Here is a 137,891-nt window from a genome sequence, read left to right on the forward strand (position 1 = left end):
TGACTTTACATATTTATAAGAGAGAATTTCATGGAGAGATTTGGTTGGACAGGTGATGCGACCCAAAGGTCAGCTGGAGCAGGTAGCTGCTGCCACTTCTTGCTGGAGGGTCAGAGGTCAGGGGTCACCTGCTGGAAGTTGAAACCACAACAGGCCCGAAGGTGGAGTCCTAGAAGAGAGGCAGTCACTGCTGGAGATGAGTTGCTACCCAAGGGGGTGGGGGAGGAGAAGGGGAGAAGTACCCTCCTGTTTGCCTTTCCCCTAGCAGCCTCTTCCTGCACAAACCTAGCCAGAAAGGAACTGACTCTGGAACCTGGAGAGTACAGCCAGGATCAGCATCTGCACTCTGGGACACAAACCGAGCTGAGAAGGGTGAGAGAACAGGTCTGAGGGCACACAGGCCCACAGGGAGCCTTGGCAGGATCTCTCCAAGAATGGGTTTTTTTTTTTTGTCCTTCCCATAAACTGCACAATCCCTTTGGTACTAGTACCAGCATAAACCAATTCAACCCCCATTATCACCGGTTATCCAGCTGCTCAGGCCAGAAACTCTGGAGTTATCCCCCACTTCTACTTCTTTTTGTCTTTCTCTCATCCAGCCCATGAGGAAATCCCCCCCTTCCCTCTCTGTTCCCTGACCCAGTTTTGACTTGAAGCACTAATCATGAGAAAAAATGCACTCTACCTTCATTCATATGTAATCTGTTTGTCTCCTCCTTCTAGGGGCATTCCCAAAGTCTGGCACATAGTAGGTGCTCAGTAAATATGCATTAAGGGAATTCACCTGGTACCTCATTCCCTCCCTGTGTTCACTTGGATTAGTCAGTCCGCTGGTCAGTTGGCAGGTAGGCTGGAGGCTGGCTGTTCCTGCACAGCCTCACTCACGAGTCTGTTGGAGGCCAGCCATCCCAGGGCTAAACGGGGTACCTGGGCCTCCTACATGGTCACAGGGGTTCAAGAGCAGCAAGAGAGCTAAGCTTCCAAAGCTCAGATACTTTAAGGTTTCTACTTATGTCATGTTTGCTACTGTCCTATTAAAGCAAATGATATGGCTGTGCCCAGTCTTTGTAAGAGGGTAGTACCAGACAACGTGAGCACAGGGAGGCACAGACAGCACAGGGACCACAATTCCTACGATGCCTTCCAGTGGGAGAACATGGTAAATTTTGGAACAGACTGAACAGCCAAAGTGCAGTGAGCGTAGGAGGTGGCAGGGTGGAGAAATGACTTATGACCCAAGGTTATGGAAAAGCAGTGGACTCTAAGTGAGCCTTTATAGGACAGGTGCATTTGGATGGATGATGTAGAGGGTAAGGATGTTTCAGATGATATAGCATCGAAGTGCTTAGGGAGAAAAAGTATGATTAGCAGTATAAATAGCATACATCACATAATTTTCTGAACTTTTCTATGTACCAGGCTCTGAGCTAAATATTTTTTATTTTTTTATTTTATTATTATTATTATTATTTTTTAATTTATTTATTTGACAGAGAGAGATCACAAGTAGGCAGAGAGGCAGGCAGAGAGAGAGAGAGAGGAGGGAGCAGGCTCCCTGCTGAGCAGAGAGCCCGATGCGGGACTTGATCCCAGGACCCTGAGATCATGACCTGAGCCGAAGGCAGCAGCTTAACCCACTGAGCCACCCAGGCGCGCCGCTAAATATTTTTTAAAATTTAATTATTATTACTTTTTAAAGATTTTATTTATTTGAGAGAGAGACAGATAGCAAGAGAGATGAGCAGGAGGCAGGGTGAGGGAGATGGAAGCAGGCTCCCTCTGAGGAGGACCCCGATGTGGGGCTTGGTCCTAGGACCCTGAGATCATGACCCAAGCTGAAGGCAGATGCTTACCCAAATGAGCCACCCATGTGCTCTTGACTATTATTTTTTAAAAGATTTTACTTATCTACTTATTTCAGAGAGAAAAAGTAAGAGGGTGGGTGTGGGTGGGGAGGAGCAGAGGGAGAGGGACAAGTGGACTTCCAGGTTGAGCATGGAGCCCAACATGGAGCTCAATCCTGTGACCCTGAGATCACGACCTGAGCTGAAACCAAGAGTCAGATGTTCAACAGACTGAGCCACCCAGGCACCCCATGAGCTAAATACTTTTAAAGCATTATCTCACTTAATCTTCATTGTCATACAGAGCTAGGATCTATCTTTACCCCCATTTTTTTTTTTTAAGATTTTATTTATTTATCAGAGAGAGAGAAGGGGAGAGAGTGAGCACAGGCAGACAGAATGGCAGGCAGAGGCAGAGGGAGAAGCAGGCTCCCCGCTGAGCAAGGAGCCCGATGTGGGACTCGATCCCAGGACGCTGGGATCATGACCTGAGCCGAAGGCAGCTGCTTAACCAACTGAGCCACCCAGGTGTCCCTATCCCAATTTTATAGGAAAGGAAAACAAGGCCTAGAGAAAGATTTTTTTAGATCACCAAAAGCATAATCCATAAAAGAATAAATCAACAAACTTAATACATTGGATTTCATAAAATTTATAATTAACACAAAAGAGAATGGGGCACCTGGTGTGGCTCAGTCAGTTAAGGTCTGCCTTCACCTCACGTCATGGTCCCAGGGTCCTGGGATCAAGTCCCTAATCAAACTCCCTCCTCAGCAGGAAGCCTGCATCTCCTTCTTCCACTCCCCTTGCTTGTGTTTCCTTTCTGTCTTTCTCTCTGTCAAATAAATAAAATCTTAAAAAAAACCTGAATAAAATAAAACCACAATGAGGGGTGCCTAGGTTGCTCATTCAGTTAAGCCACTGATTCTTAATTTTGCTTCAGGTCATGACCCTGGGTGGTGGGATCGAGCCCCTCGTCAGAGTCCACACTGCACGTGGAGTCTACTTGAGATTCTCTTTCTCACTCTCCCTTTGCCCCTCCTGCCACTTGCACACATGCTTGCGTGTTCTCTCTAAGTGAATACATAAAAGTGTAAACACATACACACATACCATGAGAGACGACATGCATCTATTATAATGGTGAACATGAAATTAAAAAACAAAACTGACCATACAAAGCTGTGGTGAGGGTATAGACAAAACCGAACTCTCATACCTCCCTGCTAGAAATGTAAAATGGTGCAAGCAATATTTAAAACCATTTTGTAGTTCCTTGAAAAGTTAACATACACTTACCCTTTGACCCAGCCATTCTACTCATAGTTATTTTTCCAAGAGAGAAGATATACTTCTCCGGGGCTCCTGGGTGGCTCAGTGGGTTAAATCCTCTGCCTTTGGCTCAGGTCATGATCCTGGGTCCTGGATCCTAGGTCATGATCCTAGGTCCTAGGTCCCTGCATTGGGCTCTCTGCTCAGCGGGAAGGCTGCTTCCTCCCTCCCTCTTTGCCTCCCTCTCTGCCTGTTTGTGATCTCTGTCTGTCAAATAAATAAATAAAATTTAAAAAAAAAAAAAAAAGAAGAAGAAGATATACTTCTCCAAACAAAGACTTGTACTTGAATGGTCTAGCACCCTATTTGTAATAGCCAAAACTTGAAAACAGCCCAATGACCATCAGTGGATGACTAAATCAACAAATTATAGTACATCTACACAATGGGATACTACTCAGCAATAAAAAGAAATGAATTAGTGATTCACACAACAATTCAGATTAATCTCAAAGTCATGCTGAATGAAAGAAGCCAGACCCGTATTCCCCAAAAAGTACAAATTGTACGGAAGTGTATATATTATGTGGTTCCACTGATATAAAACTCCAGAAAATGCAAATTGACCTTTAGTGAGGAAAGCCTGAGCAGTGGTTTCCTGGGGAGCTGTTCAATGGAGGGATTATTAAGGTGTTAAAGAAAACTTTTGGGGGTGAGATATACTCATTCTCGTGATGATGGGTTTACAGAAATATCAATGTATTAAAACGTGTCAAACTGTATACTTTTAAGTGTGAATAGTTTGCGACACTTGGGTGTCTCAGCTGGTTAAACGTCTGTCTTCGGCTCAGGTCATGATCTCAGGGTCTTGGGATCGAGTCCGGCTCCCTACTCAATGAGGAGTCTGCTTCTCCCTCTGCCTGTCATTCCCCCTGCTTGTGTGCTCTCTCACTGACAAATAAATAAATAAAATCTTACAAAGAGGGCTCCTGGGTGGCTCAGTTGGTTAAGTGACTGCCTTCAGGCTCAGGTCATGATCCTGGAGTCCCAGGATCAAGTCCCGCATCAGGATCCCTGCTCAGCAGGGTATCTGCTTCTCCCCCTGACCCTCTCTCCTCTCATGTTCTCCTTCTCTCTCATTCTGTCAAGTAAATAAATAAAATCTTAAAAAAAAAAAATCTTATAAACATGTGAATAGTTTATTCATTGTATGTCAATTATGTCACAATAAGGCTGTTTTATTTATTTATTTTTTTAAATATTTTATTTATTTATTTGACAGACAGAGATCTCAAGTAGGCAGAGAGGCAGGCAGAGAGAGAGGGGGAAGCAGACTCCCTGCTGAGCAGAGAGCCCGATGTGGGGCTCAATCCCAGGATCCTGGGATCATGACCTGAGCCGGAGGCAGAGGCTCCAACCCACTGGGCCACCCAGGCACCCCATCAATAAGGCTGTTTTAAAGAAATAGGAAACTTAGGGACATTGATCTGACAGAGAATGTGGAATAGGCTGGAGTGGGAGTGTCCTAATTATTTATTGCTATGTAACCAATGACCCCAAAATTTAGTGGCTTACGACAACCACCATTTAATTTTATTTCACAGCTTTGTGATCAGGAATTCAAAGTGGCTCAGTGAAGTGATGCTCTGTGGCATCAACTTGGTGGTATTCAGGTTGGCATGGTCTGGAAGATCCAAGATGTCTTCATTCACTTTCCTGGCACCTTATCAGGAGTGGGTGGGAGCCTAGGCTCTGGGCCCCTTTCCTTCTCCATGGGACTCTCCAGAAAGGATGTCAGACTTCTTACATGGTGGCTCAGGCTACAAAGGTAGAAGCTGCCAGTTCTTTTAAAGTCTGGGCCCATGGCTCAGTCGGTTAAGCATCTGCCTTGGCTCAGGTCATGATCTCAGGGTCTTGGGATCGAGCCCCATATGGGGCTCCCTGCTCAGCAGGGAGCCTGCTTTTCCCTCTCCAGCTCCCGTACTTGTGTTCCCTCTCTCGCTATTTCTCTCTGTCATAAATAAATAAAATCTTGAAGGAAAAAGAAAAAAAGATTGTGCCCAGAAGGGGCATAGCATCACTTCTGCTGTGCTCCCTTGGCTGGAGTGGCCTAGACTCTAGAGGAGGGGGAATAGAGCCCACCTTTCAGTGAAAGCTCTGGGAGTCTGGGAGACAAAATAGCCAGGGCCAGTGAAAGACAATGCATCTGAAAGCAGTTGAACTGGGATCTACATAGATAGGCGGTGGGCAGAGTTTGTGTTAAAGAGGGACAGAAATGGAGGTTTGAGACAGAGCAGAGAGATCTTTGGTTGTCAGGTTAAGCCTTCTGAGTTAACTTTTAGGTACGAGGGAGCCCTTGAAATTTGGCACAGGTGGAATGAATGAGGGTCAGGGTTAGGCCTAAAAAGGGAAATTTAAATGCGATAGAGATTTTTCAGCTAAAAAATCAGAGAGCGTCTGAAGTAAGAAGCTGCACAGGGTTAACAGTATGTACTGATTTAGACATATTTTGATTTTCTGCTATGCTCATCTTAAAAACAACCTTTATTGTTTTTTGCCCCCTTAGGAAAGACACACATTTTGTTTTAGAAAATCTAGGTTTGGGGTGCCTGGGTGGCTCAGTTGTTAAGTGTATGCCTTTGGCTCGGGTCATGATCCCAGGGTTCTGGGATCGAGTCCTCACATTGGCCCCCACATCAGCGCCTGCTCTGCGGGAAGCTTGCTGCTCCCTCTCCCACTTCCCCTGCTTGTGTTACTTCTCTCTCTGTGTCTCTCTCTGTCATAAATAAATAAAATCTTAAAAAGAAAAAAAGAAAATAATCTAGGCTGAGAGCTTCGCTTCGACATGGTGGGCCACAGGCAGCTGCACTGGGGCCTGGAGAGCAGAGTGGGTGGGGGGGAGGCGGAGATGGCAACTCTTTTTAGGGAGGGAAAAAGAACATGACTGCCTGTATGAGATGTGGAGGGCCCGTGGAACGTAGTGGTAAGGCAATGATAGAATGATGTGACAAAGCTAAGATTTAAACGTGGGCTTGCGCATTTACATGTGACTGGTGCTATAAGAGGCACAGTATATTTAGCAGTGCTTTGATCCTGGATGAACTAGGCGTTTCCACCAGTTACAAAGCATGAGGAATCTGAGGTGCAGGGAGTTTACCTAACTTGCTCAGAGTGGTGGAGCTGGGTTAGAAACCTAGCTAAGCTCTGAACTTCCTTTAACTTCCAAAGCTGTGTACTGATTTTTTTTTACCTTCTGTATGTACAATTCAAGTATCTCTACTGCAGACCATACATTTCTGGGTGACTAGAGTTTACATTGTATCGTCTGATTTGCCGGTATGCTTAACTTGAGGTTGTTGAAAACAGCTGACACACGTCTGTCAAATGATTTCAAGGCCAGAGTCAGGGTAGAGTCAAGAGTTGGCCAGGTGTGTAGAACTCCACCCCCCACTCCCAACAGGCAGGATGCAGGCAATGATTCAAGAGCGTCTGTTAAGCTGGTTACCAGCCTGCTCATGGCTCAAAATAGTAATTGTGATGTAATATTTATTTAATGTCTAAAAAAGAATACTCTGCTGATTTATGTACCTAAAAATTATGTAAATGCACCCTCAGGATGCTGGTGAAAGGTACAATTTTGACAACAGAACACGTGATGCATCAAATATTTAATTAAAGGACCAGATGAAAAAAGCAGATGATGGAAATGTGGTCTAGCCACCCCACCCCCTCATCCCACCCCCAGGTCTGAGAGAGCAGCAAAGTCTAGTGTCACCTTTGAAAACAAAATATGAATAGAGATGAATTTGAAAAAAAAAAATGCAAATTTACTCTCTACATAATTTTAGGGCTGGCTTCTTTTAAAAGTGGCTATTAAAATAGAAATGATTTATTTTCAGGATTCAGGAATGAATGTATTTATACTCCCTTTCTAATGTTACCTAGTGGAGAGAAAACTGGAAGGCTGCTTGTTCCTCCCTTGCTAAGAGAGGGTGTTTATTAGCTAGGGTGGCAATGAAAAATTTAATACTAGTTTATAGCAGGGGACTGTCTTGGGGCTTTCATCTGGATATGTGGCTCTTATTCTTCTGATGGATAAGCTCTAGCCTTAGGAAGTCTAATTCTAAATTGTTCTGTATCACTACACCATATTTAAAAAACCCAACTATATTTCTATACAAGTGGAGTTCATCAGTTGCTTTAAAGATTACCCTCTTTCCTGCCTCGGTAAATGGTCTTAATGGAAACTAGGAATGTGCTACTTTAAAAATTTACACTGCAGCCCTGTTTCCTGGCAATGTCCTGTCAATTCAAGAAAAGAAAGAAAGGGAAGCTACTTCATGACAAGAAATCAAAACCTTTTTTCTCTCTTCTCTTTCTTTTTTCTTCTCTTTTTGGTTTATTCTGAGCAATTGTCCCCAGGAAACGAACCCACCAACCGCTGTCAAGTTTGATTCCTGTTCCTGGAGTTAAACCTTCCTGCTCTTCCAGGATGTCTCTGTTGGCTTTTCATCTTGGTCATCCACTTGCAAACTATCTAGAGTCTTAGGACCAAGAGGACTGTAGCCTTGGCACCTCTTTTTTCTTAGATGCTGGAGGGTGGGGCCTTTTCTGACCCTCTGGGGCCATCTTCCTTCTGGCAATTCTCTTTCCCCATCTGTTTTCCTTTTGTTTTTGTTAAAAAAAAAAAGAGAGAGAGAGAGAGTGAGAAAGAGAGAATTAAAAACAACTAAAGCAAGGAAAAGAAACAAACCCTAGAAATACTACAACTCTGGAGCTAGGCCAGTATGGTGGAAAATTCTATAGGAGTGCGTAGATTCACATGGGAGCATGTACATGTTTACACACAGCTCTCAAATTATGGAAGAAACTCGTATTTGGCAGTACATGGTAGCAACAGAAGCTCCTCCCTAATCTTTAAAGTCTAAGAGGTTTCCTTCTCTTTCATTGGCAGAGAAGGAGCTTTGTTTTGTATTTTATTGAGATACAATGAACATATGTTTTGGTTTTATGGGACATTTTTGTTCTCTTTGCACAGTTCAGTGAATGCTCCCTCAGCTTCGATTCGCTCCAGGTGCTGAGGAAGCCTTCTAAGGGCAGCTGAGGACCTGGGTGTTCATGGGGTGGCTGCCAGGCTCTTCCTCCACCTGGAAGCTCTCTTCCAACTCAGGGCAATTCTTGGGCCTGGGGATGGATTTGTCCCTGTAGGGAGATGTTTCTGCAGCCTGAGTCATTCAGCTCGTTTTTCCAGCTGGGTTGATTTGAGAGCTTTCCAGGTTGACCTTTCCCTGGAAAACTCCTGGATCTGATGCACAAATTCAAAGGAGGAGCTGGGGATGATGATATAGTTGTGTGTGTATGTTTTGTTTTTTTCCTTTCCTTTATCTTTTTGGTTATTTAGGCTGGACAAGTTTTTTTTGTTTTTGTTTTTGTTTTTTTAAATTGAAGTACAATTTACACACACTGAAATTTTGCACAGATCTTAAATGGCAGATTTACAAGTTTTGACAAAAGTATACACCAATGATACACTTCTATTTCAGCACCTCAGAGGGTTCCCTCATCCCCGTTCCCAGTCCAAGCGCCTTACTCCCAAGGATACTTTTCACATCTCCACAGCTTAATTGTGGCCTGTTCTAGTCTCCTGTAAACGGAATCACACAGTATGAACTCTTCTGTGTTTGGGTTTTTCCTTCTATCACCAGAGGTTTTTGAGATCCACTCAGGTAGTTGCCTGTACAAGTAGAATCCAAGATGTAACTAACAGCTTGACAGTGTTAGATGTGCCAATTGTTCCACCAGCTGGCCTTCAGACCAGACACCCTCTGAAGCCTGGTATGTGGCCCTCTCTGCTCCTCTAAGTCAGTCTCTTTCCAGGGCCAAGCAAGTTCCTCTCCCAGAACTGCCCAGGCAGCCTCAGACACCACCCAGATGGCCGTGGGGCCGTCACCCGGGTAGCCTCTCCTGAACAGCTGCCCTCTGCCCCCCCCCCAATTAAACTCAAAAGGAAACTGGCTTCTCCGCAGATCGGAATTCGGATTCGTTAAATTCCACGCATCCAGTTGCACACAAGTGTGTGTTTTGGTGTTGATATGCAGAGTCCTTAAGAAAACGTAAAAAGGAAGGAAAAAAAAAAAAGGAGGGGGACCTAGACCTCACTGGCAGGGGATATCAGCCTCGGTTGAACCAGGATTCAAAATGAAATCTTTTCTTTTTTAAATAAACATAAGAGTCGCTCTCCACTCCTCGCTCGGAAGGTTTCAAAGGTCGTCACACCGAAGCCCGGGGGCGTTCATCTCCCCAGCGGCACGGAGAAGGGAGGAGGTTGGAGGGAGGAGGGAGGGAGCACACAAAAGCGAGCCGAGCCGAGAGGGCTAATGTTTCCTGTTTGCCTGGAACCCCCTCCCCTGTGTCCCCTCCCCCAGCCCCCTCCCAGCACTCGGGCGGAAGTGAGTTTGCTCCTTTGGAGATTAAAAGGATTCCGAATTCCGATCAGTCCCAATAACCGGCGTACTGAGAAGAGCGGAGAAGGAGAAGGAGGAAGAGGCGGCAAAGCAGAGAAAGAGGGGCACGCGCGCGCGTGCACGCACTCAGCCCGAATTGGGGGAGTTGTGCAAAGCCCCAGGAGGCCAGAGCGCACGGCGTGAGCAAAGGCCGGTAGGCGTAGCGCGGCCGGGGCCACCCGAGTCTTGGTCGGTGACTCGTTCCAGAAAGAAGATGACGCGGGCCAGCAGCGTTGGCCACGCGGCTTCCGAGCTCACCGAGCTGGGCCGTTGCCGGTTCCACTGATTCCAGCGCGCCCCAGAGGAGGCTCCGTCCCCGCGGCTCGGGATCGGAGGGGGGACCAAGGCGAGGGCGAAATGGCCCGATGACAAAGGAAATGTGATCCCCCTTCGCTGCCAAGGTTTCAGAGAGGACGGACGTGAGGAGGAGGAGGGGCGCGGGGCGCGCGCGGAGCTCGGATAGCATTGCACGACGGCTCGCGCGGAGCGGGCAGCGGGTACATCTAATATCTTCCTGCCGATGAATAATTCAGGACGGCCCGCGGGGACCTGCGGCCCCGCGCTGCAACGCGGCTAAACCGGAGGGGAAGGAGCGCGCGCGGGAGGCGCCAAGGCCGGGCGAGGCGGGGGCACGAGGGCCCGGGGCCGCGTGGGGCGCGCGTGCGTGTTAAGCGCCGGCAGCCGCGGCCAAGCTAGGCGGCGCGCGGGAGAATCGAGGCGCGTGGGACGCGCGTGCGTACTACACGCGTGCGGCCGCGGCCGGGCCCCCAATAGCTGCAGCTGCGGAGGGGCCGACCGCCCTGCAGGGGAGGCCGCGCCCGGCCGTGCGCAAGCCCCGGGCGCTGCAAGCCGGGCCACCCAGGAGCCCCTGGCCGCCGCGTCATGCGGCGGGGCAGCCGGCGTCGCGCGGGGGGACACGGGCTTGGCGTCGCGCCGCTCCCGCCTTTACTAGTTTGGGGAGCTTTTCTCTCCCAAGAAGAGACTAACTAAATCTGTTGAAAGAAGAGCAACGCACCAAATACTCGCGGAACAAATTCCGCTTAACCCGCCGGGACTGGGATTGCACAGCAGACTCTACTTTGGGGACTTACTCGGCTAGGGAGAACGACGCTTCAGCTGCTCCCGGGAGTCCTCTGACCTCCCTGCCCCCGCTCGCCCCTCGCTTGTCCGGACTTGTTCCGGCGCTCCGGCTTCGAAAGGCACGCAGCCTCCGCGTCCTCCAGCAGGAATCTGTGTCGCCTCTAGATAGTGGCATTTGATGCCCGCAGCGTCGGGGCTGGCAGCGCGTGGGCCGAGCGCGACGAGGCCAAGCGGGCCGTGCCGCTCTGGAGCCGGCCCCCGGATCGCAGGCCCGATCGATGCATTTTTCTGAGTGAGTCGGCGGCTCCCCCACCCACCTCGGCGGTTTTCTTCTATCCTCCTCCTCTTCCTCTCTGGTCTCCTCCCTCCTCCGAGTCGGCTTGCAAATGGCTTCGTTCCCCGAGACCGACTTCCAGATCTGCCTGCTGTGCAAGGAGATGTGCGGCTCCCCGGCGCCGCTCTCCTCCAACTCGTCTGCGTCGTCGTCGTCCTCGCAGACGTCCACGTCGTCCGGTGGCGGCGGCGGGGGTCCGGGGGCCGCGGCGCGCCGCCTGCACGTCCTGCCCTGCCTGCACGCCTTCTGCCGCCCGTGCCTCGAAGCGCACCGGCTGCCGGCGGCGGGCGGCAGCGCGCCGGGAGAGCCACTCAAGCTGCGCTGTCCCGTGTGTGACCAGAAAGTAGTGCTGGCCGAGGCGGCGGGCATGGATGCGCTTCCCTCGTCTGCCTTCCTGCTCAGCAACCTGCTCGACGCTGTGGTGGCCACTGCCGACGAGCCACCGCCCAAGAACGGGCGTGCCGGAGCCCCGGCGGGCGCGGGCGGCCACAGCAACCACCGGCACCACGCGCACCACGCGCACCCGCGCGCGTCCGCCTCGGCCCCGGCGCCACTCCCGCCCGCGCCGCCACCGCCCGCGCCTTCGCGCTCAGCGCCCGGCGGTCCCGCTGCCTCTCCTTCCGCGCTACTGCTGCGTCGGCCTCACGGCTGCAGCTCCTGCGACGAGGGCAACGCGGCCTCGTCGCGCTGCCTGGACTGCCAGGAGCACCTGTGCGACAACTGCGTCCGCGCGCATCAGCGCGTGCGCCTCACTAAGGACCACTACATCGAGCGGGGCCCGCCAGGTCCCGCCGCCGCGGCAGCGGCGCAGCAGCTCGGGCTCGGACCGCCCTTCCCTGGCGCGCCCTTCTCCATCCTGTCGGTGTTTCCCGAGCGCCTCGGCTTCTGCCAGCACCACGACGATGAGGTGAGTGCGCGGGCGGCCTCCTGGGGGGCGGAGGCGGGCGGGGGCTTGCTCACCAAGGTCCTCCATACCGGTCCAAAGCGGGATGTGGCGGGATCCTCTCTGGATTTGTTTTTCCTTTCCCTACTTTGCAGTTGTTGCCACCAAGGAGGTCATTACCCGGGAAGTGTGTATAGAAGTCTAGCTTTGGTGTGCTTGCTGCGAGGGGCTGCGGAAGAGTTTCAAGACGCGGAGTCCCCTCGTTTCTGTATCCGATTTTCGGTGTGGCAAATTGTGGCACCCATTCTGTTCACTCAGCATGCGCCGGGAAAAGCTAGGGTTGTGTGTTGGTGGGGGAGCTAGTAACCGTGCGCGAGAACCCTCTCCCTTGATGGCTCTTGAGGTTTGAGAACACCCCTTCTCTATGGATTTTGATTTCCTTATTTCTCTGTTTGACAAAACGTGCAAGCTGTTAAAGATGCGGGATGAAGCAGTATCTGTGTAGACGTGGCCCCCCGTACAGGCACACCACAGGCCTCCCGGAGTACTGAGTGCCCTCTTTGAGCATATTTTCTCATTTTTGTCATACTCGCAGATTGTGGGCTTTTGAAGGTAGGGTATGAGCCCGGATGGAGATGGCTGTGTGGGTGTGCGGTGCGTGTGTCTGTGTAGACCTGGTTTCCACGTGCGCGCTTGCGAGAGGCAGAATAGGGGGACCTTGCCCATTGATCTCACCGAGTTGGGAGCCCCTTGGGCCGCTCACGCCTGCCCCGACTTCGATATCCTACAGGAACTGGTTTCCCTGGTTGGGGAGGTGTCTCCACCCGGCTCAGCCCGGGGCTCGACTTCCCCGGGGAGAAAAACCAGACTCATCTGCAGCAACTAGAACCCCGGGGGCGCAGGGTCCGAGGGCTGCACCGCAGCCTTTGGGTTTGAGTTCGCTTTTCTGGCTGTCGAATAAACCTTTTTTTCTTAATTCTTTACACCGTGTGAGACCTTCCACTTACCTGAGCCCACTACAGCAAGGGACCAAAAATTTGGAGGAGCCGGCTCTGGTGGGAGGGTCGTTAATTTAAGCCATCTACCTGGAGACCTGTGAGATGTGTGTGTAATACCTATGGTCTTGGAGGAAGAGCAGATGGCAGAGACTTTAGAAGTCCTAGTGGGAGTTGCTGTCTGCGAGTTGGAACGGGCGTGCTGGCACCGAGCAAGGCAGAGGCTTGCACAGCGCAGTCTTTTCCATTGCTAACCTGTTATTTGGGGAGGAGGGCGGAGCTATTGCCTGATGGCCTTAAGCCGGCGTCTCCTATTGGAAAAAAGTTGAAATTCTAATCTACTTGTTGTGGGCGCTGCATTTTAAGTTTCCTTCTAGGTATTAAGTTAGGGGGCATTCTTTTCCTTAGTTTTTAAGCTTTGGATAGACTCATCTTAGAAGTTTCCACATTCGTAGGTCAATGTTTGTAGTCTGTTCTTTTCATCACTTTTAGAAAAATGAATGATTGAACTAAATACCGATCTTGAAGCCCAGGAATGAAAAGATGGAGTCAAATCACTTGACGATTAGGGTCAAATGGTGGGGGGGGGTGAAGGGAGGGAAAGAGCGTCTGAATCCGCCACAATTTCCTTTCTGGGAGGGGCCGTTGATTGAATTCTCCCTCCCAGCAGTTGAGTTTAAATGTCAGGTTTTATTTATATTCTCAGTTAAAGATCCACATTCGTTTTATTTGGGCTTAAAACAGAAGATGCTCAGTGTTGCCAGACTTGTAAAAAAGTCTTATACTTGTAAGAGAGAGTGTAAAGTGAGAAGTGAAGCTCCCCTCGCCCTGGAGGTTCCTGGATGCCCTGAAAACTAACATTATAAGTCGTGCAATACCAGGTTGAATTTTGGCAAAGACATTAAGATCCTACATTGTTAAACTAAATATTCTCTAGAAAATGAAATTTTCTGTTTTGAGCAGAATTCTGCTTCCCCTCAGTCATTCATTTAAAAGAAGAAAACTTGGAAATTAATTTTTAGATCTTTAATGCAGAGATTTGCATTTAGAAAGCTAGAAATTTTAATTTTAAATGTGACAGACCAATGCTGCAAATAAAGGACCCAAGTGTTAGAGAAAGCACCAGGTTCATATAGTGGTCCCACTCAACAAATTCTTTCTAACTTTATTAAAAAATGATCAGGAACCATTTGGGAATACTGTTCTTTTTAAAAAAAAAAACATGCCTCTGACTTGGGAAAGGAGCATGAAGGCTCTTTGGAGGGTGACTGTCTTCTGTTTGATTGTGATGGATGGAATCTCTAAACACACCTATTTTTCTGCATTTGTAATCTACCTCGATTTTAAAATGTTCTTTACTGAGTTGCCTTCTGTGTCAACAGGCTCCATTAAATAATTCAGGGTGCCCCTGCCTTACAGTGCTGCCACCTGACCTTGGGAAGGAGGCTGGGACCCTGTGTGCCCCCATCCCCCGCCTTGATTTTTAGCGAGGGTGCCTCCAACAGTTGGGACACCCAGGGATGCTCAGGCAGCCAGTAGGGTCTTTCTTTTTCCACCGCTTTCCTTAGGAATCCCCCTGGAAATGGCTCGTCAAGATTGACCAGGTGGTGCTTTGAGAACTTGTTTTAAAATGTAACTGCAAAACCTCAAGGGAATTGGGTTTTCCTACAGAACGGTAAAGGAATTGTGGCTCACTTACAAAACGTATGGGGTTTTTCGCTAATTACGTGCCTTCGAATGGTCAGTTCAAAGGCCTGCTGGCGCCAGACTGGAAGGGCAGGCAGGCCGGGAAGTGCGGGGCCGCTGGCCGCTCGGCGGTCAAGACAGGAGGGGGCTCAGGAGGCGGAGGAGGTGGCGCCGCTGTGGGCCTCGCCGCGACTGGGCCAGCCAGCCTCGGGCCGCCTTAGCGGTGCGGACGCTGCGGACGGTGGCCGCTGCTCTCCCCGCCGTGGCCGCTGCTCTCCCCGCCGTGGCCGCTGCTCTCCCCGCCGTGGCCGCTGCTCTCCCCGCCGTGGCCGCTGCTCTCCCCGCCGTGGCCGCTGCTCTCCCCGCCGTGGCCGCTGCTCTCCCCGCCGTGGCCGCTGCTCTCCCCGCGGGCACCCGAGAAAGCGTCCTCTAGAAAGGGGTGTGCACATATTTTGAGCGAGGAGTTAAGTGCGTCTAGAAGCGTGCTGCTCCGGCTGCTTTGAGGAGTGCCCTAATTGTATTTGTGATGTATAGGATGTGAGCCCTTGGCTGCCTTGGAGTCGACCCTGGAAGCACAAATCTCGGGGTGGGGGCGGCCAGGGTGTGTGTGTCGCGTGTGGAAGGGCAAGCAAAGTGGGATCTGAACGTGTTCTGTCCCCAGGAAAGGCCCTGTCACTAGCGATGGGCGGTGGGGGTGACACAGTTGCCATCTTGAACCGAGGGAAACATTGTAGCTCAGCCCACCAGCGATGGCAATATTGTTCCCAGTTAGGCATGGCCCGGGAGAATGGAATTTCCTGAGTCTCCAAGATGGAAAATAGGGTGCTGGTGCTGATACAATTTATATTTAGTCCCTGCGTTGTGCTTTTTTTTTTTTTTTTTTAAAGGCTTTCTAGAAATATAAGTTATAGAATTCCAACCCAGTATGATCCTGAATATTGACCCTTCCATCCTGGGCTTGGGGTATTGTCTTTCCCCAGGAAACCACTCAAACCATTTTGAGGAGGACTGTTTGCTGCCTTACAATAAATAGTTGTGGAATGGATAAGTATCTTATTTTGAATAAGTCATGGTGGATGGGGATATTACCAGTACTGGTACTAATAAATTCTACATTCCTAAAGTCTAAGCTTCTTCAGGCATGCATCCCCAGTGTAAGCATGTTTTTAAACTGCATGTATATGCTTTGTAAATTACAAAATGTATACCAAAAGACATTTTGGGAGGACAAGAGGGAAAAAAATGGATTTGTGCGTTCTAGTATTTCTGCACCCCATCTTCTTACATGATTTGGTGAATATATGTCTGCTTAACACATTAACTCTATTTGCCAGAAAACCAAAATTGCCATACATACCTTGGAAATAATTGGAGCTTGATGCTTTGAATCCAGTTCAGTGGGTAGATGCGTATACATTGAAGTCTCTTGAGTTAAGAAAATGCCTGATGAAGGTCTATGGGAGCGAAATGTTCATTATTGCTATCTCAATTCCGTAGCATTGAATGTAATCTGGGGGTTTTTTAAGTTTGAGCTGAGGAATGTGCCCAGCTTTCTATTAAAGTGCATAGGTATGGATTTTATCAACATGGATCCCAGGGAAGGTGGGTCATGGCTAGTTTGGGAAGCCTGTGCTCATTAGGTTACCTCACAGGCATAAGCTTATCTAAAATGTGCTAGTCATATTTGAGGTCAGTGTGGTATCAGCAGTCTGGGGAACCATTTGTGACTGCTTTAGCTTCCCAAAAAGTAAACTACACTGGTTTTAGGGTTGCATAGACTTGATTTTTGGTCTGTAAAATTTTTGTTTACAATGATCAAATTCTTTTGGGGGGGGCAGTAAAGATATTTTAGGAAGAAAACAGGCACTTTCTCCCAGACTGCAGTTTTTCCATTGATATTACTATACATTCTTTATGATTCAGGTGCTTTCAAGTTAAATACTAGGACATGGAATAAAGAAATCCGGAAAGTGTTTGAAGATAAGAATAAAATTCCCTTTATACACCCTAGTTCTCTCTCCCATTTTAGCTGTTAAAAATGTTGAGTCCTTTCAGCTTGAAGGACATGAAAACGAGCATTAACGTGTATAGTTTCCTAAAGCATTACTTAAAATGGAAACCACTTTCTTCTCACATATAAAATTGTGAACATAGCTGTTCTGCTTTTTGTGTTGTCATTTTACAAATGTGGTACATACATAGAAAAGGAGTTAGCTTTTGGGGGAAGCTATAAATGAGGAGGTGAAATAGTTAAAAATGCCTTTGTTTGTTGAAGTAGTTTGCCAGGAAAAAAAGGGTTTATAAGTTTTTCTGATTAAAGAGAAGTTTTAGCTTATCAAATAATCTGTATTTCTAAAGTTTAACCTTCCCCTCCCCAATTTTATTTTCTCTGGTGCTAACTTAAAAGGCACATGGTTTGCTTAGTCTTGCGAGTTCTCTGTCTCAGTTCCTCACTCAGGGCAGGGTTTATTTTAGATGCATTCATTCTTAGTGAATAAAGGACCATTTTGGTGTCATTCTTTGTGACACTTAAGCAAAAGGTTGAGAAGTATCCTACCACGCAGGCAGTTTCAAAGTAGTGTTCCCTCCCCCCAAACACTAACAAAGAGTCAGGCTTGGCTCAGTAAGGCTGTTTTTGCCATATCTGTTATTTTGCAAGAGAGCAAAAGAAAGATACTGATAAAGAATTACAGTTGCCTAAAGGGAGCAAGATGGCCACCCATTGCAGCCCACTCTTTCCCCCTTTCTCTTGACCTTTCAAGCATTGTGACTTGCGAGAGGAAGCTTGATCCATCTTTCCTCTTCAGTTGATGTGACCTGGTGCTTGTTCAGTACTAAATTATTCCTCTCCCTTTGAGGTTTTGTCTATACCCACAAACCGAGTTGACTGAAACCATATTGACTGTTTTGACTGACAGGACTCCAGAAAAATTGGGGAGGAATGGGAGGTTGAATGCTGGCTATTTACATCCGAGACTCTTTGACTTAAACCTTGTTCCAGTGTAGTTCTTTCCCTTCAGATGCCATCTCCAGCTTCCCTGAAGGTAGAGTGCAGTGAAATGCCGGAGAATTCCAATTCCTGGGTTTTGATTCCTGTTGAAACCCAGCTGCAGTTTTGGGAGATCCATGTTTAATCTGAAGACTAAAGAACAATAATGTTTTGATTTTGTCCTCCTTAATGGAAGTTGCTACTCAGCCAGTGCCTTACCTGAGCATCAGGTCCCACCAAGCGAGTTGCTTTTTTTAAGTGAATCTGTTTAAATGATCCCAATTTAATGACCAAAAAGCACAAAAAATTGGCAACCAGTTATAATATGTTCAAAAGCATTTTTTCTACACAGATGGTCCTAAGGAAGTGATAATCTTTAGCGATAAAGTTACTGCTCTCAGTAATACATCAGCAAATGAAGTTATAAATACTGGGCTTCACCATGAAAAAGGGATAATTCTCGATTGTGGTTTATCCACACAGACTTCTGCAGAATAGCACATTCTGTCAACATTAATGGAATTTGAATGAAGCAGAGCATGGTACACAAAAGAGAATGAAGTGGGTCAAGGTCAGTTGTGAAGAGTGAGGGCATTCTCTGTGGCTCTGACACCTTGGGAATTTTGAGGGCCCCTGAGCTAGTGAGGAACCTGTGGGAATAGGACAAGAGCTCCTGTGCCTTCCTAAATATGTCAGCCACTGTATCCTTTGGTGGTTACTTTTGGAAAGTTTAGCCTTAACCATTTGCAGTTTTTCTTGACATGTCAGTCGGTTTGGGAACTTTCATACTCTTTCTTTCATACTCTGACTAATTGGATAATCACGAAAATGCTTTTGTATTAAACAGTATATACACTTAGGGATGCCTGCCTGGCTCAGTCAGAGGAGCACGTGACTTCTTGATCTCAGGGTCATGAGCCCTACACTGGGTGTAGGATTACTTTAAAATATTTGTTTATTTATTTATGTATTTATTTATTAAAAAGATTTTATTTATTTATCTGATAGGAGATCACAAATAGGCTGAGAGGGAGGAAGGGAAGCAGGCTCCCCACTGAGCAGAGAGCCCAACATGGGGCTCCATCCCAGGACCCTAGGATCAAGACATGAGCCGAAGGCAGAGGCTTTAACGGACTGAGCCACCCAGGGGCCCCTAAAATATTTATTTAAAAAAAAAAAAAACTTGGGGCGCCTGGGTGGCTCAGTGGATTAAAAAAAAAACTTATTTTATTTTTTTTTTAAGATTTTATTTACTTATTTGTCAGAAAAAGAGATTGAGAAGAGAGCACAAGCAGAGGGAGAAGCAGGCTCCCCACTGAACAGGGAGCCCGATGTGGGGTTCAGTCCCAGCACTCTGGGATCATGACCTGAGCTGAAGGCAGATGCCTAATGACTGAGCCATCCAGGTGCCCCAAATTTTATTTATTTTAAGTAATTCCTACATGCGGTGTGGGGCTCAAACTCATGACCCCAAGATTAAGAAATTGCGCGTTCTCCGGCTGAGCCAGGTGGTCCTAAAATGAAAATCTTAAAAAAAAAAGAAAACAAAAAACTCCAAAACTACACACTTAGATTTTGCTGCTAAATATGGTTCTGAGGACTACTTCAGCACAGGTGTTACAGTGTTTTTAAAAATGAGAATTGGGGGGCACCTGGGTGGCTCAGTGGGTTAAAGCCTCTGCCTTCCGCTCAGGTCATGAACTCCCCGCATCAGGGCTCTGCTCAGCAGGGAGCCTGCTTCCTCCTCTCTCTCTGCCTGCCTCTCTGCCTTCTCCTGATCTCTCTCTGTCAAATAAATAATATTTTTTTTTTTAAAGATTATTTATTTATTTATTTGACAGAGAGAGAGATCACAAGTAGGCAGAGAGGCAGGCAGAGAGAGAGAGAGGAGGAAGCAGGCTCCCCGCTGAGCAGAGAGCCCGATGTGGGACTGGATCCCAGGACCCTGAGATCATGACCTGAGCCGAAGGCAGCAGCTTAACGCACTGAGCCACCCAGGTGCCCAAATAATCTTTTTTTTTTTTTTTTTTTTTAAAAAAAGAGAGAGAGAGAATTGGGACTAACTGGCAGTCATCATTAGGGTGGGTAGCCCACATCCACAAATTTGGATCAGGGGCTTCTGCCTCTCTTTGGGATCAAGGTCAGAGGGAGAGCTTTCTCTCTTAGGATCATCTGTAGGCTTGTACCAAAAATGTAGCCACAAGATGTGGACAGTATGGAGCAGAAAAATGGGTAGGGCAAAGATGGTTTTATTTATTTATTTAATAGAGAGAGAGCGAGCAAGAGAGAAGGAACACTAAACCAGGGGGGCTGTGAGAGGGAGAAGCAGGCTTCCCGCCTATGGGAAGGGCCCATGCAGGGCTCCACCTCAGGACCCTGGGATCATGACCTGAGCCAAAGGCAGAGGCTTAACCCACTGAGCCACCCAGGCACCCCAAGATGGTTTTATTTTTTTATTTTTTTATTTTTTTTTAAAGATTTTATTTATTTATTTGACAGAGATCACAAGTAGGCAGAGAGGCAGGCAGAGAGAGAGGAGGAAGCAGGCTTCCTGCTGAGCAGAGAGCCCGATGCGGGACTCGATCCCAGGACCCTGAGATCATGACCTGAGCCAAAGGCAGCAGCTTAACCCACTGAGCCACCCAGGCGCCCCCAAGATGGTTTTAATAGTAGTCCTATGGAAGGGTTTGTCCGGGTTGTGGTGATGAAGCTGTTTGTTCAGATGACACAAAACACACACTGAATGAGGTGCTGCCACTGGTGGGCTCTGCGATTGCTGGTGTGAAGTGTGTGGATGCTGGTTACTCAAAAGACCCTCACATCTTTTCTCACAAGACAGAGCACATCTTTTCTCCCTCTGTCAGAGTCTAACCAGAGACTTCGCAGGTTCAGTCCCTGCTTCCCCCTCCCCTCCCCGTATACCAGGAATTTGGGTTTGAGGCTCAGAGACAACCAACTCCACAAGCAACATAGCTGAAAAGATGACATCCTAGTTGGGCCATTTCTTACAGCAGGCACCACCTGACTTGATTGATTCCATTTGAAACTTCATGAAAATATGGGGAGGACATCAGACTGTAAAATGTGTCCGAAGTTAGCTTTGCTGTTCTATCAGTGCAGTGAATGCTGGGTACACCCAGCTTGCTACTGACTCCTGCCAGCAGGTTGCACTTACGGACATGCCTCCAGCCCTTGCCAGTTGAGTTGTGTGCTAACCGGGAGAGACTGCCATTTTTATTCCCAAATCTGTTTATGCCCATTGTACTTGGTGTAATCTTACACACAGTTGAAGGAAAGATGAAATGTTCTGTGAAAAGTGATTTAGGAAAAATAGGAGGCCCTGGGGAAACCATAGAATAGTCCCCAATTCTTTCCCTCATGGAGCTTACACAGCCAATTTGGGATTAAGGGAATCCCTGCCCCCCTCTGTGGTTTTGATTTGGTTCTGACCCCTCAGTGGGGTTGTTGCGGGTACATGGAGGGGCCATCTGTGGATGGCTGCCTTCAGCTGTTTCCCTAGTGGGAACCACACTAACCAGCTTGTGATGGTTATAATCTTGAGTGGGAGCAGGGAGAAGGCTCAGTAGAAGCTACAGGGCAGAGCTCCCCCTGCCCCTGCTTCCCCTCCCTCTCTTCAATCTTGAGGATGTCCAGAACAACTCCCTTCTCCAACCACATGCTTTGTCTGCAGTTGTGCTGCCAGACCTCTGAGTGAAGGAAGGTTTCATTTCTCCTAGTCTGTTTCGGCTTTTTGGTATTTGTTTTTGTTTACTGAAGTATAATCGACATATTGTAAAATTAACGTTTTTTAGTGTATAGTTTTGATGAGGTTATACAGTGTGTGAAAACGACCACAGTCCAAACACAGAACGGTTTTCTCACTTTCCACGTGCCTCACCCTTCAGCCTCGGGCAGCATGGATCTGTTCTTCAGGCCTATGGTTTTGTCTCATCATGTCACAACATGGAATGATGCAGGGCTGAAAACTTTCAAGTCCGGTTTCTTCACTAGGCATCATGCAGTCCATCCACATGCTGTGGGTGTCCTCAGGTCCCCCCCTTTTTATTAATGCGTAGTTTTCCACTGTATTGGGTACCACACTGTAGACTGTCACAGGCTGAGGAGCATTTGTGTTTCCAGTTTTTGGCGGTTGTGAAGATTTCTTGCCCGGAATATGTGCAGTGCTGCCTTGAGTGTTGGTGGTCCTTGGGCAGGAGTGCCCCTTCTGATCCCACAGGTTTGTGGGTGACGTTGTGTGCCTTTGAGCCTCAGTTTCCCCAACACTCTACAGAGATCGTGACATTTGTGCTAGACTGCCTGGGTTGACTTTTGGAATCAAATGAAGTATTTTCTGTTAAAAAAAAATTGGAATGTGTTCTGTACATAAATGTAAGTGAAGAAATTTGGAAGTATAAAATGAAGGAACTGGGTGCCTGTGCGACTCAGTGGGTTAAGCCTCTGCCTTTGGCTCAGGTCATGATCTCAGGGTCCTGGGATCGAGCCCTGCATCGAGCTGTCTGCTCAGTGGGGAGCCTGCGGCCCGCCTGCCTACTTGTGATCTCTCTCTCTCTTTCTCTCTCTCTCTCTGTCAAATAAATAAATAAATAAGTCTTTTTTTTTTTTTTTTAAAACAGAGGCACTGATTCGGGCGGGGCCAGTGGAATCACTGCCTAAGTACCTGCTGGTCCTGTTTTTTATTTTTAGTAATCATTCAGAATCCCCCTCACTCTTTAAATTGAAGTGCAGTTGACACATTGTGTTACATTAGTTTTAGGTGTATAGCTTAGTTGCTCACTGAAAATGTAGCTACCATGTGTCATCATGCAACACTCAACACTACTGCCGTCATACTCCCTTTGCTGTACTTTTTTTTATTTGTTTAAAGATTGATTATTGGGCGCCTGGGTGGCTCAGTGGGTTAAGCTGCTGCCTTCGGCTCGGGTCATGATCTCAGGGTCCTGGGATCGAGGCCCGCATCGGGCTCTCTGCTCAGCAGGGAGCCTGCTTCCCTCTCTCTCTCTCTGCCTGCCTCTCCATCTACTTGTGATTTCTCTCTGTCAAATAAATAAAATCTTTAAAAAAAAAAAAAATAAAGATTGATTATTTGTTTAACACAGAGACACAATTAGGCAGAGAGGCAGAGGGAAGCAGGGGATGGATCCTAGGACCCTGAGATCATGACGTGAGCCAAAGGCAGAGGCCTAACCTACTGAGCCACCCTGGCTCCCCCCCTCACTGTATTTTTTATTCCCAGCATGCCATAACTAGATGCCTGTACCTCCTGCTCCCCTTCACCATTTCCCCATGGTTTTTATTTCCTTTGCTTTTTGTTAGCTTTATCAGAGCTTTCGGGATTTAGAGGAATATTCTAAAAGGAAAATTTATTTTACTAGTGTACTTGGATTTTTTTTAAAAAGCCACATGGTAGCAAATAAAAAAAATCAGCCCTAGTCAGCGATGGGCCAACTCCAGTATCTGGAGCTTGGGAGGGAATCTTGAAAAGAATCCCCATATAGAATGGATGAACTAAGGTTTAAGAATGTCCCCTTTTACTGCAACTGAAGATTAGTAGGGTAGAGGGTTTTTTAATGTTAGGATTTATTCTTGTTGATAACTGGAAACCAATTATGAAGGGGCAGCAAAATCTCTTCTAGCAAAAGAGATAGTGGTTAATTCTAGACAATGTTTGGGACTTGCCACAATAGCTACTAATTTTGTAATTGTATTTGTCCTTAAGTGTACAGTGCAATAAATAGATGTGCCTTGATATGTAAGAACTGAAGTTACTACCTGTTTTCATCTGTAGCATCTTTGCTTTACTCTTGGTTATTTGCTTGCTAAATTGTGTGTCAACATTGTTTTTTTTTTTTTTTTTTTTTTTTTTAAAGATTTATTTATTTATTTGACAGAGAGAGATCACAAGGAGGCAGAGAGGCAGGCAGAGAGAGAGAGAGATTGGAGGAAGCAGGCTCCCTGCTGAGCAGAGAGCCCGACGTGGGACTCGATCCCAAGACCCTGAGATCATGACCTGAGCCGAAGGCAGTGGCCTAACCCACTGAGCCACCCAGGCGCCCCAACATTGTTAATTATACAAATGTTAGTAACATACAAATACATGAAAAGAAAGGCACTATAAATATTTGGGCATATCAGACTGAAAGTTACACTTTAGGTCTGAAGTTGAAAACAAAATTCCCTCTCAAGGAAGATTGGTGTTCATCATATTTGTTGTTTGTAGCATTCATATTCTTATTTTCCCCTTCCTTGGTTATGTAAGATCTACTGCAAAACCAAGCACAAAATCTGAATTTAGTGACAGCCTGCCCATTTCATCAGTGCCTATTTTGTTCTAGCCCCATAGAACTTATTTTCAGGGGTTTTTTATGTTGGGCAGGGTGTAAAACCAGTTCTCCTTTACTCCACTCAGGAAGGTATGGAAAGCAACAAATAGGAATAAAATTAAGAAACTACGTGCTAGATCAGATTATGAAGATGAGGAGGAAGGGGATTCTGGCTCTGGTTTAGGGGAAGAAATTGGGTTTCAGGCTTTTGGGTCCCCATTGGTCCCCATTGTTGGCAAACACTTGTTGGTTAGGGGTTGGGGGGGGAGTAACTTTTTTTTAAGATTTGTTCTTTTGGGGCGCCTAGGTGGTTTAATTGGCTTAGGTCACAATCTCAGGGTTGTGGGAATGAGCCTTGTGTCATCCCTGCATCAGGCTCTACGCTTAGTGGGAGTCTGCTTGAGGATTTTCTCTTCCTCTTCTCTTCCCTCCTAATTGTACGCACACACTCTATCTCTCTCAAATAAGTAAATCTTTTTAAAAAATTGTGTTCTTTTAACAACATTGAATGTCACACGGCTTGTCATTTGGGGTTGTAATTTTTCTGAATATGTATATACCTGTATTTATTTGACCTTCGTTCCTTCTTTACCATCCTCAGCTTGTAGTTGCTGAATGAATGGAAAAATAGAGGACGGCCTTGTATTCTGCTTCCAGGAGGCAACTTGGACTTCTAATTTAACTATAAGTAGTACATGAATGTATCTATGTTGTGATTATCCATAAGGTTTTTTTAAAAAAACATTTTTATTATTTGAGAGAGAAGCGTACATAAGAGCTGAGCATGGGGAGAGGCAGCGGGAGAAGTACACTCCCCTGAGCAGAGCGCCCAAACACGGGGCTTCATCCAGGGACCCTGAGATCGTGACCTGAGCTGAAGGCAGACGCTTAGCCAACTGAGCCACCCAGGCACCCCATCTGTTAAATTTTTTAAGAATATATGCCCAATCCTACTTCTTTCCTAAGTGTGTCATCCGGGTTTCTGTGCATTTTCTTCCAAATCTTTTTAACATCCATTCACACACACATGGGCCTAGAGAAAGGTAGTCATATAACATGTTGACATTTTCCTGTACTGACTTGTTGGTCATTAGTGCTCTGTACTAATGTACTCTGTTCTTAGTATGAAATTTATTTATCTGGATTTTCTTTGCATTTGGCTGTTGGCTTCACTGTGCACGTCCTTGTCTCTCTCTTAACTTCTAGGATATCCTCCATCCCCGCCAAGAATTGCTAAGACCTGAGAGGTGCATTTGAAATGTTAATTTGCTCCTGAGAGCCTGCCTCCCACCGGTCCCATTTCCTTTCCGCCCCACCGGTCCTTGTTGCCATCAATCTAATGGGAGAGAAATGGCTTGTCCTGTTGTTTTACTTTGCATTTCCGCGATTACTCTGAGGCGAGCGTCTTTTCATATGTTTATTGGCCATTTGTGTTTCCTCCCTGAATTGCCTTGGTTCCTGGGCTTATCTCTCCCGGGCTTTAAAAAAAAAAAAAAATCAATTTGTGGGTATTTTGGATAAATCAGAATAGTAGCTGTCTGCAGAGGATTTCTCTGAGTCCACATTTGCCTCAGTTTTGTTTAGCTCTGTAGACATTTTTGTGTGGTTGGCGATTGTCTTTCACTTTGCTTACATTTTGTGTCTCTTATCCAGCTTTAGAATATATTCTTGATATATCATGTGAGGTGGGATTTACACAAATGAGAGTACTGTCCTGTTAGCAAATAGTTTTATTCCCTGCCCCCCCCTTTTTCCCTGAACCTCACATTTGTGGGAAACCTTTCTGAATATAGCTTCTTGGCTGGGGGTGAAGAGTGGATATGTTGTGGCTATTATAACTGACTTGCAGTTTGTACTGGTTGAGTGTTTGTGCTTTGTAGCCATGTATACCAGTGATATCTTAAAAGTCTCTTGGATGTGCTCTGTTGTCTCTCTTAAGGGACTAAAAAAAAGAGAACTGGTTAATTCCACTCCCCAAGTGTAACTATTGACAGTTTGGATTGTATCATTAGTCATATTTCTTAGGCCTGTGCTATTTTCTTTATGGCTGTATTTTAATTAATGATAATCACAAATGATAAAGTTGTTTTGAAGTGCCATTTGTCTGTATACTGTTTGATAGTTCCACATTCTGCTTTTTTTTTTTTTTTTAAATCTAGTAATACACCTGGCGCATGCATGTAGGAGAAAAAATATACAGGTCATTTACTCAAACATGCTGGTTTCAAGCACACATTTTGATGAGTTTTTAGCAAATTTATACACCACCATCAAGACAACATTTCTGCCATCCCGGAAAGTTCCGTGCTGTGGTAGCTTTTAGTGCTAATCTCTGGAGAATTTGGCCTGCTGCTTTGGTCATGGGTCTTGATGATTTACGGAAATTAGAATAAACCCTAGGACTTTGTATGTGAGTGAATCTCTGATGATGGAAAGTTGCTAGGTCTGATGCCTTGGTTTATTGCTGATGCAAGATAGCTGTAAAACTACCTAAAATCCTTAACCTCTGAGGCATTTTAGCCTCTGAAGACCCATATTCCTTCTTTCTCTTTTAAACCTTTGCTATTCCAGGGCCACAATGCAATTGGCCAGGCCACATTGTTTTCCAATGAGCAGATGCCTGCTGGGAGGCAGATTCCTCAAGGATTGCTTGGAAAACATGGAAGTGAATTCCGTCCAGTCAACATACTTGGAGCTTTGAGCATCTGCCATGTGCCTGGCTCAGCCGGGTGTTTGAGGATACAAAGGGCAAGAACAGAGGTTGCCTTCTGGGGACCCTTACATCACTCTAAAGGGGAGTAGAATTACTGGGGATTTCAAGTACCGTGGTGAATAATGTACATGTAAAAATATGAAATTATTTTTTGTTAGGTATTACGCTTTTAAAATTTCTTTATGCTTTTTAAAAAAATTTTAATTCCAAGGGCTCAAAAAGGGTATGCAGTGAAGTCTTAATGACACAGTGGCAGCCTCTGTGTTCTTCCAGAGGGGGTGTTCTAGGGGAGCTAACTCTATTCTCTTGTCCTTGGAGTCTAGGCTCTTCGTAGTGAACACTTTCTTAAAGATTTTATTTATTTGAGGGAGAGATAGAGAAACACAAGAGCTGGGCGAAAGGAGAGGCAGAGGAAAGGGGAGAAGGTGGCTCCCTGCTGAGCAGGGAGCCCAGCGTGGGGCTCAGTCCAGGACCCCCAGATCATGACCAGACCCAGCAGCAGACAGTTCACCAACTGAGCCACCCAGGTGCCCTGTAGTGAAGACTTCTAAGAAAGTTCATTGCTTTTCCAGGCTTGCCAGGTCAGTTGGAGGTGACAGATTGGTGGCTTCCATTTCCAAAGACTGCATTCGAGAAAAAAAGAAAATTGGTTCTGAGCTTCCTGGAGAACTTAAATGTACAAGGGAAATTTCACTTGGGGAGTGAGGGCAGTTCATGGACCAGTTGTTATTTATCATTCAGAACTGCCTTCCATTGGATGACATGTGACCCCCAAACCCGAGCACTTTGCAGTCGGTTTTAGGCATTTTCCCTTGTGCAGAACGATTCAGTCTTCAGTTTAGGGTGTTGATTATTTGAGTGTTGTTTTGGGGGAGGGGTCCCTAACAGCCTGGCACTATGAGATTCATAGTCAGTTTCTCTGTTTCCTCCTGTCTAGTGTGGTCTCTAGCCCCCAGTGAGAACTGTTGTCTGTTGAAGGGGAAGTAGTTGTGATATGGAGCTGAGTAGGAGTTGGACACTGTGGAGACTGGTTGTAAGGCTTGAAAGTATACTATCCAAAGGTGTTGGGGGGTTTCCCTTCGGTGGTACCCAGGTAGAGGGGAGGAGGACCACTTGTGCTCCAGGAAGAAAGACCTGGGAGCCTTTTGAGGAGTAGCTGGGCATTTGAAAAACTTGGAAGCACATTGCTGAGAAATCCATTGGTGATTAGAACTTTATCTGCAAAGCAAATGTTCAACCAGTGTTTACGGAGTTCATTCAGACTGGCTCCAGGGAGCTGTAGGGCCCCATTTAAAACCTTTGGTTGGATGGTGAAAGGCGACTTTTCATGGGAATATAGTCACCCTTGGAAACACCTCTGCCGTCAAAGCAGAGGAGAATCTTGCTGTTATGTAAGTCTGTCCCAAAACTCATTTGAAAGCCCAAGTGTCCTCTCCTTTTGAAAAGCTGTCTGAATACTCCATCCACTGTGCAGCCTACAGCAGTGGGTGCTCCAGCGCATGGAGGAGGAAAGGTTACCTTCCTCAGTTCCTATTCCCCTCCTCCTCTCCACTTCCAAAGGTCCTTTTCGCTGGGAATCTCTGATTGTGGAATCTGCAGGGAATCCTCATCTCTGGTGATGCAGGAGCTGCAGTTTAAAAAAACAAGCAACGAAATCCACCTTCTAGGTTTTGAAGGACAGTAAAATGTTTGCATTGGTTACAGTAAAAGCCAGTACATAGCATGAATACAAAGAAGACCCTGAAGATAAAGTTAATAATTACATTCAGAGGTTTGGGCCGGTTTCCTTTAGAGATTTTTCTCTCTTGACCTTTACTCCATCAAGGTTAGAGACTCAGCCCCCGAATCGAATTCCGTGTTTATAGGGTCCACTTTTAATACTGTTTAATACTTGCCCTAGACTCTTAACTTGGTCCTTCTTGTTTCTCTGGCAGGACACTGGAGGAGTGGGCTTCTAGAGCCCCTTGCTGGTGGCAGTTTTTTCTGTCCAGGTTTGTTTGGATACCACCCCACCCCCCATGCTTGGGCAGCAGGAATTCCTCCCGGGGTTCTTTGTTCCTCCTGAAGGGCGGGAATGGCTGCCTCCTGGAATGTTGATCGCCTAGGCTTGAGTGGCTAGCACCATTGAAGCCTTGTGTCTCTGCTCCTAGGGAGTTCTCAGGGCTCAAATGGGGGTGGGGATGGGGGTCCACCTCTTGGCCCGGTCACTCCTGATGGATTAAATGCGCCAGTTTTTGTCCTAATCACAAACTAAAGACTACCCCCCCCTCCCCAATTAAAAAAACAAAACACAAAAGACCCCATGCTAAGCCAATGAAGAGTTCTCTTAAAATTTGAGGTTTAGCTCAAATAACTGGGACCCTCAGGCCTTACCAGGAAGCCTCCTGACCAGGATTGCCAGCAGTGGCTCTGGCCCAGCCCCTCAGAATGACCAATTCATAAATAGTAAAGATTTTTTTTTAGTATGAGTCTATTCCATGGAACATTTGGGACATACTTATCCTAGATATTGTTGTCTGTCTGAAATTAACCTACGTGGACAGTGGTGTATTTTATATGGCAGTTCTACTTCTGACACTCCTTTTAAAGCTACCAGGAGGGGCTGAAATTCCCAGCCAGAAAGGCTGCTTCCCACAGGATCCCTTCCTTTCTGCATTTGGATCCTGTATACAAACCCTTGGTGCAGGGTTCCTCATAGGGGACAGCAGTTTGTCACACAGTTTGACACACAGTACCTGGAACAGAACCTCTGTGATTCCCCCACCCCCTATCCCTATAGGTGCGGGCCAAGAATGGGGGGTGAGGAGGAGAGACTGCAAAAGTCTCACCTGGGAAACCAAGGGTGGAAGGTCTTTCTGAGGTATTAGTGCCCTCCATAGACCAGTGTGTTTATGAGGGTTCACAGTAAGGAACCCCCCCCCCCCCACCATTTTACTGTCTGTCTGCAGGGGTATGGGCAGTAGTGTAGGGAGAGTAGTTCCTGGGTTTTCTAGAAGATTTTTAGGGTACAGGTTTTGGGAATTTGCTCCACACACCATGGAGGAATCCCACTTGGTTCTGGGCACCTGTATGTATCTACTTTGCTCCAGCATGATAGTTTGTCCCTGTACATCTCAGCAGGGATTTCCACAGCTCAGGAAGAAGGGAAGGTCAGGAAGCAGGTTATATACTGTGTGCTCGAACCTCTGCTTAGGGCTGCTCAGAAGGGGAGAATTTATAGTTGATACTACTCTGTTGGGATTCCCTGTCAGGGAAACAGTTGGCCTTCAATCTGATGGTTCAACAATGACATAATTATATAGTGTTACTTATTTTGCTTTGACTGCCAGGAAGCTCTGAGCCAAACTTCATGGTCTCAGTCCAGAAAGTCTCATGGACATGAATCTGCTTTCTTGACTCAAACTTGTTTCTGCCTGCTACTGGCTTTCTTTGTAAGCTGCTGATCTTAGATTTGGGTAAGAGTTGCTGAAATAATTTTAAATAAAAATTGAGTGAAAGATGAGGGCATTGTAAAGTGCCCAGTATAGGGCCAGTGTTTGATCCAGTAAATCTGGCTGATGAGTATGTAAAAGAATTAAGCCATTGTACCAGTCTAGTACTTGTCAAACAAAAGCATAATCCACCAGAATGCTCTATCACTCCCTGCGCAGAGTTCAGACCCCAGCTGAGGAGTGGTGGGGAGGCTTGCTAGAATGTGCTTTGGCGAGCTGCTGGGGCAGCAGGACAACAAAGCCCCCATCTGTAGGAATCAAAGCAATTTGAGAAACCCCAGGGTTAGTTCTGTCTGAGCAGAGGCCTGGCTACATCTTCTGACCCAAGTCCCCACACCACCCCCTCCTGGGAACCCTCTGCAATTTGGTAGAGCTTGAAACCCCTTCTAGAGGGGTGGGAGGAAGTGGTTAATCCCCACTTCCTTCCCTGGGAGTTTTATGGGCCTCTGGGAGCCTGCCTTGCACTGGCCTTTAATGGCCATAAATGACCCTCTCCCAGGGCAGGGGCCAGGCCCCTATGAATCTTTACCCAGACTCTAGCCATTTAGGTGGTTAATAAATGCTTTTTGTTGGTGATGCCCTTGGTCTTCTGTAATTGGGAGGTGGGGTGGGAAGTTTTGTGGGATTACTAGGATGGTGGCTTGAGCTGGAGGCCTAGTGAGTGAGCAAGTGTTCCCTGGGTGCTGGAGCTAGGTTGGACTGAACCTGTAGGGCTTGGGGGTCCTAAAGAGGCAGGGCTTCATTCTCCTGCAGGACATTCTTGCTGCTGCCTGCAGTCCCCCAGATCTGGCCTGCAGGGTGGGGGGAGTAGGGAGAGAAGTGCTGGTAATCCTATCCTGTTTCCTGTGTGTCATTCACCAGAGTTTCAGGATAGCAGTAAGCTTAATTTTTATTTTACTTTTAATTTTTAATGTAAACTTAATTTTTGAGGAACAGCAATAACAAACATTTGGGGTTGCTCAGGTCTTGGGACAGGCTTATAGAGAGGCCAGGATATCTGTCAAATTGGAATGGATGCTGGGGCGCACAGTACATTTAACCTTGATTAGCTGCAAAAAAAGTTCTGGGAAGGAAATCTCTGGGCAGGCATCACCTCTCCTGCTAGCAGGTCCTTTTTTCCCTCTCCCCACTAATCCCCTGCCTCCCGTTCTGCAGGGTTTTAATTAACTGTGTTTAATCTTCCCGGGAAGCTTCCCGCCAGCCTGCTTATCCCATTACCTGCTGGGTTTTCTGTTCCAGTCCAGCCTATGACAAGGAACATTCTCATTCTCTTCGCCCAAGGCTCTTCGCTCAAGGCCCCTTAGACCCTCCCTGAATCTCTCCTGTCTTTCTGCTTTCTAGGAAGATGCAGAGCAGGTCCAGAAATCAGCTAGAAAGCAACCAGGGTGTAGGCAAATGTTCACTTGGGCCCTCCTGCCCTCCTCCTTCCTTTGTGGAGGAGCTCTGTGAATCCTCCTAGATTTAATGTTATGCACATGTCCAGATAGCACACTTAAAAAAGATTTTATTCATTTATTGATAGAGATCACAAGCAGGCGGAGAGGCAGACAAAGAGGGTAAGTAGGCTCCCTGCCAAGCAGAGAGCCCGATGTGGGGTTCCATCCCAGGTCCCTGGGTCATGACCAGACCAAAGGCAGAGGCTTTAACCCACTGAGGTACCCGGATGGCGCACTTAAGCCATTTGTGACAACATGGATGGAACTAGAGCGTATCATGCTTAGCGAAGTAAGTCAAGCAGAGAAAGACAACTATCAAATGATCTCCCTGATATGAGGAAGTGGTGATGCAACGTGGGGGCTTAAGTGGGTAGGAGAAGAAACAATGAAACAAGATGGGATTGGGAGGGAGACAAACCATAAGTGACTCTTAATCTCACAAAACAAACTGAGGGTTGCTGGGGGGAGGGGGTTTGGGAGAAGGGATGTGGGGTTATGGACATTGGGGAGGGTATGTGCTTTGGTGAGTGCTGTGAAGTGTGTAAACCTGGCGATTCACAGACCTGTACCCCTGGGGATAAAAATATATGTTTATAAAAAAAAAAAAAATTTTAATTTTTTTTTTTTTTAAAGATTTTATTTTATTTTATTTGACAGAGAGAGATCACAGGTAGGCAGAGAGGCTGGCAGAGAGAGAGAGAGGGAAGCAGGCTCCCTGCTGAGCAGAGAGCCCAATGCGGGACTCGATCCCAGGACTCTGAGATCACGACCTGAGCCGAAGGCAGCGGCTTAACCCACTGAGCCACCCAGGCGCCCCAAAATTTTAATTTTTTTAAGACTTTATCTGTCAGAGCATGAGCACACAAGCAGGTGGAGCAGCAGGCAGAGGCAGAAGCAGGCTCCCCGATGAGCTGGGAGCCTGATGCAGGGCTCTCTGATGGAGGACCCTGGCTGGGATCACCTGAGCAGAAGGCAGATGCTTAACCAACTGAGTCACCAGGTGTCCCTCAGATAACGCACTTTTTCTGTTAAGGACTCAAGGTGCCTGGCAGTGAAATAAGGGGGGGGAAGCACCCTAAAGATTAAGAATAGAAATATTTTCTGAAATATGCAAAAAGAATTTTTAGTAGACTGCCCACCATGACTGTGAGTGAGTGTGCCTTTTGCTTTTTCCTCATTTCATTCTCTTTCATGTTTAAACCAGCCTTTCCCTATTTAACAGCAAAGGGGGGGGCGTTGCTTATCCCTGGGGCTCCCTATCTCATAGAGATCCTGATGCTTTAAAACTGGGGTGGGGCTCAGATTTGCATTTTAAACCAACGCCAACGCCTCAGGGGTCTAATGCAGGTGGCCCCTTGGAGAAATAGATTTTTAAATGTTGCCCCAGGAGAGGGGATTTAAGGTCACAGCAGTCCCTGAGCACAGTGCTTTGTTCTTTTGGCTTTTTTTTTTTTTTTTTTGTATTGACATTTTAACCCCCAGTTGTCAATATTTCTTTTATCCTGTCTCAGTGATTGCACCTGAGTCAGGTTACACCTGTTTATCATCAGATGGCCTGATTTAAGGTGATCCTTGACTGTAATCATGCTTTAACTTGTTACTATTTGGTGTTTATTCATCTTCAAGCCATTACAGCACCCCCACCCCTCAGCCTCTTTGAAAAAGAGGGTTAAGGAGAACATAATATTTCTTTTTTTTTTTTTTTTTAAAGATTTTATTTATTTATTTGTCAGAGAGAGAGAGAGTGAGAGCAAGCACAGGCAGACAGAGTGGAAGGCAGAGGCAGAGGGAGAAACAGGCTCCCTGCGGAGCAAGGAGCCCGATGTGGGACTCGATCCCAGGACGCTGGGATCATGACCTGAGCCGAAGGCAGCTGCTTAACCAGCTGAGCCACCCAGGCGTCCCAGAACATAATATTTCTAAGAAATAATGTTCTGTCTCCAGAGTTCTCAAATCTCAATGCTGTTGGGAAGAAAATCCAGTTTGGACGGGTTAATGAAGACAGTAACCGAGGGGCTTGAGTTGGAGTGGCACTCCCACAGTCCTTAACATGCAGAGCAGACAAGAGCACCTGGAACTAGGTTAGCCGCTCTAGGACTGTATCGTGATGCCAAATTCCGGGTGTCCACACAACTGACCCAGTGCAAGGCTGGGTCCCTTCCCAGGTCTTCATGTTGGTCCTGCTGCCAGTTGGCGTCTCCTCCATGTAAATAGAGCCTTTTTTGGGAGCTACCTGGAGGCTTCCCATGAACTGGTCTTCCCACGTGGGCAGGGAGCCCATGGGGCCACTGGGAGGTTGCTGGAGGATCTTAGGGCAGCTCCTGGGAGAGGGGAAGGAAGGGTGGCCATTCCTCCCCTGAGGGGAAAGGATTGTAGTCTTCCAAAGGGAGCTCAGACCTTCCTCTCTCTGTGGCTAGTGTAGATGCAGCTTAACTTTCATTTGGCTCAAGAAATACTCCCTTTTTGGCGCTATGCAGTTTTATTCTCTTTTGGAAATTTTATGTTAATATTGTGCTATATCCCAGTAATTTTTATTTCTTATCTCCATATTGAAGATACTTGAAAGTATCTTGAAAGTCTTGAAAGACTAAGTTAGTAAATAAGCTTTCTCCTTCTTAAGCCCTCTGTCTAGTTGTTTCATAAAAATGCCTTACAGTGGAGAGGGCCATCTTGAATTAATCTACCCACCCTCCCCTGCAGCAGCCTTTGGCAAGTGCAGGGAGGTATGTTCCTTCCCTAGTATCCCTTTCATTTTGAAGACTATTAGAACAGCGGCCGCTGTGCCGGGGAAAAGTGAGTACCATAATTTGAAGATGAAGCTGAGATGTTGCTGTGTCCTCGAGACCCCCAGCGCTGTTCCTCAGTGCCCAGGGCGAGTCCTGCTCACTGGGGAGAAACACAGGGGACAGGGAACTAGACCCTCAAAAGCCTCACAGAGATGTAGGAATCCCTAGGGGCAAAGAGGATGGAAGCGGAAAGCAGCTGCTCTGCACACAGCTGGTTCTTAGGTCTGCCCACATCTTTCATCTGGCCGGGCAGCTCCTGCTGCCCTACCAGGGTGGTGGTTTTCCCTCCTGCCTCTTTCCTTCCTTTTTAAGTCTTCCCCATAAAGCAGTTAGCTCTTTCATAAATCAGCATTTATGTGTTTGGCACACTCTAGCAGGTTTGTAAGGGAGTTGCTCAGGGTTACTCCCAGGAGCAAACCTTTCCTTACAGCAGTGGGCACTAGGTAACTGAGCATTATATGAGGTTATAAACCAATTGTGTGGATTGTGGATTAATAATGTTAATGTGCCTTTGAGAGAATAAAGCACCTTGGTTTTCTTTCAAGAGGTTTCTGGGTCATATTGCCTACCCGCTACATGACCTGGGCAAAACTTTGGTTTCCACCATCTGTAAAGTGGAGACACGACTATGGCTCATTAGGTTGCGCTTTAGAAATGTGATGATTCAGGGAAGCCTTCAGCCCAGTGCCAGACCTACTGTATCCGTCCAGTTGGGAAGTGTACATCAAGGATCTGTTGTGAGCGTCGTTGCTCTAAAATGCCGCCCCTTCCTCGTGTGACAAATGAATGTGCTGACAACCAAACAGATTGGCTTAGGATCTGCCCCTTCCCATCCTGGCCTCCCTGGCTCAGGTTGCTCTCTGTATGAGGCTGTGTCCTTTGTAGTTGCAATAGGGTAGAAGTAATGAGTTTGGCTGTACTTTATATGAGTAGCAGAGAGCAAGTGCCACTTATTCTGTGACCTTGTGCAAGGTAGTGGATCTCTGTGTTGGTTTCCCTATTTGTTAAATAGTGATGATGATAGGTGCATTCCTATGTGCACAGATCTGAAACGTTTGCCTTTTGACAGTTGTGCACCTCAGGGTAAGGTGTGTTTCTCTGCCCCTTTCTACAGGAGGGAGGAATCCTGCCAAGGGAGTTCCACAAGGTCAGGCCCATAAACTTTATCATCATTATTCCAGAAGTCAGCTGGTCTGCTCACTTCTATCCCTGATAGGCTCATCTGCCCTGCAGGGATGGCCGCCTGAGTCCTGGGAAGGTTTCTCCGAAGAAACAAGGAGATAGTTTTTGCTGCTTCTCTGCCCTGTCTTCATCATTTCCTATTTCTAAATAATTTGCTCATTCATCAGTCCTTTTGGGAAGGGAGGCTCTTTGCTATTGCCAGGCAGTTCTTAAATACTGGTGTCCTCTTCCTTTTTGCTCCTTAGCCACCAGTAGTGGTAGGCTGAATGAAATGTAGTTCAGTGGCCAAACCAAGGTGCTCATGAGACTCAAGTTTGCAGGAAAACCCCGAGCCAGGTTAGGGCTCCTACCCTGCCTTGCTAGCTTACATCCTGTCCCATTGGAGATGCCAGGGCCCTACTGAACAGGGGATGCACATCCCTGCCTCCAGTCAGAGCTCCCTGTAGCTACAGTGTCTGGGTTTGGGAGAGGGTTAAGATGCTTTTTTAAAAATTTCAAGGTCTCTTCTGTTTTAAGAATTGGTATACTAGTGATCCTGGCCCTGGGAAGTCAGAGGGAGCCTTAAGCAGAGATCTGGGGAAAGGGGGTAGGCGGTGAGTCTGATGTGTGCCATTTAAATTTAAAAGCTGTATATTAGAAAATAGACATCAGTTTGGATGGACAAGGTCAGAAGGAACCAGCTCTAAATCCTGGTGGTGAAACATGTCTTTATAGGGAAGGCAGAGCTGAGTCCTTTTACCTGCCTTAGATTATGAACTTGGTGTTGGGATCCTTTCCCACCACAACTAATTTGTAAACAGCTGAGTAGAGTCAGGAGCCTGGAAGGAACTGGAGTTCTAATCCGACATTAACTTGTACCTGGCTTTTTTTTTTTTTTTTTTTTTTTTTAAAGCCTGGATAAACAGGCCTCCTTCCCTTATACATTTTTATCCGGTGGACTTGGCAGAGTTGAGTGCATTGGCTGCAGATTTTTTTTTTTTTTTAACTTTTTTTAATAGTTAGAGATTTCTTTGAGAATTTGACATGTACCTTCTTTCCAGAAAAATGTGTACACACACAGTTTTGCACTCAAATCAAGGAAGGGTTGCTCCCATCTAGTTAAGATTTTGTGACAAAGCATTTGGGGGTGGGGGATGTCTCCAGTGCCTTTCAAAAGCAAGATAGTCATCTGTTACCGTGAATTTTAAAACGCAGAACAAACCCACACCTAGCCTGGAGGGTTTCATTCAGAGGAGCCCCTATGGTCCTGAGGCACAGGGTGGTGAAGCCATTCCTGTGTTCCTGTCCTTGCTGCTTTTGGGAATGCAGTAAATAATGGGGCAGAAAGGTGTTGAGGTAGTTCTGACCTTGTTTAAAACTAAAATGCCAGCCCTGTGGCAGATTTGGGGTTTGCAGGGGAGAAAGTGGTGATTACAGAGGGAAATTTGCATCATTAATTAGGAATGCAAATTTTTGCAAGTTTAATTCTCTGAAAGCAGGAAGGCTTTGGGAGGGAGAAAAGCTAAGAGGAAAATTGTTTCCCAAAGGATTTTTGTAAGGGCTTTTGCCTCCCCCTCCTCTCATGTTTGACCTATTTATGTACTTTCAGAGTGTTGATGTCATAGCATTTCAAAGGCATATTGTATGTCTTGACTGGTAACTTCTTTTAAGTAGGCCTAAAATATCTCCTCCATTAATGATCAGCATGGTTCCCTGTAGTAATGGAAATTGTCATAGAATGTAATACTCATCCAGACGGCCTGGGGTCATCCCCTCCCCCCCTGAGTTCTGGGCCCCCGATGGCAATAACTGCAATGTAGCCAGCAGATAAAAATAACCTCTAAAGAAAACTAGCTTTGTGTAGATTAATATTCTTTGAAGTTAAAAACGATGTGTTTTAGGATGAGATACTGAATACGGCTTTGGAGAAGACTGCTAACTGGAGTATCCTTTGACCTGTTTATTAGTGAGGATTTTGTAGGGAAGCCATTCCCTGCCCCGTCTGCCTGTTTCTCTTGTGGGATTAATCATTTCCTTTTGACCTTGTGCTCTGCCCCTAACATGTTGCATTGATCAGATCCCGAAATCTCAAGTTCTTTTTCCACCCCCACCAACGACCCCATTCCGGTCAGAAAACCTGAGGTGTGAGGGGGAAGGGGAATAAGAAACCTTATTTATCCATTTCAATTTATTTTTAAAAACAATGGTCTCCAACTTTCTGCTCTTTTTTTTTTTTTAATTTTAAATAGGGCTTTTGTGAAACAGTCCTCTTAAAAAAGTTCCCTTTTCCCAAAATGTGGCTGGAAATGTCACTAATTCAGCTTAGTACATCTTAAAACCTTTTAGACAGTGTTTCATGAGGGCATGGAGGAAAAGTTCTTTTCAATATGGGTTTCATTTCTCTCCCTACCCCCACTCCTGCTTGGAATAGAATACAATTGATAAGAGATGAGTATAGTAAGTAAGAGAGCTGAGTCAATGACAAGCAAATTCAGAATTGACTTAGTATGCCTTTAACTGAAAGACAAAGTTGTTTGAAGTCTCTTCAGTGTTATCGACACCTTTTCTTCCAGTTAGTAATGATAAAAGAACTGGCAGCTTTGGAATGGATGCGGTTTAAAGTAATACCTCCTGTATGCCAGTTATAGAAAATTAATTTTTTGGAATTTAAAGATTTCAGGGTAGCAAAATTGTGTATGTGTGAGAAAGAGAGAAGTGTCTATAAATTGAGAAATAAAAGGAAATCTCATTTTATCATCCAGGCATGATAGAACAGCTGATTTCTTTTGGGGGAGTGGGTGAGGAGTATTCTGTCCACTTCCCACTTGCGAGAAACTGGTCATCAGGAGAGAGGATTCTTGGAGCCTTCCTGCTGGAATATGCCCCCAAAGGGACCTGTACAACAAAGGCTCTGCATTGGACCAGCTGCCATCTTGGACCCAGCTGTTTTACAGTTGGCTCTAACTCTGGGACTAAATTGATCACAGATCCCCTGGGGGTCGCCTTTGGATTGTGGGGCCATGAGTGAAATTAGGGACAGGGACAGTGTTGTGGCCTAAACTGGAGTCCCTGGGGGCACATCCTGGAAAAGGACATGGAGAGCTGTGTTCCTTCCCTGTGACCAGAGTGGGTCTGGGGGTTGCGAGATGGATAAATAGGTTTTTCCAGCTTTGCCAAGTGTTCACTTCTGGGTTATGCCTGATGGGGTTGTACAGAAATTTGAGATATTAGGGACCAAGATATATGGTGAGAATAAATGCAGTGAAGAGAGGGTGAACATAGTAAGGCATACTAAGAGCCAGGAGTAGGGGTGAAGACCCTAAGCAAGATCAGAACATTTGGCCGAAGGTCTCCTCAGCTACGTTCATCTTAGGGCACCTTGGGAATTGCTGTTATTAAAGTCTGGCATGGTGGGGCGCCTGGGTAGATCAATTGGTTAAGTGTTCGACTCTTAATTTCAGCTCAGGTCATGATCTCATGGGGAGATTGACCCCCAAGTCAGGCTCCTGCATAAGATTCTTGCCATTGGGCACCTGGCTGGCCCAGTGGGTTAAAGCCTGTGCCTTTGACTCAGGTCATGATCCCAGCCAGGGTCCTGGGATCCTACTTGTGATCTTTCTCTCTTTGTTAAATAAATAAAGTTAAAAAAAAAAAATTCTCTCTCATTCCCCTAACCTTGCGCCAATAATAAAGTCTGGCATGTTAAACTCCAAGGAATTTATTCTTGACCTCTAGGCAGTGAGGACCCATTGAGGGTTGTTGAGTTTGGGAGTCATGAAAAAAATCAGTGATCTGGCACACCCATAAAAATGCCCAATCCACAGGCTTAAGAGATCCTGGCAGGGTAGATGGAAGTTTACTGAGGTGAGTTTTTCAAGGCGGTAGGGGAGGGATGGTTGTTACTGTTGGCAAAGGCAGCAAAGCCTAGTGGTTTCTGCATTGACTCTGGAGGCAGGCTCTGCCCCTTTCTGCTTCTATTCTTTTTTTTTTTTTTAAGATTTTATTTATTTATTTGACAGAGATCACAAGTAGGCAGAGAGGGGGGTGAGGCATGCTCCCGACTGAGCAGAGAGCCTGATATGGGGTGATCCCAGGACCCTGGGATCATGACTTGAGCCGAAGGCAGAGGCTTTTACCCAATGAGCCACCCAGGCACCCCTCTGCTTCTATTCTTGAGCAAGTTACTATCTGTGCCTCAGTTTCTTCATCTGTAAAAATATAATAGTAGCTACCCCATAATGTTGTGATCAGATTAAGTGACCATAAAGCACTCCTAGAGAAACGTTTGCCATTATTGAACTTTTTCTGGGTCTTACAAAATTTGACAAAACTTAAAAAAATGAGCCTCAGCGGACAGCCCTATGCTTCATTTAAGCCTCCTATATATGGTGGAAACTTAGAAATACAGAGAACTGCTGATCGTGCTAACCCAGAGATAACTATGACATTTTGATATATGTCATTCTTGCTAACATGGTTTAAAAGAAAGTGGACATTTCTGGGGCACTAGAGTCATGATCTCATGGTTATGAGATGGCGCCCCACGCTGGGCTCTGTGCTTATTAGCACAGAATCTGCTTGAGATTCTCCTCCATCTTCTGCCCCTCCCCTCACGGTTGGATGTGCACCTGTGCTCTCTCTCCCTCTGTCTCAAAGAAAAGAAAAAAAGTATGGGCATTCCTTCATTTTCCAACCAAGATCACATTGTCAATACTTATTTTGTATTGTGTTCTTTTTCAATTCCCATTATATTATATAGGATATTATTTATTATTAGTATAAATAGTAATTAAATGTGTAGCTTATCTTAGGAAATGTTTTAGGGATGTGAAGGAGCTAGCAAGAAGTACTTGTAATTTCATGAAGTTCTAACTACATAAGCACCCCCAGTTTGGCACGGGGTAGAAAATTCATGGTTGTATTCTGTGACACCCAAACACTGCACTATAGACTGCGTTAGCAAGGAATGCTTGTACCTAGTTTTCTTCCTTTACACAAATAGAATACTATGTACATAACACTTTCCTTATTTATTTATTTATTTATTTGACAGAGATCCCAAGTAGGCAGAGAGGCGGGCAGAAAGCAGGCTCCCCGCTGAGCAGAGAGCCCGATTTGGGGCTGGATCCCAGGACCCTGAGACCATGACCCGAGCGGAAGGCAGAGGCCCAACCCACTGATCCACCCAGGCGCCCCTACTTTTCTTATTTTTTGCTTAGTATAGAGCATCTCATTCCTCGTGGTTGCCCAGTAATCAGTCTTTTTAACGATTATTATTATTATTTTTAAAGATTTTATTTATTTATTTGACAGACAGAGATCACAAGTAGGCAGAGAGAGGCAGGCAGAGAGAGGAGAAAGCAGGCTCCCTACTGAGCAGAGAGCCCGATGCGGGGCCTGATCCCAGAACCCTGGGATCATGACCTGAGCCGAAGGCAGAGGCTTTAACCCACTGAGCCACCCAGGCGCCCCTTTTTAACGATTATTTACCCAGCCTTATTGATGGACATTTTTAATTTGCTTTCCATCACAAACATGGGGTCATAAATCGCCTGTCTTTTCAAGGAACTGCCTCATTACTAGCTGGATGGCTTGAACATGGATCTATCTTGTAGCTCGTGTAGCTCGTGAACGTGCTTGTTTACTGGAGAAGGGATGCGCTCTTTTTTTCTTGGGAAGAAGTGGAGGTTAATAACAGCTTTTCTTGAGATCACATTAGGTCAGTGGTGAGAAATAAGGTTATAGCTCTGGACCACAGGCCTGTCAGATCTTGAGTTCTGTTTCCTCAAAAATGTGGGAGAGAGAGTGGCTTAGGGAGACCCATGGGAAGGCATGTTAGGGATGGCCCCTTTGGAAGCTTACTGGGGATTTGCATTCTCCCCTTTTTCCTTTTTTAAATGGTTTTGTTTTCTACCACATTCTCCTGGATAGTTAGTTCTGGAGGACCACCTGGTTCATAGACATAGGGAAAACATCAGAAGATGTTTCTGGACACACTTATTTACTACGTTGAGCCCCTGAGAGAGTGTGACTAACTCTTGGGGTTTGGTGAACCTTTCTTTTTCTCTGGCTCTCCCTGTGTGGCTGCTGCCTGACCATGGCTTGGGAATGGAACCCATGGATTCAATTTTGACAGAGGGAGGAAGGAAACGTGAATATCCTACTCTGTCCCCTAGGCCTTACTCAAGGGGTAAGGAAGGCATTAAACTGGCTGAAGAAAGCCTAGCTCTCAGCTCTTACCTCATTGAAAAGCTGCTTTACCTTACTTCTTTATCTTTCTATTTTCAAAGACCCTATTTATTTATTTGACAGTGACAGAGACATAGCGAGAGAGGAACACAAGCAGGGGGAGTAGGAGAGGGAGAAGCTGGCTTCCTGCTGAGCAGGGAGCCCAATTCGGGGTTTGATCCCAGGACCCTGGGATCATGACCTTTGCTGAAGGCAGATGCTTAACTGACTGAGTCACCCAATGGCCCAGTTTTACCTTTTTTTTTTTTTTTTTTTTAAATATTTGGGAGAGAGGCAGTGAGAGAGAGCGTGAGGTAGGAGAAGGTCAGAGGGAGAAGCAGACTCCCCGTGGAGCTGGGAGCCGGATGTGGGACTTGATCCTGGGACTCCGGATCATCCAACCAACTGAGCCGCCCAGGTGTTCCCAGTTTTACCTTTTGTTTTTTTTTAAGATTTTATTTATTTGACAGAGAGATCACAAGTAGACAGAGAGGCAGGCAGAGAGAGAGGAAGGGAAGCAGGCTCCCCACTGAGCAGAGAGCCCGCCGTGGGACTCGATCCCAGGACCCTGAGATCATGACCCGAGCCGAAGGCAGCGGCTTAACCCACTGAGCCACCCAGGTGCCCGCAGTTTTACCTTTTTTAATAGGTAAAATAAATATGGTCTTTTGTTTATGGATTGTTTCTCATGGTTCTGTAGGTGCCCTGTACTTGGTTGGAGTCTTTGTCCTGTTTGTTAATGGAGGTGCGAGCTTGGGTTCTTCTCTCCGTTTGTGGCATGGGCTCCTCCCACTGGGTCAGCTATTTCTGAGAGTGTTCTAGGCCCTTGGAAGCATTGGCTGTCCCCTATCTGCTGTTTCATAGCCTGATTTTTCGACAGGTGACTGGGCAGGGTGAGTTCAGCCTAGACACAAGCAGAGAGGAAACAGATTCCATTATTTTGATGAGAAGAACAGCAAAAATGGTGCAGAGGTGGGGTGAGGGCGTCATTCTCAGCCTGTGGAAATAGCAAGTGTAGTTTGTGTTTAAGGAACACTGAGGAGTCCGGATGGCCCGGCCAGACACCGTAGCTTTCAGGGTTTCCGGAGCGGGTGCTGTGAGCCGTCCCTGACTTCATAAAATGTGCTCTCTGCATGGGGAAGAGACCAGTCCCAAGAATGCAGTAGTGTGGAAAGTGGTAGCATGTGCAGGAAATGTCTGGGAGAAAGGATTCTGCAGAAGGCCTTATCCCACCCAGAATACGGGTTTACGTTCAGGGATAATTGTTTTGGGGAACGCAGCAGAGAGGCCCTGACTGACAGGAGTGGCCTCAGAGGAACCTCAGATTTACCAGGGGAGGGAAGGGGAGATGCTGAGCCGCATGGGCTGGCCCAGTTGGGGCTCGGTGTGGATTAGTTGTATTGGCATTAAACAGCCCACTGTACCGGCAGCATACAGTGCAAAGGACGCAGGTCCGCAGGTTGGGATGACTGGCGTTTCCTTAAAGGCCCATCCTGAGCAGGGCCTGCAGTTCCCAGCTTGGGAAGGTGGAGTGAGAGGAATTCTTGTTCTCCTTCCCTCCCAATATAGTGTTCTTTGTCTGGACTTCTCGCCCACCCATTTCTATTATACTTGGAGGCTAAAGTCTCAGACTTACCCTTCTTTCAGGAAGCCTGCTGGGATTAAACACTAGGCCCTGGGTTTTCTTCCCCCAGCCCTGTAATCGCCGGTCCCTTATTCACTCATCCCTCCTGCTGGACTGTCACCTGTTGAGGACGAGGGCGTAGTGCCAGTACTGGGGATTCATGTTAAAAGTAGCATGACATCCGGTGGGGGTTGAAAGAGGCTAGTCTGACTCGTCATTCGTGGAGGGGCAGAGCAGGCACTGTGGCCCCACAGGAAGCTGGGGACCTCTACAGGTCAGAGTTGTTGCCCAGTACATTTACTTGAAACCTCCGGTGGCCAGAGAACAGCATCTCTCACATTCTTTTCAGTGGGCAAACAAATAACAGCCATGGCCCAGAGGGCAATTTGGGTGGCTTTCTCAGCCCTGCCTTGCGGATGTGTGCCCGGAGTTGGGTTTAGCTTGTTTGTTACTTACCACGCGGCACCCTTACGGAGCAGCCTGCCATCCCTGTCCTCTCTCATAGGACTGCTGGGCAGTATTTGTGTTTTCTGCACCTTCTCTTAACAAGTTTGAAACTGCCAGCTGTGAGATTAATAAGTATGATCCACCTGGACATTGTAGGTTTTTTTTTACTCCTCAATGTAAGGTGGCCCCATTGTGCCCTGGGTCTCCTTCCATGTCTGGATGGATGACCACAACAGGCACTGTAACCTTTGTCCCTTCAAGGGCACCCAGCTGTCATTGACACTCCTGCAAAGAGGCTTTTCCCTGCCTCCCCCATTCTTCTCTGGCCCACGAGCTTCCAGCTCCCCATTTCCCTCCAACCTACTCCAGATTCTTCCCCCATGCAGGGGTCAGGAACAGTGTGCTGCTTTGCTGAAGTTGTCCTTTTAGTTGGATTTGTAAATCTTCCATTTCTGGGGTCCTTCCATCCCATTCTTTCAAAGAAGCCATTTCTGATTTACCTGGCCCACCCCCAAGGCCATGCAACCACGATAAATACTACGAAGGAAATCCTTTGGTACAACTTTTCTGGATGGCTGGGGGCGGGTTTGTTTGTTTTTGTTTTTGTTTTTTAAATCTGTTCCCAAATATCATGTAGTTTGGTTAATTCCTTAACTTGTCTTAACCGATCCTCTCAGGTAGACTCCCAAATGAGGTCACTTTGGAGATTTAAAGGGGGTGCTGCATGTGCAGTCTGGGGCTCGCCAGACTGGACCAACCAAGGTATCTAGGAGAGTGGAAGCTTCTTCAGTTGTTTTAACTCTCCCAAGGCTCTTAGCCGAGAGCCTTAAATCCAGTGTAAATAATTTTAAAAAAATTAGGAAACACAGCACACTTGATAAAAGGGTATTGTGGCCTCAGAGACAGATTCAAGGGACTTCAGCCTGCACTAGGGCAGGCCACGTATAAGAGCCCTCTGTAAAACAGAGGAAACTGAACACCTAGGAGGGTGTTAGGAGACAAGGAGGCTTCCCATAGCCGACCAAAGAGGGGACAGGCCAGCCTGAGACTCCCAGGTCCATGCCTTATGGAGAAGGTGGTTTTGGTGCAGTGGGATTAATGTGGTAGAAGGAAAAAGGAATGAAAACCCATGTGGTCCAGAACTTCAGAATAGACCAGTTTAAGAATCTGTTGCAGCCAGTTATAGTTGAACCCAGAACCCAGGTCTGAACTGCATGCGCCCAGGTAATGAAGGTTTTTTTGTTCCTAATAAATACAGTACTATAAATATATTTTCCCTTCCTTATGATTTTCTTAATATTTTTGTCTCTACCTTTGTTGTTAAAACACAGTATATACTACGTAGAGTGTAGGGAACATGTTCATCAACTATTATCTATAAGGCTTTTGGTGAACAGTAGACTATACTAGTTAAGCTTTGGAGAGTCTGGATTTTCAACTGCCTGCCGGGGGCGGGGGGAGGTTCAATGTCTCTAAACCCCATGTTGTTTCAGGGGTCAACTGTCTTTAGATCTCTCCTGCCTTGTACCTCACATTTTCTGGTACAGGTGCTAGCTAGAAGAGAAGTGACTAACAAGGCATGATGAAGGCAGTCAGGAATTTCAGGACCCAAGTAGAGACCGGTTGAAGGGCCATTCTTTTCCCTTATTTTCTTCCTGAGACTTTATATTAGGTAACTGATAGCCCCTCGCTGTTTGCTAAGTCCGGACTTGAAGATTTCCCCATTCTAGGTCTCCTATGAGCTCAAGAGTATATCCTTGCATATATGCTTGGGTAGTGCGGTGGTCAGGAGGGTCTGTCCCGCACTCCTCTGTCCAAGGCAGGAGGTCGGGGCTCCTGATGCACTGCTCATTGAGCCAGTGTTGGTATGCTGCCTGCAGGTTCTGCTAGCTTCACATGGGTGCTGTTTGAGAGCTGCCCACCCCCACAAGCTTCATTTAGTGGGATTTCTGAGAAAGTTCCACATTTGAGACATGAGAAATGAGTTCATCAGAGGAAAAAAAACCATTGTATAGGCTTCTAACACGGAGCTTGACTCCAGTGGTCTTACCTGCAGTGTCCCCACACCTTGATCTTTTTTCGGATTTTATCTTAGAACTAGTTGGTTGGCCTTTCCTTGCTCAGAATCCTGCTGGCCTAGGTGTGATGCCTTGATTCTCGCGTGTGCGCTCTACTTGGTCCTTGCCAAGTCCCGTGGTAATCAGTACTGCTTTAAGAGCACTGATGTTTTAAATGCTTTGCACACCTGTGGGAAAGAGGGGTGAATTCCAAGGGACTAGGGCTCCATTTCTGGCCTTCGTTGGCCCAGTGACCATTCCTGATTTGGCAGCTGACTCTCTCCTTGCTCCAGTACGTTTATCCCCATTTGTCCCTAAGGTTCCAGCGCTACCAGCCGGGCGGTCTTCACATATCCTCACTAAAAACCGGAATACAGCTTTCTTTTTTTCCCCTTGGACCAGTTTCTGCTGGTTTGCCTAGGCTCTTTGTCCCACCCTTGGCTGAGCTTGTTTTCGCTTCCCCACCCCCTTCTTTTAAAGGCCTTGAGGTTTTAATGGTCTCAGTCAGAAATGTCTGTGTGTCTTGTTTGAATAGCTTCCTGTCCCGACCCTACCTGTGCCCTACCTAGGACTCCAGAGGTCACTGATAGGACTCCAAGGGGGAGACCTGCCCAGTAAACTGAAGGGATCAGAGTCAGCCCTTGACTCCTGTTCTTCTGGTGGCTCCCAGCCTGGGTGGCAGGAGGCTCTTTAAAGTTGGGTTTCCTTGCTTGACCTCACTCTGGCTAACTAGTTCTCCATTGGCATTTGTCCATGGGACTAGGTAACCTATGGTTGGAAAAGAAGGAATGGGCGGGTGCCTTAAATTAATTGCCTAACACGGGGCACCTGGGTGGCTCAGTGGGTTAAAGCCTCTGCCTTCAGCTCAGGTCATGATCTCAGGGTCCTGGGATCGAGCCCTGATTTGGGCTCTCTGCTCAGCAGGGAGCCTGCTTCTCTCCTCCCTCCCTGCCCCCCCCCCCCCCCGTTCTACCTACTTGTGATCTCTCTCTCTCTCTCTCTTTCTCTGTCAAATAAATAAATAAAACCTTAAAAATTAATAGCCTAACAAATGTTAACATGAAAAGGGCTTAAAAAGGACATCCATTTCTTGATACGACCAGGGCCTTCCCCCACGCCATTGCACTAGAGAGCTGTCTTGAGCCCCTTCTGGAATGTGGACCTCAGAAACACCAGGGCTTGAGCCATGCTCCCCCAGGTCATAACCTGAGCCAAAACCAAGAGTCAGGCCGTCAACAGATTGAGCCACCCTGGCGCCCCGGTTTCTTGCCCAGTTTAGATAATACCTGACAGACAAGTCCAGATCAAAACAAAATTTCTGCAGCAATTAAATACTTGGTTAACCTCTTGATTTGGAGGCATCTCTTAGTTAAGGAACTTAAAATTGTCAATGAATGTGACCCTGTAACCTTGGACCATCAGAAAGGGCAGAGTTGGACCTTTCTTACTCAGGGCAGAGTAATTAGCTTAGGAGTCCAGCCTACGCAAATACAAAACTTGCTAGAATGGGGAGAGAAAAGAAAATTTTTTTGTTGTGTTGGAAGGAGAAAATATGGCTAGTAATGTTTAGCCCCCTCCCCCCTTTTTTCTTTTTGGTTATTACCTCAGTCTTTATTTCTCTTTACCTCCCTGGGACAGTTTCCCCCAGGTGATGAGTGTGTTTACTTAAAATTCTCCTGTCCACGTGATCTCAGCCACAGAGGCAATTGAAACCCCTTTTGCTTCCAGGGAGTGAAAAGGTTTCAGGTGCACAATGTTGCCCACTGTTCAAGAGGTGAGGGCTGAGTTACATGGCCACCTACAGAGTCTGGCCATTATATTAAGCACCACCTACTTTGGTCCAGATTAAAATTCTGCCTGTTGTGACCTTGTTGGCAACAGGAAAGCTGTGCATCTATGTCAAAATCTATTTTTTCTTGTCTGGTCTAAAAATCCATAATTTACTTGGGCAGTGAACTCCGCGTTGGAACAGCTCTCTTATTTGCTGCTAGAAGCTGCATGGGCCACTCTTCAGTCCATCAGAGGTCGGATGCAAGCCGGGGCGGCGGCTGGGACACTGAGGATCCCATAAGGCTTTGTATGACCGCTGGCTGCCCGTGGGGCTGTAAATGGGCTCAGAGTTCTGATTTTTTCAAAACCTCTGGGGAGTTAGTCCAACTCTTGCCTCTTGTGAGATAGAACTTAAGATAATACTTACAGTGGAGGGCAAAGGAAAAATAATACCTAATGGGAAGATTGTGAGAAGAATGATAATAACCTCTTACAAGTAAATTATGTGGGGCCTTTGGAGCCCCACATGGGCTCCACGAGTATTTTTTAGGTCTGGAGCTATGAAGAGCCCTGCACCACTGAGTCTAGGCTCCAGACCCCACTCATGGACACCAGGTTGTCAGTGGGAGGATTTTTCTCCCTCACTTACTTGGGATTTGGAGGAGGGGGGGAGTGTAATTATGCAGTATGTTTTTATTTTTTTCCACAGTTCTGATTTTATTGAAGTTTTAGAAATACATTTGAACAGTTTATAACTTATTAGAAGATAACTGAAATTCTCTGTACCACCCTCTCTTAATACCTAGTTTGTCCCTTTTTTTTAAGTGTGGTTTTTAAATTTTTTTAATTTAAGTGTTAATTGTAATTCCCGTTAGTTAACGTACGGTGTTAGGTTCAGGTGTGCAGTATAGTGATTCAGCACTTGTATACATCACCTGTGCTCATCACAAGTGTGCCCCCCCCTTTTTAAAGATTTTATTTATTTATTTGGCAGACAGAGATCACAAGTAGGCAGAGAGGAGGCAGAGAGAGGAGGAAGCAGGCTCCCCCTGAGCAGAGAGCTGGATATGGGGCTCTATCCCAGGACCCTGGGATCATGACCTGAGCCGAAGGCAGAGGCTTGAACCCACTGAGCCCCAGGCGCCCTTTAATAGTATAATCTTTTTTGATTTTGGCTTTTCCCTGGCAAGCATAATCTTTTCAAATGCTTGAATCTGAAAAAATGTGCAGATATACTATGATTTGTTTTTTTCTTGGTACCGAAGTTTTATTTCTGTTTTTGACCTGGAAGAATTTTTAAATACTCCAGTTTTATTTAAGTTTATTAAAACTCGGGGCGCCGGGGTGGCTTAGTGGGTTAAAGCCTCTGCCTTCAGCTCAGGTCATGATCCCAGGGTCCTGGGATTGAGCCCCGCATCAGGCTCTCTGCTCAGTGGGGAACCTGCTTCCTCCTCTCTCTCTGGCTGCCTCTCTGCCTACTTGTCAAATAAATAAGTAAAATCTTAAAAAAAAAAAAAAGTTTATTAAAACCATGTTTGGTAGGCAGTAATCCAAAAACACAATTGTGAGAATGCCTGGGTGGCTCTCAGGTAAGCGTCCAACTCTTTGATTTTAGCTCAGCACACGATCCCATCTGGGTTTGTCAGACTGCTCACAGATTCTCTCTCTCTCTCCCTCTGCCCCTCCCTTAGCCTCCCTTCGCCCCTCCCTTACCTCCCTGGGGCGGGGGCAATTTTCACTTGTTCTCTCTCTCTCTTTTTTAAGATTTTATTTACTTCACAGAGAGAGAGAGCAGGAGCATGAAAAGGTGCAGAGGGAGGGAGAAGCAGGCTCCCCACTGAGCAGGGAGCTTGACATAGACCCTGGGATCATGACCTGAGTCAAAGGCAGTTGTTTAACCAACAGAGCCATCGAGGAGCCAGCCCCACACGTCTGGCGTGTTTCAAAATGCCACTTAGTTTCATGTAATGTAACTTGATCTGTTGGGGGAACCCCTGAGCATAGATGTGTCACTTGCCAGCATCAAGAAGATCCTCCTTGATTGCCCTTGTGAAGACCTTCAGAAAGTGTGGGAGAAGCTCCAGGCAGTGGTCAGTAAACCCTGTGGGTCTTGGTGGGTATGGTAAACCGGGAATGTGCCTTAGGCTGCATGGCGGGCAAAGATAACAGGGCTCTGCCTGAAAACCAGAGTCTCTGACCAGGAGACAAATGAATAAATAGTCCAGGAAGCCTGGGAGCTCTCCCAGGTTGGGTTCCCCAGGGGCAGACGCTGGAGAATGAGTTTATCAGCAGTTGTGCTAGGTTGGGAGGAAGCAGGATGGAGGCAGGCTCAAGGGGGGCATAACTGTCCTGCCCTCATTGTCGCTGGGGGCAGAGCCTGACTTTCTGTCTGGACGAAGAAGGATAGAGCTGCTACAGGGAGGCTCTTCCAGGGAGGAGAAATGGGATGAACAGAGGCTTGGCTGCCTTCCCTACTCCGCACCCCCAGAGGTGCCATGTATAGTGTCTCACACATAGTGTTTAGTGACCTCATGATTAATACTTTAAAAAATTAGGGATGTCTGGCTGGCTCCGAAGATCATGTGATTCTTGACTCAGGTGTCATGAGTTTGAGCCAGGCACTCATAGGGGGGATGGGGATTGATTAATTTATTAATCAATTTCAAAGATATCTATCTATCTATTTATTTATTTATTTGGCAGGTCACAAGTAGGCAGAGAGGCAGGCAGAGAGAGAGAGGAGGAAGCGGGCTTCCTGCTGAGCGGAGGAGCCCGATGTGGGGCTCCTCAATCCCAGGACCTGGGATCCTCACCTGAGCCGAAGGAAGACAGATGCTTTAACCCACTGAGCCACCCAGGCGCCCCGGGAGAGATTATTTAAATAAATTTACATATTTTCTAAAAGGAGCAAAAAAATTAAATTGTGTCTTCTTGTGACTTTACAAAGGCTCTGAGAACTGCAAACTGTAGCCCAGTGTGGGAGGAGCTGCTGTCTTCTGCATGTTGGTTTTCCTGCTCCAAATGCCCATCACATGCCTCCTTTCTGACCCAACCCTCCTCTTAGAGCTCACCTGGGGGGTTTTCCAGCCCAGAAAAACAACTTCCACTGTGTCATCCTTTTTTGTCTCTGACAGGCCCTTTAAGGAGTCAGGTCTACTGCTATATATACCTCAGCTAGCTAGCTAGCTTGCTTGCTTGCTTGCTTTATGTATGTATGTATGTATGTATGTATGTATTTAAGATTTTATTTGTCAGAGAGCACAAGCAGGGGGAGTGGCAGGCAGGGGGAGAAGCAGGCTCCCCCCTGAGCAGGGAGCCCAATGTGGGATTTGATCTGAGGACCCTGGGATCATGACCTGAGCAGAAGGCAGATGCTTAACCAACTGAGCCACCCAGGAGTCCCATGTACCCTCGGCTTTAAACAAAAGGAGATGGCTATGGTAAGAAGAATTTATGAACCTGTTTTGTCTGTGACTCTGGCAAAACCGGAAGGCCTTGTGTGCTGTGGTTCCCAGGATATCATTGCTCTCTGGGGTTTCATCTTTAAAAAGCAGTGCTAGAGGGGTTTTCTCCCAGGATGAGCTCACTTTGATACTTTTTAGTAACTCTGACATTCTGGGACTATAAATTGGGTTATTTCTTTTTCTTTCTTTTTTTTTTTTAAGATTTTATTTATTTATTTGACAGAGAGAGATTACAAGTAGGCAGAGAGGCAGGCAGAGAGAGAGAGAGGAGGAAGCAGGCTCCCCACTGAGCAGAGAGCCCGATGCGGGACTCGATCCCGGGACCCTGGGATCACGACCTGAGCCGAAGGCAGCGGCTTAACCCACTGAGCCACCCAGGCTCCCCGGGTTATTTCTTTTTTTTATCAAATCTGCAAGTAAGCTCAGCCAAATTCATTCAGTTTGGAAACAGTTTACTCACCTAATTATCTGTGCCTTTTTATTAGGTTTTTAGTTTTAAAAAGGTAATGATTCTGGTTTTGTGTATATCCATATCAAAAGCTGTGTGCTCAGGCAGGGTCCTTCCAGGGAGAAGGAACAGTGAGTATGAGGTCCCTGAGATACCGGAACATGGCAGGGTTGCTAGAACATAAAATTGGGGATCCATGTGCCTAACTCTAGGGCTTTGGGACTGGTCCCATGCCTAACTCTAGGGCTTTGGGACTGGTCCCATAGCAGGAAAGCAGATGATAGGGAGGGAAAGGAGCTTTTATTTATTTATTTTAAAAAAGTTTTTAAAGAGTTTGACTAAGCCTTGTGAGTTGGGGTCCTGCTAAGGTGGTAGTTGGTGTTGGAAAGAGAGGGAACAGTGTTCATTGGAGGTGTGAAATTTCCTCCTAAAAGGGGAGGGACGTGGCACCTGGCCGGCTCAGTCCAAGGAACATGTGACTCTTGATCTGGGGAGGTGGGTGTGAGTTTAGCCCTACATTGGGATAGAGATTGCTTAAAAAAATAAATAGGGAAGGGAACATTGATATGGCTTTGGGAGTGGCCCAGAAACTCTGTTGGTACCAGCTGCTGCATTGAGTCTGAGAGCTGTTAGAGCTTAGAGCTTGACAGTGTTTTGTCTCTGTTTTCAACCCTTCTTTTTCAAGTTTGCCATGTCCATCGAGCCTAAACATTTGGTCTGGAGCTGAGTAGGCTGCTCTAGCCCTGGTTTGGCTGGGGCAAAGCACTTGGACACCCCACTCCACCACCATTTCCAAGCTAAATTAAGTCAAGACTTACTAATAAGTAAGTTCTGGTATATCCACGGGCGGCTTGATCCAGAACACTCTCCAAGTTAATACAGTTAACTGCAAAAAGGCTCGTATAATAACGTACTTGTATTTGTGTCTTGAAGAAAATTCAGAATATAGAATGTGACGTATTTTTAGATGGTTTTGTTAAAAAGTAGAAACATTGAGTTGAGAAATGGGAGATTTTTAAAAACTATTACACTTCATTCATTTTGCATAAAAATGCATATATGTTCCCTAGTATTTTTTTTTTATATAAAGTTTTTATTTTTAAATAATCTTTACACCTGCTGTGGAGCTCAAACTCAGAACTCTGAGATCATCACGTGCTACCAACTGAGCCAGCCAGGCACCCTCCTAAATTTTTTTTTAATTATTTTTTTTAATTTTTAATTTTTAAAGATTTTATTTATTTGACAGAGAGAGAGATCACAAGTAGGCAGAGAAGCAGGCAGAGAGAGGGAGAGGAGGAAGCAGGCTCCCTGCTGAGCAGAGAGCCTGATGTGGGGCTCGATCCCAGAACCCTGAGATCATGACCTGAGCTGAAGGCAGAGGCTTTAACCCACTGAGCCACCCACGTGCGCCCTAAAATTTTTTTAATGCTTCAGCACATCTCGCCCCTCCCTGTCCCTCTCCCTTAACATGTCCTCAGCTCAGATCTGACTGGAACTGCTAGTAATTGTATATGCCCAGGTACAGATTCCTTTCTTTCCCCTTTCCTGGCCCCCAGGTCACCGCTCTGGAGCAGCATGTGGCCATTGATGGCATAAGGAACTTATTCCTTTGATTTGGATTATGGTTTTGGAGCACTGGCATTCTGTATATTTTCCCTAAATCAAGTAAAACCTGGTTTTGATGTGATTTCATAGACCTAGTTTCAGACTGGCTGGACTGTACTCCTTTTACTTGGTTTAGTGCTTTGGGTTTCTTTTAATAGGAGAGAGCATTCAGGGTGGCAGACACAGGTAAGACTTTTGGTTGTCACCCGCCATCCTCCACTTTGTTTCTATAATGGGAAGCTTAGAAGCCCTCCTGCGTGGCTAGTGACCTCCTTTTGTCCAGGCCTGAGTTTGTGGGAGGCCAGATGTCCTCGGTTGTTTGAAGGGACCTCAAACACGTTAAAAGTTTTCCATCAGGGCATCTTGATGACGAGGAGCCTCTCTGTCCTTTCAGTTGACATTCTTCAGTGATGTGGATAGTTCTATTTAAAACTGGAGGCTCATTCTTTCAGGATGCATGGTGTGCTCTCTCATATAGGAGTCCCCTGGGTATGTGTGTGTGTGCGTTCGTTCCTTGTTGGATCACAGGTAATATAAAAAGTAGATTCCAGAAACGCATACACAGTCTTGTTCACTAACAGAGCACTTTATTTAAGCACTGGCTAAGGTCAACTTGCCAACTTGGTATTTTTATTTATTTTTTCTTTACCCTCCCTCTTTCCTCTCCTGCTGGGCCCACATTCCTAGGTCTTTGTCTGTGCCTGGTATTTTAGAAATTATGGGAGAGGAAGGCAGTGGGTGGGGCGTTCTGGAAGCTGGGGGCAGGGAAGAGGGTGGTCACTTGCAAGGTCAGAGGTCAAGCCTGCTCCATTCAGCTGGGGCAGCCAGATTGTCGCCAGGCAAGGGGGGAGGGGGGTTGGAGGGGGCGGGTCTTGCATCTGCCCGGGAAGCCCCAAACAGGCAGGTCCAGGCCCTGGAATTCCTGCTGCCAGAGGAGCACTCCTACCCCCACCCCCCCTCTTTCCGGAGCCACAGTTCATGGCCTCTGCCACGTTTCTAGCCCTTTGGAAGACATGGGTTCCAGTTTATTCTTTTAAAACAATCTTCCAGCTATTGCAGAGAGAATTGCACCCATGTGTACCCTTACCTATGGCCCCTGTTTTCACAAGCTCCAAAACTGTTGGTTTCTGTCCTTAGAAATTTCAGGTAGAGGAGATAGGGAGCTTCCAAATGGAAATGAAATCTTCCCAGAGTTTTATGCCAAAGTTTAGCTAGACGGTTTATAAAAATTGACCATATTTTCAATTTCTGGACACTGGTGGTTTTGTTTTGTTTTGTTTGTTTTTTTTAAGATTTTATTTATTTGACAGAGATCACAAATAGGCAGAGCGGCAGGCAGAGAGAGAGGCGGAAGCAGGCTCCCCGCTGAACAGAGAGCCAGATATGGGGCTCTATCCCAGGACCTTGGGATCATGACCCAAGCCAAAAGCAGAGGCTTTAACCTCCTGAGCCACCCAGGCGCCCCTCTGGACACTGTTTTAAAAGTCAATAGTTTATTGGGCGCCTGGGTGGCTCAGTGGTTAAGCCCCTGCCTTCGGCTCAGTTCATGTTCTCAGGGTCCTGGGATCGAGTCCCGCATCGGGCTCTCTGCTTAGCGGGGAGCCTGCTTCCTCCTCTCTCTCTCTCTCTCTCTCTCTCTGCCTGCCTCTCTGCCTACTTGTGATTTCTCTCTGTCAAATAAATAAATAAAATCTTTAAAAAAAAAGTCAATAGTTTATTTATTTAGTTATTTAAAAAGATTTTATTTATTTATTTGACAGAGAGATCACAAGCAGGCAGAGAGTCAGGCAGAGAGAAAGGGGGAAGCAGGCTCCCTGCTGAGCAGAGAGCCCGATATGGGGCTCAGTCTCAGGATCCCGAGATCATGACCCGAGCCAAAGGCAGCGGCCTAATCCACTGAACTACCCAGGCGCTCCCTAAAAGTCAATAGTTTAAATAATTATAAACACCACTGGTGCTATGCTGTTTACTCACCCATAGGTTTTTATTGTCAACCAGTGTGGTGTCCCTACAGTCCTCCTGGAACTGCAGAGCACTGGCACCTCTAAAATCACAGTGTGCTCTAGGCATTTAGAGTTGCATCAGTCCTGTGAAATGATGCCAGGCAAGACTGCATCCAGAGACCCCACTGCCCACTTGAGAGGTATCTATCTGGAGGGGCCCAGTGCCACGGGATTGGGGCACCCTGCTGCCACACATTCTGACCAGGATTTCTTTTCTGGCTACTTCCTCTGCAGAATACTTTAAAACCTACCATTTGCAGGATACCGCCTACGCACGTCATCATCCAGGCTCTGGACTGTAAAAACCTAAAACCCAGAAAAATCTCCTTGGTTCCTTGCGGTCACATAACTGGTGCCTGGCTTCCTTCTTGGCCCAGAATTATTTCAGAGCCTTTTGGTTTGTGGTGTTGAGTTCCTGGGATTTCAGGGATGGAGGTGGTCTCCTGAGGCACCTGGCCAGACCTCTGTGTCTCACATACAAGACAAGCCCAGTCCCATGACTGCATAGATGTCCCCATGGGCAGATGGTGCCAGGCTCGGGCTGAGAGCCTCAGGCCCTTCTCCACTCACTGTACACTTCAGAGCTGTTACGCTTGCACAGATGAAAGAAAGCAAGAGGACTCCACTCATTTTCCACACAGAGACAAGAGGAGATGGCTTAGCTGTTTGGCAGGGGCAGAGGACAGAAGGTTTGGAGACCTTTTCCATTCTGATTTAAAAGAAACCTGCCCATGGGAGGTTTTCACACCTCCCCAAAGCTTGAGATTGATGCCTTTGTGCCCTGACAAATGGAGGGAGCAAGGGGAAGGCATGGGGCTGAGTGTCGAAATAGGAGCATCACATTGTAAAGGGAGTGTCCAGGAATACGTCCAGGTTTATCCAGATCAGCATCTTTTGATTAGTATTTAAGGTTAGCTTGAGAATTTTAGCTTTTTCAGATTAGAAAGATTAGATGAACATTAAATGGTGAACCTGTTCTTTAAAAAAGCAGTTGGTCTTGGGGCGCCTGGGTGACTTAGTGGGTTAAGCGTCTTCAGCTTAGGTCATGGGATTGAGCCCTGTGTCAGGCTCCACGCTGAGTGCTTGAGATCCTCTCTCTCTCTCTCCCTGTGTCCCCAAACACGATTGGTCTTGGAGGCAAATTACTGTCACCAGCTTTCAGTCTCCCGAGGTTGGTAGGGAAGTACTGGACTGGACAAGGGGTCCTACTCCTGTCACAAACCTGATCCTATTTCCCTCTTAAAATGTGGAGCCCATAAAACCCGTCATATCAGAACGGGTTTTCCTAGAAATAGGAACATAATATCCCAAATCTTTTCCCTATTTCTGAATCCACAATTTCCTAGAGAAACAAGCATAACCCATGCGAAATCCCTCACCTCCCTTTTAACTCTGAATCCTGAGTGGAGTAGGCCTGTTTCCCTGACTGAGCTCGTCTCCTAGTGGACATGCTATGTGCCAACGTGTTGGTTAGTTAATAAGATAACCTGAAAGGGGGGGTGCCTGGGTCATTGTCTGCTTGGTCATGATCTCACCCCATCAGAGCTCTGCGCTGAGTGGGGGGGTCTGCTTGAGATTTCCCCCACCCTCCCACCATAGCACGTGCTCTCAAATAACCTGAAGAGAAGAGAAGCAGCATTCTCACTCCTGCCCGGGCACCTTTCTGTGTGGGTCTTTCTGTTGGGAACATTGCAGCTGTCCCTCCCCACTCCGAGTCCTGTAACACTGTGCTGCTTCTGGGCCAGGGTGAGCACCTGATCTGTTCCACATCCACAGAACCACCTTGCCACAAGTCTCATACCCTGGACTCCAGGATACCTAATAAGAAGCTTAGAGCTCTTAAGAGTGGGTGTCAGGTCTGTCTTGGAACCAGCTCTTCAGAAGGCTCGCATAGGCTTCCCTGTTCTGCCCCTGCTTGCTGTGTGGCCCTGACCCCTTGTCTTCATCTGGGGATTAAGCGTATTGTGTATGGGAAGGCAGCCCCTCAGACACCACTTTCCTGCCTGTTGCATGTTGGCTGGCTTTCCCTCACCCCCAGGTGTACCAGTGGCAAATTTAGGCACTGTTCTTCTTTGAAAGCAATCCTGTAAACATTCAGAGAGTGGTGCTGAGTGCTCCACTCTGTGGAGAGGGATACAGCTATACTGGCCCAGTTTCTGCGCCAAGGAGCTTTTGCTTTTGAGAGCTCCTCATTTATCAGCAGGTGGAGGTTGAGCCAAACCTTCTCCCCTCCCCGCATGCTGGGCCCCAGGGAAATACAGAACATCGCATAAAGCAGTTCTGTCAGCATGGGCTGCCTGGCAGGGTCGGCTCCTTGGAACAACTTGGCAGGAAGAAGAAAGACAAGAAGCTGGCTGACCTTACCACTATCTGCCTTCGCTCCAGAAGCTGAAGCCTGTGGCTTGCTTGAGTGTCTGGGAGAACCATGCTTTGCACTTTGCGCTAGTCTCCTTGATGGGGAGGGTGGCAGCAAGCTGTGGTGTAAGCGTGGTTAGTTCTGGCTCCTGGCTGTGTTTCACAGACCCAGAGGCTGGGGTGGCAAGACAGATTTTTCTGGAAGGTTTTTCATTTGGGCCCCCAGTCTCAGACCAAGGAAACACAATCTTAGAGCTTTCCTGGAGAATTAATCTGAGATACGGGGAAAATTTCGTAGGCAGGAGGATTGTTTTATTTTGCCTTTGGAGTGTCTCAGTTACACTTCTAATTGAAACTGGAGTGGACAGACGGCGTTGGCTGTTTTTTTCCTTGATTTTGGCCCCAAGGAGGTGGGAAGGAAGGGCAAGCTGTGCTCACATTGATTGCACTGCTCCCTCTTTCTATAGGGGTATGTGCTTGTGAATTTGGGAATGAGTTGGCTGAGGGTCTGGAATCCACAGAGCACCCAGGGTCTGCCCCTTCCTGCTAGTCCCGAATCTCTCCTTAATGTCTGTATGCCCTCTGGTCTGCAGGTGCTGCATCTGTACTGTGACACCTGTTCCGTGCCCATCTGTCGTGAGTGTACGTTGGGCCGGCATGGGGGCCACAGCTTCATCTACCTCCAGGAGGCGCTGCAGGACTCACGGGCACTTACCATCCAGCTGCTGGCCGACGCGCAGCAGGGCCGCCAGGCAATCCAGGTCAGTTCTTCCCCACCCTTCACCGGTTTCCCTTGTTCTTTCTTGCACACAAAACCTTTCCCGCTCCTTTTTAGATGGCATTTGTAGATCATTGGGCAGGCTCCAGTGTGTGGGGGCCATGGAACAATGACCCAAATGAATTCATGGGACACCCCCGCAGAGTAGTCCCTTGGGGAGGTGGAGAGTTGGGGAAAATGGGAGGGGTGTGGCCAAAGGGTTTGTGGCAGACGCTTGGCTGGGCCCCCACCACGTCATCTGCCTGTTTTTCATCCAGCCCTTTCCCCAGATACCAAGTGGGCATTAGCATCCCTCAGTCAGGACTGCGGAAAGACTGGGTCCTTAGTGCTTTCCAGACAGGGGACCTCTGCTGTTCAGATGGATTTATTTATCAGTGAAAATTCAGGGAGCAGCAAAAGTTTATCTCCAACTCTTCCCTAAGTAATGAAGTCTCATCTGGTAAATGAGACCTTTGCTTCTGTTGAGTCCCTGTGCCTTTGGGGTCAGGAAGGGACACGTGTAACTTTGGGGCATAGAGTAGCTCTTTTACAGTCAAGTGGTGGCATGCCTGAAATGATTTAAAATCCTCTCTTGGTCCAGGTGACAAGGTTTTAAGAAGGGAAAAAAATCATGAGAGGTTTTCCTTATCTGGTAGGATAAAGGTTGAAAATCAGGAAACATTGCTAATCATTGAGCAAAAATTGAATGGAAAACTGTTAATTACATTCTTAGAGTATTTGAATAAGTGAATGGTTTAAAAAATAAGATCCCCCCTTTTTTGAGAAATGGTGAAAAATTGATCACATGCTCTAAAGAAGGAGCAGAAGGATGGTGTAGATTTTATTAAGTTTCTCAACAGTTACCATATTCTTTCTTTTAAAAAGATTTTATTTAATCATTTTTAAAAATTTATTTATTTATTTATTTGACAGAAGAGATCACAAGTAGGCATAGAGGCAGGCGGGGGCAGGGGTGGGAAGCAGGCTCCCTGCTGAGTGGAGAGCCTGATGCAGGACTTGATCTCAGGACCCTGAGATCATGACTTGAGCTGGAGGCAGAGGCTTAACCCACTGAGCCACCCAGGTGCCCCCAGTTATCATACTCTACACATGATACTGAGGTAGTCTTTCTGAATAGTCAGATTGTCTGATACTCAACTCCTGTCAACTCTCATATTTGAGAGTCTGTGTTTCTGCAGTGGCTAATTCTGGCATATTCTTAGGCCAAAGTGGCCTGTTTTCTTTTTCATGCCTTTATAGTGGCTCTTGGTTGCTTATAAATTCTTGTTTTCAGCATCCCCACTAGTGCATAGTTAAGTTTTATTTCTGTCCTATTTCAGTGAATTTGTCCCCGTGGATGAAGTGGCTTGTGGCTTCCCTTTTTATCCCACTGCCATCAGGCCCTGGTCAAGTTGCCTTACAGTGCTGGTGTCTCTTGGGCTCTGGCTGCTGTCAGCATCACCTGGGGGAGCATAAAGACCTGCTCTGTCTGAGTCTTTCCCCCCAGATTGTGGTACCAGTCCCTTTCTCTCCTTGGAGATCGAGGACACCCAGGTCCTTGAGCCATGTCTGAGAGAATTGCTGATGCTCTCTGCTTCCTGGGATCTGACCCTCTGGAGAATAAAGTGAGTGTCATAATTTGCTAGAACCTTAAAGAGATCTGTGGTTAAAATGATGGACTCTCAGGGAGGTGGAAATTTGAACTTTTTGTGGAAAGAAGAGAGAAGCTGATGTGCAGAAGATTTTGTCTGCAGTACTTAACTTCCTACAGCAAAGTCAGTGTTAGCGGAGAGTCTGCTGTGTGAGTAGTTAAAACACCCAGGGGGCGCCTGGGTGGCTCAGTCGGTTAAGCATCTGCCTTTGGTTCAGTTCACGATCTTGGGGTCCTGGGATCGAGCCCCTATTCAGGCTTTCTGTTCAGTGGGAAGTTCACTTCTCCTTCTCCCTCTCTGGTCTCTCTAACTCCCTCTCTGTCAAGTAATAAGTCAAATCTTTTAAAGAAAGAATGAATGAACAAACAACCACGGATGAAATTCAAATGTGAGTTGGTACTATGGTGCCTGATGGGCATTTTGAGTGGAGGAGCCAAGTGGCAGGTGGATATTGGGTGTTTAGTAATCTGCATGGCCACATCCAGGCACACGCGCTGAACATCAACTGCATGAATTGTGAATTGACTTCTTGAATGTCCTTGCATAACTAAGAGTGTGTGGGGAGAGAGAATGGTATGCTTTTGTGGCTTTTGGTTATAATTCTTCAGAACCTACACTCAGCCAGTGATCTAAATGTTGGGGTAGGATTGGCTACCCATTTCTTTTTTTTTTTTTTTTTTTTTTTAAAGATTTTATTTATTTATTTGACAGAGAGAAATCACAAGTAGTCAGAGAGGCAGGCAGAGAGAGAGAGAGGGAAGCAGGCTCCCCGCTGAGCAGAGAGCCCGATGCGGGACTCGATCCCAGGACCCTGAGATCATGACCTGAGCCGAAGGCAGCGGCTTAACCCACTGAGCCACCCAGGCGCCCTGGCTACCCATTTCTGTCTGAATGTTCTTACGAGGTTCTCAATACATTGTCCCTTCCTGAGACTATCTGGGAGCCCTCTAATGAAAGTAGAGCGGTTCCTACATGTTATGGAGGAGTCCCCTGGGTGTTGGTAGAAAAAACATGGCCCCTCTTTCCCTCTGAGTTTATTCTCTTAGCCAGCACATGCCTTTGGGAGAAGGGAAGTTGAGGTAAAGCTTGAGAACAAGTTAGTTTTGTTCCAGAAATCACTGCCTGAAGATCCAGTTTGTTTCGTGTGAGCTGTAGGAAAAGCAGCTACTATCTAGCCCAAGTCATGCTTTTGTTTATTTATATAAAGAGATAATGAGACTTGTGTGTGAATCTACAGGTGTTTTTCCTCTTGTTGGTCACTAAGCAATGGAAAGGATGATGATACTGAGATTTTGAGGGGTTCCCCTCGGGGTAAAGAAGTGACCTTGAAATGCCAGGAAAGGACACTGCTTGGGGTGGGTACGAAGTGCTTTGGGCACTTGATTTCTCTTCTTTTCTGTGTCTCCCCGCCCCCCGCCTTAAGATTTTATTTATTTATTTGTCAGGGAAGAGAGAGCCCACAGGTGGAGGAGGTGGGGCAGTAGGCAGAGGGAGAAGCAGACTCCCCACTGAGCAAGGAGCCTGACCTAGGGCTCAGTTACCAGGATTGTGTGATCATGCCAAAGGCAGATGCTTAACCAACTGAGCCATCCAGACATGCCCAGACACTTGATTTCTTCTTGCAGTTGGCCAAAATAAATATTAATGAAGTAAATAGCCCAACCACATAATTTTTATGTTGCCACATAATAGCTTTTATATTAAAGAATGCAGCAGATGGTATGAAGACTGATTTCTGTTTTTAATACGAATACTGGAGAAGGAACAACATAGTCAATTACAACAAAATTTGGGGGGAGCAGTAAGTTACGTTAACATACACATATAATTGGTGCCATGCCACCCCATCCCCTTTTAAAAATCACTTAATCTATTTAAGCCAAAATACAGAATGATCATAGGGTAAGAAAAGATTTTTGATTTTTTTTTTTTTACAGGGAACTTTTTTTTTTTAAAGATTTTATTTATTTATTAGACAAACATACAAGTTGGGGGGAGGGAGCAGGCTCACTGGTGAGCAGAGTCTGATGTGGGACCCTGGGATCGTGACCTGAGCGGAAGGCAGAGGCTTTAACCCGTTTGAGCCACCCAGGCACCCCTACAGGGAAGTTTTAAGTCGCAACTTTGATTTGGAAGTCATTGGTCTTTTAAACTGTTCATTTATTCTTCGTAGTACTACTAAATAAGTCATTTGGGAGCTTTTAAATATTGCTTGTTTGTACTGGCAAATTGACAGATCCAAGAAATAGAGTATATATTCTGTAAATAGGCTTTATGTTTTGTTAATAAGTTAAGAAGACATTAAAGTAAGGTGATAAAGGCATAGATTTAATAGATTTAAATTATGATAACAAACACCAGAAAAAAAACCTAACTGAGATAAGGTATTCTTATATAAAAAGGAACAGGACCAGTATTTAAAAAAAACAAAAACAAAAAACAAAAAACCCAAACTGAAGGTAGATATAGATTAAATACCTAAAGACACAAAAGCATTCTAAGATTAGAAGTGATACAGGAGGGGCGCGTGGGTGGCTCAGTGGGTTAAAGCTTCTGCCTTCAGCTCGGGTCATGATCCCAGGGTCCTGGGATCGAGTCCTGCATCAGGCTCTCTGCTCAGTGGGGAGCCTGCTTAACGCCTCTCTCTCTGCCTGCCACTCTGCCTACTTGTGATCTCTGTCTGTCAAATAAATAAATAAAATCTTCAAAAAAAAAAAAAAGTGATACAGGAAACTTGTGAACTTGTGCATTTTTTAAAAAATTTAAAGTAATCTCTGCATCGCAAACACTGGGCTCAAACTCACAAGCCCGAGATCAAGAATCTCCTGCTTTTCTGACTGAGCTAGTCAGGAGCCCCAAGAATTTGTGCATATTATTAAGTGGAGAATAACTGGGGCACCTGGATGGCTTTGTTTGTTAATAAACACCGGACTCTTGATCTCAGTGGTTTCTAACCCAGCATGGAGCCTGCTTTATAAAAACAAAAACAAAACTACTAGAAAATGGGGTAGAGAAATAGTTACTCTGAGAAGACCACACTTTTAGGAAGGAAGGCATGAAAAGGTGAAGGAATGAAAGCAGTACAGGCATCTTCCAAAGGGACAGTCCAGTTACTTAATGCAGACATAACACAGGTATATTCACCTGAGCAATAGGCCAGTTAAAATGACACCAGAGCACTGTTTTGGATAAATAACAAAGTATGTACATCACACTTAATCTTTTTGGGTAGGAGAACATGTTTTGAGCAATAGCCAGAGCTTTAAATATGGCAGGAACTTGCTTCTCTTATAGGAATCTCCAACACCATGTCCTTGATCCTGAAGGTGTGGTCGCACCAGTGTAAATGGTCACCAATAGGAGTTGGGTATTTTTAGCCCCTTAAATTCATAAAATGTTATGGTCACATTATAAAGCAGTGTTAACTATAATTAGCAGAACCTGAAGTTGCTTCAAGAAAAATTACTTAAAACAAGTAAACCATGCATAAAAGATTATGGGAGGGAGTAGAAATAGGCCGAAATATAAATAGTGGTGTTTTACTGATTATGGTGGGACTGAGGCAAAATTTTTTCAGCTTTCTTTGGGAAAATGGATAGACCGTGAACTGCATATATTTAAGGCATACTAACATACATTCATCATGTATTTCACACCTGAAAACATCGCCACAGTCAAGGTTAGAAGACACATGTTCATCACTTTCTAACATTTTCTTAAATTTTTTTTTTTCATTTTAAGATTTTTATTTATTTATTTGACAGAGATACAGCAAGAGAGGGAACACAAGCAGGGCGGGTGAGAGAGGGAGATGCAGAATTCCCACTGAGCAGAGAGCCCAATGAGGGGCTCCATCCCAGGATCCTGGGATCATGACCTGAGCAGAAGGCAGATGCTTAATGGCTGAACCACCCAGGCGCCCCACCTTTTAAATTCTTACCATAATCCTCTGTCCTCTTTTTCCATGTCCCCAAGCAATCATTCATCTGCTTTCTGTCATAGTTTAGAATTTTGTTCCATTTTAATCAGGTAGGAGATTAATTTAGCCGTAAGTAACAGGCTTTCACTCTCTTCCCAAATATGTCAGTGCTTAAATATGCACACATATGTTTAAATATGTAATGTTTTAATCTCTCCTATTTAAAAAACTTAGTCTGAAGACACTACTAGTCCCTGGAGAATCCTTCAGCTTCACCTCACTGTACTGAGGTGTTGACACTCATCCCTTCGGCTACAAATGGCTGCTGGATAACACATGTATATCCTGGACCACCAGCCTTTTAACCCACTGAGCCACTCAGGTGCCCCGGACCACCAGCCTTTTATAGAGATTTCCACTTGGCCAAAATGTTGCAGGGGAGTTTTGTTTTTCCTTCTGAGTTTTTGTTTAAATTCTAGTTGGTTAGGGCACCTGGGTGGCTCAGTCAGTTAAGTGTCTGCTTTCACCTCAGGGAATCCCACATCGGGCACCCTCCTCAGCAGGAAGTTTGCTTCTCCCTCTCCCTTTGACCCAACCCCTGTTTGTGCTCTCACTCGCTCTGTCTCTCTCAAATGAATAAATAAAAAATAAATCCAGTTAGTTAACATACAAGATACTACATAATATTAGTTTCCAGTTTAGAATTTAGTGATTACATAACGAGTGTGTCCTCCTTAATCCCCATCACCCTTCGCCCATCTTCTCAGCCACCTCCCCTCCAGTATCCCTCAGTTTGTTCTCTATAGCTGGGAGTCTGTTTCTTGGTTTGCCTCTCTTTTGTGTCCCTCCCGCCTCATGTTCATCTGTTTTGTGCCTTAAATTTCACATATGAGTGAAAGATACTTGTCTTTCTCTGACTGGCTTATTTCACTTGGCATAATACACTTTAGCTCCGTCCACATCGTTGCAAGTGGCAAGATTACATTCTTTTTGATGGCAAAGTAATATTCCTGTGTGTGTGAGGGGGGTATCATGTCACATTTTCTTTATTCATTCACCAGTTGATGGACATTTGGGCTTTTCCCATAGTTTGTCTATTGTTGATAAAGCTGCTATATACCTCAGGGTATGTGTATCCCTTCAGAGGGTGTTTTTCTATCCTTTAGGTAGATACCTACTAATACAATTGCCAGATCAGAGGGTAGCTCTATTTTTAACTTTTTGAGGAACCTCCATACCGTTTTCCAGAGCCGCTGCCACAGTTTGCGTTCCCACCAACAGTGTGGGAGGGTTCCCCTTTCTTCGCATCTTGCCAACATCTGTTGTTTCCTCTATCGTTAATTTTAGTCACTTGCTGGGGAGTTTTTATCCAAGTTCACTATAGCCTTAAATAAGATAGACCCTTCTGTTAGTTTTCATCTGATAGTAGTCAAAAGTCAATAGCCATGATAAGGGTAACTAGTCCTTTATACTGGACATAAGTTGCTTTCATGGTTAAAAAAGGAAACATTAGCACTCTTCATGTTAAAAGTGATCGATAATATACCATTTAGAACAAAAATTAGGACTAAGCTTGATGACTTAGCATATATTTTTTTAAATTTTGTAAATATAAATAAGTTCATCTAGACTTGCTGGACTACCTTGGTTCCCCTAACTTCTGTTTTTGTTCAGTCACTGTAATGGACCATGTAACCTGCAGGAACTCCTTGCTGTGATGGAAAGTTGACCATAAGGAATGCTGAGAATGCCTTCTATTTTATATGAATTTATATGAACTAGCCCAGAATGTAGATAAGAAAAATCTTAAAATTGTTATTACAAATTACTGTTACAAATATGGAAGAACAAAATGTAATTGCTGTGCTCAAGATCCCAGATCTCATTAACCAGAGGCCTTCTGTTTTCATCAATAAGAATTAACGGTCCCTGTTTACCAAGGGCACTGAACACATGCACTTTCTATAAATAATGCCTGAGGTTTGGGTGTCATTCTTTCTTTTTGCAGAGAGAAAACTTCTCTTGAAAGAGATTAAGTAACCCTCCAGAAGTCACACTAACAATGAGTAGAGGACTTGCAGTTTGAACCCACAAATAACGATCAACTCTCATATGGGAGGTAGTTGTGCTCCCACCTACCCCCTTTCTCAGCATTTGCGCACAATGTGTACAGATGTGAGGAGAAATGGTTGAAGAGTTTCAATACACCATGACCTATTCATTATTTTGCCCCTGCTGTCTTTTTTTTTTTTTTTTTTTAAGATTTTATTTATTTATTTGACAGAGAGAGAGAGAGAAGCAGGCTCCCTGCTGAGCAGAGAGCGCGATGCGGGACTTGATCCCAGGATCCTGAGATCAAGACCCGAGCTGAAGGCAGCAGCTTAACCCACTGAGCCACCCAGGCGCCCTCCCCTGCTGTCTTAAATAGGATCCTTGGTTGCCGTAGAATGAAAGGATATGAACAGGTTCAGGTGACTGGGTAGGAGAATATGGGTGAACCAGGCTTCGGGTGTCTAGGAACTTGGACCTTGAAGCAAGCAGTCTGTTACTTAGCTCTTCCTCTCTCCATGGTGACCTCATTCTTCCTATTGAACATGGTTGGTATGCATGGGCATCTCTTCAGTCTTGTACTGCTCCAGCGAGCCATCCTCAGGGAAAGAGTGAGTTTCTTTTCTTCTCTCCTCGTCCCTTTTGGGGTGGAGGGAGAGCGTTTGGAACCCCCATTTGTAAAATTTCAGGGAAGGGCCCTTGATTAGCTTGGCGTCCTTCATTCTTCCTTGGGTACCATGCCTGGATGGCATTGAAGCGTCCTCTGGACCAAATGAATTAAGCATGAACACATCCCAAAAGTAAAGGCCACTGACCAGACCAAATCTGCACGCAGGTTGACATTCTTACTAACTTGACACCACCTTTAATGAGTATCTGTGACCTTTTACAATAGATCTGAACTCGGTACAACTTGAGACTTGTGTCTTTTCATTTTCTTTTACCAGCTTCTGTTTAGAAAAAACTTTCAGGAGTTCCATTCCCTTTCTTCAGCTAATCAGGGATGTTTATCCATTATTAAATTACAAGTGTCAGATGTACAGTTGACTCTGAACCACAGTTCCTAAGTTAACCACTGAGAAGATTCACTACTTGTCTATATTTAGCTTGAGTGGCTTAGTTCTAGGGAAAAAACACCTGGAAGTAAATTCTCCCAATTAATTCTACTTGGTTCTGTAAAAAGAATTTACCCTGATGAGGGTCTAGAGTTGCCTACCACAAAGGAAGCATGAACGATGTTTGTGGCATGCCTCATTGGTGTTGTAAGGGTGCCCACTCGTTTTTGTATTGCTTTTTAAAACATTTTGTGACTTTCACTTTGAGTCTTCCTGGAAGTATAACATTTCAGCCGCTTTTGTTAATTATAGCTTTTCATAAGGTACAGTGATCCTGTGGGGCAGGTATCTGTAATCACGATCAAGAATATAGTTGCTCTCCACAAAAAGATCCTTGATTTTTCACTTAAGACACCGTAGATTGTAATACGTACTTATTTATAATAATATAAATATTTTATAATATAAAATATTGTTTTATATACACCTAACAAAGGGAAAAGCCCACTGACAGTTTTAAGATGAATCATAGTTTCAAAGGTATTAAATGTGATAAAATTACACTTCATAGAGTGAATGATAGTAGTTCCCATATCTGGTTTTGTGGTCTGAGTTCATGCATGATATTTGCATTCTGTCATCTTCTGCCTGTCAGGACACTTTTCTTTTCCTTTTTTTAAAGATTTTTTTAAAAATTCATTTGACAGCAGGGAGAGAGAGGGATAGAGATGATCAGACAAGCAGGGGGAGTGGCAGAGGCATAGGGAGAGGCAGGCTAACCACTGAATAATGGGTTGCCAGATGTGGGGCTCCATCCCAGGACCCCAAGATCATGAACTGAGCTGAAGTCAGAAGCTTAACTGTCTGAACACCCCCAAGCGCCCCTATCAGAACACTTTGAGTACCAGTCATCAGGCCTTGCCAGGTTCCCCTAGCAGACATCATGAATTGAATTCTGTGCTCTTGCCTATGAAACCCAGGCAGCTTCCCCCTCCTCTATACTAAGTAGCCTGCCCTTCAGCTGGAATGTACTGATTGGTCTGCCTACATTGAGACCCTCAGCTTTCAGCTGTTTGATTGGATCTATTAACTTCTAAAAGGCAACCCCGCATCCACCCAAGGCCCATGCTTATTGGGTATTTTTTATTTTCCCTCCTTAATTGCAAATTATATATTTCTGTTTTTGAAATTTACTTAGCTCTTTTACCTGTCATTTCCCTGCCCCACCTGCCCCTTGTTTCCTTCAAATGCCCTGTTTAGATAATGGGAACTAGTTTAGCAGGTCCTGGTCTGCATCTGGTCTGCATATCTTGGAATGCAGTGCTTGACAAGACTGTGTATGATTTAGAAAAGAAAGCTCTATTTTTCATCTCTGTACATAGGGCTTTTATGACTCTTAACCCTAGGAATGATCCTGTCCTTGCACACTTGATCCCTCAGATTACAGAAGGGGCTTTGTACAACCCTTCCAGCTGATTGAAAAATGGAAGAAACCGTTCTTGTCCTACAATTCCAGGCCCAAGGGCCTGTTGGGGACCTGGCAGGAAACACAAGGGAGCAAGCCTGGCTAGGAGACATTAGGGGGAGAGGACAGTAGAAAGAGCGTTTGCTATGTAAACCCACTTATTACACAGAGGAGTTGGTTCCTGGCAGTCTCCTGTCCATTCTTGCCCTGCGGGAAGGTAGGCCTGTTACTCCATTTCTTTTGGTTTTTGTGGAGAATTAGTTCGATAAGTCCTATGGCATTGGTATAAATAGAAAGCATTTGGCCGCTTCTGTTTTCCATTGAGGAAGCTGAGAAATAAATGGGCAAAGGCTTGATTGCCTCGGTGCTATATTGACTCGGACACCAGCTAGTGCCCATGAATACCAACACGTCTGAAGACAGGGTGTACGGGTTATAGGTTCTCTCACTCGTGACCGACCCTTTCACACTAGTGCCCTGTGGTGCTGGAGCCACAGCCCTTCAAACCACAAATCCGGACGTTGGGAAAGGGGACTTCCTTCTTCCGTTTGACTTTCTGTTCTTATCAGCAGCAGTTTTTCACCAGAAGCAGAGAGGTTAGGTCCGGCGACTTCCAGAAGGAGCTAGGCATGGCCCCTGGTCCCTACCTGTAACCCCTGCTCTCCTGTCTTTGTTCTCCAGGCCCAGCGGTGGTCGCTGGCCACCGACTGCAGGCACAGTCCGTCTGCCATCCTGCGCATGCCCTTTACCCCGGCAGTTCTCTGTTTCCCGCTCAGTCCTATTTTCTACATTAAATCACCTCTGTTTAAATGTCTAGTGAGGTTTCCCATCTTCTAAATCAATCCCAACTGCCTGAGACGTTTGAAATCTGCCAAGTCTATTATGAAACCTTGTACACATTCACTGATGGGTCAGTCTCATTTTTCTTATCTTTCAGTCATTGGGATATTTCTTTCTGATTCAGTTTGTTGTCTGCTGTTTCCTAGGGCTACTATTACAGTATAAACTGGTGACTTAAATAGTAGGAATTTATTCTCATAGAGTTCCAGGGTTAGAAGACCAAAGTCCGGGTGTCAGCTAGGCAAGAATCTTGCCCTGCTTTTTCCAAGTTTCTGGTAGTTGCTAGCAATCTGTGGTTTTCCTTGGCTTGTTAACCGGCATCACTCCTAACTTCTGCATCTGTCTTCATGTGGTCTTCCTTCTGCGTGCCTGTCTCACTTGTCCTTCAGTGGATTTATGACTCACTCTAGTCTACGTATGACTTCCTCTTAACTAATCAGCCTGAATGTGGGGGAGACCATATTTAACCCAATATAGTTACCTACTCCTTTAATAAATATGGTTATGACTGTAGATGTTAGCAAGTGTAAATAGAGATTGTTCCTACTACATCCCAGTGGCTATGTACCTAGTCCCCATGTAGTTTGATATGTAATGACACTTGGGACAGGATAGTAGAGGTGGAACAGAAACATGGGAAGGCGTCCTTCACTGCTAGTTCAGGAAGAGAAGGCATTCCAGGCCATGGATAGTCCATGAGCATTCCAGGTTGACCCAAGTGCCACCTCTGATCTTTAAGCCTCACAAGGATTGGGGCAGAGAATGCCTTGAGCAGTTAGCCCACGGCAGCCACGGGTGGTTTGGGTGCAGCTGCAATGTGGGTGTGACTTTCGTGCCATTGGCGTGTCCTCTTGATTGAGAGATTAAGGGGGTGTCCCCAATTGTAAGTGACAAAATGAGTCACAACTGTTACATGGAAGCATGTTCGTACAAATAAGACTGCTCATGTATTGTTTGATTCCCTTTTTTTGAAATATCCAGAATAGACAGCAGTGTAGAGACCAAGCAGAATACGGTTGCCATGGGGGAGCGGAGGGAGATGGAGAAAGACTGCCTAATGGGTATGGAAGCTTCCTTTCATTGATGGAAGTGTTTGGACCTAGACGGTTGTGATGCTTATACAACTATGGAATGTGCTAAATGTCAATAATGGTGCATTTTATGTTCTACCTATTTTATCAGAATTTAAAAGCAAAGTGGGTTAAGAAATGTAAGTAGGTCTAGGTACATGACCATACCTGTATGATGGGAGTTAGGTGGAATGAAGGAAAAGGATGCTTGTGGTCTTAACTGCGATGTTTCTCAGCTGAGCGCTGTTGGTAACCTCGATTATTTTTACTCTCTGAGCTCCGTCCATGTGTTATCCTGTCTTCTCCTCCTGTTGGCCGAGGTTGCAGAAAGCAAGGCACTTGTCTGGGGCCTTCCAAGTAGTAGGACGTGGAACTAGGGTTTGGAACTGGGTAACCTGACTTCTAGGATGACCGTCCAGCCTGCTTTGCCCAAGATGGCCTCAGTTGTAGATGTGCTCCACAAGCTGAAAACCCTTGGTCCAGGGCATACTCAGGGTTGGTCACCTGTGAGCAGTTCCTGAACTCAGACCAGGCTCCGGACCCTCAGTGCTTCTCTAGGCCCCTTCTGATGTGGGACACACACCCTAAGACCTGTTGCATCATCAGCAGTTTGGAATCCCTGATTTAATACCTCAGTGTATCAAAGAAATCCTTGTGGCTTTTCAAAACATCATGTAATATTAATGAAAACACTGGGCCTTCTGTCTTGATTAATTTTTTATGAGCAATAATACCTTTGATTAGACTGGCTGATTTACCTAGGGCTGGTGGGATAGAGTGGGATGTGTGGTGGTGCGGGGATGGTCTGGCAGGCTGACTGATCAGAGGGCCTGGAATGCATGGTTTCCCTGGCAGATCGGACAGTATCCCCAGTGTCACTTGGGGTTGGAATGAGCTGTGATACTAATGACTTGACAGGAGCATGGTGGCTAACTCCTGGCCTGTGGCTATGACGCACCTTGACCTGAGTGCTGTGCCCACCTGCGGGTTTTCCCCCATGGCGAGGAAGGCCAGAATGTCTGTGGGAAGTGGTTCGGGTGCTGGGCGTGGTAATACATTTCACATCCAATCCTTGTGACCACTTTTCGGCTTGTACCCAACTACACTGGTTTCACCGTGTCAGAGTAGCTCCTAATAGGGCCGAAGTTCACATGTCGGTGCCATTTCTTTCCCTCACCAAGAAGCCCAGCGCTCGCCAGCAGCTCCTTCAGTTACTGTCAGACAGATGCGGAGCTCTCCTTGCAGGCTGCTTTCTGTCCGGGGATGTGGATCAAGTGGTCCTGGGCCTTAGGGAGTTAGCTCCTCGGGTTTGAGACAAGCAGACTCAGTGCTTTGCGTGAGGCGTGGAGGTCCTTCTGATGCCATGAACTTCTTGCTTTTCCAGTTGAGCATCGAGCAGGCCCAGACGGTGGCAGAGCAGGTGGAGATGAAGGCAAAGGTGGTCCAGTCGGAGGTCAAAGCTGTGACGGCAAGGCACAAGAAGGCCCTGGAGGAGCGGGAGTGCGAGCTGCTGTGGAAGGTAATGCGTGCTGCTGGCTGGCCAGCGGTTTTTCTGTGCACTGCGTCAAAACCACAAGGATTCTCTGGTCAGATCCCAGATCCCAGCTCAAGGTTTAGAACACCTGGAGGTTTTTCATGAAGTTTGTTGGCAGGAAGATGCAGGAGTCCCTGTAACATTGTGGGTGCCGTCCAAGTGCTTAAGCCACGAGAAGGTTTTCTAGGAGTAGTCAGGTGTCCCAAGAACCAGAAAGAGCCTCATGTTTTATGCACACTCGAGGCAGAAGGGGGCGCAGGTGAGGCTGTTGTGAAAGCAGGCTGCTGAGACATGTCCTTATTTCTGGTTTCCTGCATGGTTGCACTTCCTGACCCCTTGTGAGAAACCAGTTTCCCACTAGGGAGGGCAGCAAGCGAATGCCTTCTTCTGTTGCAGCAGGAAGGTGCGGAGCAGGCTGATGTGCTGTTGCGATAAGTATCAGCTGGAAAGATGACTCTCTCCACCCAAGTCCTCAGGCCAGCATTTTCTTCTCTGGTATTTACCTCCTGCCCCAGGAAGAGGGGAGACTATGCCTATGAATGGACCAGTACCTCCAGCCACTTCAACTCTGTAATGCCATTCTCTTAATGCATGAATAAGACCATACACATAGCTCATTAAAAAGGGTGCACTTAGGTGTGTGCATGCTTGTTTTAATCATCTGAATTTTGTTAAGGTAGAGATGGGATCTCAGTGTCTGAAAGCGATCCTCACCAATCACCATGCCCTAAAATGTTCTGGAAGGCCGTGTTGGGTTTTGCATTGCATTTTCCAATTAGTTAGCACATAACTAATTGCCCTCTGTCTCTGCTGACCTCTCAAAGAAGATGGCTCGGTCGCCTTTTAACGAGAAGAGAAGAATCCTTGGATAGAAAAACTTTTTAAGGGTGCCTGGGTGGCTCAGTGGGTTAAGCCTCTGCCTTCAGCTCAGGTCATGATCTCAGGGTCCTGGGATCGAGTCCCACATCGGGCTCTCTGCTCAGGAGGAAGCCTGCTTCCTCCTCTCTCTTGCCTGCCTCTCTGCTTTCTGTCAGATTTTTTTTTAAAAAAAGTTTTTTTTAAGTTTTTAAGATTTAATTCAGCACATACTTCATGCAGGCACCTTTGTGGGCCTGATGTGGTTTCCAGACCCTGACATGCCCCCACAGTCTGCCAGGCTAATGCCACCCACGAATGTTAATTATGACTGAGAGGGGCTCACTTTGTGCAACCTGAGAGCTCCCTGGTGAACTCTGCCACAGACTTGCTCTTCTGGATTTGCTGATGAAAAGGCCTTTGTGCAGAGGAGTTACCTTAGGTACCCTCCCTCTTGTGAGGCTGACTCCTGTCCTCTCCCTAAAGGCAATTCTCTTGCAAGAGGCAGGGAAAGCAAGTTTTGAGTCTTGGAGATGCAAATTGGGAAGAAGAGTCGATCTCTTTGTTTCTATTTCATTTCTAAAGCTCAGATAGCCTCCAAAATATGCATGCTCATTCTGGACACACCTCAGTCATTGTCTGTACGTTTTATTACTATACCTACTGACTTTTCTGCCCCTCCCAGCAAAGCCTTCTTGCCTGTCTCTGCCCTCCTACGTCCTCATTACACATCTTTTTTTCTTGCATTCCCGCTACTGAAGATACTTGAGTACTGGGGGACCCAGCTGTGGGTATCTAGATGCACTTCCTCATGCTTGTGGCTTAGAGATTTCCAGTGCTCTTGGCTACCTTGTGGGATTAGTTGCAGCTGCCTAGTTGAGGAATCCAGACCAAAGCCCAGAGGTTTGGCCCAATGAAAAACCAGAGGACAAAGCTTCTCTTTGATCTTTCCCCACGTGGGGCCCCCCACTGCACATACGTGTCCTGCTTCCAGAGTGGACAGACAAAAAAGCATGAATGTGTTTAAAAATCACATCATTTCATACACACACACACACACACACCTGCCCCCAAAATCTGACTGAAATCCGGGCCTCCCCAGCAGTGGAGTTGTATTGTGAAATAGACTTTCTGTGGCATTCTGAGTAGTGGGGCTCTCAGCAGTCCTGGTTCAGTTTATGTAATGGCACGAATCAGCTGGGACACTCATTTATCCTCTTCACAGGGGAAATCACTTTGAATTAGAAGGCTTTTTTCTCCATTTAATGCAAAAGAATGGAGAAGTGGCTCTGTTTCATTGGTCACAAAATCCCACCTTCCCAGATCGTGGGTTTGAGAACCTCAGAAGCAGGATTATTTTAGCAGGTCAGAATTCAGGTTTGTAGATTACAGCAATTTAGTTTAGAGGGCTCCTCTGGAAATACTGCAGGCCAGTGGTTTCAAAGACTTACTGTCTCCAAATTCGGGGTGTGTGTGGCCTTTTAGGCTCCCTGTGAAGATAGAAGACCACAATGGGGGGTGTGGCAGAGCAGGGAGGTACGGGCTGTGATCTTAAATTGGGTTCTCATCGGATCCCTTCACTTTCTTCGCACATGGTCCGTCTTTTCCATGCCTCCTTCCCTCCCTTTTTCCTCTTTCCCTCTCTTGGGGAGTAGAGAGTGGGGTGAGGCAGGGCGGTAGAGCAGAGGAGACGTCATTGAAGAGATTGGAGGCCCTGTGGCTACACTGAAAATTCCACCCTTGGGGAGTGCTGCCTGGCCTTGTGCTCTTCTTACCCTGGGAAGTCTGCTGGTGAGGGCAAGGACCACATTCTGTACTGGTCATTACGCACCTCCAGTGTCTAGCACAAAGCAGGTGCTCCGTAAACATTGGTTATATGACTGTTCTTAGCTTTTACATTTTATTTCTAAGTGACAGGAATAATAAAAGAACTCCCTGTATCCTTTCCCCCAGATACACCAATTTACATTTTGCCCTATTTTCATCCTACTCTGATTCAAGTGGAGTAAATTGGCATGGGGGAGACAGGATGCTTCTTTACCCACTAACACTTTTGTGTTTATTTCCTCTGAGCAAAGGCAGGCAGTTCCATCATCCCTGTTACTCAAAAGCAGGAAGTTCAGTCTTGACAGTATGCTGGGGTCTAGTCCCTTGGTTCCTCATTGGTGTGCACCAGCATAGTCTTGAATGGCAGCTGCCCCCAGTTCAGGATCCTGTGCTGAAAGTTGCCGTCCTGTTTGTAGTCATCTTTTGTAATTGGCATCGTTCCTCGGCCTCCCTTTGACCTTGGATCTCTGCCATTTTTGAAGAGCACGGACCAGTGGTTTCTGTGGGATCTGCCCTCACCTCCTCCGGGTGGTTCTGAGGGCGAGTCCCTCATCTCCCTCATCATCCTTGTCGCCTGGTATGTTGTTGCTCTTGCTTGCCTCAAAGCCTCCCTCCTGTCTCCCTGCTCTCCCCCTCCAGGTGGAGAAGATCCGCCAGGTGAAAGCCAAGTCCCTGTACCTGCAGGTGGAGAAGCTGCGGCAGAGCCTCAACAAGCTGGAGAGCACCATCAGTGCCGTCCAGCAGGTGCTGGAGGAGGGCCGGGCGCTGGATGTCCTGCTGGCCCGGGACCGCATGCTGGCCCAGGTGCAGGAGCTGAAGACTGTGCGCAGCTTCCTGCAGCCCCAGGAAGACGACCGTGTCATGTTCACACCCCCTGACCAGGCCCTGTACCTTGCCATCAAGTCATTCGGCTTCGTCAGCAGTGGGGCCTTCGCGCCACTCACCAAAGCCACAGGGGATGGCCTCAAGCGGGCCCTCCAGGGTAAGGTGGCCTCCTTCACAGTTATTGGCTACGACCATGATGGGGAGCCTCGCCTCTCTGGAGGCGACCTGATGTCAGCCGTGGTCTTGGGCCCTGATGGCAACCTGTTTGGTGCCGAGGTGAGCGACCAGCAGAACGGGACCTATGTGGTGAGTTACCGGCCGCAGCTGGAGGGCGAGCACCTGGTGTCGGTCACCATGTGCAACCAGCACATCGAGAACAGCCCCTTCAAGGTGGTGGTCAAGTCGGGCCGCAGCTACGTGGGCATTGGGCTCCCGGGCCTGAGCTTTGGCAGCGAGGGCGACAGTGACGGCAAGCTCTGCCGCCCCTGGGGCGTGAGTGTGGACAAGGAGGGCTACATCATCGTGGCCGACCGCAGCAACAACCGCATCCAGGTGTTCAAGCCATGTGGCACCTTCCACCACAAATTTGGCACCCTGGGCTCCCGACCTGGGCAGTTCGACCGGCCAGCTGGCGTGGCCTGTGATGCCTCCCGCAGGATCGTGGTGGCCGACAAGGACAATCATCGCATCCAGGTCTTCACGTTTGAGGGCCAGTTCCTGCTCAAGTTCGGCGAGAAGGGAACCAAAAATGGGCAGTTCAACTACCCTTGGGATGTGGCGGTGAATTCTGAGGGCAAGATCCTGGTCTCTGACACCCGCAACCACCGGATCCAGCTGTTCGGGCCAGACGGCGTCTTCCTGAATAAGTACGGCTTCGAGGGGGCTCTCTGGAAGCACTTTGACTCCCCCCGTGGCGTGGCCTTCAACCACGAGGGCCACTTGGTGGTCACCGACTTCAACAACCACCGGCTCCTGGTCATCCACCCTGATTGCCAGTCCGCGCGCTTCCTGGGCTCCGAGGGCACGGGTAACGGGCAGTTCCTGCGCCCACAGGGTGTGGCCGTGGACCAGGAGGGGCGCATCATCGTGGCCGACTCCAGGAACCACCGCGTGCAGATGTTCGAGTCCAATGGCAGCTTCCTGTGCAAGTTTGGCGCCCAGGGCAGTGGCTTTGGGCAGATGGACCGCCCGTCTGGCATCGCTGTCACCCCCGACGGGATGATTGTGGTGGTGGACTTTGGCAACAATCGGATCCTCATCTTCTGATCACGTTTTCAAGGCTTCTGTGTTTGGGCTGTGCGTGCATCTCTCTCTCTCTCTCTCTGTCTCTCTCTCTCCTTTTGAATTTCAAAGAAGAAACAGTCTCAGGGAAATTTCTTTTTTTCTTTTGTTTAAAGAGAACAAGAAGAGTACAACATTGCTTAATTCCTACCTCATCTTTATTTTTTTACAGATGAATGTACTTATCTTTTCTGCAGGGATTGAGCCTGTGACGTGATAATTTCTATCTACCTCATAAATCTTTACATTTCCTTCTCCAGCAGGCCCTCTGCCCTCCTCCCCACCCTCACTCAGCGGAGTTCACGTTCCCCTCTGACCCGTTGTGGGGCGTGATATGCACAAGCCTGGTGTTTCTGTGGCTGGGGGGGCACTGGGTGTGTGGTGGGGTGTACTCTGTAGATTGAGCCAAGGAAACATGAAAGAACTACTAAGTAAAAAAAGAAAAAAAAAGAAAAACTATAAAATGTGGAAAAATAAGGTTTAAAATGCTGAGTTGTAGAGTATTTGTGTTCTGGAGAATACTGTGTTATGGGATTAGATTGTGTTGTGATCTTGATCTTTTTAAGAAGCTTTTTTTGAAAATTTTTTTTTAATGCTGCAACAGAGAACTTTTCTGTGTTCTCCTTTAATACCTCAGTGTGTTTATCACCCTGTTCAGCATCTTTTCTTATTCTTAGAAGACGTGGATGTGGATGTGGATGTGGCTGTGGCTTGCAGGCCAAGAAAAGCAGACTGTTCTATTCCTGTTTTAGGGTATGTAATCTTTGCTTCTTTTTAAGGGATGGTGTGCATGTGTGCGTGCGTGCGTGTGTGCGTGACTGAGCTGTCTACACCAACATAGTAAAGCTGAGGAGTGTACACCACCACCCAAAGAAACTTTTATTTCACACTTGGGTTTCTAAAAAATAGATGTAGCTTAGGATTTTCGATTAAAAGTATTCTCAGAAGTTAAGTATCCTTAGCTTGTTATTGTTTATAAAGTTCAGTGGAAGGAAGAAGAAAATCAGCCTCATTCTCAGAAAGAGGGTGTCTGACCTGCCCAGCCTGTGGATTTGAGTGTGGGCGGATGTGCATGTGCCGAGGTGGTCCGTAGAGAGCATAAGAAAGCAGCAGGCTACCCACAACGTCCGCGGGAGGGTGGAGGTCTGTCCCTTACCCTGGCTTGAGTGTTGTTCTGTCGATAATGTTAGGTGTTTCTTTTTCTAAGAAGAGTAGGCCAAGGAATGAACTTTTCCTTTAAAAGCACAATTTTTTCCTGCTTTGGAAGTTCAGGGAAATAGAATGTTTGAAAGTCAAATGAATAGGAACAACAACCCATCCCTACACCCTCCGCTTGGGTTCGTCTTCCAGAGTGGTCTGCTCCCGGGCCATGCAGTAGGACTTCATGGTTAACGTGAATTTACTCCCCAAAGGCCTTTGAATGTAAAAGATTTGTAAACCAAATTGTCCCAACCCAAAATGTAGGATGTAATATCTTTGTTACACCTCTGTCTCGGTACCAAAGAATGAAAATCGAAGCCAGGCTCCCGCTGCAGAACTGTGGGATGGCGTCCGTCACTTTACAGGGTTGGTTTGCAGTAAGCTGGACTTGGGTACAAAGACTTGTGCTTCTGGGCATTACCTGTCTTTCAAGTGGAAAGTAGGCAGAGCTGATCTGCTTTCGAGAACCTATGTGGGTCCCTGCATTTCCCCAGGTACTCAATGAGAACCACATTCTGGAGGAGCGTGCCTCAGGAGCCAGAGGTGCTCTCAGATGACGGGGGCTTCCAGGGAAACCTCTTGTTCAAACAGAAGGACTAACATCAGTTTCTGTTTTGTATTTTGGAGAAATTCTGCTTGCAGTAGAGATGTAGTTTTAAAGGAACTGAAAAAAGTAACTTGTGGAGCAATTTGTTTTTGTCATCCCAAAAGAAAAAGAGTTGATGGGGGAAGTGAGCAAGTCAATCAAATCGTTTTTGGTTTTTTTTTTTGGCCCCCCCTCCCTTTTTGGGGGGAGCATTTACCACTTCAGGGTACCCTGTGTCCTCCTTGATTTAGTTCTGGGGTTTCTGAATGACCAAAATGGGAACAAACTCATTTCATAAAGGAGAACTGCATGCAATATAGGATCCCAAAACTGGAAAGTTCGTGTCAGACCACTCCCTCCCAGCTGCTGTGTTTCAGGGCAAGGAGGCTTCAGGAAATCTTACTTTCTAAGACCACCTTTTCTTTTGCTGAAGGATTTAATTTCGAATTCTTCCCCAGTTCCTATTCAGTGGCCTTTTATTTGCCCCTGGGTTCTATGTTCTTTGGTGAAGAGTTTGTGTAATTAAGCATTTTTACTGTTTTTTATTTTGGAAATAACTTGGTGCTGATCTTCCTCCCTTCTACCCCTCAGTCCCCACCCACCCCCAACCACCCAACAAACCACCCTTAAACACCAAAGACAACTGGTTTTAAATGCTTACAAAATTTTATTGAAGAAATTGATCTTGAAAATTCTTAGAAGCGTTCTAAGAAACCCGGGATGAGTTACTTCGGGTAGTTACTACCTTTGATTCTTCCATTTTCACTCTGATCTGTCCTTCCGGTGTCCCCGGATGTGGGGGAATCATGGGATCTGAGTGAGAAATTATTTTGGTGAATAGCAGTAACATAAAACTGTGTAGTTAGCATTTCTCTGTGGATTTGGTTGTAAAGCCAGGGTTTCCACACTTGTCTGAAATTATCGGGTCTTAATTAATAGACTGACCAGTTCGCAGGCTCAAAGCTAGTAGGTCCTCCCCTGAAATGAGTTAAGTGTACGATGCTGCCTCTTTCCCCTCAGTGGTGGTACATCTCCTCACCTTTTCTGCACCCAGAACTGTGCATCACGGCCATTTGAGAAACGTGGTCCCACATGGGAAGCTTTTGTTTTTAAAACACTGGCCATCTGTGGCTGCCCATGATTGACTCCTGACCCACAGGGACTGGTGCGAAGCACTTTGGAGTGTGTTTATTGTACGATGTGGAATGCTCCAAATCAAGGAAAGAGGAGGAAAGCCAACATTTGGAACGCTAGTGTGGGTGAGGCTGATGAAAATTGGGGTTTTTAACTGGCTATCTCCTGCCTGTCGGGTGATGCTAGGGTGGGTAGGAATTGGGTGGATGAGGAGGAGAGACTTGAACATGGTGAAAAGAAAAGGTTGTAGGGACTACGAGAGAGGAGTATAAGCTGTTTCTGTTAAGTCAGTGTGGTATTCAGCCGGTCATCCCCATGTGTGTCCCATCTGGGCAGGTGGCGGGAGTGGTGCGGGATATGAGGTCAGTGTGTGTGGAGATGCCAGTTGGATTTGGATATGTAAGTCTGGGTGTTGAGATGGCTAAAGGACATCTAAGTAACCCACAAATAAAAACCACTTTAGGTTGACAGTTAACATTTCAAAAGTGTTAATCTTAAAAGAAAAATTTCTCTGTAAATTTGTTCACAAGAAGCAATATTGTCTCAGAAACCTCTGCTCTCTGGTGGCTGGCAGGTGGCACGCGAGTTGGCTGGAGCCGAGTGGCCCGGGCAGGATGCACGTGCACTAATCTTTGATGGATGGATGCCCTTTTAAGTCTAACTTATTTGGGGAAACACCTACAGGGGTACCATAAACAGAATCTAAATTGTGTGTTGGGCCAAAAAAAGTTGCCAGATTGGAGGCACTTTGTGATGGAGCTATAAGAGAATGGCTTGAGATGGGCTCAGTCTGTTTTATTCTAGTTAAGCCAAAGCTTAATTTGAGGAGGGAAGTCTTTTTAGGCTCGAAGCAGCAGAATACTGTTTCTGTATGTGTCTTCCTCTTTGGAAGATTCTACAGTTGCTGTGTTCTGGTAGGTAGTGAGAGATATGCCAAAGTTCTAGGCTTGTTTTTTCTGTTTAAAAACAAAAATCCAGTGGTGCCAAAAAAGTATGTAGGTATTTATTTAAAACCTCACTGACGGATTTTCCAACAGTCTGGGGCTGTATAAAAGTCAGTCTCTTGTACTTGGCTCGCGCGTGAGGATATCGTAGAACAAGGACCTCCGGGGGCCTCGCTCTCCCTGGCTTCCTGCGGGCCAGGGGCACAGGACACACACAGTAGCTCCACACCACACTGTTTGCTTTTGTTTCATTTCTACCTCACTTTTGGCGAAAGTCATCTACCTCATGTTCGTATCATTGATGGGTCTCTGAAAAGCATAGTGTTAATCCACAGGGGCGTGGGCAGGAGGGGGAACCACCTTCAGCTCTAGAAGAAAACATCCTGATAAACCCAGAACTGATTTCTCCCACGAGAAACATTTGATTGACCTTGAAAAAGAAACCTCAAAACCAAATATTCCTGTACTCAGGCAAATGTCATCCTAAATCCCAAGTATTACTTACCAATCTGCCCCCCCCCCAATAGGAATTATGCACACCATGACCTTGTTGTTCAGTATTATTGAAACTACTGGTTCATCTGACCTATTTGAGGACTTAACCTATAGAGACCTTTAGGTCTCTTTCTCTCTTCAAGAGAAAAATATTTTATATTATGAATGTCTGCAAATCTACCCTTTTAGGAGCAATTCTAAGGGTCTAGTTGTTGGAAACATCAAATATTTGAAGGGAATACGACTCCTTTAGACTTCGTGATTGTATCTGTACCTTTTCTGGACCCAGCAGGATGTTCATCACCAGGCCATTGCGACCATCATTGCTTTTCTGAGCGGTGACTGGTGGTGCGTGTTGTTCTTTCATTTTGTGTTTAATTTGTTTTCTACCAAAGGTAACATGTTGACGGGTTGTTCTTTCCTTTTTTGGGGGGGGGTTTGTTTTTTGTTTTTAATTAAATACTTGATGAAGTTGAAGCACATTACCATGATATACTGTATTGCCTCTCCACCTCTCTTACTCCCCTAGTTTTTGTTTTGTTTTGTTTTGATTGGAAGAGAGGGTCCTAAGACCACTGTAATGATTGCGGATTGGGTTTAAAATGTCACGGTGAAGCAGTACTTCAGTGATGCCTATTTTTAAAACTGATCTTACGGGTTAACAAGCCAGCCTGGTGGGATGTTTTCCATCCATCATTTAACCAGTAATGGTTCTAAAAGTTTTGTGTATCCACATGGTCTTAGACCTCCTTTTAATGATTGTATTAACTTACAAGCTCAGGTAGTATTTTTCTTAAGGCTCTATCTCAGAGCACACTGACTGAATGTTAATGTGTGTAGCAAAGTGTTTACTTTCTTTGAATAACCAGCTCTGGAATAGTTCTTTGTTTCTAGCAGTCTGTGTAGTTTTTCTTCAGAGGAAGATTTTTCACGTTTCTGGGGTGTTCTTGTTTTTAGGGTGGTATGGTTTCTTTCCTCCCCTGCCCCCATTCTTTTCCCCTAAAATCAATGCAGGTGAGAGGGTGGGTGGTGGGTAAGGGATGTTGTTTTTAATTAGCATGTTAGTTATGGGTGGGTGGGAGGGTAGGTTTTTTTTTTTTTTTTTTAAATGAATCTTGCTTGATACTGTCCATTAGCTGTCATGCCCAGTCAGCAAAATAATTTTTAAGTGTAGAACACATGACTTGTTTATTTTTTGTTTTTGTTTTTTGTTTTATGGGAAAGGTGAATGCAGAATTGGAGAGATTAAATTAACATGGGCATGTTGCCTGATGTTAAGATGACTAAGTTAAGCCTTTAAAAAACTTTTTAAAATTTGTCCAAGGCAGACCTCATGTAAGGAATATGCACCACCAGACTAACTCTCCGGGCCACAGAAGCTCCTGCAAGCCCATCTGGGGTGCTGACTGCCTTTTGATACTTTTTAAAATGGGCATTGCGGTGGTGGTGCAGATCCCATCAATTAAGTGAAGAATGGGGGAGCAAAGATTTCCTCCCAAACCTTTAAAGTGGGTTTTTGTTTGGGGTGTGTTTTTCCACCCTCTGAATTTTTACTTTTAAATCTTAGATGTTATCCTGCGGGCTGCAGGCATGACAGGCAATGAGCAGGTGAAGAACCAATGGGAAAGTGTTTGAAAACTCGTGTGTTAGCTAACAAGGCTTCTGAATGTATCGCTGTGGTCCACAGAGAAGGCTGGAGAAGGTAGCAAGGAGATGCTGTATCAGCTACTACAGCCTTAAAACAAAGTTGGTGTCTCTTTGGACTTTAAAATTGTTCCTATGCAGCTTATTTTATTTTTGTTTAATCAAATAAACAAGAGGGTTTTTCCATGGAAATCTGCGTCTGTGTGATCCTTTAATCCAGAATTGAACAAGGGTGGGTGTATTGTCCTCCACAGAAAGAAGATCTGTGAGGAGGGTGACCTGGAGGTTACGCTGTGGTATGGGCCACATTGGGTCCATGCAGGGTTTTCAAAAAAGGTGAACGCTAGTGTTCTTTAAAATAGAGGAAATGCTAAGTAGCTTGAATGTTTACACATCTGGACTTGTGGAATCTGGGGTTGTTGCGGATCTGGCAGTCTGGGGAGCTGAGGAGCAGATGTTCCTGTAGAGGGTCAAGTGTTACTGTCCCACTCACTGAAGTCCCCTTCTCCGTGGATGCCCCTCCCCTGCAGGAACAGCTGCTGCCTGGGATGGAGGGGACCAACTTTTGGGGTCTAAACTTGGCCCCGGGGGAAAAGTGAACAGCTTACTCCCAATGACCGCTCTTTGGCAGGGTACTGTAGATGCCAGGTAGATCAAGACTTTTTGAGCACAGCTCACTGGGAGACCTCATCTTTCACTGGAACTAAATGTTCCCCAACTTTGCTCACCTGTTGTCTGTGCCTCTTCTTAAGTAGCCTCGGTTTGACCTGTGGTTGGAGGTGAGCAGTGCACTGGGTTCCATGGTTCCATGGCTTTCCTCCTGTTCCGTGTTCCTTTCCTGCTGTGATGAGTGTTTATGGGGATTCTAAGGGGTATAGGTCTTTTTTTTTTTTTTTTAAAGATTTTATTTATTTATTTGACAGACTGAGATCACAAGTAGGCAGAGAGGCAGGCAGAGAGAGAGAGAAAGAGGGAAGCAGGCTTCCCACGGAGCAGAGAGCCCGATGCGGGGCTCGATCCCAGGACCCTGAGATCATGACCCAAGCCGAAGGCAGCAGCCCAAACCACTGAGCCACCCAGGCGCCCCTAAGGGGTATAGGTCTTACCCGCCAGTACAGGAACCACCTTGTATAAGTGCCAAACATCAGCACCTGATATAGGGAACCTCTGCACTTTCTCCTTCACTTGGTCCCATGTTGGCAATGAGCATTTAAACTTTTTGTTTTTGTTTTTTTGCCCATTGGTACCTTCAGCTTTGAAATCGAGACACACTGTGAGTAGCAGTTTACTGAAGACTCAAGCTGGGAATGTAACTTACTTCATGGACCCTGAGCCTCAGTCCCTGTTCTCTTTCCATTTCCAGGTCCCTCGTTTCTTTCCCTCTTAATCTCTAACTAAACACAATGGGGACATTTTCCAATGTAAAATGTTGAATGGCTGTACTTTTTTTTTAAGGGAAAGGAATCTTCTTAATCTTCTGACTCAGGTAAAACTGTTAGTAAAATAAGGCAGGAAGCACCCATTTCTGAGGGAATGTGGAGAATGAAAGCTCTAGAATAATCAGTACCTCACCTTTAGTCCCCACCCCCAGTGCCCTCAGTCTCTTCCACTGAATGAAGTGGGCCTGGAAAGACCCAAACTTCTTGAGGGTAACTACTCTCCTTTGCAGCTGGCCACTGCGGCAGCCCTTCTGGAAAGTGAACAGTCAGCTACCACTGACATAAGAGGTCATTGGAACCCACATACATTGATGATGAGAATGTAAAATGGTGCAAACACTTTGGGACCCATCTGGCAGTTTCTCAAAGTGGTGAGCAGTACCCAGCAGTGCCACTTCTTGGTGTGTATCTGAGAGAATCGAAGATCTGTTCACACAAAACTAGTATGTGAAGGTTCATAGTAACTATTCATAAGAGCCAAGAAGTAAAAAATGTGAACTGATGACTGCATAAAGAAAATGTATGTCCTTACCATGGAATATAACTCGGCCATGAAAAGGAATGCAGTATTGACAACGTGTTAGGTGGACGAACCAGGAATATTTGAGAGAAGCTGACCAGGCATGATTTCACATACAGGAAATAGCCAAAGTAGGCAAATAAATAGACAAAGCAGATTACTAGCCGCTAAGAGTTAGCTGGGAATGGCAGGGACTGCTAGGGGTTGTTTTTTTTTTTTTTTTTTAAAGATTTTATTTATTCGACAGAGATCACAAGTAGGCAGAGAGGCAGGCAGAGAGAGGAGGAAGCAGGCTCCCTGCTGAGCAGAGAGCCCAATGTGGGACTCGATCCCAGGACCCTGAGATCATGACCTGAGCCGAAGGCAGCAGGCAGCGGCTTAACCCACTGAGCCAGCCAGGCGCCCCGGGGTTTGTTTTTTTAAGACTGATTTTTGTTTTGCATTTCAACACTGGGTGGCTCTCATTCTGTTAAGCATTTGCCTTGGCTCAGGGTCCTGCTCAGTGGGGAGGCTGCTTCTTCCTCTGCCTGCTGCTTCCCCTGCTTGTGCATGCTCTCTGACAAATCTTTAAGAAAAAAGATTTTTATTTAAGTAATCTCTACAGCCGGTGTGGGGCTTGAATTTAGAACCCTGAGGTCAAGTCACATGCTCCATCCACTGAGCCAGCCAGTGGGTAATGGGTAATGGTAAAACTTTTTTATTTTTATTTTTTGTAAAGATCTATTTATTAGAGCATGTGTGGGCACACAAGCAGGGAGCTGCAGGCAGAGGCAGAGAGAAGCAGGCTGAACACGTACAAATTCAACAGGAGACAGAAGAATAACTCCATTAACAAAAAAGCAGCCACTTTCTGGAAGTTTCAGGTCTCTCTGATTGGTTAAGTGTGTATTTTCCTGGAGTTGTTGTTACCCTTTTAGCATTTTGTTCTCTCATTCATGTATTCTTCTCCGGGCAAAAATGACAAAAAACTCCCCTCAAAAAAACAAAAACAAAACAAGAGGCAGCTCTAACTGCCAGGGATCCAATCAACATGGATGTTAGTAAGATGTCAGAACTAGAGTTCAGAATGACAATTATAATAGCTGGGCTGGAAAAAAAGCATAGATGATACTAGAGAATCACTTTCTGGAGAAATAATTTCTTTTTTTTTTTTTTTTTTAAAGATTTTATTTATTTATTTGACAGAGAGAAATCACAAGTAGATGGAGAGGTAGGCAGAGAGAGAGAGAGGGAAGCAGGCTCCCTGCTGAGCAGAGAGCCCGATGCAGGGCTCGATCCCAGGACCCTGAGATCATGACCTGAGCCGAAGGCAGCGGCTTAACCCACTGAGCCACCCAGGCGCCCCTGGAGAAATAATTTCTAACCAAATTGAAATTTTAAAAGGCTATTACTGAGATGCAATAAAAAATGGAGGCTCTAACTGCAGGATAAATGAAGCAGAAGAGAGAATTAGTGATATAGAAGACCAAATGATGGAGAATAAAGAAGCTAAGAAAAAGATTAAAAAACTACTGGATCACGAGGGGAGAATTTGAGAGATAAGTGATACCATAAGATGAAACAATATTAGAATAATTGGGATCCCAGAAGAAGAAAGCGGGGTGGGGAATGGCAGAAGACATATTGGAACAAATTACAGCAGTGTAGTTGCCTAATTTGTGGAAGAAAATAAGCATCAAAATCCAGGGGACACACAGAGTCCCCCTCAAAGTCAATAAGTCAACACCCCAACATCTAATAGTAAAACTTACAAACCTCAGAAAATCCTGAAAGCAGCTCAGGATAAGAGGTCTGTAATCTACAATGGTAGAGACATTAGACTGGCAGCAGACCAATCCACAGAGACCTGGCAGGCCAGAAAGGACTGGAATAATACATTCAGGGCACTAAATGAGAAAAATACACACCCAAGAATACTATAGCCAGCTGGGCTGTCATTGAAAATAGATGGGGAGGGGCGCCTGGGTGGCTCAGTGGGTTAAGCCTCTGCCTTCGGCTCAGGTCATGATCCTCAGGGTCCTGGGGTCGAGTTCCGCATCGGGCTCTCTGCTCATCAGGGAGCCTGCTTCCCTCCCTCTCTCTCTGCCTGCCTCTCTGTCTACTTGTGTTCTCTGTCTGTCAAATCAACAAATAAAATCTTTAAAAAAAAAAAAAAGTAAAGAAAATAGATGGGGAGATAAAAAGCTTCCAGGACAAATTAAAAGAATTTGCAATTACCAAACCAGCCCTATAAAAATGATTGAAAGCGGTCCTCTAAGCAAAGAGAGAGCCTAAAAGTAACAAACCAGAAAGGAACAGACAATATACAGTAGCTGTCACCTTAAAGGCAATACAATAGCACTAAATTTTATATCGTTTTTTTTTAAGATTTTATTTATTTTGACAGATAGATATCACAAGTAGGCAGAGAGAGAGGAAGGGAAGCAGGCTCCCTGCTGAGCAGAGCGCCCAATGCGGGGCTTGATCCCAGGACCCTGGGATCATGATCTGAGCCAAAGGCAGAGGCTTTAACCCACCAAGCCACCCAGGCGCCCTTCATATCTTTCAATAGTTATCCTGAATGTAAATAGGCTAGGTGCCCCAATCAAAAGACAATGGCTATCAGTTTGGATAAAAAAACAAGACCCAGTTAAACGTCTTGCCTTTGGCTTGGGTCAAGATGCCAGGGTCCTGGGATCGAGCCCCACCTTGGGCTCCCTCCTCAGCAGGAGGCCTGCTTTTCCTTCTAGCACTCCCCTTGCTTGTGTTCTCTCTCTCTTTGTGTCTCTGTCAAATGAATAAATCTTTAAAACAAAAAACCAAAAACCCTAAAAAACAAAACAAGACCCATTGATATACTGTCTACAAGAGACTCATTTTAGACCCAAAGACACCTCCAGATTTAAAGTGAGGGAGTGGGAGCACCTGGGTAGCTCAATGGGTCAGGCCTCTGCCTTCATCTCAGGGTCCTAGGATCGAGCCCCACATTGGGCTCTCTGCTCAGCAGGGAGCCTGCTTCTCCCTCCCTCTCTGCCTGCCTCTCTGCCTACTTGTGATCTCTCTCTCTCTCTCTGTTGAATAAATAAATAGAATCTTTTTAAAAAATTTTTAAAAAGTGAGTGGGTGGAAAACCATTTACCTTGCTAATGGACATCAAAACAAAACTGGGGTGGCAATCCTTATATCAGGCAAATTGGATTTTATTTATTTTTCAAATTAGATTTTAAACTGAAGACTATAATAAGAAATGAGAAAGGGCACTATATCATACCCGATGGATCTATCCAACAATTGTAACATTTGTAAATATTTTTATGCCCCTAACATGGAAGTAGCCAGTTATATAAGCTAATTCAGGGTCAAAGAAACATCGACAATAATACAATAATAGTAGGGGACTTTAACAACCCCCTCACTGAAATGAACAGATAATCTAAGGAAAAGATTAACAAAGATATAAGGGCTTTAAATGACACATTGGACCAGATGGACATCACAGATATATTAAAAACATTCTCTACCAAAGCAAGAGAATAACACATTGTTCCCCAGTGCACATGGAACATTCTCCAGAATAGATCATATCCCGAGTCACAGATCCAGTTTCAACTAGTACCAAAAGATTGGGATTATTCCCTGAATATTTTCAGACCACAATGCTTTGAAACTTGAACTCAATCCAAAGAGGAAAGTTGGAAAGAACTCAAATGCATGGAGACTAAAGAATATCCTACTAAAGAATGAATGGGCCAACGAGATAATTAAAGAATTTTAAAAATTCATGGAAACAGGGGTGTCTAGGTAGGTCAAATAGTCCTAAAATTTGCATGGAACCAGAAATGAACCTGAATAGCTAGAGTAATGTTGAAAAAGAAAACCAAAGCTGGTGGCATCACAATTCTGGACTTCAAGCTCTATTACAAAGCTGTAATCATCAAGACCGTATGGTACTGGCACAAAAACAGACCATACACAAAACAGAACAGAGTAGAGAGCCCAGAAATGGACCCTCAACTCTATGGTCAACTAATCTTCAACAAAGCAGGAAAGAATGTCCAGTGGAAAAAAGACAGTCTCTTCAATAAATGATGTTGGGAAGATTGGACAGGCACATGAAGAAGAATGAAACTGGACCATTTCCTTACAACACACACAAAAATAGACTCCAAATGGATAAAAGACCTTAATGTGAGACAGGAATCCATCAAAATCCTTGAGGAGAACACAGGCAGCAACTCTTCAGCCTGAGCCGCAACTTCTTCCTATACAAGTTGCCAAAGGCAAGGGAAGTGAGGGCAAAAATGAACTATTGGAACTTCATCAAGATCGAAAGCTTCTGCACAGCAAAGGAAACAGTCAGCAAAACCAAGGACAGCTGACAGAATGGGAGAAGACATTTGCAATTGATGTATCAGATAAAGAGCTAGTATCCAACATCTATAAAGAACTAATCAAACTCAGCTTCAAAGAACAAATAATCCTATCAAGAAATGGGCAAAAGACATGAACATGAACAGACATTTTTGCAAAGAAGGCATCCAGATGGCCAACAGACATATGAAAAAGTGCTCAACATTGCTCAGCATCAGAGAAATACAAATCAAAATCACAATGAGATGCCACCTCACACCAGTCCGAATGGCTAAAATTAATAAGTCAGATGTTGGTGAGGGTGCGGGGAAAGGGGAACCCTCCTCTACTTTTGGTGGGAATGCAAGCTGGTGTAGCCACTCTGGAAAACAGTATGGAGGTTCCTCAAAAAGTTGAAAGTAGACCTACCTTATGACCCAGTAATTGCCCTACTGGGTATTTAAACCAAAGATACAAATGTTGTGCTCTGAAGGGGTATATGCACCCAAATGTTTAAGCAGCAATGTCCACCATAGCCAAACTATGGAAAAAGCTTAGATGTCCATTGACAGATGAATGGATAAAGAAGATGTGGTATGTATGTGTATATATATCTATATACATATATAGATAGATAATGGGATATTATGCAGCCATCAAAAATATGAACTCTTGCCATTTGCAATGACGTGGATAGAACTAGAGGGTATCATGCTAAGCAAAATATGTCAATCAGAGAAATACAATTATATGATCTCACTGATAGGAGGAATTTGAGAAACAAGGCAGAGCATCATAGGAGAGAGGAAAAAATGAAAGAAGATGAAACCAGAGAGGGAGACAAACCATAAGAGACTCTTTCTTTTTTTTTTTTTTAAAGATTTTATTTATTTACTTGACAGACAGAGATCACAAGTAGGCAGAGAGAGGGGGGAAGCAGGCTCCCTGCTGAGCAGAGAGCCCAATGTGGAGCTCTTTCCCAGGACCCTGAGATCATGACCTGAGCTGAAGGCAGAGGCTTTAACCCATTGAGCCACCCAGGCACCCCCCATAAGAGACTCGTAATCTCAGGCAACAAACAGGGTTGCTGGAGTGGAGGGTGGTGGGTTGGGAGGAATGGGGTGGCTGGGAGATGGACATTGGGGAGGGTATGTGCTATGGTTAGTGTTGTGAATTGTGTAAGACTGATGAATCAGACATATACCCCTGAAACAAATGATACATCATATGTTAATTTAAAAGTGAAAATTCACTATTTAGAAGCATTCCATTAAAGAATAAGAAAAGGAATGTTTGTCATCTTAAGGATTATAGTAGGGATTTCTTTTTTTTTTTTTTTAAGATTTTATTTATTTATTTGACAGAGAGAGAGAGATCACGAGTAGGCAGAGAGGCAGGCAGAGAGAGAGAGAGGAGGAAGCAGGCTTCCCGCTGAGTGGAGAGCCCAATGCAGGGCTCGAACCCAGGACCCTGAGATCATGACCTGAGCCGAAGGCAGAGGCTTAACCCAGTGAGCCACCCAGGCGCCCTGGGATTCCTATTTTAAAATGGAATAACAAATGAAAAATAAGGGAAGCATTACTGTTTTCAAATGGCATTTAGTTGGGAATATGAAAAATAAAAATCTGTAGTTAAAAAAAAGAAAACACATTCATTAACAAAAATACCATGTTTGTGTGCCATTCTTTTTATCAGTAAGCCTCACAAAATAAATTGTCTTCCAAAACTTTTTAGATTCCTTTTTTCCCCAAGCCCATCAATGTATTTAGAATGTTTATAATACATTTAGGTTCATTTGCTATTTTTTCTCTTCTGAGTTTTCTCCTACGTTTTGGCTGAAGGCAATTATTTATTTTTTGGTCATGTAAAACATTACCAGGTTCTACAAGCCAAAGCTACACACAAAGGTACACTGGGAGAAGCCTTACTTTCCCCTCATCCCAACGATCCCATTCCTACCCTCCCATTCCTTCCACCTTGCCCCACCCACCCCCTGTAGGCAATCACTCTCCTTAGTTTGTGGTTTATCCTTCCTGAATTTCTTTTTGGCACAAATGAGAAATACATAAATATTCTTAGATTCCTTTTTTCTCTACACAAAGGTAGCATATTGTACTCCTTTATGCTTTGCTTTTTTCTTTTAACAAGTGTCCCAGAAGTCACTGCAGGGCAACTCATAACGATCATCTTCATCCTTTTTCACAGCTGTATAATGCTTCTTGGTGTGGTTGCCATGGTCCCTGCAACCACTCCTGCGTATACAGCATTTAGATGGTTTGCAATATTTTGCAGAGATTAACACAAGGACCATGAAGAACCCTGTGCCTATGTTTTGCTTATTGGTGGAGATAGGTCTTCAGGGCTGGTTTCTAGAAGTGGGGTGGCTGAGTGAGTTTCAGTCTTCCTTACTATATGCTTTGTTGCTGTTGTAGCTTTTCTGTGCTTCTTTTCCTTTCCTTCCTCTCATACTTCTTTTGGTTTGATTAAGGATTTTAAAAATTATTCTTTTTTGTCCTATTGTCTTTGAAGCTATACATTCCTTTTCTCATTCTTGTAGTGGCTACTAGTGATAAATCTATAACTCATGGAGCTTGAAGCCTATACAATTTCCAAGGCTCTTTTTATAAAAATATACACACAGAATTATGAATACAAAAATAGGTATAAAAGTAAATATGTAGAATGAGAAAAGTAGTCACTACTAATTATAATTTCTAAAATGCTGATGAATACCACAATTATCACAAAATTAAAGGGAAATTTTATTATTAACTGTCAGCGCATCTATAATACTTTCCCCCCATATATTTTTGGCTCCAAAGTCTTTAATTGCATCTTCATAGGGCAATAATGTATTATCACTTCATGTTATTCAGAAGGAAAAGAAAAACCCTCTGGTAGGGTTGATTTTTTTTTCTTAAGATTTTTATTTATTTATTTGACAAATACTAGATCACAAGTAGGCTGAGAGGCAGGCAGAGAGAGAGAGGGAAGCAGGCTCCCTGCTGAGCAGAGAGCCGGATGCAGGGCTCAATCCCAGGACCCTGGGATCATGACCTGAGCTGAAGGCAGAGGCTTTAACCCACAGAGCCATCCAGGCGCCCCTGGCAGGGTTGGTTTTTAAATGTGTTTTTTATTCTTGATCATTTTAGAAACATTTCTTTCAGCTTCAGAGCTCATGCTTGTGAATGTTTCATCTAACCTGTTCAGTGTATTCAGGGTGGGTAGCAGGAGAGAGCCCAGTTGCGAGGAAACAGCAGTCCTGGTCAAGTTGCATAGGGTGCTCATGCGCATGGTGGCCCAGCAGGCAGTCGGGAACCCCCTGCTCTGGGATTCCTCTTCCTCTGCACCCTCCCTCCCTGTCTTGGACCAGGGGCAGAAACTATGAAAGTGGTCGTTGAGTGGGAAGCAAGGAGGCCTTTAGCATAAATCCTTCTTGGGTTTAAATATATGGTGTGCTCGTTCGGTGAGACCCTGGTGGGTTGTTTGCTGCTGACCAGACACAGTGAACGTGCTGGCCAACCACCCACAGGCCTGCAGCTTAAGGACCACAACCAGGGCAAGGCTGACTCCCTTCCTGAAGGACATAGAAGATAGACCTCTTTGGCTTCATGGTAAAACTGCCTCTGGTCATTTTCCAACAATTTTGGAAAAATTTCAGTCAGTATCTTTTTTTTTTTTTTTTTTTTAAATGAGCGCCCCTTCTCCCCTGTGTGGGGCTTGAATTTACATCCCTGAGATCAAAATCGAATGCTCTACTGCCTGAGCGAACCAGGTGCCCCAGTTACTATCTTTTTAAATATTGCTTCTGCCTCTCTCTTCTTAGGGGTCTTATTAAATGTATGCTAGATCTTCTCTTGTATCACCTGTATCTCTTACCTTCGCTTCTGTATTTCCATCTTTTGTCTTTCTGAGCTTCATTTTTAGATTTTTTAAAAAACCTGTCTTCCAGTTCATAATATCTCTCTTAAGTTGTGTCTACCCTATTATTAAACTCATCTATTGAGTTCTTAATTTTTAGTTTTTATATTTTTCCGTTGTTGAATTTCAATCTACTGTATCTTTTTCTTTATTGTGGTAAAAAGAATAACATTAAACTTACCATCTTAACCAGTTTTTAAAAGATTTATTTATTTTGGAAAGAGAGAGAGACAGAGAGCACAAGCTTGGGGAGGGGCAAAGGGAGAGGGAGAGAAATCCTCAAACAGACTCCCTGCTGAATGCAGGGCCTGACATGAGGCGTGATCCCACGACCCTGAGATGAAATTAAAAGTTGGATGCTTAACCTACCGAGCTACCCAGGCACCCCGTCTTAATCACTTTTAAGTGTACCATTTAGTAATGTTACATATATTCACATTATTGTACAACTGATCTCTAGAACTTTATCATCTTGTAAAATTGAAACTCTATACCCATTAAACTCTATATCCATTAAACATTAAAATCTCCCCTCCCGTACCCCTTGGAAATCACCCTTCCTTTCCACTTTCTGTTTCCATGATTTTGACTACTCAAGGCATTTTATATGAATGAAATCATCCAGTATTTGTCTTTTTGTGACTGGCTTATTTCATTTAACATAGTGCCCTGGCGGCTTACATGTATTATGTGACCAGATTTCCTTCTTATTATGGCTGCATATTTCACTCTATGTATATACCATATCTTCTTTTTGTTTTTTTTAAGAGAAATTTTCCTTTTTTTTTTTTTTTAAGATTTTATTTATTTATTTGACACAGAGAGAGATCACAAGTAGGCAATAGGCAGAGAGGCAGGCAGAGAGAGAGAGGAGGAAGCAGGCTTCCCGCTGAGCAGAGAGCCCGATGCGGGGCTCGATCCCAGGACCCTGGGATCATGACCTGAGCCGTAGGCAGAGGCTTAACCCACTGAGCCACCCAGGCGCCCTGAAATTTTCCTTTTTTAAAAAAGATTTTATTTATTTATTTAGCAGAGAGAGACACAGCGAAAGAGAACACAAGCAGGGGAAGTGGGAGAGGGAGAAGGAGAAGCAGACTTCCTGCCAAGCAGGGAACTCAATGCGGGGCTCCATCCAGGACCCTGGGATCATGACCTGAACAGAAGGCAGATGCTTCAGCAGACAACTGAGCCACCCAGGTGCCCGTGTTTTTCTTTTTCAAGACTATTTGGCTATTTGGCATCTTTTGTGGTTCCATACAAATTTTGGAATTGTTAGTTCTAGTTCTATGAAAAATGCTGTTGGCATTTTGATAGAGATGGACCTCCTGTATTGTTTCATAGTGCCCTCTCCTCAGCACAAACACTGTTTGCATTCAGAGTGAGGATGAATAGTAAGTAGATGGTGTGGAGGTTACTGTGTTCAGGGACACAAGCCGAGTCCATACGGGGACTAACTTCATGCCTGACCTGGAGCTTTCTTCATTTGAGTGGGGCCCATGTTCCCACCTGCAAAGGATTTGGGTGTGTTGGCTCATTATTTCTAATTCTTCATATTCAGGAAGTGGTAGTTTCATTTAGGTATTGTCTAGGACAATTATTAACTAATTATAGTCTTCCCAATTAACTCACCATTTCCAGTGGTGATCTCTTTCCCCTCACAAGACTATGACTTATTGTTTTAAGGCAGGGTTATGACTTACATTTACTCTTGACTCTCTGTGCCTAACCTAGTGCTAGAATGAAGGTACTTCTGGAAGAAGTGAGGAGATTGAGAAGGTAGCCCTTTAAGAGAAAGATGTATGGAGTTTGGCCCTGCATTTGGGAACAAATACTGCCAGCATCATTGAGACATGTGAGCGTCGTGACCTTTTTAGCCCAAAGTCATACAGACACATGGTTTGAGCTGGGTATTCACACATTTATGCCTGGCGGGTTGTGTAATGTGAATGTACTTTCTGCTCAACCAAGCCCTTTTGCGGCCTGCTAGGACAGGTGGCCTGACAACAACTTTGTTTTCTTGGGTGGGGTAATTTCCTGGTGTTTCACTCAAAAGCTGTCAACTTTGATTTTAGTGATTGAGGCTTATCTTGGCAACTTTTACAATCGAGCATTCCCAACATGTTTTAAAAATGGCTATCATATATAACATCCAGAGTTCAATTTATAGTAATATGGGCTCTCCTTTGCTAGAGAAGGCTAAAGACAGAGTATTTTCTCTGGGTTGTGTTGTCACTGAATCTGAAATTTTTGATGTTTTGCACTGTGTTCTGGGCAGAATGAGACCATGCTGCCTGGGATTTCAACAGCAGCATTGACCACCTTCTCCCAGATGAGCCACTGGTTATCTGTGAGGGGCAGGCCTGGGAATGAGTGCTTAGTAAGAATTGGGGAGGAAGGGGCCTCTAGCCTGGCCTGAGATCTTATCAGGTTTGAGAACTCAGTTTAGGAATTTGCCCACCATGTTCAGGTTTGTCATGGGAATGAGGAGAGAAACAGTGAGGAATCCACCCAGAACACACTGTCTCACGCCCCCCGCGCAGGGAGGGCTGGGCAGGTGCGAGCATGTCAAGCTTCTCAGCCAATTCCAGCAGAATCCCTGAGAAACAGGCTGTGTCAGGATTCCAGCACTCTATGTTACCGCTACACCCGCCACAAAACAATAGCGTCAACTCTCCTGAAAAGATCTCCCTCCAGAACATTTTTCCTAAAACAAGGCAGACTCAGAGGCAGGCAGAAGCCAGCCCCAGAGAAGGAAAGAGTGCCGGAGACAGAGGAATGGCCCGGTGTGTGCCTTTTGTAGGTGGGGCGGTTTGCTGGGTTGGGACACAGGCCATGTAAGCACCCTTTGGTTTTGAGGAGCCACTCCCTACTCATTTGGGTTCTTTTCTCTTCTGCTTTAAGTATTTTTTTTTTTAAAGATTTTATTTATTTACTTGAGAGAGAGAGTGAGAGAGAAAGCATGAGAGGGGAGAGGGTCAGAGGGAGAAGCAGACTCCCTGCTGAACAGGGAGCCCGATGCGGGACTTGATCCCAGGACTCCAGGATCATGACCTGAGCTGAAGGCAGTTGCCCAACCAACTGAGCCACCCAGGCACCCCTGCTTTAAGTACTTTCATTCTAGATCGTGCCAGATCTACATGTGTCTGTATATATGACCATGAACCTAAAAGTTCATTTGCCTGTTTATCAATGCTCCAGAAATCCCTGCTGCCACCACCAAACTTAGCATGCAGTGGAGTTGAACCCACCTTCTCTTTTTCCCACCAGCTGGTCTCATAGCAGCGTCCTCATGCCCGGCAGGGATGGTTCTGTTGTTCCCCTCACAGACTAGAGGCTTTGCCAATGCCATTTTATTTATTCATTAGGGCATTCAGTAGTCAAATATCCAAATATTTGTTGGCTTTTTGTTTTCTTATTTTTTATTAGGATTCATCACTAGCTTAAGTTATCTTGTTTATTCCATTGTCTTTTTTTTTTTTAAGACTTTATTTATTTGACAGAGAGAGATCACAAGTAGGCAGAGAGGCAGGCAGAGAGAGAGAGGAGGAAGCAGGCTCCCTGCTGAGCAGAAAGCCCGATGCAGGACTCGATCCCAGGACCCTGAGATCATGACCTGAGCCAAAGGCAGCGGCTTAACCCACTGAGCCACCCAGGTGCCCCTAGTTGTCTTTTTTAATCTCTTCCCCTTTAAGGCTCACTCACAGCCCTCTTCCCAGTGCCTTTAAAGCATCCAACGTGAAACAAACAATATATAGTCAAAAAATGGACAAACAAATCAATATAGGGTATTTAGAATTTTGTAAGCAGGATAAATTTCAACTAATTAAGGTTTGGCTTACTTCTGCTGTCACTTCACTCTGTGCATTGTCTGCTCCAAACAGATCTTTCTCCAATGCCTCTATGAGCCAGGCACTGGTCAAGGTGCTAGGGATACTGCAATGAACAACATGGACAAGACGACATGCTCCCTTATCACCTACCCACTAAAGCCAAGCTGCTGGGCTGAGCTTCAAGCCCCGCCACCCGGGCCCTGCTCCTCAGAGCCCATTCATCCTGCCCACAGGGAACTCCTGGTGACTGGATGATAAGGGAGCAAGGATGGCCAAAGGGTGGGAGCCTGGTTCCCCAGGAGGTGCAGGAAGCTGGGGTGAAGGTGAGAATCAAGAGACAGGCCCAGAGTGAGACAGGGGTAGGTGGCAATAGCTCGAGCTAAGAAATCCAGCGGGGAAAACATGCCAGTGGGGATCTGGAAGTCTTGTTGGTGGAACTGGAGGTGGGGAGGAATTGGGAGGTTCTATCTCTCATTCAGAGTCTCAGCAACTTGCCTGAGATCAGAAGGGAGCCCCAAACCCAAGGAGGTCTGATCCCAACCTGTGGTCAAGACCTTTCTCTATTTTGGTGTTGGTGAATCCAGGGAGAGCTTTTCTCCTCTTCTCTCCCAGATCTTGTCATCCAGGCTTCAGAAAGACTCCGTGGGGTGAGGCCCAGGAATCCCAGCTCTTGCAGGCCCTAATTAAGACCCTGCTACCTTCTCACCAATGAAGCTGTCTCTTCTCTGGGCTCCCATTTCTCATCTACATCATCCCAGGACGCTGCACCTCCCTGACACCCCTGAAAACCATCTCCTCTCCTGGGTCTCGCTCGCCCCTGGGTTTGCCCCTTCTGAGCAAACCAAGGCCCTGAGCCCTGCCCTGCCTAACCTCCCAGGACCGCCACGGAGCTCAGACAATGCAGAGCAAAGGGAATGCCCGAAAGTGGCCACATGCTGGAACACAAGTGTTGCTGTTAGATGTGCAGCACAGTGGACCACACCAGTAAGAAGGGGATGGAGAGGCCCTGTTCAGCACCTGGTCCCAAAGTCCTGGCATCCCCAATGACATGGGAGGGTTATTTCCCCTCTCTCAAGCTCAGGGCCTTCACATGCGAAGTGGAAACTACAGCAGCTGCTGTGCAGGATCACGGTGAGAAATAAGGAAAATAACGAGTGGGAAGGGCTTTACTGAGCATTTAAACCTGTGGTGGATGGGAGTCACACTTCCTATTTTAGGAACAGGCCTTGTCCCACTTTAGGTGTTGGCAATGGGACAACCACTTGACCAGTAGTAGGTCTGTAATTTACGCACATTCAGGAGGCATATCTTAAGGATAGTGCTGGTTTTACAGACTGGGGACCCATTTCATCCTTGACCCCTAGTGGCTGCAGCACTGTTCACAAAGGCCCACTCACTGGTCACTTGCAATTTGACAATAATCAGACTCCTATAGGCTTGGAGTCGACATAGAGAGAGAGAGAGAATGAGCAAGAGGGAAGAGTAGAGGGACAAAGAGAAGCAGGATCCCCACTGAGCAGGGAGCCCTATGCAGGGCTCAATGCCAGGACCCTGAGATCCTGACCTGAGCCAAAGGCCGATGCCCAACTGACTGAGTCACCCAGGAGTCCCATAAGATAATTCTTATATGTTGAAATGCAAATGAATTCTGCCCAGTGGAGGGATCTTTGTCTCCAATTGTACATGCACTTCAATATTCCTGATCTATAAATGCATCTGTTCTTTTTTTCCTTTGAAATTGATATAACATTTTCCTGGTTCCCTCACTATGCTTAAAATAAAATCTTTAATATGTTTATTTTATATTTGTATGAAAGTCATATTCTTTTTTTAAAATTTATTTTTAAAATTTCTTTTCAGTGTACCAGAATTCATTGTTTATGTACCACACCCAGTGTTCCATGCAGTATGTGTCCTCCATAATATCCACCACCAGGCTGCCCCAACCTCCCATCCCCCACCCCTTCAAAACCCTCAGATTGTTTTTCAGAGTCCATAGTCTCTCATGGTTCGTCTTCCCCTCCAATTTCCCCCAACTCCCTTCTCCTCTCCATCTCCACATGTCCTCCGTGTTATTCCTTATGCTCCACAAATAAGTGAAACCATATGATAACTCTCTCTCTTGACTTATTTTACTCAGCATAATCTCTTCTAGTACTGTCCATGTTGATACAAAATTTGAGTGTTCATCCTTTCTGATGGAGGCATAATACTCCATAGTGTATATGGACCACATTTTCCTTATCCATTCGTCCGTTGAAGGGCATTTGGTTTTTTTCCACAGTTTGGTGACTGTGGCCATTGCTGCTATGAACATTCGGGTACAGATGGCCCTTCTTTTCACTATATCTGTTTCTTTGGGGTAAATACCCAGTAGTGCAATTGCAGGGTCATAGGTAAGCTCTCTTTAAATTTTTTAAAAAATATTTTATTTATTTGACACAGAGAGAGAGATCACAAGTAGGCAGAGAGGCAGGCAGAGAGAGAGTGGGAAGCAGGCTCTCTGCTGAGCCTGATGGGCAGGGCTTGATCCCAGGACCGTGAGATCATGACTTGAGTTGAAGGCAGAGGCTTAACCCACTGAGCCACCTAGGTGCCCCTCTCTTTTTATTTCTTAAGGAATCTCCACACTGTTTTCCAAAGTGGTTTTACCAACTTGCATTCCCACCAACTGTGTAAGAGGGCTCCCCTTTCTCCACATCCTCTCCAACACACATTGTTTTCTGTCTAGTTAATTTTGGCCATTCTAACTGGTGTAAGGTGATATCTCAATGTGGTTTTGATTTGAATCTCCCTGATGGCTAGTGATGATGAACATTTTTTCATGTGTCTGTTAGCCATTTGTATGTCTTCTTTGGAGAAATGTCTGTTCATGTCTTCTGCCCATTTTTTGACATGATTATCTGTTTTGTGTGTGTTGAGTTTGAGGAGTTCTTTATAGATCCTGGATATAAGCCTTTTGTCTATACTGTCATTTGCAAATATCTTCTCCCATTCTGTGGGTTGCCTCTTTGTTTTGTTGACTGTTTCCTTTGCTGTGCAGAAGCCTTTGATCTTGATGAAGTCCCAAAAATTCATTTTCGGGGGCACCTGGGTGGCTCAGTGGGTTAAGCCTCTGCCTTCTGCTCAGGTCATGATCTCAGGGTCCTGGTATCGAGTCCCACATTGGGCTCTCTGCTCGGCAGGGAGCCTGCTTCCTCTTCTCTCTCTCTCTCTGCTTGCCTCTCTGCCTACTTGTGATCTTTCTCTGTCAAATAAATAAAATCTTTGAAAAAAAAAATTATTTTCGCTTTTGTTTCCTTTGCCTTTGGAGACATATCTTGAAAGAAGTTGCTGTGGCCAATATCGAAGAGGTTACTGCCTATGTTCTCCTCTAGGATTCTAATGGATTCCTGCCTCACATTGAGGTCTTTTATCCATTTCCTGTTTATCTCTGTGTATGGTGTAAGAGAGTGGTCGAGTTTCATTCTTCTACATATAGCTGTCCAATTTTCCCAGCACCATTTATTGAAGAGAATCTTCCCCACTGTATATTTTTCTTTTCCCCACTGTATATTTTTTCCCCACTGTATATTTTTTCCTGTTTTGTCAAAGATTATTTGACCAGAGAGTTGAGGGTCAACTGGGCTCTCTACTCTGTTCCACTGTTTTTATGCCAGTACCATGCTGTCTTGGTGATCACAGCTTTGTAATAAAGCTTGAAATCAGGCAACGTGATGCCCCCAGTTTTGTTTTTCTTTTTCAACATTTCCCTAGCAATTTGGGGACTCTTCTGATTCCATATAGATTTTAGGATTGTTTGTCTCAGTTCTTTGAAAAATGCCGGTGGAATTTTGATTGGAATGGCATTGAAAGTATAGATTGCTCTAGGCAGTATAGACATTTTAACAATGTTTATTTTTCTGATCCATGAGCATGAAATGGTCTTCCATTTATCTGTGTCTTCTTTAATTTCTGAAAGTCATATTCTTACTTAAAAAAAAATATATATCCTTTAATAGTAAGGTCCTCCCCAGGGTCTTCAAAGGAGCCCTTGGAAATTGCAAGTGAGAGGCCATAAAGGATGAACTTTACAGGTTTTGTGGTAAATCTTCCAGTGGAATTAAAAATTCAGGTAATGTGTGCAACATGGATGGACCCACTTACATGGGATGGACTGAAGAAGAAAACACTGTATTGAAAGAAAGCCAGGAGCGGTCTATAACCTGGAAAGCAAAAGAATACAGATTTTGGAGAATCAAATAATGGAAAACAGTATAAAATGCCATGGGTTCAAGGAAGAACCTAGAGGTGGCAATTTGCCTTGAAAATTAGGAGACCAAGGCTCCTAACTGATGGGAGTCTCTCCTTAATAGCAATATTAGGACAAGAGTGTGGAAATAGCCATGGCATGGGGACTGAATGGAGGTGGATAAAGTGAGTACAGTGAGCATGGCCTCCTATTTCTAATAAGTTGGCAATGAAAAGAAGGACTGAGATATCCCAATAGATAAAAGTAGACACATGGAGTTCAGTGGGATTTCTCCAGTGACATTTCATATTATCACTGACATTTCAGGTATCTAAGAGAATCTAAAAAGAAGTTTTAAAGAAAGAAAAACAGCTATAATTTACAAGGAGATTATCATCATTTAGTTTCTACATATGATAGATAAATGTGTATAACATTTAAACAATAAATAATGAGCCCAATTTTTGAATATACATGAACACCATACAAAATTAGAATCATACTATATATATACATATATATAGTATGATATATACTTATACTATATATATATGTGTGTGTGTGTGTGTGTGTGTGTGTGTGTATAGTATCAGAATATACTCATTATTTTGTCATACCTGGGAGGACGTTCTCATTTACTGATCTTCCAGATCAGTAGCTTAAAGACTGTATAATATACTATGTTGTGAGTGTTCATAATCAGCTGATTCGTTTTTTTTATTTGGCCTGGCCTTTAGATTATTAACAACTTTTCACTGTTTTGATACTGTTGCCATGACTTTCCTTTACATTAATCTTCTTTTTTAAAGATTTTATTTATTTATTTTATTTGAGAGAGAGAGAGAGAGCACATGAGCCAGCAGGGTGGTAGGAGGTGCAGAGGAAGAAAATACTCAAGCAGACTCCACGCTGAGCATGGGGCTGGATCACACCACCCTGAGATTATGACCTCAGCTGAAACCAGGTGCTCAACGAACTGAGCCAGCCACGTGTCTCTCCTTTAATCTTTTTTTTTTTTTTTAAGATTTTATTTATTTATTTGACAGAGAAAGAGCACAAGCAGGGGAATGGGCAGAAGGAGAGGGAGAAGCAGGCTCCCCACTGAGCAGGACCCTGGGATCACGACCTGAGCCGAAGGCAGATGTTTTACCAACTGAACCACCTAGATGCCTTCCTTACATCAATCTTAATGATTAGTTCTAATTCATTCCAAAAGAAAAACTACCCTGAAGTAGAATTCTTAGGTCAAATAGTACATGTTTCTGGCCTTTAATACATATTCTCAAATTTCCCTATAAATAGGGTGACCCAGGCCTCTCACAAGTGTATGAGTGGCTGTTTGCTTCTATCTCCCTTATCAATGAGAATTTTCATATTTTAAGAATATTTGCCAACTTGTTTGGCAGATGTGGCATTATTTTAGTATGTATGATGGAATATTTACCATAAGTTTTCTTTCACTCTTCCTATAAGCTAAGATTTCCTTGAGCTTTCCAATTTTGCTAACCATGTTCTTATTTGGAAACTGGTTTTGTATTAGGGAAAATGGTGGTTGTTGTAGATTTACACAAGAACAGAATTCAGGGAATTATTGAGATAAAACCAGACTGAACTGGATCAAGAGAGAATGGCAGGCGAGGACCACAAGCCAGACAGCTCTTCTGAAGAAATTTGCTCTAAAGGAAAGCAGAGAAACTGGCTGTAGTGGAAGTGGAACATGGAGTCAAGGAGAAGTTTTTTATATATATGGGAGTGACCTAGCAGAGAAGAGAGATTGAGCAGTTGTTGACCTTAGTAAGAGCAGAGGAGGGCCATGCATTTTAATAGGACATGATGCAGTACAAGCAGGTTGGAAAAATGGGAAGTGAGGAGGCTCTTCTAATTTCTCCATGAATCAAGAAATGGTCAAAACTGAAATGGGAGAAACGTTGGAATTCTGATGTATTCTCTGAAATACCATTTCCTACTTCGGAAATGGTATTTCAGAGAATGGAGGAGTAAGCTAATGGGAGAAATCTAGTAAGACTGCTAGATAAGGGCAAGGTCCCATATAAGATTCATGATTAGAAACCAGATGTGAGATCAGTCTACACACATCTATTTTTTTTTCTTCACCACATTAAGCTGCTCAGATTTGGGTGACAAGTAAGTAGAGTTAAATTGACTAGGGTTGGGGGTTCTCCAAGGTAAGAGGATCTAGAAACAGAGCAGAAAGGGAATTGATGATGACTGAAGTGAACTGGTATAGTGATGGGACCACAGCATCGTAACTAGGTGAAGGGAGGCAAAGAAACAAGATGGGTTATAGGCAGCAAGAGTGGTGAACCACTCTCTCTTCCAGCCATCCAAGATCCCAAAAGCAAAGGCAAAGAGGAAGAAGCTGGCCCCAGTCCCTGATGCTATAAGAAGCTGGAGGCCAAGAATGTGGTCAATACCCTGTTTGAGAAAAAGACCAATAATCTTAGCATTGGACAGGACATCCAGACAAAAGGGACTTCAACCACTTTGTCAAATGTCCCCATGACATCTGGTTGTAATGGCAAAGAGCTAGTCTCTATAAAATGTCCAAAAGTGTCTCCCGTGATTAACCACTTCCCCCAGGCCTTGGACCACCAAACAGCTATTCAACTGCTTGAGCTGGCCCAAATACAGTCCGGAGAAAAGCAGGAGAAAAAGCAGAAATTGTTGGTCTGGGTTGAAAAGAAAGCTGCCAGCAAAGGGGATGTCCCAGCAAAGGGGATGTCCCAACTAAGAGGTCCCCTGTCTTTTGAGCTTGGGTTAATATTGTCACAACCTTAGTGGAAAACAAGAAGGCTCAGCTGGTAAAGATTGCACATGATGTGGATCCCATTGAGGTGGGGCTGTTGTCCTATCTGTTCTGTGTCATGAGATAGAGGTTCCCTACCACACTGTCAAGGAGGAAACCAGGCTAGGGTATCCGATCCACAGGAAGATCTGCGCCACTGTTGCCTTCACACAGTTAACTTGGAAGACAAAGGAGCTTTGACTAAGCTGGTGAAAGCAATCAGGACCAATTCCAGTGACAGATATGGTGAGATCTTCTGTGTCTGGGGAGGCAACACCTTGGGTCCAAAGTTGGTGGTTCACATTGCCACGCTGGAGAATGCAAAGGCTAAAGAACTGGCCACCAAACTGGGCTAAGTGGATGCTGTTGAGTTTTCTGTACATAAAAGTAATAAAAAGCTCTCTTTCCAAAAAAAAAAAAAAAAAGAGTGGTGAACCAATAAGTTGGAGACCGCAAAGGGGTCAGGGCATTACTGGAGAAGAGCTAAGAGCTATTAAGACAAGTGGTAGGAAAATAGAAAGTGGTTTCTGGAGGTAGGATGCTTGAAATGGACATAAAAGAGATGGCAAAGTAGACATCTACCCAGTGAGATGCAGAAAGGACTGCTGACAATGAAGTTAAGGAACTGGGTCCAAGGTACTGACGTGAACATCAGTGATCATGGCTGAAAAGCATGATGGAGAGTAATGTAATGAAGGAGCAAGACTGTAAGCCAGGTGAAGAATCTTCAGTGAATGAAGGGATTGGCAGATTGTCGGTAGATATGACTGTGATGTAGTGGTGGCAGAGTCTGAGGGCCTGCATTTCAGAGGAGATGGGCATTTGAGGGAGGAGGACAGAGACATGACTGAGAAGGGGAAATGAGCTGCAAGGAGATCATCATTTTCTCCACCAAATCCTTTAGAACCAGGGAATGTTTGAGAAAGAACAGCCACTCTTGAGAAGATTAAAGTCTGGTCCTTAGGGGACAGAGAGATTTTAGTATTTAGTATGTTGAAAATGAAGGAGACACTGAGACAAATTGTAGAGGATATAGGAGTGGAGTGGGGGGTGCTCCTAATGAAAGTCATGATGTCAAGGGTGGACAGTGAAAGGGTTTGGGAATGTTGGGCTTCCAAAGTTCAGCTGCCTTCTTCTTTTTTTTTTAATATTTTTATTTATTTATTTGAGAGACAGTGAGAGAGAACATGAGAGGCGAGAAGGTCAGAGGGAGAAGCAGACTCCCCATGGAGCTGGGAGCCTGATGCGGGACTCGATCCCGGGACTCCGGGACCATGACCTGAGCCAAAGGCGGTTGCTTAACCAACTGAGCCACCCAGGTGCCCCAGTTCAGCTGCCTTCTAAAAGCCAGTTGTCCCCCATGAGATGTCTAGCCCAGTCCTCTCATTTCAGAGACAAAAATACTCACAATCCTGAAAGGAAACTACTGCAGAACTTGCTCCCTTTTCAGTCCTAGGTCCTGAATCTGGGATAAAGTCAGAAGGGTCTTCTTGTTCAGCACTCCTTGGAGGAGGGTCCTCCTTCCCATTCCTCCTGGTATGGAGACCTCACTCTGCCCCAAGCCATTTTCTTCATGCTACAGAACACTTCCTGGGGCTTCCATCAGCTCTGTCCACTTCTGCCAATGCCTGCTTGAGCTGCCCCAAATCTGGAAGTGCCTGTTCCCAAAAAGCCTTTAGGTAATAGAAGGTGCCCTCAATCCCCCTCCCACTCCTCAGCTCCTGAACTTCCTGCATTCAGGTTAGGGAAGTGATAAGACCTTTTGTCAGGTTTATCTGTCTGACAGTCCAGCCACTCTAATGAAGTGTTGTCCATCTTCCTCCCTTCTACTGATGAGACAGCTGATCACAGAGAGGCCCATTCTCTTCCCTGAGGTCACTCAGGACGGAGGCTGTGAAACCTGGCTGTGAATGAAGCTCGGCCCCTGACCCCAAAGCCCTTGCAAGTCGTTTCTCTGCATTTCTGCCCCCATTTCCTGGCTGTGTGACAAACTCTCAAGGTAGGGCAATCTCCGCGCAGGATGACTACAGGTCAGATCCTCCCAGGCTGGTGGAAGCTTAGGGAGAAAGTGGCGTTGGTCTTTTTTTTTTTTTTTTTTTTTTAAGATTTTATTTATTTATTTGACAGGCAGAGATCACAAGAGGCAGGTAGAGAGAGAGAGAGAGAGGGGAGGAAGCAGGCTCCCTGCTGAGCAGAGAGCCCGATGCGGGACTCGATCCCAGGACCCTGAGATCATGACCTGAGCCAAAGGCAGCAGCTTAACCCACTGAGCCACCCAGGCACCCTGAATTGGTCTTTGAATGAAGAACTGAAGTCAACTGGGAAGGAATGCAAGAGGGTATCTATGGCAGAAGGAACAGCGTTAATCAGGCTGGCTCTTATGTAGTTCTCAGCCTCCTATTATTTATTCACAGCGCTGAGGCCAGACAGAGCACAAGGGTGAGAGCCGTAGATGTTCCCGTGGCTCTCGCCCGCGAACCCCTAAGACTTGCCTTCTTTTCTTGGCCTTCACTGGCCACAAGGCTGGCACTCCTAGACACGTCACCCCAACGTCGCTCCTGCAGTTGTCGAAGGACGTGCCCCTGGAGGCGCTACTTGGAGCTCATCTGGCTCTGACTGGCTGTGAAACTCGCGCCTTCAGGCCAGCCACTCAGAGGCGGCCATCAGTCCTCCCTTGCCTCTGATTGGCTGTGCTAAGCACATGCTCAGATGCGCCCCCAGTTGCGACCAGAGAGCTGAGGCAACCGTTAACTGCCCACTGCCGCCGTGTTCCTTTTCAGGCTCGTTGGGTACTGACAGGTAACTGGGCTGGGGAGCGGCGGGCAACCAGTTTCTGGGATGTGGGGAAGGGGAGGCCGTGGGCCCAGGCAGCAGCACTCACCTGCCTTGGAGCCCTGGAAGGCGGGAGAGCAGTCCTGCTGAGGGTCAACTGTCTTGTGATCTGAACTCATTCCCCCTCATCATCAAATCTGCCTCAGGGCATAGGAATCCCCTGGCTGGGGACCCTGTGCCCTTTCCCCCTCAGTGACTCAGTAGCTAGGGGTGGACTGAGGGGTGTGGGCAGAGCTGTTGGAGCCCAGATCTTACCGGACTTCTGAGGTTTATAGAGGGCTGGGGAGGATTAAGATCGGTAATCAGCCATTGATCCCCTTTGCAGTAATTGGATTTGCCCTTTGAGGAACATTTGGCCTCCCTTTTTTTTTTTTCCTTTTTTTTTTTTTTTTTTTAAGGTTTATTGGTCAGAGTGAAAGAATGACAGATCATAAGTGGGGGAGTGGCAGGCAGAGGGAAAAGCAGGCTCCCGGCTGACGCTGGGTTGCATACCGGGATCCTGGGATCATGACCTGAGCTCACTTAACCGACTGAGCCATCCAGGAGTCCCATTTTGGTCTCTTCTTGACTTCACATGATGCATTTGTTAATAATTAGAAAGTAATGCATATTTGGCTCTAAAGAGCTTGAGAAAAGTTGTGTGTTAGCCTATATAAGGTCCCTTGAGTGCAAAGAAAAAATTGGCTGGTGTCTACTATCCTTAACTGAGTGGAAGGAAGATTGGCTAGGATTAACCTCCAGGAAGGAGCTGTAGCAGCGTTCTTGGAAGAAAAGGAAGAATGACTTTTGAGGTAGAAGAAAACCATCAGAGACTCAAAAGATACCAAGGAAATGGGAGTTGTACCTCATAGAATGTTTCTAAGGGCCACATGACATAACACCTGACAACCACTAACCTGGTGTTAGTCTTTGTAATTTTGTCATTTCGAGCATGTTATAAAAATGGAATCTTATAGTTTGTAATCTTTTGAGACCCACATTTTTCTTTTTCTTTTTTCTTAAGATTTTATTTGTCAGAGAGAGAGAAAGCACAAGCATGGGGAGAAATAGACAGAGGAAGAAGCAGGCTCCCCGCTGAGCAGGGAGTCTGATGTGGGGCTTGAACCAAGGACCCTGGGATCATGACCTGAGCCAAAGGCACTTAAAAAGACCAAAAAAAAAAAAAAAAAAGAGAGAGAGAGAGAGACAAAGACACTTAACCAACTGAGCCACCCAGGCATCCCTAGACCTTCATTTTTCATTTGGCTTAATTACTTTGCAGTCTGGTCAAATTTTTGCATATATCGATACTTGTTTTCAGGAGAGGTTGGGGTCCTGAAGTGATATGGGCTGACTCTTCTTAGCCAGATCTGAGGGGAAGAAAAGATAGCTCAGAGCTCAGGCACTCTGGGTATTAAACTAGACTCCCATCACTTACCAGCTTTATGCTGTTGGCATGGCTGCTAATCTGTGCCTATCTCAGGCTCCCTATCAGCATATGAAAGATGGTGAAACAAACTACCTCAGAAACAGTAGATATATGCTCAGTAAAGTGTTTATCATGAAGTAAACAGTAGTTCATCTGGTAGGAGTCTGTTTTTATCCATGTTATTCATCTCAATGTGAGAATGATTACCTCTCAATTACCATTATTATGCTCTGCCACAATAAACTTTTTACGATCTTCGAACAAGATGTCTGTCCTGGAGGGCACCTGGGAGGTTCTGTCCGCTAAGTATCTGCCTTCAGCTCAGACTGTGATGTCCACATCCAGCTCCCTGCTCATCCAGGAGTCTGTTTTTCCTTCTCCCTCTGCCCCTCCCCCTGCTTGTGCTCTCTCTGTCTTTCTCTCTCTCAAATGAATAAATTCTTAAAAAAAAAGTGATGTCTGTCCTTTCTCCACTCCTTCCCTCTGGCCCCATGGTTTTCTTTACCTTGGGAAATAGTCTTTAGCTTATACATTCTTTATCTGGCCAATATAGCTCCCAAATACCCACTTTCTCAGAAAACATTGTTAACAGCTACTTTTCAACTGTAGAACAAAATTCTATCCAACTCTTTTCCAAATATTATACTATCCTATCTTTATCTTCCCCACTGATCTATGGTCTTTTATCCTGAGATAATAATTCATCTTTGAATCCCCATTGTCCAGCACACTGCCAATCATGTAAGAGATGCTCAGTATAAGCTGTTGAATCAGTGAATGAAAATTCTTATGTAGGAGAATTGGTCACACCTTGAATTTCTAGGAAAAGATTTATATTTGAAAGTATATGTGCATTTTAAATTGGTAAATTGCCCTGTAGCAGTATCATAATTTCTTTGTGGCTCTGTGATACTCAATCAAGTCATTATAGTTTAATTATATAGTATGATCACTTTGTAGAGCTTTATGGTGTGTTTTGTTCCATTACATATGTAAGCATTTTCATTTATTACTATATAATCTTCAGAAACATAATTTCTTTAAAAAGATTTATTTTAAGTATCCTTTTACACCCAACATGGGGCTCAAACTTACAACCCTGAGATCAAGAGTTGCATGCTCTATCAACAGAACCAGCCAGGTGCCTTAGAAATATAATTTTGATAACTTAATACAGTTGTTGTTCCTCAGTTTAAGTGTTTCACTATTGTTGGGATTTCATTTGTTTTCTCTGTTTTGGCATTCTATATTCATCTGTACATAAGGTCGTTTCTGTCTTTGGATTGTTTTCTTTTCCTTTCTTTCTTTTTTTTTTTTTTTAAGAATTTTTATTTATTAGAGAAACAGAACATGCGTGAGAGAGAGCATGAGAGGGTCCAGGGAGGGGCAAGGGAGAGAAAGAGGGAGAAGCAGGTTTCCCACTGAGCAGGAAGCCGGATGTGGGACTCAATCCCAGTACCCTGGGATTATGACCTGAGCTGAACTGAAGACAGATGCTTAACTGACTGAGCCACCCACGTGCTCTTTTTTTTTTTTTTTTTGGTAAAAAATTTATTTTAGAGAGTGTGTGACCTGAGCGGGTGGGGGCGGAGATGGGTAGAGGGAGAGGAGAGAGAGCATCCTCAAGCAAACTCCTTGCTGACTTGGAGCCAATCACAGGGCTCAGTCTTCTGAGCCAGAGATCATGACTTGAGCCAAAATCAAGAGTCGAATACTTAACCATCTGAGCCACCCAGGAGCCCCTGGATTGTTTTGAAAGAAAGATAACCAGAAATGGGATTACAGGATCATTTTAGGACATTTGATACATAGCATTAGAATGATTTTATTACCATTTAAACTATGGTGAATATGATAGGCTAAAATGGTATTTCAGATAACTTTTTACATTTTCCATTCGCTGTAATATTGAAATTATTCTGTCATGATTTATTACTAATTGCATTTCCTTTTCTGTGAGTTACCTTTTTTCATTTTGCCCAATATTGAAGTTTTAGTGTTTTTCTTATACCTTTATATATAAACCACTTATATTGTAAAGATATGCTCTCAACATACAGTTTTGAGATTCTGTATGTATGATGTTGTTCAATGTGCTGAATGTATAGTATTTAACAATCAGGCAAGATTTTTGCACTCATTTAGCTAATATTTAAAAGTATGAGAAAATAACACTTGATCTTAGCCAAAAGGCCGAGAAGAGATAAAAGTATGAAAAAATAAGTAAGAAAATAGAATATTTAATATTTTAAATATCAAAAAATGTGAAGAAAAAGAAAAGCAGAGTGAAGATTGAGAGAGCGTATAAGGGGGTTTAAATTTTCATTTGGATAACAATGGGAAAGTAATTTTTTGGTAAAAACTTGAAGGAAATGAGACAGTTTACATACCTGAAATACAAGTGTTTGAAGCAGGAAACACCAAATGTGAAAGACCTGAAGCAGCAATGTGCTTGGCATCTTTGAAGTAAAGGTAGACTGGAGAGAAAGGGGAGATAGTGGGAAATGAAGTTAGAATATTAAGGACAGGGGCACCTGGTTGGCTCAGTGGGTTAAGCCGCTGCCTTCGGCTCAGGTCATGATCTCAGGGAGATCTCAGCTCTGCTCAGCAGGGAGCCTGCTTCCCCCTCTCTCTCTGCCTCCCTCTCTGTCTACTTGTGATCTCTCTCTGTCAAATAAATAATTAAAAAAATCTTTTTTTTAAAAAAAGAATAAAATAGAATATTAAGGACAGATCATGTCATAATAGGGGTGCTGACTTTTGTGTATATTTAATAGTTTCATTTAGATATAATTCACATACTACTAAATTCAGCTTTTAAAAATGTACAATTCTGTGGCTTCTTGTATTTTCAAAGAGTTGTGCAACGATTATCACAATTTTATTTTTTAGTTTCAGGAGTAGAATTTAGTGATTCAACACTTACATACAGCACCCAGTGCTCCTCACTGCAAATGCCCTCTTTAATACCCGTTACCCATTTAACCCATCCCTTCACTCACCTCCCCCAATTATTACAATTTTAGAAAGATTTTCATCACCTCCCAAAGAAACCTCATACCCATTAGCAGTCACTCACTATTCTCTCACTCTTTTCTGCCCCAACCCTATATAACCATCTTTCTGCCTTTATATAGATTTGCCTCTTCTGGACGTATATAAATGGAATAATACCTGTTTTTTTGTGATTGACTTTTTTTTTTTTCACTTGTCATAATGTTTTAAAGGCTCATCCATGATGTGACATGTAGTAGTATTTTATTCCTATTTATAGTTGACTATTATTCCATGGTATGGATATACTACATTTTAATCTACTCATTACTTCAGGGGCATTTAGATTGTTTACTCCATTTTGGCTACCATGAATAATGTTTCTATGAACCTTCGCATGCAAGTTTTTATGTGGGTATGTGTTTTTAATTCTCTTGGGTGTATACCTAGGTGTGGAATTGCTGGGTCATATGGTAACCCTTTTGTTCACTTATGTTTTAATGTATATAATATTTAAAATTTTATTTATTTGACAGAGAGACAGTGAGAGAGAGAACACAAGCAGGGGGAGTGGGAGAGGGAGAAGCAGGCTTCCCACTGAGCAGGGAGCCTGATGCGGGGCTCAATCTCAGGACCCTGGGATCATGACCTGAGCCGAAGGCAGACACTTAATGACTGAGCCACCCAGATGCCCCTGGTAATTCTTTTTAATTGGGGAATTGCCTGTTTTCCAAAGTGGCTGCACCATTTTTCATTCCCACTAATAATATATGAGGGTTCCAATTTTGTCAGTCCTTGCCAACACTTCTTACTATTTGTTTTTTTGTTTATAATCATCCTTGAGGATGTGAAGTTGTAAATCATTGGAGTTTTGATTTACAGTTCCCTAATGGCTAATGATGTTGAATATCTTTTCATGTCAATTAGCTGTTTGTATCTCTTCTTTGGAGAAATGTGTATTAGCTCCTTTCTCTATACTATATTTGGTTATTTGTCTTCTTACTGAGTCATAAACATTTTTATATTTTCTGGATACAAGTCCCATATCAAGATATATGAATTACAAATATTTTTCCCCATTCTGTGGCTTCTCTTTTTACTTTTGTGGTAATATCCTTAAAAAAAAAAAAAAAAAGTAAGTAATCTCTACACCCAGTGTGGGACCCGAACTCATGATACCAAAAATAAGAGTCGCATGCTTCTCCAATTGAGCCAGCCAGGTGTCTCTCACTATATACTTTTTAGAGAAAGAAAAGTTAAAATTATTTAACTTAGTTGTATTACAAAAATATCGGACACCTTGAAAGAATGTTGGAGCCCATTAGGGATCCTAGAACCACATTTTGGGAACCACTCTACTATACATACACACATAGAAATTTTTGACCCAACTCAATATCAGTATTTAGTTTTCATATATGACATTGAGTTTATTTTATTTATTTAGCTAGTTTCAGAAGTAGAATTAGTGATTCATCAGTTGTATATATCACCCAGTGCTCATTACAACAAGTGCCCTCATTAATTTTGAGAGAGAGAGAGAATACTTGCGTGCACACACAAGCAGTGGTGGGTGTGGCAGAGGGAAAGAGAGAGAATCTTAAGCAGGATCCACACCCAACACAGAGCCAGACACGGGGCTCAGTCTTCATGACCCTGAGATGGTGACCTGAACTGAAATCAAGAGTCGGATGCTTAACTGACTAAGCCCACTGTGTGTCCCAACTTTAAGTTTATTTTAATTCTGAACTCTGTGATAACAAGGCAATACATGCTTTTAATCAATCAGGCTATGGCTCTTAAAATAACTGCCAAAATGTAGTATTACATTTTAGCTTGGGGGCAAGAACAGTAATGTAAGATCTGCCTTATGATGTAACAACTGGGGTAATATCTTTTTTTTTTTTTTAAGATTTTATTTATTTATTTGACAGAGATCACAGGTAGGCAGATAGGCAGAGAGAGTTGCGGAAGCAGGCTCCCCACTAAGCAGAAAGCCGGACTCAGGGCCTGATCCCAGGACCCTGGGATCATGACCTGAGCCGAAGGCAGAGGCTTTAACCCACTGAGTCACCCAGGCGCCCCAACTGGGGTAATATCTTTATCATGAAACTAATTATGTGAATTTTTCTAGGTTTAGGTTAAAGTAAGATTTTCTCCCCAGATAGTCCAAGTTCCTTATAATAAACCGACTGCTAAACCATAAGGTGCATGGCAAAGATATTGTTGGTGATCATCTTGATATTGTTGGTGATCCTATGTAAGAATTCTGAAACTTGGCTCTCAATTTCATGAGAAGGAATATATTTTCATATATAAATTTTCCATGCATCTAAGAATGATGATATTCTTTGGATCCTTCAAATTCATTTTGAACTTCTGAATTGAAATGTTAGATAGAAAATAAGATTGAACTAAAAACTACTTACATTACTTCATAGCACACAACCCATGAGACGTCCTAGTATGCAGATGAGGATGTGACAGTGAGTTTGGAGTGAATAGTTCTGGAGGCAATAGAAGCGCCAGACAGAAACTCTCAGAGAAGCTGAAAGAAGCTAAAGCATTTTAAAACCTATCAAATGGGTGAGTTTTAATAGTATAATTCTAACATGGTTATTCCCTTATTTGCAAAACTTAGTTGATTAGCAGATTTGCCCATGAATAGATGTTACACTCAAAGTGGAAAATGCATTTCTTTGTTTCATGATTCTATTTTTAAATTTTTTTTTTTTAAAGATTTTATTTATTTATTTGACAGAGAGAGATCATAAGTAGACAGAGAGGCAGGCAGAGAGAGAGGAAGGGAAGCAGGCCCCCTGCCAAGCAGAGAGCCCGATGCGGGACTCGATCCCAGGACCCTGAGATCATGACCTGAGCCGAAGGCAGCGGCTTAACCCACTGAGCCACCCAGGCGCCCTATTTTTAAATTTTTTTTAAGAGAAAGCGAGAGAGGCGGGTGAGGGGCCAAGGGAGAGGGAGAGAGAAAATCCCAAACAGGCTCCACGCCCAGTGCTGAGCCTGATGCAGGGCTTGATCTCACAACCCTGGGATTGTGACCTGAGCCAAAATCAAGAGTTGGACACTTAACTGACTCAGCCACCCAGGCACCCCTGTTTCATGATTCTAAAATCAGTTTTGTGTGTTAAAATATGCTTAATGTAGCTTGAGCGACACTTTTGACCAAATCAGTTCTACTTCTCAATTATATGCAGGAGTGATCCTTTTCCAGCACTCAGTAACTGATTACAGCACCTCTTCATTTTCTCCTTAAATAAACCGAGATATTCAAATTCATCTTAGAACTGCTAACATCGTATGTTTGTCTCATAAAGTAAAATGAGCCCAGTTTCAAAAAACTTAAAAGGGAGCAGGGTTTTACGAGCAAGACTACTGTTGTACCATGGATAACTCTTATTACACTTGCTTATTATAGTTCAGCCATTGTGTAGGTGAAGATTGCTCATGTAATAATTTTTGTACCCAAAAGTATATGTATATAGGCACACACACACATATGCTAACACACACATGTACACACTTTTGCTTGATAATATCTTCACTATCCTTTTTTGTTATTACATGAAGTTTAAATATTTTCAGAAAAGGGCAAATGTTAATATTTTATTTTTAAAATAAGATTTTATTTATTTATTTGACAGAGAGAGACAGTGAGAGAAGAAACACAGTGGGGGGTGGTGCGTGGGAGAGGGAGAAGCAGGCTTCCCACTGAACAGGGAGCCAGATGCGAGGCTCAATCCCAGGACCCTGAGATCATGACCTGAGGCAAAGGCAGATGCTTAACGACTGAGCCACCCAGGCACCCCAAAAGTTAATATTTACTACATAACTTCTTTTTTTTTTAACATTTTTTAAAAAGATTTTTTATTATTTATTTGACAGAGATCACAAATAGGCAGAGAGGCAGGCAGAGAGAGAGGGAGAGGAGGAAGCAGGCTCCCTGCTGAGCAGAGAGTCCGATGCGGGACTCGATCCCAGGACCCTGAGATCATGACCTGAGCGGAAGGCAGCGGCTTAACCCACTGAGCCACCCAGGCACCCCCATAACTTCTTTTTGAAGATTTTTTAATTTTAAAATAATCTCTATACCCAATGTGGAGCTTGAATTTACAACCCCAAGATTAAGAGTCATGTACTCTACCAACCGATCCAGCCAGGTACCCCTCTACATTTTGTTTTAAAGTACGTTTGATAACATACGAGAAATGCTTTTTGATTAAAAATGTATTTTGTTTTATATTAGATATTACTTCTTATCGTGGAATGTTCTCAACTATTATGGCACGAGAGAACCACGGTGCCCATGTGGGTGTAAGGTAAATGCTCAGCCATCCCAATTCCATCTCCCTCTCCACATTGAATTCTGGCTCTCAGGGAGGTTTAGTACATCCAGCCCTGAGCCCTGTGTGGCTAACATGTGAGCATATTCTGGGACTGAGTGCTGATGTGGGAGTGTCAGGAAAGTGGCAGGCTGGAGGAGGTTGGGGGAGGGTGAGGAAAGGGGTATCTGTTCCTCAGGGATGGGAGAGACAGTGTTTGACAGCTGGGGGCAGTGAGGAGGAGGGAGTAACTCTAAAGGAATACAGCTTCGGGTTTCTCCCACTGCTTCCCAATAGTGTCCTTTTCCTTTTTTGCAAGCCTGGGTTTTGCATGGTGAGGCCCCATTATTTGGGTCATTATGGTGCCATTATTTTCTGACATTTGTTTTTGTTTTTCCTTTTCCCCTAGACCAAAAAAATATGGCAGTGACAGAGCATGGTGCCCCTCAGCAGCCTGTTTTCCGGTCTCCACAGCCACCTGCTGCCTCCCCAGGTCCCACTTAAGGATTCTCAGGGCTACAGGAGTAAAATTTGTTTTTTCCAACTTCCTTCCTCATGTTGACTCCACATGTCTCCTTGAGGGCCGTGGTAACTCACTCTCTGTAGTAGTAATTCCTGTGATACTCTTTACTCCTCTCTCATATATAAAATGGCAGTATAAAAATGGCTTGTACTGAGTGTACTGCCATTTCCCAACTTATTTGCATGCTGAGATAAAAACATACTCTTTAAATATACAGATCTGAATTTGTGTGTTTTCTGCCTCCAACTGTGTATAACAAGGAAGGGATAGAACCTTGGGTTAAGGAGAGAAGAAGCTGGGGTACCTGGGTGGCTCAGTGACCTCTGCCTTCAGCTCAGGTCATGATCTCAGGGTCCTGGAATCGAGCCCCGCATGGGGCTCACTGCTAAGCAGGGAGCCTGCTTCTCCCCTTCTCTCTCTGCCTGCCTCCCTGTCTACTTGTGATCTCTCTCTCTGTCAAACAAAATCTTTTTTTTTTCAATCTGCTTAAAAAAAAAAAAAAGGAGAGAAGAAGCTCAGCCAGGGCTGACGGACCTAAAGGTAGAAAGTCAGGGTTGAAGGGAATTGGTTGCTACAGATGGGATTGGGTGGATTGTGTGTGTGTGTGTGTGTGTGTGTGTGTGTGTGTGTATGTGTGTGTGTGTTGGGTGGTAGTCCCAGGGAAGGAGAATGGGAGTGTGCAGAGTATGCGCTGTGCAGAATTGTAATCCTGGGGTGATAAAACATGTTAGTATCTAGCTGTATGGAAAGGACCATTCTTCTTTGGTCTCTAGTTGCTGTTCCATGGAAATTCTGCTGCTCATCAATAGTCTCCCATTGTTTTCTTTTTTTTTTTTTTAAGATTTTATTTATTTATTTGACAGAGAGAGATGACAAGCAGGCAGAGAGGCAGGCAGAGAGAGAGGAGGAAGCAGGCTCCCTGCTGAGCAGAGAGCCCAATGTGGGACTCGATCCCAGGACCTGAGCCTCGATCATGACCTGAGCCGAAGGCAGCGGCTTAACCCACTGAGCCACCCAGGCGCCCCTCTTTTTTTTTTTAAATAGTGGTTCCCAGGGTCTAACAACTGCAATTTCACCAACAGGACTATAGCCTGGGGAGTAGGGCAATTTGGGGGACTTCCTAAAGTCTATCTCCAGACCAAAGTCATTGAAATTGGTCTCCATAATTGAATGATTCAACAAGTAAACTCGTAAACCAAATGGTTACATATATGTTTCTACTGATTAGGTACAGCAAAGATTAAGAGGCAAGAGTGTTTCCCCAGCCCTGATCTAGTTTTTGGCATTCTTTATTGGAGAAATTTGAGGAAAGGGATGAGCAATGTTGTTGGATCAACCATATACTCTCATCCAAACTCTCCCAAGTTGTTCCATTCACCCAAGGGTGAAGATGGAAGCAAGGGCAATGGGATGAGGAGGTCTACTGCCGGGGTGACTGCTGGGAACAGCGGCAGCTGTTTCTCCTCTCCTACTGGTCTCAGTGTTGAGCCGTGTTTGAAGGCATTGCTCACCCCACCCAGCACAACCCCTTTGAGGCTCATCCTGGTGGCTCCTGCTTGGCTCTGATAGGCTGCAAGGCTTGCACCCTCCACATGCCATTCAGATGGGGACCCCTGTGAGCTGACTGGAGAGAAAAAAGCCTTTCAGCAGTTACCTACTGGACCACATATTTTCTCTTCCTCCTTGCTGGCCAGCTACTGGATTTTGTGTTGGGGTTGGGGTAGGGGAGGTTGGTGTTCAGAGGCTCAGAGGTCAGTGGGAGGCCCAAGCCTCATTCCCTTAGAGCACCAGGTTACACACTGTAGGGTGGGCTACAGGGTGACCAAGGCTTACCACCCCCACTCCCCCAAATCTGCCTCATGGGATAAAAACACCTCTGGCTGATGCCCTAAGCAGTTTCTTCCCCTCAGTGAGTCTCTGTCTAACTGTAACATGGTCTGGGTGGGGATAAGGCCATTGGGGTCTGGGTCTCTTCTGGCATCAAAAGGTTGGGCTCGCGAGAATTAAGATGTTTCATTAACCGTCCATCCATTTGAGGTGATTGGATTTGCTCTTTGATGAACACTGACCTCTTGACTTCACACTGAAACAGTTGATCATAAGATAAAACTGCCTGTTTTATTCTTCAGGTTTTGAAGAAAGGTACTTGTGTATCATATAAAGTTCCTTGGATGCAAAGAGGAAATTCACTAGTCTCTTTCATCCTCACTTGGTTGGGAGGAAGAATTGTCAGGGTTAAATCCAAAGAAACGGTGCTACAGGCTGGCTCAGCTAGCCCTGTGTGCTTGGAGGAAGAGGAAGACTGGCAGGTGAGGCAGCAGAAAACCATCAGGAGCTCAGAAAAAAAAAGGATGTGGAACCTACTAGATTAAGCCTTGGACACATCTGCATTACTGCCCTCAGAGGGGGAGCTACCATTCAATTTGAAAGCAGACGGAGTGAGATTATGGCTTTCCATTTTGTTTTGTATTCAGATTTATTTGAGAGCAAGAGCGTGAGAGAGAGCATGAGTGGAAGAGAGAGCATTAGCAGGGAGAGAGGCAGAGGGAGAGGGAGAAGTAGATTCCTCACTGAGCAGGGAGCTCCATGCTAATGCAGGTTCAATGCGGGGCTCGATCCCAGACCCTGTGATCATGACCTGAGCCATAAGACATAAGACATACAATTAACAAACTGGGCCACCCAGGTACCCCAATATTCTGTCTTTTAAGTAGTGATAGTACTTTTGAATGGAGACACTTTTATTCTTTAATTTTTTTCTTTTATTTAAAATGTTATATTTTAGGGATGCCTAGGTGGCTTAGTCGGTTAAGTTTCTGCCTTCAACTCAGGTCATGATCACAGAGTCCTGGGATCAAGTCCCATATCGGGCTCCTTGCTCAGTGGGGAGCCTGCTTCTCCCTCTGCCTGCTTCTCCTTCTGCTCACGCACTCTCTCTCTCTCTGACAAATAAATAAAAACTTTAAAAAAAAAGGGTTATATTCTATCCTTTTAGAGTTTTCCCTTAAAATTTAAACTACAAAGTTATTAAAGTTTTAATATAGGACTTTTAAAATGTGGAACACTTTAGTTCTGATCATTCTCCTGTTTGTTTTATTTTATTTTATTTTTCAAATGAAAGTTCTCACATTTTTATCACCAAGCCAACATACTAGAGCAGAAGTGTAGTAACAAAGAAGTCATTTCCCCAATAAAACATGTAAACATCTACCTGGAAGTGATGTTTACAGAGTGACAGGATATGAGCATGTGACCTTTCATGCAGCATAAATACATGTGTCATCTCATGTGTGATCCCTTACAGACCCAGCTTGGTTCTTCCCCAGTGCCTCCTCTTGGACTTATACCTGATTTTATTACCAATTTTCATCTGAATCCCCCGGAGAATGGGACAATTCTGGTTTTGTTTCTTGGCCAGGAATCCCTTGATCCCAAAGGTCTTATGAGAAGCTGTTTTGAGGAAGTCAGCCGCACACACCACGATGGCAGAGCGAAGGAGAGAGCTTCAGGTGGCTTATGTATTATCTTCTAATGATATTTTAATTCTACCTCATATTTACTTATCTTCCAAATTACGCAATTTATTTTTGTTTTATTAGGCTAATTTTCCTTCAGAAATAAGTGTTTACTAATATTTTTCTCCACTGTTGCATCTCATGCCTTCCAGGATCATTCATGATTTTCATCATGAAAACTTGATTTTTTTTTTAAAGATTTTATTTATTTATTTGACAGAGATCACAAGTAGGCAGAGAGGCAGGCAGAGAGAGAGGAAGGGAAGCAGGGTCCCTGCTGAACAGAGATCCCCATGCGGGGCTTGATCCCAGGACCCTGGGGTCATGACCCGAGCTGAAGGCAGAGGCCTTAACCCACTGAGCCACCCAGGTGCCCCAAAACTTGATGTTTTATAAATAAAACTCAAAACCTTTTCTCTGTGCAGTAGATGAAAAATGCATTAATTGAAAAACCTTAAGATGAATAGAGATGCTGAGGTCCAATGGATATGAATTTTTTTCTTTGTTGAGCTCTTCCTGAGTGCTCTGATAGATTTAATAAAGAGAAAGGGAAAACAAAAGACTGATCATTAACCTTTAAAAAAATTGTTTTAAAAAATATTTAAGTAATCTCTACACCCAACATGGGGCTAGAATTCAAGACCTTGAGATTAAGAGTTGCACGTTCCTCCCACCAACCCAGCCAAGTGCCCCAATGATCTAACTTTTAGAAGAAAAAAATGAGCTTCATTAAACTTTAGACATGATCCTTTCTGTAGGCAAACTCTGCAATTTTATGGTAATTCCAGTTGGTAGAATATTTAAGTTTGGTTTTATTTAATAAAATGACCAAATTAACATTATCAAAGCTGTTTAGTGTTCTTAGTAAGAATGACAAAATGAGAAGCAGGCTCACAGCCCTTCTGCACTCTACAGTGTGAAGTTGTCTCAAGCAAAAGTAAACTTGTTTGAGTTGCGAGCTTAAATAGCACTTGTTTCCCAGAATTCTGTTACATATTTTAAAGTATATTTTCTGGAAAGAAATGCTGTCTTTGAGCTTTAAAGACAAAATTTTAAATTCATCCTGAAATAACTTTCTTAAATCACGGCCAGCGTAAACGGGGAAATTCTGCTGTACCTGCTGCCATCCGGTGGCAATTTTCCTGAAAATAGCAATTTTCCAAGAGTGGCCTTAAGTCCCTTGGGGGTGACAGATAGCAGATCCCTGTGACCCTGTCCAGGGCATTCTTGATATCAAAACTACATTCATAATAACACTATATCTTTTTCACTCTACTAATATTTGTCCTGATGGTACAAAAGGAATGGGGTAAAGCCACTGGGACCTTTAGACAAATTGAGGTAGTACACAAAACTGTACTCTCCTCACCTCTCCCAAGTGATCCCAGTGCCAGTTGTACCTCAGCATTTCCCGATAAAGCGGGAAAATTGATTCTGTTACCTCTACCCTTATTCACATGCAATTCCATCTTACCTGAATGACTTACAATGTATAACTATCCAAGTAAGTTTTCTGTAGACATTTTATTGAAAATGAATGAAGTGAGCCTGTTATTTCAAGTGAAACAGCTGACAGTATTTATTGCTAATGATTAAGTGGGAACTTTCAGGTGAACATTGTAATCTTGGAAAACTTGTATCTGCTACTATACAATGACAGTTTCTCAATACTTAGTCTTCTGATGAGATCGGTGATGATATTACTGAATATGATTTGGTAAATAGAATAATGGCCCCTAAAGATGTTTATATCCTAAATCCCAAAATCATGAATGTGTTCCTTTACATTCCAATGGTATTCCGTACATTTGATTTGAGATAGGGAGATTATTCTGGATTATCTGATGGGCTCAGTGTACTCACAAAGGTCATTATAAAAAGAGTGAGAGAGGTGAGAAGACGATACACAGTTGGCTTTGGAGACAAAGAGACCATGAGATCATCAGCAAATGTAGGTGGTCTCCAAGAGCTGACAAAAGCAAGGTAACAGATTCTTTCCTAGAACTTCTAGAAGAAACTGGGCCTACTAACCCCGAGTTAGAAAATGATTTCTTGGGCGCCTGGGTGGCTCAGTGGGTTAAGCTGCTGCCTTCGGCTCAGGTCATGATCTCAGGGTCCTGGGATCGAGGCCCGCATCGGGCTCTCTGCTCAGCAGGGAGCCTGCTTCCCTCTCTCTCTCTCTGCCTGCCTCTCCATCTACTTGTGATTTCTCTCTGTCAAATAAATAAAATCTTTAAAAAAAAAAAAAAAAAAGAAAATGATTTCTTTTCTTTCTTTTTTTTTTTTTTTAAAGATTTTATTTATTTATTTATTTGTCAGAGACAGAGGGAGAGCGAGCGAGCGAGCACAGACAGACAAAGAGGCAGGCAGAGGCAGAGGGAGAAGCAGGCTCCCTGCCGAGCAAGGAGCCCAATGTGGGACTCAATCCCAGGACCCTGGGATCATGACCTGAGCCGAAGGCAGCTGCTTAACCAACTGAGCCACTCAGGCATCCCTAGAAAATGGTTTCTGATCTCAGTCAGACTGCTAGAATTGTAATAAATTCATGTTGATTAAGCACTTAGTTTGTGATAATTTGTTACAGCCACATCAGAAAACTAATACAGTGATATTTTGATATTGGTAATAAAATGTGGATGATTTCACATTTTCTTAATTTTCATAATTCAGCTTAGACTGAACCTTGACCAAACTGATCCCACTTCTCAATTATATGCAAAAGGGGTCATTTATCGGCATTCAGTTATCCATAATGTGTCTCCTTCTTTCCCCCTTTTAAAAAGCCCAAAGACTCAAACAAATATTATCTAGAAATTGTTAACAGTGCATGCATGCCTCATAAAGGAAAATGGGCCTGGATCCTAAAAAGATGAGGGGTGAGGAGTTTTGTGATTGGGAGGTACTGTTATACCATGGATAGCTTTTATTACATGACCTTATTTATTACTTCAGCTTCTGGTATAGGTGTAAATGTTATTCACATAAGTAGTCTTTGCATTCATGAGTGTGTTTATATACAGGTACACATACAGGTGATCACACACATATATAAAGCTGTAAATATGTTCAGAGAAAGAAAAAAGTCATTTTGTTCTAAATTAAACTACCATTTTTCAGTACCATTAGAATTATATGAAAAAGGTTTTATGATTAAAATAAATGTAATTTCAAAAAAAAATAAATGTAAATTCATATGAAGCGTTACTTGGAATGTTCTCACGAGAGAACCACTGTGACCATGTGGGTGTAAGGCAGCCACCTGCTGCCTCCCCAGGTCCCCCATAAGGATTCTCAGGAATGATTTTTCCCCCTCTCCCTTCCTCATGGTAACTCATCCTGTCAGCTTCTCCAATGACGTGGTAACTGTGTCTCTGTTACTCTCCCTTACGGTCCCCCTCGTATGTAAAATGAGACATTACAATTGTTTATACTTTAAAAATATACAAACCTGTGTTTATATGTTTTGTGTCTCCAATTGTGTATAATCAAGATGAGATAGAACATTGAGTTCAGTAGGAAGAACCTCAGCCAGGACTGACTGAAAGGTAGAAGGAGGGAATTGGTTATTCCAGAAATAGGATTTGGTGGTTTGTGTGTGTGTTGGTTGGGTTGGGTGGGAGGTGGTACAGAGAATATGCCCTGAAGAATTGTTTATTTTTTTAATTTTTAAATTAAAAAAAATTTATTTTGAGAGGGGTGGAGGAGAAAGGGAGAGAGAGAATCTTAAGCAGGTTCCACACCCAGGGAAGAACCCAATATGGGGCTTGATACGGGCTTGATCCCACAATCCTGAGATCATGACCTGAGCCCAAACCAAGAGTCGGCACTCAACTGACTGAGCTCCGCAGGTGCCTCTGCCCTGAAGAATTGTAATCTTAGGTGATGAAGTATCTCTTGGGGCATTTGGAGGAGACCGCTCTCCTCTGGGTTTTAACCATTAGCAGGCTCTCTAGTTACATTGTTATGTTAGGGGTGGGTGGCTGATTTCACATATGGGATTTCACACATAAGGTTTCTGGGGAGTAGGACATTATTGGAGATTTTTTAAATAATAAAAAACATAGTCTGTCTCTGGAACAGTCACTGACGTTCATTGCTAAATACTTGATTCTGTTTCTATTTTTCTATCCTTATACCAGTACCACCAATACCCAATCAGGGTATTTTTTCTGTTGTCAAGTTGTAGCAGTTCTTTGTGTTTTGGATATTACTTCTTATCAGATACATAATTTTCTTTTTTTTTTTTTTAAGATTTTATTTATTCATTTGACACAGAGAGATCACAAGTAAGCAGAGAGGCAGGCAGAGAGAGAGGAAGGGAAGCAGGCTCCCTGCTGAGCAGAGAGCCCGATGCGGGACTCGAGCTCAGGACCCTGAGATCATGACCTGAGCCGAAGGCAGCGGCTTAACCCACTGAGCCACCCAGGCGCCCCTCAGATACATAATTTTCAAATAGCTTCTCCCATTCTGTAGACTGCCTTTTTACTTTGTTGATTGTGTCCTTTGATGCACAGAAGTTTTAAATTTTGGTATAGTCTTTTTATCTATTTTTATTTTTGTTACCTGTGTCTTCGGTGTCATCCTCAAGAAATCACCGTAAAATCCATTGTCATGAAGACTTTTCACTTTTTTTCTAAAAATTTTATAGTTTTAGCTTTTATATTTACATCTTTGACCTATTTTGAGTTAGTTTTTGTATATAGTGAAACTAATAAACTAATCCAGCTTTATTCTTCTGCATGAGAATATCCAGTTTTCCTAGAACCATTTATTGAAAAGACTTGTCCTTTCCTAATTGAGTGAACCTGGCAACTATTTTGGAAATTACTTGACCATATATGTGGGGATTTATTTTTGGGCTCTTTATTCTAGTTCATTGGTCTATATGTGTGTCTTTAAGCCAATATCACATTGTTTTGATTGCTGTAGCTTTATTATATATATATATATTTATATTTATATATATATATATATAATATATATATATATATATATATAAACCAATGCCTTTTATAATAAGGAAGTGTGGGACTTCCAACTATGTTCTTCTTTTTCAAAATTTTTTGACCATTTCAGGTTTCCTCAGATGCCATATGAATTTTAGGATGGATTTTTATTTTTTTATTTTTTTTAAAGATTTTATTTATTTATTTGACAGACAGAGATCAAAGTAGGCAGAGAGGCAGGCAGAGAGAGGAAGGGAAGCAGGCTCCCTGCTGAGCAATGAGCCGATGCGGGACTCGATCCCAGGACCCTGAGATCATGACCTGAGCTGAAGGCAGAGGCTTTAACCCACTGAGCCAGCCAGGTGCCCCTGGGATGGATTTTTAAAAATTATTAACTATCTATCCATTTATCTATTTATTTATTAGAGGAGGAGGAGCAGAGAGAGAAAGAGAGAGAGAGAGAATCTTAAGCAGACTCTGCACTGAGCACTGAGTGTGATGCAGGGCTTGATCCCAGGATCCTGGGATTAGAACCTGAGCAGAAATCGAGAGTCAACCCTGCAACCACTGAGCCACCCAGGGGCTCCTGTTTCCCTGCTCTGTATTTGTATCTCCTGGATGTTCCAAGATTTTTTCCTTTTTTTTCTTTATCTGTTTTCCTAGAGGTTTGTCAATTTTGTGTTTTCAGATACTGCAGTGGGTCTATTTTACTTTCAAATTGTGTTTAATTTCTGCTTATATTTATTGTTTCTTTCCTCATGCCATTTTTAAAAAAGATTTTATTTATATATTTGACAGGCAGAGATCACAAGTGAGCATAGAGGCAGGCAGAGAGAGGTGGGGGAAGCAGGCTCCCTGCTGAGCAGAGAGCCCGATGCGGGGCTCGATCCCAGGACCCTGAGATCATGACCTGAGCTGAAGGCAGAGGCTTTAACCCACTGAACCACCCAGGCGCCCCTCCTCATACCATTTTTGAGTTTATTCTACAATTCCTTTTTCTACTGTTTCTTTTTCCAGTTGAACAGCTCTCACTAATTTTCATTCTTTCTTCCTTCTGATATAAATACGTAAGGGTTCAGTTACCCTCTCAGGTCCCCCGCAGCTGTGTGCCACTATTTTGGATAAATGATACTTTGTTATCATTGTTTCAAGTGTTTTCTATTTTGCATTGTTATATTTTCTTTGATGTCTGGGTTCCATGCAAATGTGTTTTCTAATTTTCAAATGTACAGGGAGTTTTAGTTATCTCTTTAAAAATCAATTTGTAATTTAATTGTTTGCAATTTTCTATTTCCTTATCAAAGTTTTGTCTGTGTATTCAGACCTCCCCTGTAAAATGACTTATTTAAGTGCTGTTTTGATCCAGTTTTGAGGCCTTGACTAGAGGCTGATCAGTTCCCTTTTTTGAGCAGTAGCTTCCTTATCAGCATCTGGGCTCTGGGACTACTGTCCACAGCCCTAATCACCCTGGGACCAGACCCCAGGAAGCTAGGGACAGTTCCTCTACCCCAGGGAGCTAAGGACAGTTCCTCTACCCCAAGACCTCAAATTATTCAAATTAGCCAATCAGCAGAGAACCCATGAAAACTAACTAACCTTACCCTACTTGTCAAACATAAGCTGCCCCCTACAGGCCCAGCTCGCTGTTGCTCTGTCCCTGGGTGCAATGCCGGGTGTCGCCCTGGCTGGCAGCCTTTTCTCATTTTAAATGAAAGTAACGGGTCTGACTCCAGGTCTTTGATGCTTTTCTGACTCCAGGTCTTTGATGCTTTTTTTTTTTTAAAGATTTAATTTATTTATTTGACAGAGAGAGAGAGCACGAGTGGGAGTGGGGAGGCAGGGGGAGAGGAAGAGAGAGTAGCACACTTCCCCACTAAGCAGGGAGCCCTGAGGTGGGGCTTGATCCCAGGACACCGAGATCATGACCTGAGCCAAAGTCAGATGCTTGACCAAGTCACTCAGGCGCCCCCAAATCTTTTATGTTTTACTGCCACTGCCTTGCAGTTGAGTTCCACGGAGCTCCTCCTGAAGTCCTTGGGCATGGTTTCCAGGGTCACAATAGGCTGGTTCCTGTGGACTTGGATGTTTTTGGTGTTGATATAAGGTTTGGTACACCAGAGGGCGCTGTAGTCTTACGTTGCGGCTTTCCTTCCCATTGGCTGCCGGCGCTGGGCCACACACCACCCAAATCCTCACCCAAGGATTTGCCCTGAGTGTATTTTCCTGGTCTGCTCCTCTCTAGTCAGGTTTGAATTTTTCATTCAGCCCAGTGGAAGATGGTGTCTATGAAAACGTCTAGAGTGTACGTGTTACTGACTGCGTCTCTGGCTGTGTGGCCCTGAGCACACCTGTCCTCTCCCTAGGTTCCTATTTCCCCATCTATGAAATAGACACGACTAAATACGGATCTTTCTGTGGAGGTGGGTGGGGGTATTGCTTAGTTTTGAAACCCCTACTGGGGGGAAAACCTATTTAGTGTTTCTCCAGGACGGTTAACCTTATGACTTTGCAAACTGAAAGACGGACATTCTCCAGGACAATAACTTTCGCAACTTGGAAACCTGAAATGTGCTCTTCACCTTAGCACTAACTCAGAAATGGAATGTGGCCCATTGGGTTTGCATCCAAATATCTCCGGGTTCCTAGCTGTGGCTCCGGGCCACACGCCGCGCTCAGCTACTTCATGAGAGAAAGCTATTACTGTGTGTTTTATCTACTGATTTCCACCACCAGCGCTATGGTGGAGTGCCTGTCTGTCTCTGGCACCAGCACTAGCTTGCTGGGCCTCTCCACAGTCCTCAGGCGGTATCATCCCTTTTGCAGATGAGAAGACTGAGGTTCACATAGCTATGACTTGGTGGCACTGGGATCCACAGCCAGATGGAGCAGGCCTCAGAGCAAGTGCTGTCGGCCGACGCAGAGGCTGGAAGTCACGCTCATCCTCCCTCGGACCCGGGATGCTTCTCACACAGGCAGATTGAATTATGGAAGCATTAACTGCCTTCCAAAGGAGCGTCTCTGGACCCACAATCACCAGTGATAAAACACGATCATTGGCACCTCTGCCTATCACATGTTCTAGAACCCGAACACCAGATCACTCCTCCTCCCAGGCCAGGTCCACAGAGGCTTAGGCACGGTGCTCACATGGGCTTGCCTGGGGCTTTCCTAGCTTCCCGCCGTGCCCCCAGCTCTCTCATTTGTCCCTCAAGACCTGGGATTCCATGACAGAAGCTTCCCCAGGCTCTGCGTTTTTTTGTTTTTGTTTTTGTTTTTTTTTAAAGATTTTATTTTTTATTTATTTGACAGAGAGAGATCACAAGTAGGCAGAGAGGCAGAGAGAGAGAGAGAGGAGGAAGCAGGCTCCCTGCTGAGCAGAGAGCCCGATGCGGGACTCGATCCCAGGACCCCGAGATCATGACCTGAGCCGAAGGCAGCGGCTTAACCCACTGAGCCACCCAGGCGCCCCCAGGCTCTGCGTTTTTAAAAAATAGGGGGATTTAGGGTGCCTGGGTGGGTAAGTAAGTTAAGCCTCTGCCTTTGGCTCAGATCATGGTCTCAGGGTCCTTGGATCGAGGCCCTCATCGTGCTCAGAGAGCCTGCTTCCCCTCTCTCTCTACATGCCTCTGCCTACTTGTGATCTCTCTCTCTGTCAAATGAATAAATAAAAATATTTAAAAATAGGGGGATTCATTTATTTATTTACTGCTTCAGTCAATGAAAAGAAAACTTTCTTGAAGCCCCGGGGCTTTGGGCTGGGGCAGGAGGCCACCCTGTGGGGAAAGGGGCCTTATTTGACCCTCTTCTTGGGGCTCATGTTGTTGGTGTGGCCACACTTCTTATGGCAGGTGACAGAGTGGGGGTGCAGGGAACACTGGGGCCAACCATCTTGTCACAGTTGTGTTTCTGGGCCAGCTTACAGAGGGGAGGTTTGATGAGGCCACCCTGCAGGCAAAGCCCCAAGAGCAGGGAAGCCTCTTTCTGGATATTTCAGTTTGAGAGAGTATGGCCATCCTCCAGCCATTTGCTTGCCAAAATCATTTGCTTGCTGCTGGTCAAGCGGGATGCCCTCCTTGTCTTGGATTTTGGCTTTGACATTCTCGATGACGTCATGGGGCTTGGCCTCAAGGACGATGGTCTTGCCCATCAGGGTCTTCACGAGGATCTGCATCTCTGCATCTCTTAAAGGCTTGTTCGCCAAACCAGCTGGCCACCCCGTTGAAGAGAAAGATGGTGGCAGAACCTAAAAATACGTTTATTCTATAAATTACCCTGTATAATGGGCGTAGATTCACTGGTCAAATATGTTAGGGGCTTTTTTATTCTATATCTGCTTCCAGAGGTCACAGTGATATTGGCACTGGAAAGCCCCAGGGGGTGCTGCAGTACGGAGCGGTGTTTAACCTGAACCCAAGCCCAGAGTTCCCCGTACTGATCTGATCACAGATCTTCATTTCTTTTTCTCAGGGTGTCTGTGAATCTGGTTCTCCAGCTACACGCTGGGATGGCTGCCCTAGCTCAGGTGTCTCAGCTCTGTTGACATTCTGGGCAGGAGCACTCTTTGTCATAGAGGGCTGTCCTCTGCCTTGTAGGATTTTAGCAGCATTCCTGGCCTCTTCCTGTTAGAAGCCAGCAGCAGCTCCTCCTGTCCCCAAAGAAAATGTCTCCAGATATCACCCAAGTGCCCTGGGGTCAAAGAACCCCTTGGGACACAACATTCTAACTCATGCATTTATAGTAAAGGCAGATTGCCCTCAAGGAGTCAAAAACTGGTTTGGGGAGGTGAAAAAAAACCCTTCTCTTTTTATGTATAAAGCACTGATATATGCATACTGCATCATAAACAGTATTAAAATTTCATGGGGAGGAGATGCCTCGGTGACTCGGTTGTTAAGCATCTGCCTTCAGCTCAGGTCGTGATCCCAGGGTCCTGGGGTCGAGCCCTGCATCAGGTTCCCTGCTCGGCGAGGGGCCTGCTTCTCCCTCTCCCTCTACCCCTGTTTGTGTTCCCTCTCTCGCTGTCTCTCTCTCTGTCAAATAAATAAAATCTTAAAAAAAAGTTTCATGGGGAAGTGAGATAAGTAAAAAAAAACCTGAAAAGATTCTTTGGGAGAGGTAATAATGAACAAAGGGTGACAAACATGCTCTGGCTCTGGTCCCTTTTCAGGCAAACTCCTTAGGAAAAATGACATTTGTGGCTCTTCGAAGCCGAACTGAAGACAGTAGAGGGAAAACATCTGGAAGCTGGCAGAAGCTGAGGAGATGATGGACAGAAGACTTGGGACTGCTGTGACTGCCATGCAAACTCAGGGGGACTCGGCCACGACCGCTGTCAATGGGAGTGCCATGATTTCTAAGTAGAGGGCTGTGGGCAGGGGTCCTCCTGTTGCAAAGGGGGCTTAAAGCTAGGTTGTCGGATGCCACGTTACACCCAGTTATTGAATGTGGTTGACTACAGCCCTCCCAGCCCCTCCCGGACACACATACTCGCATACGTGTTTCTCTCCTCTGGTTACCCTTTCTCCTGCCTGTGTCTGGCCTCCTCCTCCAACCTCCTCAGATCCCACTCGTTGGAGGATATAGCCCATTATGGTTGCCTGCCACCAAACAGCCTGCTGATCCAGAATATATAGATCATTTCTACTGCAGGGAGCCGGCCAAAGGCATTTTTTTACATTAAAAAACCAACAAATCAATGTTTAAAAATCAAGAAATTTCTCTTTTAAAAGAAAACTTACTTTATTTTCCTCTTTAATCTAGCAGAGAGCAAACCTTCCTAGCTTTCAGTTTTGGGAAATGAGTGAATCTTAGTCACTCGTTTTCTGCTGCTTCTATCAAAAAAAACCCCACTTGAACTCAGCATAGTTGGGTGAGGGATAAAGCTGGTGCTCACAGGAAGCCACGCGCCCTTCAAAGACTTTCTTAGCACTCTACTTCTCGAGCAAGCCTGGCACTGGCTCACAGACCTGCCTCAGAACTGCTGTCAGGAAAGCAAGGTAAGTGGGGACGGGGCCATTCCTAGGGCCTCGGGCCACAGGCCACACATGCTCTCCAGACACTAGACAGGTGTGTGGACTTTGGAAGTGCTGTAAGCTGGCCAGCTACCCAGTTCCAACACTCAGGCGTCTGCGGCTACTAGCTGGCTTATCTTATCTTGGAGCTCACACACCACCTACTTCTACTCACATCCTCCAAGCCCTCGTCTGATGGGCGTTCATAGATGCAGGTCTCTCTCGCTGTGCACATCTGGCCCCAGTCCACACGCTTAGGATATACAGAAAATTTTGGTCAAATATACACATTTTTCTGCATTTTGCTTCTGTCAAGACTCCCAGGTCAAGAAAGAAAATAAGGCTGATTCCCAGCACTTACCAGCTGTGTTTACTTTTTTTGTTCTCCCTATAATTTCCTAATTCCTCAGCTTCGTCTGTTAAACTTTCACCGGAAAATGGTGGAGAGCGATTAGGATTGTTCTTTATCTAACTAGAATCGATATTCATTGTACAACATTGTTTCCAGGGACCCTGTGATGCCCCCGGTCTTCAGGATCTGTTTGCAGGAGGAAACCCAAATCTCTTTCTTGAGAAACCAAATGTAGTTTGTAGTTTGAGTGTTGGGACATGTGGTGGTGAGGCTGGAAGTAGGGGGTCGACATGAATTACCGGACACTGTTGTAATAAGGAACACAAGCTGCCGTTAAGAAGGAAGAAAGAGGAGGTAGCCTTGAGTCAGAAAGCCCTTCATCCCTGAATTACTCTGATTCACACGTGAACAGGTGTATAACTTTAAGAAGGTTTTAATCTCTTTACTTGCCAATTTAGATAGCAAATGAGGGTGGTTGGGGAGATAAAGGGATTTCATTTCTGGCTGTGATGTGCCGTTTGGACGTCTGTCAGGCTCATTCCGGCAGGGATGGGATTCAGGGGACAAGACTGATTTTTGCATGCAGTTTTGATGAAAAGACCAGAAAGTTCTCTCAAGTGACCATCTGAGTACTGTGAAATTATCTGAATACTGCCGTCTTCAGAAGGGAAAGAAACCACATCTGCTGCATTAGCACTGGACTGGCCCAGAAGCAGCAGGCCACTAGGCCTGGAAGGCCAGGCGTGTTCCCATTTATGTGATGTTCTAGGATGGATGTGGGACTTGGCTGTGTGTGCCAGAGACAACTTGCACCAACTCAAGACTGCTAAGATTCAGGAATTCTTTTTTTTTTTTTTTTTTTAAGATTTTATTTATTTATCAGAGAGAGAGAGCGAGAGCGAGAGAGTGAGCACAGGCAGACAGAGTGGCAGGCAGAGGCAGAGGGAGAAGCAGGCTCCCTGCCGAGCAAGGAGCCCGATGTGGGACTCGATCCCAGGACGCTGGGATCATGACCTGAGCCGAAGGCAGACGCTTAACCAAGTGAGCCACCCAAGTGCCCCAAGATTCAGGAATTCTGTGAGGTGGTTGGTAGCTGCAATTTTGCCATGGTGGAAGTATTTGTACTATAGAAACACGCAAACACCATAAATCAGAGTTCCCTACCTCCCCAGAACTGGTTTACCAGCACATCACCAGGACTCAGGCCCCAAGAAAGGTTTGCATATAGCTGTGTGGCCTCATTTAACTTCTCTGAACCTTTTATGAGTCATCTACACCATGGTTCCCTAAGGTCGCTTGGCTTAGAGTGCCCGACTTTTGTTGGGAGGGTGGCAGGGGACAGGAGCATGGAGTAGGATTAAATGAATAATACCAGGGAATGTGCTTTGAAATCTATGTCAAGCTTGCAGGAGGAATTAGAATTTTAATATAAAGTCAGGTGACCAATCTTGTAGCCTAATGATTATCTAAGCAGTTACTAAATTTGGGGAATTATAATCTGAGGGGGAACATGCATGGATTTTTATCTTTTTGTTTGCTTTTTGTTTTTATGTCACAAAGGTGGCTCTGGGTGTAGGACTATTGGGAATCTCAACTGACCTACAAATGATTCAGTAACCCCAGACTACTGATTAGAAATGCGTCCTTGAGGGCTCCTGGGTGGCTCAGTGGGTTAAGCCGCTGCCTTCGGCTCAGGTCATGATCTCAGGGTCCTGGGATCGAGTCCCGCGTCGGGTTCTCCGCTCCGCGGGGAGCCTGCTTCCTCCTCTCTCTCTCTCTGCCTGCCTCTCTGCCTACTTGTGATCTCTCTGTGTCAAATGAATAAATAAAATCTTTAAAAAAAAAAAAAAAAAGAAATGCGTCCTTGAAAACGCCTCCTTGAGAAGGAGGTTTTACTGTCCCCACTTACAAATGAGAGAATGGAAGCTCCCTCAGAAGGGTAGGAAAGGGGCAGAGCTGGACCATGGAATCTGCTAACTCCCAAGGACAGGGTTTTCCCATTTGGCCGCACTGCCCTGTGGGACGGCGCTGTTCCACTTGGGAAGGTTGGGAAGGCTGTGCGATGGTCTGGGGCAAAATATTAAGCAGCTATGCTCTGTATACAGCACCATTCCGATTTGGTTTTGTTCTTACAGAAATCTTGTTTGCTCTTCCCCTTCTTAGCTTCTGGTGGGGCTCAGACTTGGTTGAGGAGCTGGCAGATTTGAAAATGAACCCCACAGATATAGCAGACACCACCCTGGATGAAAGCGTCTATAGTAATTACTATCTCTACGAAAACATCCCCAAGCCTTGCACCAAAGAAGGCATCAAAGCGTTTGGGGAGCTCTTCCTGCCCCCTCTCTACTACTTGGTCTTTCTGTTTGGTCTCCTTGGAAATTCTGTGGTGGTGCTAGTCCTGTTCAAATACAAGAGGCTTAAGTCCATGACTGACGTGTACCTGCTCAACCTTGCCATCTCGGACCTGCTCTTCGTGCTCTCCCTCCCTTTCTGGGGCTACTATGCTGCAGACCAGTGGGTTTTTGGACTCGGTCTCTGCAAGATCATTTCCTGGATGTACTTGGTGGGTTTTTACAGCGGCATCTTCTTCATCATGCTCATGAGCATTGACAGATATCTGGCGATTGTGCATGCGGTGTTCTCCCTGAGAGCGAGGACCTTGACTTATGGGGTCATCACCAGCTTGGCCACGTGGTCTGTGGCTGTACTGGCCTCCCTTCCAGGCCTTCTATTCAGCACGTGTTATACCGAGCGCAACCACACCTACTGCAAGACCAAGTACTCTCTCAACTCCACAAGGTGGAAGGTGCTGAGCTCCCTGGAGATCAACATTCTCGGATTGGTGGTTCCCTTGGGCACCATGTTGTTCTGCTACTCCATGATCATCAGGACACTGCAGCACTGCAAAAACGAGAAGAAGAGCAAGGCGGTGAGGATGGTCTTTGCTGTGGTGGCCCTCTTCCTGGGGTTCTGGACACCTTACAATGTGGTGCTCTTCCTGGAGACACTGGTGGAGCTGGGGGTCCTTCAGGACTGCACCTTTGAAAGGCACCTGGACTATGCCATTCAGGCCACAGAGACCCTGGCTTTCGTTCACTGCTGCCTTAATCCAGTCATCTACTTTTTCCTCGGGGAGAAATTCCGCAAGTACATAGTACAGCTCTTCAGAACCTGCAGGGGGCCGTTCATGCGCTGCCAATACTGTAGGCTCCTCCAGCTCTACGCCCCTGACACTCCCAGCTCCTCCTACACGCAGTCCACCGGGGATCACGATCTCCATGATGCCCTGTGAAAAACAAAGAGGCAAAAGATGGAGTTGAGCTTCCCAGAGTTAAGAGTTTGAAACTGTATTATAGTAAGAGTTCCTGAGCAAGTGGCAGGAAGAAAACTTACATCCACAGCAGAGCGTGGGCTCCTCACCCCACAGTCAGCTTTTCCTCTTGCCACATGTGAGTTCATCGAAGCAAGAGTTCATCGAAGCAAGAGTTCAGTGGGGCTGCGGCTGCGGCAGCCCTCCTCTCCCAGGCTTGCCTGCCTGTGGCATGAGTAAACTGAGGGAGAATTCTAAGCAGCTTTTCAGTGGGGCTCTACATAATACTGTAAGGGAAGGACTGTTCATTTCCTTCTACCTGAACAGATGGTGTTCTCCAGGTGGAACTGTGGAATCAAGGATGTGTTCTCCCGGAGGAACTGTGGAATCAATCGCTGCTCCTTGCTGCTTGCTCCTTTCATGAGCTTCTAGCTTTTGTGGAACAATATAGACAACTTTGACATGCTCTCCTAGAGTTTTTCTAATAATATATCCGAAGCATGGTATATTCCCGGAAGCCAGGTGCACATAGGAACAAAGAAGTAATGAATCTGGACCTTGAGTCTTTTATTTTGAAGGATGACTTGTTGATGGAAGCCACACCTTTGATGCCGATGACAAGTGTAAGGATGTGAGGGCATTAGCATGGTCTGATTTCCAAACATGAAATACAAGGCATTAAAAAAATCCAAACACATTTGTGGAAATTCAAACACACTTTCATATGGTTGTGAGCATGTTTTGTTTCAATTACAACAGACGAATATTCAAATTTCACAAATAATATACATGTGCGGATATATTTATGTAGGGTCTCTTACTTGTGTACAAACAGAGCCTTCAAAATTCAAAATAACCAGGGCTGATAAAGTATGACAATGCTTCCTCAGTAAGTTAGAAGTGCCTCCTATCAGGGAAGGCAAGAATAATCAACTAATGGTTACTACTGATGTGGCATAAACAGGACCAACAAAAAATTATGAAGTTGTGAAAATGTCATCCTCTCTTTTAAAACATTGGCCGCCTTTTTTAACTGTGGGATGACTCAAAATTTCAGCCAGTCATTTTAATCATGTAATTAATTGTTTGACACCATTAAAATAAATCTTTGTTTTTACAGCCTTAATCAGAATAAAGTAAAGACTTTAATCAAGTCGGGAGAGACCTGTAATCCCTCCCCCCAAAAAAACCTGTCTTGCAAACTATTTTTTTTTGGTCTTGCGAACTATTAACTGAGTTATCTGTTTCAAATGCTTCTGTAAGTTTACACATTATCACATGCTCTATGCTTATAAAGGATGCATTTCCAGAAAGTTGGTTTTCAGAGAAGTGATTTTAAAAGGTTAAGTGGATGTTGCCTTTATGGATACAAATAAACAGACTTGTATATAGTCCCAGAGAGTTTTTTTCCTGATCTGTTTGTATTCGGTTTCCTTTGTTTTGTTTTAATTTTATTTGAGAGAGAGAGAGAAAGAGAGAGCATGAGCAGAGGGAGAAGGAGAAGCAGACTCCCCGCTGAGAAGGGAGCTGGTCATGGAGCTTGATCTCAGGACCCAGGATCACAACCAGAGCCCAAGGCAGATGCTTAACAGACTGAGCCGCCCAGGCGCCCTGTGCTGGGTTTCCTGACTGGGTTGCAGATGCGAGCTGATGTGGACCTGGTGCACTGGGCTGGCCAGTGGGAGGAACCAGAGGGTTCCCTGTCCCACGCAGCCACGTGGGGTGGGGAGGTGGTGCCCTGTGCAGCAGTGACCAGAAGGCTGGTGTACATGGCAGGGAGGGCTGGGCCGGGGTCTTGGGCGGTTTCCCTAGAAAACCTCCTTCCACCTGGCACACCAGCCCAGCCCGCACTCCCGGGTGAGCCTGAACACATCGCTTCTAGCCTCAGTTTCCCCTCATCTATAGAGCAGAATATATTCCAGGGTGATGGAAGAAAAGATGATTGTTTCTTGGTAGAGCTTGTAAGGGTATTTATTTAATCACAGTGAGAGGGAAACTTTAGGGCCTGAAAGACAGACCAGCCCAGGGGGTTTCGCTGTTGCTTTGTCCCTCCGCACACACAGTGGTAAACAGGGTGGGGTGCTGTCTGCCCGCTGCCATCCCTCCTCCTGGGGGGGAATCACCCATCATCTCAAGTTCCTCAGGCCTTCCCTTGTCCCAGAGCTGGGGCAGATTCCCTCCAGATGGGGAATTTGGAATTTCCAGGGGCACTCCAGCGTGATATCTCAGAACACAGACACAAGAAACACAGAGTGTTTCTTCTCATTTGGCACCAGAAACAAACAAAAAGCCAGCGTGATTTCTAAACAAAGGTAGTACACAAAGGTGAGTTTAACTCTCCGTTCTCAGACACTGGACCCATCTCTTCTTTGTGACAATGTGCCCAGCTTCTGGGGAACACAGACTGGGTGCTATTTAAGAACAGCAGTCGTGGGGCGCCTGGGTGGCTCAGTGGGTTGGGCCGCTGCCTTCGGCTCGGGTCATGATCTCGGGGTCCCGGGATCGAGTCCCGCATGGGGCTCTCTGCTCAGCAGGGAGCCTGCTTCCTCCTCTCTCTCTCTCTGCCTCTCTGCCTACTTGTGATCTCTGTCTGTCAAATAAATAAATAAAACCTTTAAAAAAAAAAAAAAAAAGAACAGCAGTCGTGGTGGTTGCACAACACTGGGAATGTTCTAGATGCTGCTGAATTGCACATTTTTAAATGTGCAGTTTGAAAGCCTTTGAAGTTTACCTCAACAAGAATGCGAGGCAATAGCCCTTTCAGTATCTGTCCCATAGCAGGCACTCAAATTCTACTGAATAAATACATGCCATCTTCTTTCTGTGAGAAGAAAAGATACAGAGTGTGGCAAACAGTCGTCAGACTGTTGGGGAGATTTTCTTTTTTTTTTTTTTTTAAAGATTTTTTCTTTATTTATCTGACAGAGATCACAAGTAGGCAGAGAGACAGGCAGAGAGAGAGGAGGAAGCAGGCTCCCTGCAGCGCAGAGAGCCCGATGTGGGGCTCGATCCCAGGACCCTGGGATCATGACCTGAGCCGAAGGCAGAGGCTTAACCCACTGAGCCACCCAGGTGCCCCTGTTGGGGAGATTTTCCTTGAGAAACTCTCTTCACAGCTTGGAGCATTGGATGCAATTAGTTCCAATTGGTTGAATGTCTGTTTTGTGCTAAGCAGGATGCCTGGTTATGGAGAGACTAACAGGATAAAGGAGAGAAAGCTAGTGGAATTTATACTCTGATACAGGGAAAACACAAACAAGATCAACTCTAAGGCAAGCAGGAGAGTTACAACAGAGTAACAAACACAATGTTTTGGGACGTTCGAGGAAGGAGAAATGGATTCAATTTCCAATTTCATCATACAATTAGCTTTTAAAAGGATCATGATTTTGATGAACGGCACGGAGGAAGGACAGTGGAGGCTGGTGGTGTTAAGAGCATACTGTGTGATCAGGGGTGGGGAGTGGTTTGGGCAGTTAAAAGAGAACATGTTGGGGAGGTGAGGGACAGCAGCAAAATAAACACTTGCCCTCTTGCCTTAATTTGGAACAACTCTGACAGGCCATTCCAATTCGAGCTCCCCTTACAATTAGCTGGGGTGTCTGCTGCAGGGACATGCCAGGGCAACTTCTCCTGGTGTCCAGTCTTGCTTCCTTCACGCCGTCGTAGGGGCTGTTCCCAAGATGGCTCATCATTAAATCCACTGTACGCTAATCTCAGAGTCTCAGAGGCTGTTTTCAGGAACCCCTGTTTAAAACCAGGACTTGGGGATCACATAGGGGCGAGTGAGCCCCTAATATAAGGGGAAATTGACCTTCAGGTGTGGGGAAAGCCCCTGCACTGGGGATGTCCTTCATTCATTGTCCCTGTCCATCAGCCCCATCGACTCTTGTTGCCTATGCTTCTGTTTGTCAGCTGCACCTTGGCTCCCATA

General features: G+C 45.1%; 3 protein-coding genes, 1 long non-coding RNA gene and 2 pseudogenes across 5 annotated transcripts; 4 read left to right on the forward strand and 2 right to left on the reverse strand.

The window, feature by feature from the left end:
* Positions 1 to 7,806: 7,806 nt before the first annotated feature.
* LOC116589510 lies at positions 7,807 to 10,148 on the reverse strand (the record flags this gene model as incomplete). Its single annotated transcript, XM_032341414.1, is given in 4 exon segments — positions 7,807 to 9,640; positions 9,643 to 9,685; positions 9,688 to 9,750; positions 9,753 to 10,148. Coding segments are annotated over 4 exon segments (534 nt in total), but the record flags the coding sequence as incomplete, so codon positions are not given.
* On the forward strand, positions 9,515 to 78,240 carry TRIM71 (tripartite motif containing 71). Its single transcript, XM_032301376.1, has 4 exons — positions 9,515 to 11,940; positions 58,112 to 58,279; positions 71,710 to 71,844; positions 75,181 to 78,240. The coding sequence occupies exons 1-4, from the start codon at positions 11,086 to 11,088 to the stop codon at positions 76,630 to 76,632; spliced, it is 2,610 nt and encodes an 869-aa protein (XP_032157267.1). The 5' UTR covers positions 9,515 to 11,085; the 3' UTR covers positions 76,633 to 78,240.
* A 24,510-nt stretch (positions 78,241 to 102,750) lies between these two features.
* Positions 102,751 to 104,145, forward strand: LOC116589542 (annotated as a pseudogene).
* A 2,304-nt stretch (positions 104,146 to 106,449) lies between these two features.
* Positions 106,450 to 116,035, forward strand: LOC116600733. Its single transcript, XR_004289784.1, has 4 exons — positions 106,450 to 106,525; positions 113,402 to 113,546; positions 115,225 to 115,297; positions 115,710 to 116,035. It is a non-coding gene; the product is annotated as an uncharacterized LOC116600733 (long non-coding RNA).
* Positions 116,036 to 128,074: 12,039 nt separating this feature from the next.
* On the reverse strand, positions 128,075 to 128,455 carry LOC116600735 (annotated as a pseudogene).
* Positions 128,456 to 130,181: 1,726 nt separating this feature from the next.
* On the forward strand, positions 130,182 to 135,347 carry CCR4 (C-C motif chemokine receptor 4). 2 transcript variants are annotated; one of them, XM_032301570.1, is made up of 2 exons: positions 130,182 to 130,280; positions 132,783 to 135,347. In XM_032301570.1, exon 2 carries the CDS (start codon positions 132,857 to 132,859, stop codon positions 133,937 to 133,939), a length of 1,083 nt encoding a protein of 360 aa, XP_032157461.1. In that variant the 5' UTR covers positions 130,182 to 130,280; positions 132,783 to 132,856; the 3' UTR covers positions 133,940 to 135,347. The 2 variants fall into 2 exon arrangements, with proteins under 2 accessions (XP_032157461.1, XP_032157386.1); XM_032301495.1 differs by having other exon boundaries at positions 132,811 to 135,347.
* Positions 135,348 to 137,891: the final 2,544 nt, after the last annotated feature.

This window comes from Mustela erminea, chromosome 1 (assembly GCF_009829155.1).
Source record: "Mustela erminea isolate mMusErm1 chromosome 1, mMusErm1.Pri, whole genome shotgun sequence".
Taxonomy (NCBI): Eukaryota; Metazoa; Chordata; class Mammalia; order Carnivora; family Mustelidae; genus Mustela; species Mustela erminea.

Excerpts from the sequence above, each read along its gene's own strand:
- CCR4 (XM_032301570.1), top strand. The coding sequence starts at position 132,857 with ATGAACCCCACAGATATAGCAGACACCACCCTGGATGAAAGCGTCTAT.
- TRIM71 (XM_032301376.1), top strand. The coding sequence starts at position 11,086 with ATGGCTTCGTTCCCCGAGACCGACTTCCAGATCTGCCTGCTGTGCAAG. Across the intron at positions 58,280-71,709 it reads AGGGCCGCCAGGCAATCCAG|TTGAGCATCGAGCAGGCCCA; the intron begins GTCAGTTCTTCC and ends TTGCTTTTCCAG. Across the intron at positions 71,845-75,180 it reads AGTGCGAGCTGCTGTGGAAG|GTGGAGAAGATCCGCCAGGT; the intron begins GTAATGCGTGCT and ends CTCCCCCTCCAG.